The sequence below is a fragment of the Danio aesculapii genome, chromosome 17 (genome assembly GCF_903798145.1).
Source record: "Danio aesculapii chromosome 17, fDanAes4.1, whole genome shotgun sequence".
NCBI classification, from domain to species: domain Eukaryota; kingdom Metazoa; phylum Chordata; class Actinopteri; order Cypriniformes; family Danionidae; genus Danio; species Danio aesculapii.
Genome location: NC_079451.1, coordinates 10,850,833 through 10,995,011, shown reverse-complemented (window position 1 = coordinate 10,995,011; position 144,179 = coordinate 10,850,833). Strand labels below are relative to the sequence as shown.

Genomic DNA, 144,179 nt, shown 5'->3' with positions numbered 1-144,179 from the left:
AATGCAATGTTGTTTTGCTGGTGTTTAGAATGGCAGTATTACTAAACAAACTTATTTAACTCGTAGTTCACCCAAATAATGATAATTAACCCAAAAAGTAAAATTATTCACTCACTATTTACTTAATTGGTTCCAAATAGGCATGGGCCGGTATAAGATTCTGACGGTATGATAACCTTGGGTAAAAAAAAATCACGGTTTTGCGATATCACGGTATTGTAATTGCTGCTCTAAAACAAGTTCTTTTTAAATGTCTGTAGACAATTTAACCTACCTAATTCACCTGTACCGCATGTTTTTGGACTGTGGGGGAAACCGGAGCACCTGGAGGAAACCACGTGAACGCAGGGAGAACATGCAAACTCCACACAGAAACACCAACTGACTCAGCCGAGGCTCGAACCAGCAACCTTCTTTCTGTGAGGCGACAGCACTACCTACTGCGTCACTGCTTCGCCTCCCATTTACTTTAACGTTCAATTCAAGCAGTTCAATTTTACTAATGTACATAATTTTTATGCAAATCTTAATATGCATATGAGGGAAATCTATTAAATGAGACCATTTGAATCGAATATTAGCAAAACTATCATATTTGTTACACCACCAGCATAACGTGTAAACCCATGAAGAATTCTTTGTACAACAAAATACAGGTGGTATAAAACTGATAATAATCAAACGACCCTTGAATATTTACAAAAATAGAGCACTTACGTACATATATTTCAGTGTTTAAATTATGGAACAAAATCAATGACAAAAGTATTGAATTAAAAAGCTTGTTGACTAGCACAAACTGAAAAAATAATACACCGAATTAACAATTGCTTTGAATTTTAATGACTTGAATTCCAGGGTTTGTTTTTTTAGGTCCTGAAATTTAACAAGCTGTTTATTTAAGCTGTAAATATTTCAACTAAAAATATTTTGCACACGTTCTTATACTTATAAATTCAATAATTCATATTCAATTTACAGATTTCACTTAAAAACATCAATGATCTTTAAAAAATACAATGTATAATATGCAAAAGGAAATTTTCAGTTCGTTTATTTCAGTTCAAATATTCGCTTCCATAAATTCAGTGGTTCAAATTAGCCTGTTAAAATTCTACATTACACCGGGGAACTGCAGGAAAAGCAATGGATTGCAGATTAAAGATCGCTTGCTGCTTTTTCACCAGCAGATGGAGATGGAATAATTTAAGATTTTTAACCCAGTAAATAGGTGAGAAAAAAGCTAATAAAGGCACAAAAATAAAATGAGTCTGAGAAATGAGTTGAATGATGTTTTGGATGTTTATATTTGCCTTATGTAACGGAAGCCAGTGATTGCGTAAATCGTAAACCTTACTCCTCGGATCTCAAGAGGTTGATCCAGTGACAGACGTTGTTCTGAAATCTTTAGCCTTTCCTTAGAGCATTGTGTCCCATGCCGGTATTATTTTTTTATTTTCTTCCTTCAGTGCGATTCCCCACAGTTGAGTTTCGTGCTAAATCCTTGGCTGGATCTCAGTATGTGGCCGTTCCGAGGACCGAGTCATTCCTCAGCTACTGTTGACAGAGTTGGGCTGGTGGATGCTGACAAACCTTACGTAGATACACGGGATGACTGTGCCCGTCAGCACGTTCTACGGCTGTGGAACTCCTTATCAATGGACAGGGTGGTGAGAACCCTCTGGCCTGTGCTCACAGTCACTCAGGGAACGCTAATCCTAGCCTGTCTTCCTCTTGTGGAGGCTCCCCTGAAGCCGCGGCCACCTCTCCCCAGCCTGGCCTCAGTTTCTCAGGGCTAGCTTTTTTGTCCGGCCTACAGGATTTCCTCTGTGGGTCTGGAGGTAACCAGAGGCTGATGTGTTGGCCTCCCGCTTGGCGGCCCTTCCATCGGTACTCCTGCAGATTTGCCCTTGGGGAGGCCACTGGACACCCCTCCTACATCTGGATTGGGTGCCTTCTGCTGTAGCTCCAAGCCCTGGAGGGGCTCAGAACAACCAGCCTGGAAGGCAGGGGTCCATCGAGGAAGGGCGGTCGTAAGGTGTGTGCCCTTACTGGAGAAGGTGAGGTCCATGCAGTACGGCAAGAGTAGTCGACAGGATATCTGGGATGTCTACGGCATGGTCATGTGTAAGGTTAGTTCCCATCCTGTTTGCTGAGCTTACAGTCAAACCAAAATTTTGCAGACACCAGATTTCATTTTTATAGTTGCAGGTACAGGAGACAATGTAATGTAACTGACACATTATACCCAAAATTAATTCATATAACGAACTATAAATTAAGGAATTGATACACTCTGCTGCAGCGTGTCTGGAAAAATACTGCTCAGTACAGTTCAGGTTTACATGAAAGGTGTTCTGTGATTAGCACCTTAGCCTAACAGCTAGAAGGTTTGAGTCCAGGGTGGCCAGGAAGCATTTAATGTGTGGAGTTTGCATGTTTTACTGTCAGGTTTTTTATGCTTCGGTTTCCCACACAGTACAAAGACATGCTGTATTGCTAAAAGCAAAAAGGGCAATAGTGAGTGAGTGTGTGTATGAGAGAGTGTTTCCCGGCACCGGGGTTGCGCACCATGACAAAACACAAAAGAAGGGAGCAAGCAGAAGGAAAGTGATTGAGTGAGGTTTGTATGTACCTGGTTGACAGCAAAGACTACAGGCTTGTCATAGAGGCTGTGGCCAGTTATCAAGTATTGATAGTGTTGCATCTATAGTGTACATTTTGTCAAACTTTTCTCATATCATCGAGATAAATTTGTTCTGATACAGTTTAAATGACACAAACTGAACAACTTAAATTATGCTGATTTTAAAAAAACAACTTAAAAAAACTTTTATGGACAGTAAAATTTTATTAACCATGAACAAGTAAATGCATAAATAAGTAAATGTATTCATGAGCAGATTAATCCACAGAGCAACAAACCGCCCTTGCATGGCACAAGCTATTGAAATGAATGGGTTCATGGCGCAGTGTTTTCCATGTCTGGCCTGAAAGCTCTTCGCTCTGAGCAGTGACTACAGCTAGAGGAACAATGAACCCACTGTTGGTTCAGCATAGCCTTTTTTGGCTGTTTTCTTTTGGCATCCCTTTCAATTCAGTGCATCCCTTGTTGCATATTTAGATTTGCGCTTGCTTTTAATTATGAATTGGTATTAAATTAATGCCTTCATGTTTTTCAGTGTGAGGTTGAAGGCGTTCTACCCAATGTGACCGTCACCCTCACACTCCCTCCCAATGGGTCACCACTGCAGGACATTCTTGTCCATCCCTGTGTGACATCTCTGGATGCAAGCATTCTCACCGCCTGCAGTGTGGACGAAAATGACGGTTCTGCCTTTTCAGGACCATACAAGTTCCCTTTCTCACCACCTCTGGAGCTTTTCAGACTCTGCAGTTACACCTCACAGGTAAATCTTGTTCTGACAGTAGTTTGTCCTATGCTGGATTTGCATCTCAAAAATGTAATTTGGGCTCCAGTTTTCACAATTTTATCAGGGAAACTGATTTTTATTACATGGTATGAGTTCACAGAAGAGCTTCATGCAGTGTGGAAACTTCAGGACCTTCTAGGCCAGGGGTGTCCAGTTCTGTTTCTGGAGGGGCAATATGCTGCAAATTCCACCTCCAACCAGCTTCAACACACTGGCCTAGAATTTTCTAATGATACAACCTTCCATTTAGAAGGATTCGTCCCTATTCCCTAATGCTTTTGAAGAGTTTACCCCCCTGGAGTGACTGCTTCGAGGATATTAGGGTATAGGGATGACCCTTCCGAATGGAAAGCAATGAGCAACACCAAACAACTTCCCTGAACAATGGATAATTGGTGTCCGAAGTGTTCATCGATTGTACCTGCTGGGCATACATTGTGAGATTTTTGTGTCTGATTTGGAGCCAAATTTGAACTTGTGCGACTCTTCTATGAATCGGGCCAAATTTCAGCTTTATTATGCTATGTTCATCAAGTGTACAAGGGAAAGGGGAGGTGATTAAACTTTCCCGATCTGTAATCAGATCATTTTCTGATATTTTGGTCCATTGTGAGGGAATCACACAGTTGAATCAGAGCTACGAATCAATTGAGTTAAACTCGGTGTTTGCACCCTTACTGTACCAGCACAAAAAAAGACTCAGACACGTACACACTTCTGAGTTTACAGGGGGTACTATGGTGCAGTATTAATGGATATATTCCAGAGTGTACAGAAATAGTTAAAAGTGTATGATATTCTATTTATATATTTGCGAGATACAGCTTTATACTACTTCCCATTGCATGGCATAAATACATCATATGATGTTTGTCAACCACCATTAAACAGGCTGATGTGGTGATTTCATATGCATTGTGAAACAGTCGAATCTCTGCTGACCAGTCGGACTATTTATTGTGAGCACATGAATTGTGCGCTTTGAGCTTTACATCGCATATGATCTTCCCGGTACAGTGTGAGTTGGTACATGCTAAATCGCATCAAAATCGCAAAAAGTTGCACCGTGTACTTTGTTCCCATCTTAGAAATTCCTCAGTTCGAAAGGCCCTTTAAAGTGGCCAGTTTTGAGCACTTTGTTTTGGAACGACACTTTTATTAGTGGCTATGATTGAAGGGTGATGTGTCCCATTGACAACACACCATTGAGTCTGAAGTTCCTTAGGAAGCAAGTTGGACATTCTGTTCTAGGACCATCTGAGCCTATTTACAAACAATATTTTAAAATGTTTCATTGTTTTTTAAATGATTTTTTTAGGCAGTTTAGGGCATCTTTGAGGCCCTAGATCAGGATTTACCAAACTTAGGTGGGTTCCACTCCACTTTTAGACACGCACTTGCACACTTTCCCATCCCTTGTTCCCTCGGGGGAATACCCACCACTATTTTAAAGTGTGTTCCACTTCTCAATGAATGAGGGAAGTTTACACAGACACACCCTCGATCCTTCGATTTTGACCAAGGGAGCAAGTTGGCTTCATATGTCCACTCCAGCACATGTCCCAGAATGACTTTACAACAGTCTAGTTCCTGCCTGCTCAAGGGTTTAGGGCATTCCTCTGAAACTCATTCAGATGTTCCGTCAATATTGTGAGACTTGTGTGACGTAATCAGTGATGTACATCGGAGTGAACTAGATGGAGGGAAGTTAGTGATTGAAGGACATAAAAATTGGTCTGGAATTCAGCCTTAGTCCTGGTGGGCCATTTTGCCTCAAGACTCCTGGCATGGAAAGTTTTAAGTAGTAAAGCCTGATTAGCTTGTTCAGGTTATTGTTCGGTTCGGCCCTCAAGGACTGAATTTGGTGACCCCTGCCGTTGACAGTTCCCTCTGGTTTCATGACTGAAACTATGTATTTATTTGAAATGGATTTGTTTTGTAAAGCCACTTTTAATTATTTTAATCTATCCTGCTTAATAAAGTATTAATTTCTTATTGACCCTAAACATTTATGTTCATTTTATATTATTTGCCAATAAATGTAGGATCTATAACTTTTTTAGGTGCCTGTGCCTCCAATTCTTGGCTCCTAGCAAGCTGAAGGCAGAGGAGAATCAAGTGAAGGTAATGTTGTCCTGAAGCTTCATGAAAGTGTCAAAAACAGCTTTGAGTACTGTGAGGCACACATTCCATTCTTCAACCAGTAAGTATACAACTCGCTTCTGAGCTACCAAACTATGATGCATCATCAATTTTGTCAGAGATTCATAGTTCTGTATGATCCATAGTTATTATGTTAGTACTTTTGATAATAAAACATGACAACTTTAATCTTTTTAAAAATATTCAAAGTGGATAGTTAAGTGTTTGAAAGGAATAGGGCATAGGGTGGATAACTCAGAATAGAACAAAGCCAGGAACTCTGCTTTAACCCACAAGATTGTGATGCTGTTTACGACATGTTCGTTGAAATGATGGATTCGGGAAACACAGATTCACGAAACTACAATGTATTAAAACTATAACAATTGAAACAACTAAATTTGCAATCTTAGTTGACTACAATGGTTTTGGGAAATGCATATGGTTGCTATTCACCTTATTTTTGACATACAAGTGGGGCTCAGTCATTGGAATCTTTTTTCACTTCCATTCATTATTATACGTTAAAAACAGCTTATTATACTGCTTGATGTTGCAAACTGATATTTTCTTATTATATTTTTTTTTTTGCTTTTTTATGTATAGTCATGAACACGTTTCTTTGTAGACGCAGTAGTTTGACCGTTTCTGCCATTTGTTTAGTCCTAGTCATTTCTCCAATAGGAAACGGAATCAGAAGTTCTAAAAAAATCAGGGGTCAATAGTGTCCTCCTGCATGTTTCTTCACAGGAATCTAATGGGCAGTGTGGAGGTCAAAGTGAGCTCAGGACAGCTTGAGGTGTCCAAAGAAAAGAACCTACTGGTTTGGGTTTTAGGTACAGTACATACATTCCTAATATGCCAGTTTTTCTTTTGGATTTACAGATATACATTATTCTAATTATATAAAACAGTTTGAATTATTAGCCTTCCTGAATTATTAGCCCCCTATATTTTTCCCCCAATATCTGTTTAACTTAAAGAACATTTTTATCCCACACATTTCTAAACATATTAGTTTTAATAACTAATTTCTAATAACTGATTTCTTTTATCTTTGCCACAATGACAGTACATAATATTTGACGAGATATTTTCAAGATACTAGTATTCAGCTTAAAAGGACATTTAAAGGCTTAACTAGGCAGTTAGGGTAATTAGGCAAATCATTGTTTTGTAGATAATCAAAAATAAATAAAAATATCTTCTCCAGAAGAAGACATATTATAGGAAATACTGTGAAAATTTTGTTGCTCTATTAACCTAATTTTGGAAATATTTGAAAAAGAAAAGAAATTCACAGGAGGGCTATTTGTATGTGTTTTTTTACCTCCCCAGGTCAGAAGTTTCCAAAGTCTCGTGAAGCAACTCTGGAGGGGTCTGTTCATTTTTCAGGGACTGTTGCAGGACCAACAGACCCTCTTTGCACAGGACTCACTGCCTATGTAAAAGTGAGGGTGAAATGATTGATTCATTTTGTGATTATTAAATTGTAACCTCAACTAATGTGATGTTGTGTATGTGTTACTGTTGTCTTTTCAGCTTTATTTCCGAGTGCCAGATTTGACTTTGTCTGGCTGTTGTGTGGACCAACACTCAGTGCAGGTTTACCTCATCCGCTAAACCACGGATTGTTACAAGTGAGTGTTTCTGTAACCTATGATTAAAGCTGAAATAAATATTAGACACAAATATTAGATGATTATTAGATGTTGCCTTGGCATATAACTGAATAGATAATGAAGAAAACTAATTCTAAGCTAAAATAAAGCTAAATAGGAAATGCTAAATAGCAAACCTAATTAAAAATGACAAAAGCACATTACATTCCCCCCAACATAGGGAAAAAGTACATTGGAATGTGTCATTTAGTTTTATAAAGAAATTTAAGCAATCAAAAAAAATAAAAGATTGGCTATCACGAATTTTTACTAATTTTACAAATTTTTACTAAATTCAAACTCTAGTTTCATTGAAAAAATTTGATATATCAGCCTTTTTTTACAATATCATTTGATAACATGGTAGAAAACTTAGTTAACTTTATTTTACTTACAGTATATAAATCTAATAAAAATTTGTATGATCACTTTGATTATACTAATTATAGTATAAATATGTTGTTTTGTTTTTACATCTATATCAACAAATACAATAAATATTGAATATTGAATGTGACAAATATTATTTTAACTCATATTTTGACATTTTACTTTCTCAGAAGTTCTATAAAGCATTAAAACAGAAACTTGAATTTCATATTATCTTTATAAAAAGACCATTTTGATATTTTACTTTCAGAAAAGTTCTATAAAACATTAAGACAGAAACTTGAATTTAATATTTTCTTCATTATTTCCATCTAGCCCGAGAGCTGGTCTCCTCAGAATATTACATTTGGAACTCCACAGGCGATGCTCCTGTCTCTTCTGGACTCACTGTTCTGTGACATGAGAATATTCTAATAAATTACTGCAGGTATTAAACAAGAATCAGCCACTAAATCATATTTTCTACAAAAGTGTTGTCTGTGATAAATTAATGTGATAAATCTGTTATACAGCGTTAGCGTTCATTTACGGTCCGACTTTCATAAACTGGATAGTTTTTCAAACCTGTCAAATAAAATATTAAATGTTTCTTCTTATTATAAAATATTTACTTATTTAAATATACAAATAAAGCTAAATAGAAATACAAAAAATGTCAAAAGCGCATCACAAAATTACAGAAAAGTTCATTTTAAAAAATGTTTATCACTGATTTTGAGCAGAAAAAATTGTTTATAATAATTTTTTTTACTAAACTAAAATGCCTTTCATTGGAAAAACATTGATAATCAGACTTGTCAGGCATATTTACAATACTTGTATAGTTTTTTAAATCTGTGAAAAATTTAATATTAAATGTTCACTGTCTGACTATTTGTTTTTTGTAGATATGACTTGTTTTATAGGCTGAAAATTAGCCCGATTTATAATGATATTGTGATAACAAGTATTATAATATACTCAGGACCATATAATATGATCGTCCACTGAAGCTAAGCAGGGCTACACCTGGTCAGTACTTAGATGGGAGATCACATGGAAAAAGCTAGGTTGCTGCCAGAAATGGTGTAGTGAGACCAGCAGGGGGCGCTCAACCTGCATCTGTGTGGGTCCTAATGCCCCGGTATATTGAAGGGGAAATCTAAACTGCTCATGGAGTGCCGTCTTGTCGGAATGAGACGGTAAACCGAGGTCCTGGAGGAGAGTTCCCCAAATGTGTAAATGCATTGAGTATCCAGAAAAGTGCTTTATAAATGAAGTAATACAATATCTATACTAGAAAAATGATAATAAGGTTATACTGCATTTTAAAAGATTTTTTATGGCCAGTTTATTTTGACCCCCATGTAATATAATATATTCATCCATCCATTTGTCTATAATATAATATAATATAATATAATATAATAATAATATAATATAATATAATATAATATAATATAACATGCAGCGGCAGCAGTAATGTGGTTGATGTACCAGTCCGTTGTGGTAAAGAAGGAGCTGAGCTGAAAGACAAAGCTTTCGATTTACCAGCTTTCGATTCTACATTCCTACTCTCACCTATGGTCATGAGCTTTGGGTCGTGACGAAAGGACAAGATTCTCGGATACAAGCGGCCGAAGTGAGTTTCCTTCAAAGGGTGGCAGGGCGCACTCTTATGAATAGGGTGAGGAGCTCTGACACCTGGGAGGAGCTTGGAGTAGAGCCGCTGCTCCTCCACATCGAGACAAGTCATCTGAGGCGGCTCTGTCTGTTTCGGATGCCTCCTGGACGCCTACCTAGGGAGGTGTTTCCAGGCATGTCGCACTGGGAGGAGGCCTCGGGAAAGACCCAGGACACGCTGGAGGACTATGTCTCTCGGCTGGTCTGGGAACGCCTCAGGATCTTCCAGAGGAGCTGGAGGAAGTATCTGGGGAGAGGAAAGTCTAGGGTTCTCTCCTAAGACTGCTACCCCCACGACCCGGCCCCGGATAAGTGGTATAAAACGGTGGTGCAGTGGGTAGCACGTTCGCCTCACAGCAAGAAGGTCTGGGTCAGTTGTCGTTTCTGTGTGAAGTTTGCATGTTCCCCCTCGTGTTCGAATGGGTTTCCTCCGGGTGCTCCGGTTTCCCCTACAAGTCCAAAGACATGTGTGGGTGAATTGGGTTGGCTAATTGTCCGTAATTTATATGTGTGAATGAGTGTGTATGGATGTTTCTCAGTGATGGGTTGCAGCTGAAAGGGTATCCGCTGTGTAAAACATATGCTGGATAAGTTGGCAGTTCATTCCGGCTGTGGCAAACCCTGATAAATAAGGGACTAAGCCGAAAGAAAATGAATTAATGAATAATATAATTATCAGTATTATTAAAATCTGCTGCATTGCTTCTCAAATGCTCTTTCAACAGTTCAATAAGAATTAATGAAGACTTAAGATTCACTTACCAGTTCTTTCATTCTGTCTCAGCCCAAGTCCTGAGTGTTTACTGCTGTTCAGGTCTTTGCTTTTCTCCATTAACCATTCAGCTGCTTCTACTGAAGCTCCTTGAGTTCACTCACAAGAGGACTTTGGCCCTGTGTTGTTTGATGAGGCTGAAAAGAGTGTATTTTGATGGCAGAGGAGGAGAGAAGGCAATTGTGAAACAGAAATACCAAACTGGTATCCAAAGAGGTTCTTAATTAGTTTCCAAAGTGACCCACAGACGTCCCACTTAAGCCGTCTCGGTCTCCCTCCTGCCCAACAAAACAGTTCACGGAGACTTCAAAATACTATTCTTCCAGCCTGCAAAAAGCTAGCAAGTCTTTTTTATTCTTATATGAAATCATTTATGAATTCTACAGTTGAAGTCAAAATTATTAGTCGTGATTTCTTTTTTCTTTTTTTAAATATTTCCTAAATGATGAGTGTTTTGTATAATATTTTTTTATAGCGAAAGTCTTATTTATTTTATTTAGTCTAGAATAAAATGTTATTTAAAAAAAAAAACATTTTAAGGTCAATATTAATTACCTCCCTAAGCCATATATTTTTTGGGTTGTCTACAGAACAAACCATCGTTATACAATTATTTGCCTAATTAACCTAAATAAGCCTTTAAATGTCACTTTAAGCTACATACTAGTATCTTGAAAAACATCTAGTAAAATATTATTTACTGTCATCATGGCAAAGATAAAAGAAATCAGTTAGGAGAAATGAGTTATTAAAACTATTATGTTTAGAAATGTGTTGAAAAATCTTCCGTTAAACAGAAATTGGGGAGAAAAAAACACAGGGGCCTTCAAATTCAGGAGCGCTAATCATTCTGAATTTAAACTGTATACACCTGACAAAAGTCTTGTTGTGGATCCCAGTTGTAAGAGCAACAAATCATTTGACTTCTAGTTGATCATTTGGAAAAGTGGCAGAATGTAAATTTTTTAGATGAATAATCTGTTAAACTGCATCCCAATCATTACAAATACTGCAGAAGACCTATTGGAACCCTCATGGACCCAAGATTCTCAGAGAAATCAGTCAAGTTTGATGAAGAAAAAATCATAGTTTGGGGTTACAGTCAGTATGGGAGCGTGTGAGAGATTGGCAGAGTGGATGGCAAGAGGAGAGGGCAAATTCTTCAGTAGGATAGTGCTCCTTCTCATACTTCAGCCAAAGTTCCTAAAAGCTAAGATGGTCATGGTGTTTCAGGATTGGCCAGCCCAGTGACCAGACATGAACACTATTGAGCATGTCTGGGGTAAGATGAAGGAGGAGGCATTAAAGAGGAATCCAAAGAATCTTGATGAACTCTGGGAGTCCTGCAATAACACTTTTTGACTTTCCAGATGACTTTATTAATAAGTTATTTGAGTCATTGCAGAGATGTATGGATGCAGTCCTCCAAGCTGATGGGAGTCAAACACAATATTAATTTTTTTTCCACTGCACCATGACTTTATATTCTATACTGTACATTATTTCTGTTATTAAGTGACAAGACTTTTGTCTAAGCAAAGTCTGACCTTACTGTCCTAAATAAATAATTAAAAATCAAGGCATGATCGTATTTTATTTTGGTAAAATAAACGTAATCTAGAGGAATAATTCATTAAAACACAGGGTCTGTGCTTTATTTGTATCCATTTTGAAAAAATGTAGGTATTTTTAATGTGAGACTATCACATGCATATCAGAGGCTGAAGATCTTTTGAGTTCAAAGTGTTTTGTCCTCGAGATTATTTTTTTATTATCTTGCCTATATGTCTGTAATGTTGGCACCAATAGCCTAGTGTGTCCGAGGTGAACCTGAGTTCAATTTCAGGCTCGAGGTCCTTTGCCGATCCTCCCCTATCTCTGCTCCCCACACTTTCCTGTCTGTACATCTCCACTGTCCTATCAATAAAGGTGAAAACCCCTAAAAATAATTCTATAAAAATGAAATGTCTTTAATATTGTTGTAAAAGAAAGTGTTTCAAAAGTTTTTTAAGTTATTCGTAATCTGCTGAAATTCATTTGTTAACTCTAATAAGTTGTCTTTACTAATAGATGGATAAACAGTGAGGAGAATAAAGATGTCATTGAATTTAAGAAAAAACATTTCACTGGTTGTTCACTTAAGTTACTTGTATAAATCACACTGTAAAAAATCTGTTGAAACTGATAATGTCTTTGCAGAAAAAAATTGATTGATTGATTAACTGACTGATAGATTGATTAATTGACAGTACATTATGATAGACAAACTTGTAAATAAAACAACTTTAGCATGTACAGGATTAAACAAGAATTTATAAGGTGTTTATGTAAATATAACTTATAAAACTACATTAATCATGTTTCTTATGTTTCTAACTTATTTTATGAGGTTGTACAAGCTATTTTAAGTGCATTTAATGTAATTATGGTGGCCTTGAGAAAGGCAATATACTGTTATACTACATAAACTTAATATTCTTCTGTCTTCTTCTTAGACTAATTTACTGTGTGCATCTCCTCCTAGACCGTTCATACTACAACCACCAAACTAACACCAAACCCCCAAACTGGTCTGACTCGGGTTGCTATATCTTTTCCAACTGATCCGACTTGTGGTTTTCCGAAAACTGACCTGGAAAATTCAGAAAAGTCCCATTGACTTAACATTGGACTAAACTTTATGTCATACAGACTTAAGTTTGAGCTCATTTAACTCGGACTACCAATCTGCCAATCACTGGTGACCTTTCAACTTATCAGCCACACCCTAGCAATCACTTATGGCACCTTGGCAACTGTCCCATAGACTTCCATTGTAAAAAAAACTGCCATTGACTTTACACAATGAATACCCTAGCAACCATCTAGCAACACCTTAAGAACCACCTGGAACACCCTTGTAACCGCTTAGCAATCACCGAGCAACCACTCAGGACACCTTAGCGACCACCTAGCAAAACCTTTACAGTCAAAACACCCTAGCAATGCCTTAGCAACAGCCTTGCAACTACTCTCCTTAGCAATGACTCAGAACACCATAGCAACATCTTAGCAACTACTCACAACACCCTAGCAACCACCTAGCAAGAAACATGCCAATCCATACTAGAAACATGCTAATATGTACTTTTCTATATGTCAACAGTTTCAAACTTTACACTTTTAAACTTCAAATTTTAGGCTAGTCTTTCTTAAGCCACCATGAAGTTTGTCTACGAAATTTACTTTTCTAGTTTAAGTTCAAATTAACTTTAAATAGGGTTAACTTTGAGGCAACCAGGAATTTTTAACAGTATAGTGACATCTTGACACTATACATTATGCACACACACTTTTGATGTGGAGGTTCCTTTTCTGCTGAAGTTGCCCTAAAAAATGAAATAAAATAGTTGTGAAAAACATGTAACAAACAAAACAAAACAAAAAAATTATATCTTTGGAACGGTAAAACAGAAAACGTTGGCGGTTTTAAACCTTGACTTTTCCAAACCTTGGTAAACCTTGAAACCAGTTATCACCCCATGCCTTTACACACACAGAAAATACTGGTCATTTTCTGACTGGACAATATCCGTTTTTTTCCGACTGATTTTTAACTATTTTTACAGTATGTAAAGTATCATAGCAAATAGGAAAAAGGGTGGATAAAAAAAGCTAAACATGCAGTTATGAGCAGCAAGTAGCCGTTTTCTATCTATGTACAGCTGCTGGGCCGCATTTGGCTGTCAATTAACGGCTGTGAATTCCTACGGAGAAGATGATGATAGTTCTGCTGGAGCCACATAAGAGCCCTTTATACTGAAGTAAAGCATTGTCTGAGAGATTAATCGTCTGCCATGTTTGCTGATTGCCTTGCGGTGTCTCTGTAAGAACAAGGCAAGTCTGCATTCTCACAGGGATTTCCTCTTTAGGGCACTGAGCGTGGTCAATCTTATAAGTGAAGCAAGTCTCCAATAGGTCCTCTCATTCTCTTTATGCTTGTCTTAGGATTCTCCACCTGTTTTAGTCAGTCTGGCTCCTCCAGTCATTCGGCAGATTCCATGTCAGACGTTTTCTAATTGGTCTTTTTTTCTAAAGGAACAAATCTAAGAATGTATTATTAGAAGTTATAATTAGGAACCAAGCCTTGGAGAAAAAATGTTTTAGGTTGTTTTATTTGAGCGGTATGGCGGCTCAGTGAGTAGCGCTTACAGCAAGAAGGTCGCTGGTTCAATTCCCGGCTGGATCAGTTGGTATTTCTGTGTTGAGTTAGCATGTTCTCTCCATGTTGGCGTGGGCTTCTCCCGGGTGCTCCGGTTTCCCCCACAGACGTTTTGTCAGTTTAGTGGCTAATTCGTACGAGTTCAGTCTTACGGAATTGTACGATTTTAAAAAGGAGGCGTGGCACCTATCCCCAATCGTCATTGGGGGATGAGCAAATAGTGCTAAATTGAATGAGTTTGATCGTACGAATTCATACTAATTAGCCACTAAATTAAAAAGTTATGAATTGCCGTGAGATTGTGTTGCTGTTTCCCAGTACTTGGTTGCAGCTGAAAGGGCATCCACTGCATAAATCATGCTGGATAAGTAGGCGGTTCATTCTGCTGTGGCAACCACTGATAAATAAAGGGACTAAGCTGAAGGAAATTGAATGAATCAATGTTTTATTTGATTATCTTGTCCTTTTGTATATTATGTGCACTGCAAAAATATCTGTTAAATAACTGTTGCATTTAGTTTGTAATTCATGGGTGTTTTAATTGCATTATGGGTCCTTAATCTCTGCTCTTACCAATTTTGAAGTTAGAAATTTTAATAAAGTGACTCTTTACATTTTTTATTGGTTAGAAATAATATGGGCTTGAGAATCTAGATTTATTTCTATGTATTTTATTTCTCTCTATTTATCTCAAAATCGTGTTTATAATGAAAAAATATATAAATAAATAACAAATATAAATAAAAAACTATAGTAGTATCACAACTGATGTCACAACTGCTAAAACACTGTTTTGATTTACACAAGCATTAGAATTCATATGCTTATTTCAAGCTATGGCAATGAACTAGCAAGAATACTGTTTAATACAGCTGTTTAAGGACTGAATATGCTAACTCATAATTGAAAATACTTTCAATTTCATAAAATATTTTCAAATTTTCACATTAAAGTCAAATATTGCTCCATGAGCATACTGAATTGGCATACTTAACAGGCAATACTAAAAGGCTATTTTAGCATGCTAGCCATAATTATTAGGGAGTTTTATTTCATTAAGTCAATATTGCTGGCAGGGCAATGGAAGTAACAAGTCACATTTCAGGCCTGTAGCCAGCCTGGTGAAAAGGGTCTTTCGTTTTTCTCAAAAAGTGAAAATTTTTGGGGTTGTTTGCCTCATTTTCTATTCAATAATGAGATTTAAATGCTGCATTTTTGTGACATTTTAAGCACTACTTTTAGCTGGATTAGCTTGTCGGTTAGTAATAATAACCATGTTTTGATGTACCAAGAAATATGAATAAATACATTTTTAAAAATAAAAATTTATCGTATTACATCATTAGAAAAAATAGCAATCTGTTAAAGTTTTAAATTAAAACTGTAGCCTATTGTCTAAATAACAAACTGGCCAGCATATTCAACTGTCCTCAATCAGAATTTGGCCATCTGATTAATAAAAAAAAATAAATAAATAAAAAAATATGGCGACGCAGTGGCGCAGTAGGTAGTGCTGTCGCTGTCGGCTGGTTCAGTTGGCATTCTGTGTGGAGTTTGCATGTTCTCCCTGTGTTCGCGTGGGTTTTCTCCGGGTGCTCCGGTTTCCCGCAAGTCCAACGACATGCGGTACAGGTGAATTGGGTAGGCTAAATTGTCCGTAGTGTATGAGTGCGTGAATAAAATGTATGTCTTTCCCAGTGATGGGTTGCAGCTGGAAGGGCATCTGCTGCATAAAACAAATACTGGATATGTTGGTGGTTCATTCCGCTGTGGCGAACCCAGATTAATAAGGCACTAAGCCGAAAAAGAAAATGAATGAATGAATAATAATGTAGAGCTTAACGATTTTTATAGCCTCTCTTGAAAAATGTACACTTGAATATTCATGGATAACAACATTAGCAAAATTAATATTGAAATCTATTTTAAAATTGGCCGCTTTTGGCGCTTCACACCTTTTATTGGTCAGTTTCAGGAACAAGGTCCAAGATTTAGAATAAAAGTTACCTGTAAAATGTATTCTCTATTTAAAAACAACACAGTTGTGAAAGACGACTAGGTCAGATTGTATGTTTTATTGTACTGCTGCTGTTAGACTCCTGAAAGATAATAGTTTAGCTGAAGTCACTCCGAAGCAACAGCCAATTCAAAGCGTTATTTTCCCTATTTATGATGGCATAGCAGTCAAAATATAGTACAAATGAGCACATGTATGAGGCAAATGTTGGACCTTTGTCAGCAATGGGTGGGTCTTTCGAACCACCAGAACCTCCCTGGCTATACGGGCCTGCATTTGGGATTGATACTCTGCATCCATGAACACCCACGGTGGGACCCCGGGAAAACATCTCACATAATTGGATGTCTGGGTCCATCTAGTGGCTCTTCTTGGAAAAAGTATTTAGCATTTTTAGCTGAAACAATAAGCTAATGAACCACAGAACTGTCTGTAACCAGGAGCTAGTTTGCGAAGGTCATGGTTTAAAAGTATATGGGTTGAAATAATGGTTTTAAATTGTTTTAAAGTTAATTAAAGTCCGTTTCTTTAAAAAGCATTACTCGTTCTATTGTAAATAAAATGCTAGTAGCGTACACATATTACATAAGAACATGGGAATCTGTTGTTTTAAAACCAGTTACAAGGACAGGTCTTGTGACGTCAAAATAGCATTGGGCACGAGTTAGTTATTTTTAACCTAAAAAAATAAAACTTGATTTGTAAACGATTAATGTAATTGTAAATGAAAAAAAAATGATTAGTAACAGAAAGGCCGTCACATTACAATATTCACAAAGACAGCTTAATTAAAAATAATTACACATGACCTGATAAATTAAACCACTAATCAATCGATCAATCAAACAAAAACAACAACAAAAAAGGTTTAACCAACAGACAGTTGCAAATGTTTGCTTTATGACTTTATATCCATCTCCTTGGCTAAAATATATATTCCTCTTTTAAAAATATTTATCCAGAGGGATAAAAATACAATTTACAATTTAATAAAACTAACAGGTTATATACACCATGCATGCATTTTTTTCTTTGCTTCAACAAACTTATTAACATCCCATTTAAACTGTCAGTTAAGCAGGAATTGTTAACTGTTAATTGTTAATGTACTCATCTGAAACGAATGTACGTGTTGTTTATACATGACCTTGAATTACATTTAGTGACATATTTGACATTTCACGAGACATTTAATGATAATTGTTGTTAAGAATTTATTCGACGTATTAACATTTTTTAAAATTATTTTATTTTATTTTTTATTTAACATTATCAACTTACAAACTCAAACGGGGTACAATACGGCAAATAACAATATATACACCCTTCCAATCACATTTACATTATACAGTGCATACACACATTTTAATGCATAACATTAAAAAGAAAAAAAACTTCTAGGGGGGTTACACAAAAAAATTATTAAATAAAAATTAAATTAAGTTAAAAATAAATATTCATTTCCAAAAGGAAAGAGACTTAGCCATAGTTTTGTATAGTTTATCTGTAGCCACATTTTCTTAGGATATTACTTTTAAAGACTCTAAATATGTTTTACATACATTTTTAAAGCAATTAATCGAGGGTTTACTGTTATTCCATTTACTTTTGTGTATTTATATTTACCTATAATAATAATAATAAAAATAATATTATTAATAATAAGTGGGGTTAAACCATCTGCATAAACCAAAACCTTAATCAAATTTAGGGATGGAATGTCAGTATCTAAATTGTTGCAACTGCAAAGGTCCTGCCAAAACGTTTTTCAATGGTTTCAGGTTTTTCTGAACAAAAAACACAAGAATCTACCTCAAATCTGATTTTTTCGTAAAATATCTGCTGCTGGATATGTATTATTGATTATCCTGAACGTCATCATTCATTTTCGGTAAAATTGTCCATTTAAGATACGACGACGTATTAACATACTAAAAAATACATTGTGCGCCTTGAATGTGTGAAAGCCATAGACTGTAAAATATATTTTGACAGCCTAACCCCTAAACCCCAAAGTCATCCAGGAAGTACAGTTTGACACATTAACAACTCAATTTCCCGGCAACCTTTACGCCAAAGCACCGACATAGTGTCGTAAATCATCCACCCTGCTTTACGGCAGATAATAGGCCAGTGTGGAGTGAATTGAGTAATGGCAGGAACAGACACGAGATAGTCCACGAACTTTACGTGATTCCTAGATTTATCAGGTACCAGCAGCCGGACGGACGCCTGTCTTCGTCGCCGTTGGTAGTGAGAGGCTGATTCCCACCCCGTTTTTCTGTCAACATAGCAACTGTATGCAGTGGAATGGCTGAAGTGCCGCCTGGGCCTAACGCACTGCCTTCATCCCCGAGCGAGATCACACCGCTGCCCGTGGACGGGTGCACCTTACTGGGCAAAGATGACGGACGGGACATCATCGGCCCCGGCCCGGGACACCAGCACGCCAGCGAGCATAAAACGATAGTCAAATCCAACCAGAACAACGTGCATCCCAACGCAACAGCCGCCCAGTTTCACACAGCCCAGCTGAACGGGGTCCAGTGCAACCACACTCACCTCCAGAACCACGTCCAGCAACACCGGCCGTCCGACAATCAAAACGCTGCTTCCGATCACCACGGCGAACCGGAGGTTGATCACACGGAAAACAACAACTGCACGCGAAATAAACGATGTAGTGATCTAATATCCCAGAGCCAACCGCCGCCGAACAACGGACTAAACTGCACGGGCGGCATGGCGATCACGGAGAGCAGTTCTTGCCGACCGGAGAACGATGTAAGTAGTAGGACTGGTGCGGCGGATGCGGCGGCGCTGGTGCTGGACGGGGCTGGATCAGGATCAGGCCCGGACACGCAGGCCGCTGGAGTTGAGCAGGCGGCGGCTGACAGCGCTCCGGTGGCGGAGATGTCGAGATTGGCGCTGGAGGAGCACGACGAGTCCATCCGATACGTGAGATACGAGTCCGAGCTCCAGATGCCCGATATCATCCGACTCATAACGAAAGACTTATCTGAGCCCTACTCCATATACACCTATAGGTACTTTATTCACAACTGGCCTCAGCTCTGCTTTCTGGTATGTATCATGACATTCGCTTATTCTTGATGAGACTGAAGAGCTCAGGACAGCTGTAGCTTTCAAAACCATCTCTGATATAACAATGTGTGGGTTGTGTATGATGGTGTAATGGTTAACGTTAACAAGCGATTATTTCCTGGTATTACTACTCTGGTAATTATTTGGTAATGTCTAAATTAGTGTAAGTCACGAAATTAACGTGATACGGAATGTGTTAAAAACACGACATGATCATGTTAGCATTTTAGCCTGACTGGAATGAGCATGACATTACGCTACATTTTCACCATGGTTTTTGTCAAACACAAAACATGATGACCATTTAGAAATGTAGTCGCAGTACTTGCCATTTCATTGGAGGTAATACGTTTGTTTTTATATGCCCTGTTTGTTAAAGGGATAGTTACCCCAAAATGACAATACTGTCATCATTGAATTCACTATTTACTTGTTTCAAACAATTTTCTCTTTTCTATTAAACATAAAATATATTCTGAAGAATGGTTGAGGTAAAGTTAGATTTATATTAGCACATTCATTCAACGGCCCCTATGTTGTTTACCTATGCTACTTTAAATATTCGGTCTGAATTAGCATGCGAGTACTACTTCAAAATAGCATCAGTACCATTTAATTTACTGTGAACAATGTTGTATTTTGATACTTTGTACTTTTGAATATCTGAATGCTAGAATAATATAAAACCAACGTTACCTTTATTGAAGACTGTTAAAAACCTGTAACCATTGACTTCCATAGTAGTCAATTGATACATGTTTCCACCATTCTTCTTCAATATATCTTCTTTTATGTTCAAATAAACAACAAAAAACCTTTAATTGTTTTGTAACAAGTAAAAGGTTAGTAAACGATAACATAATTGTCATTTCTGGGTAAACTCTCCCTCTAAAGTGATAGCCAAATTTAGTTTATGTACATGTTTTACCACATTAGACCCCATCTCTAATATTTACCTTGTTTTCCTCCTTACTAGATACATGGTCTTTATAAGATATTGTTTTTTTATGCAAAATGGTTTATTATTAGGAAGGAAAAATATAATATCAAGTGTTACTAATTGATTAGCATGGTATTTACTGTGAATAATATTCCAGTTTATTATTATTATTATTATTATTAGTTTATTATTAGGAAGGAAAAATATAATATCAAGTGTTACTGATTGATTAGCAGGGTATTTACTATGAATAATATTCCAGTGTAAATCAAAGAATAACATATTACCATAATGCATTGCACCTGTTAAACATTATGCCAAGATAAAAAAAGAAATTACCATATATTTCAGTGTGTGATTTATTAAAAAAGATATATGGAACCAAAGGTTTGTCATATAGTGAAGTTTTGATTAATTTCATCTTGTGAAGTCATTTGAATTATTATTTTAACAGGGATTGTTCATGTAAAAAAATGCTATCAAAAGGTATTCTGCTGCTGATTGTTGAGTACCAAAATTGAGCCTCCATTGACCATATTGACTCCATATAGAGTTTGCTTTTACTTGTTTGATGTATAAAATGCTTGATTGATTAGCAGTTTCATAACACTTGGAATTTATAAGTGGATGTTAAAGTGTAGAACATGGTATTTCTCAAAAACACGACATGACTATGTGTCATCTCCAAAGACATTCTTTTCCATTAGCATTTTTAAAAACCTAGTTGATTCTTCTGAAAATGTAGTATGGTCTCTAATCTACGTTGACATGCATCATAATTCTGCACTGACTGGAGTCACTCCAATGATTGTACATGCTCAATGAGTTGTGGAGGGAGTGCGGGGTGTTGTTGAACTCTTAAGCATTACAGTAAGCGCTGAATACAAGTTAAACTTAAAGGGTTGTACTGTAAATTGTTGACTTCATTTTCATTCTCAGTTTTTTAACTTCTTGCAAATTCACTGGCTTCTGTGTAAAATATAGTTAATTTTAATTTTAGTGGTCTTAAGAGAGCTTCACTTTTTTAAATAACCTCATTTAACAAGTCGCCTAGAGTTAAGCAGTTGAGTTTTATCATTTTGTTTAAATCCATGCAGCAGATCTCTGGGTCAAGAGGGAGAACTTTTAGCTTAGCTTAGCATAGATTATTAAATCGGGTTAGAACATTAGCGTCCTGCTCAAAAATGGCTAGAGTTTCAATAATTGTCCTATTTAAAGCTTGACTCTTCTATAATAACATTGTGTACTAAGATGACTGAAAATGAAAAGTTGCTATTTTCTAGGCCAAATTTGCCAGGAACTGTAATGTTATTATGCAGCGCTTGTTTATTTTGAATTATTTTGAATTGTCTCTCACAAGTGTTATATTGATAAAAGTTAGCTGATTTTCAGCTGTTGTATGAAATATTGTGCCTGTCTGCACCAGCCATGGTATAGCAACAAAGTTCCTTAATTATTACCATACACTAGATATCACATACAGACCCTGAGCATGCGTTAATAGTAGAGGTGTGAACCTATACTGGTATCATGGTTCGGTTACGATTATCATGCCATCGACTCGGTTCAATTCGATATTTCGGTGCATTGACGATGCTTTCCATACACAGTGTTGTATTTTGGGGGTGGCTATAACAAGCAGTCTGTATAAACAAACACATGGACACACAGCACCACACTGTCTCTCATTCACACACATACACAAGCATAGACCGCACCAAACAAATGCACACACGCCACACTCGCTTGCTTGCTCGCTCGGGAGCATTATTGTGAGACGGCCCACTCCTGTTAAAATTACACCAGAGTTATCGACCGCTCCTGTGCTTTATTCAGAAATGTATTCCCGCGCCGCATGTAATCTGGTCGGGTCCCGCGACAATGCACAGGTACAGCCGCGGGAATGCATACAGCCGAGAGGGAGGAAAAGTCACGCCAGGAGGTGAAATGGGCCACAGTAAGAGAGAGAGAGAAATGGAGTACTTTCATTCCCTCAATTGCAGAGAAATAGGGGCTTCTGCTGTAAGTGCCAGTGAAAGACTTTCCAGAAAACACACACACAGTGAAATTTTTAAGCAGTTGGCGCCTGTAGTGTTGTAAATGCCCGCCCTCGCCTCCCTCGCGACAGAGCGCATATGAGAAAAATCACGTCAGTACATAATAACCGGTTATGATTATTACTGAACCGATACCGAATTGTTTGCGTCTGCATCACGGTGTACCGAGGAAACAATTAGTTTTGACACCCCTAGTTAATAGTGCTGCCACATTTGTACAGTGCTCCCAGGACAAATGTCATTCAACTGCACTAACATAAAGCAAATGTAAAGATGCTTGACTTTAGCACTGCATACGAGTGTAGTAACGAGCAAAGAAAGAAAACAAAGCACAAAGGCAGAACATTTCATAGGTAAGATTTTGTTTTTGTATGTTATGAGCTTTTGTGCTAAACAAGTAAAGTTACTGATGATAATACAGTCACTTACTGCACTGATCATTAGGCAAAGGAGCATCAACTTGCACTAAATTCTCAGCTTATGCAGGTTTTGTGGAATAAAATCAGCAAACAATGCAAATGAAACATGACAAGATGCTGGTGCCAGAAACTTGTATTATTGTTGGCTAAGTGAACGAGTCGTTTATAAAGGAGATTCAATCACAAACGAATCGCTCCTTCTGTTAGCATTAGAAGTGAAAGCAGGCGAGGGTGTGTGTTTCAGGACATGGATTAGATCAAATTTAAAAGGGAGGAAGATAATACATTTTCATGCACACAAACACATGCTCTTTGTCAACAATGCCCGTGCGGTCTCTTATCCATCGATGTAGAAAAGTGATGTAAATTATAATTTTCGTAATTCAAAAAAAATATTTGCATACTGACCACTGGGAAAACTCCTGATCATAGATAGATATATGCATATGTGTTTATATATCTCTGGCTCTGGATGGCCAGTCCTCCACGGCATCTTGGTCCCTCATTCATTTCAAATGAGCGCTACCCTGTACTAAAATGGCGGCTCTATTGACGCATTCCTTCCAATAGACAACGACAGGGTAGGCGACATCTAATGTAAATATCTATGCATTATTACACCTGAATCAAAGTATAGCCAAATTATTAGCAAAATTGGCCTATAAAATAGCAATATTTCATTCTAGTAATTAAATTTTAGTTAACATTTTCATGTTAGTCCTACACAATGTAGTTACTAAAGAGTCAAGCTTTAGGAAAATAGGAAAAAAAATTATCAAAACTCATCTTTATTTTCGAGCTAGCTCTAGTCTTTTCTGATTCAATGATCTATGCTAAGCTAAGCTAAAAGTGTTCTCGCCTAACCCCAGATCTGCTGAATAGTTTTAAAAATGGTGTTTAAGTGTTGAGTACTTGTTAAAAGAAAAGGATTTTCTTTATTATTTACCTTTGTATGGTAGTGTGTTGCTTGTGTACTTGTAATTGTCCTTTTGCACACGAGGGTCAGTTCATTACCATAAATGCTTCACACTGGAATCAGATTTTTTTCTGACCACATAAAAAAATTAGCCAAAGAATGTAAAACAGCCATACCAAAATACTGTTTTTGAGATGTAAATAGAGCACTAAAGCTTGTAATATGAATATAGTAAAGTTCTGTATCGGTACCATGGTAATAACATGCATTATAGACATAGCACTGTCATAGTATTGGAGTACACTGTCTTTTTACAGTGAACCGTGGCCATAATTTAATAACAAAAACATTAATTTGTTCTACAGAAACCATAGAATCTAACTATGTTAATGTGGTGTAGTCCACATCACTACTGTGATGTAATAATATTAATAATCGGTGGTACATTTTAAGTCAATAAAGCATATTAATAGCTTTATGAACGCAACATGGGGGTGTTACTCTCACAAATTGAACCTACTAATAAAGATATTTGTCATTGTTTTGCTCCTGTTTCTCAGCACAAAAGAGTAATTGCAGTCTGGATGACTCTTTCTGATGTGTCACAGGCAATGGTTGAGAAGGACTGTGTTGGTGCCATCGTGTGTAAGCTAGACATGCATAAGAAGATGTTTCGTCGCGGGTACATCGCCATGCTTGCCGTGGACTCCAAATTCCGCAGGAAAGGCATCGGTAAGTGCTGTGCTAGTGCGGTAACCCTCACCTCAGAATGGCAACAGAAACGGATCTTTTTATAGGACACGCATCTGCTTCAGTGTCAGCTCGCATTAAGTGTCTTTGAATCCTGTGAACTGCTATGAATCCAGGGTGTCAAAGAAGCCACCTATTTCCTCATGTGCTCTCCATTCATATTTTATTTCACTTGTTGAATGGGTTTACAATTACTACAGAAGTGTTTTGAATGATTAAAAGCTGTATTTTTTCTTTGTTAGGCACCAACCTTGTGAAAAAGGCCATTTATGCTATGGTGGAGGGGGACTGTGATGAGGTAAGAGATTAATATTCTTAATATTTCATGCTCTGGGTGTGTTTGGAATGAAATACTACTGCATACTTAATATTGAACATTAGAGATGTCAGACACGTTGAACATTAGAGACGTCAGACACGTGGATTCTCCTCGGTCATATTGAAAATAGGTTTGTAAAATGTAATTAAATGTATTTAAAATGATTTTAATTAAATGTAATTTTACGATTAAAAGTATTATTGCTGAAATTAAATGCTTAAATCATTTTGTGAACTAGATGTTTTTCGTCTTTTTACGCAAAAATTGTTTATAAATATATATTGTGATATATACAATATCACAATAAAATTTAAAATTTTGTAGTGGAGTTCAAAATTAGGAAACAATTATTTATTATTGTTAATATAATATTCTTTTTCTTTTGAAAAATAAAGTATTCTTTAAAGATTTGGAGGATTTTTTTGTGGCTGTAGTACAGTGCTAATATAGTGTTTCTAAAAATATCCCAAAAACTCTTTGGAGAAATCACAGTGAAGAAAATTAGAAAATGGCAGTAATTGTAGCAGGAATAAAGGCTGTAATCAAAATATCCAGTAGTTAAAAATGTACAGTAGGAAGTGTAAAGGGCCTTGCTTTAAATGACTTCACATGTCTTTTTGTCCACTCTTCTTCCAGTCTCTTCCAAAGCTTTGAGACTGTAGTGTTTTTTTAGCCATAGCTTTGTCACCAGTGATTTTCAATCAGGTTTAGTTCAGATCTTTGGGTTGGCCATTACATTATTTAAATATTTTAGCTTTAGATAGTTACTTTACCTGTTTTGCTGTGTTGTGGGGCTTATTGTCCTGCATGAAAATTGCTAATTGGGTGAAGAGAGCAGGGACTACATGTTGCTGAAGGAGCTTCTGATTTACATTTTCTAAATTAAACTCTCTGTCATCACTAAAGTGAACTTTGGAGAAGTTCTCGGTCCACACAACATGCTCCTCAGTGAATATAAATCTAGTGTTTTGATTTATTTCTGCTGATGAGTTTTTGGTCACAACAGGGTAAACTTTCAGTTCGAATTTTCTTAAATGTTGAGAACAGATCCTTTACCCTGTTTAGAGTTGAACAATTGAGCAATTCCTGCTGCAGTGTTGTTGGTGTAGTTATTTCCCTCTTTTATACATTGCTTTTAAATATATGTAAATCATAAAATATTCTTAAGAATTGCCATTTTACCCCTGTTTGAATAGCTTTAAAAAAGAACTGAGCGGTGAACTCAAAATGATAGATTGTCGAATTTTAAACTTCTATGTTTCACAAATTATGATTTAATTTTAATTAATATAAACATTTTTAAAAAAAAACAATCATTAAAAAAAGTCCAGCTATACCCTTGAGCAATGATCTCAAACTCAATTCCTGGAGGGCCACAGCTCTGCATAGTTTAGCTTCAATCACCTCCAACTCACACCTGCTTAATAGTCTTTAGTAGTCTTAAACAGGAATCGAGTTTGAGACCTATGCCCTAGTGCAGGGATCACCAAACTTGTTCCTGGAGGGCCAGTGTCCTGCAGATTTTAGCTCCAACCCTAATCAAACACACCTGAACAAGCCAATCAAGGTCTTACTAGGTATATTTGAAACACCCAGGCAGGTGTGTTGAGGCAAGTTGGAGCTAAACCCTGCAGGGACACCGGCCCTCCAGGACCGAGATTGGTGACCCCTGCCCTAGAGTACTTGAAACAATTCTCCTGTCATTTTAAAAGTTTCTTTAAATGTACCACCCATCCTTTGGAGCATATAAACATAATAAATGTAGTTTCTGCCACATGCAAACATAATTTTTTTGTTCTTTGTATTTTGAAAAGCTTTTTTTTTATTACCCCAATATCTTATTCCAGAAGCCTTATTCATATTATATGATTTTTTTTTTCTGATTTCGGCACCATTTGCTTGTAATAGAATGTCATGGGCATTTGTTATTCTCATAGTCCAGCATGGGTACTGTCACATGAGTCAGGTAGACCAATAGGTGTACAGAATCTTTTCTGCTTTACTGCTTGGTTGAGTTATTGCAACAGTTTGCTTGTATGACGTGTCAACACGGAACGACCATGGCAGAATAAAAAGATAAATGTTGGAGATCGATAGCCTAGGTATTTCTGCAGCCTAGGTATGTGAATAACAAATCCGACAATTACAGAGACATTTAAAATGTATGTGATTTCTCGATGAAAGAATGCTGATCTTAATCATCATGTGATGATTGATGTCTGGCAAATTTGGTACCCATGACACATCAAGAGTTTATCTAAACAAAATCTCACACAGTGACCATATTAACTGACAATAAAATTTTGTAATCTGAACGAGGTGTCCCATGAAATTAAAATAAAGTTTTTTTAAACGTTATCATCAGTATTGTTGGTTTTAAGATATCTTTAAGCTAGTGTGCATCAACAGTGACAAAATGTATATTTATGAAATATAGAACAAATGTAAACATGTAAAGCTTGAAGTTTGTCACTACTGCCCAAATGGATCAACTAGGCATGTGCCGGTATAAGATTCTGACGGTATAACCATGGATAAAATTATCATGGTGTCACGGTATCATGATTACTGCTCTAAAACATATTCTTTTTAAATGTCTGTGTTAAAAACAAAAACTTTTTACCGTTTTTAGCGCAATATATTTTATTTTGAGAAACATTTAAAATATTTTTGAGCAGTAAACATGTAAATAAACATGTAAATAAAAAATTGTGCACATACCTTTGAAATGCTATTGCAGAAAATGTTGATGGTTTTAAAACCTTGACACTTCCAAACTGCGATGTACCTTGAAAACAATTATCGTCCCATGCCTAGGATCAACAGTTTTAATCACGTCACCTCATGCTTCAGTCTCTCATCAAATTGTGACCAATCAAATGCTCTCTTTAGTATCTGACATGCCCCGCCCACTTCAAGACGCTTTTCATTTGTTGTGCTAGATCTCAACCACTCTCACTGTCAGAGCAGGGATAAAACAATATACTATTGGCTGTTTTTTTAAAGGGGGAGGGGCTACACTATGGCCCACTCTCTCTTCATATATTGGTTTAGATTACATCAAACATTGAATAAAAATGCACATTTCAAGGACCTTTAAGTGATGACCTGAATTTTGTCAAAGTCCAAGGTTAGCTTCGTTCAAAAATAAACAAGAAAGCAGTATGTGGTAATATGCCATTCCAAATGTGCTGCATCTTCTTTCCCCCTCTTATATATTTAACCTGCAAGATTGTATTACAAAAACTAGACTATGCATACACAATGACCATATCTCTTTGTTTTCATCCTCAGGTTGTGCTAGAGACGGAAATCACCAACAAATCAGCCCTGAAACTCTATGAGAACCTGGGCTTTGTCAGGGACAAGAGGCTGTTTAGATATTATTTAAACGGAGTGGACGCACTTCGACTCAAACTCTGGCTTCGCTAAATCAAACTTCGGGGCCCTCAACTCTTTCTTCATCCCTCTGGCCTCCTCTTCTTCCACTTTCCCCCAGCCCTCCGGCCTCAGATCACCCGACTTCCCTTCAATAGAAAGATACTCAACCTATGCTGAGCCACGAAGGGGAAGCTCTAAGGGAAAAATTCAACCAATCATAATAAAGTGTTTTAAGAACTTTTTTGTGTGAACGAAAGAAAGGTCATTGCAAAAAAGAAAATGATATACAAAGTCGGCTACTAATAGGACATTGACACCCAAAAGGAAAATGTGCTGGCGTCTCTGCTCAGGTGTCAATAGCCGGACTTAAGAACTCTGTGTATTTTTGGTTCGGGGAGTGAAGACGGGTGGGACGAATGTGTCAACGGCATCGGCGAAACGAATCACGCCGAAAGCTAACAATGCGCCACAACTCTGTTTAGTTTATTTTTACTTCAGAAACAATCACAACCCGAAGGATGGAAATTTCTTTAAACCAACTCAAAACTACTCAAATCAATTTTTGTTTTTCTAAAAGAGGGTGCACGGGAGCATCGCAGGTTGCGATTGTGTTGGAGCCTGCTGCTTTGCGTTGTTTTTTTGTGCGTACGGGGGTCTGTGGTTTATTTTGTGTTTTTTTTTAATGTTGTTTTGGAAAACACTGAGCAGAGCTTTTGCCCGCTATGAAGTTTGAGCTATGACAAACTAACACGCATACAGAAACACTTTAACATGAATGCTGCAAAAATGATGCAGATGGGCATCTCTGCTCTTTTAAGCTGGTTATATTAGTTCACATTTTACCATATTGGTTTATGTGGCTTGTGATTCTGACACGAATATCATCTCACCGAACAAGATGACTTCTCTGTGAGTGTTTTGTACAATTAGATTGAGAATTATTTACTAAATGGGTCTAAAAGGAGAGTATTCTAATTTCTTTTTATGACTGTCTTCTTCATAGAGTCCCCCCTTCCCATATTTGGACATTTAAAAAGACGCACTTCTCATTTTTGCACTGATTAGATAGGGAGTATGTGCTCAGTATACTTCCCTTATCCGCCACTGCCTTTGTGGACCAGTAGGGGGCAGAATACAGATTTCACCAGCCCAGTCGTTCCTTTGGACTCATGCAAATAGTTGCTTTAAAGTCAGGAAACGGATTGATTATATGCAAGACGACATTGTTTAGAGGTGTTTTAAAATTTATGGATGAAATTTCCGAAGGTTAGTGCTTTTATCGGTTTGTGTTTAACAGTAGTGTGCTGTGACAGCTTGATCATCACCCACGTTGTATGTGTTTCTGTCATTGCCAATAGACCCCCATTTTGCTTTGCTGCTGGCTCATGAGCTGTTGTCGGAAAAAAAGTGTTTTGTTTTTAAAGTTTGGAGTGGGAAACAAGTTTTTTTTTTTGATTTGCTAATTGTACATATGGAGGTTTGATTTGTTGTTTTGGATTGTCAGTGGAAAAGTTCCCCATAGAGCTGCTCCTGCTCAATTGTTGAGAAGACAAATAATTTGCTTTATAAATTTGCGCTGAAATACACCGATATTGCTGATTGATTTATGGGACGAGGAATTTATGCCTTTTTTAATTGTTTTATTTGAAGCCTAAATTGTAGTCCATTTCCAGGAAATGTAATGGTCCCATCAGTCCCTGTTGATGTACAAGACCGTGTGCTGTCTCTCAGTAAGGCTCAGGTGTTTGGTTCTCTTCAATTCTTATTTCACTTGTCAGAGGCTCTTTTCAAGGATTCAGTGGTTATTAATAGGCAACTTGTCTTTGTAAGAATTGGATTCTTTTTGATTTGCAGATTAGGCAATTTTCAAAAGAAAGTTCGATTCAGCCTTTGAGTAGTTTTCTTCCCAATGGACCATCAAAGTCAACTTTTCGATTGCAAATATACATTTATTTTGAAGTCATCGGATAGCTTACATTCATGTCCATTTATTCACCCTTATGCTGTTCCAAACCTGTGCATTTCTGTGGAACACAATTGAAGATATTTATGTTTTGTTCTATCTGAGTTTAAAAAGGCATTGACTTAACATTGACCATTGTATGGACAAAACATTTTATGCTAAACAAACAAAGAACAAATGTTTGAAATGGCATGAGGGTAGAAAAATTCTATCAAAGTTCTCTAGCATTAAAATAAAATTCAGATCTTGTAAGAACTCGGATGTAATGGATTTCCAGCTATCAATCGTTGCCATTCAATACTGCGCATATTTTCGTATCGGATATTGTTTAAAGTTGTGGTTGGCACGATGATGTTTTTTGCACTGCCAATATCTGACTTTTGTGGTTTATTACTGCAAGCTGTCCATTCAACATTATGGCCTTGAACAGCTTTAGACGGAACAGCTGGCAGGTTCTAGCTGGTAAGATCACATGTTCAGATGATGTGGACACTAATCTGACCGGCTTCTGTTTTGGGGAATCATTCAGTGATGGGACTAATTTTGACTCTGCACTTGTGGCTAATTCTCACCCCTGTGAACGGTGGTGTTTATGTTGTAGTTAGTGTTGCTCTTGTACTTTCAGCTGATGATTCGGACGAGCGAGAATTGCACCTCAAAACATGGACACATTTTGTCGGGGAAAGAGCGACCGTTTGCATGTTGATAAAATCTTCTCCAACCTTCTTTCTCCCACTTTCAACCCTGACAAAATGTCTTGCAAAAAGTTTCTTTGTTTTCAAGTGAACAACAGACCTGGTTTAAAAATTATAAATAAATTATTTGATTTTTAATCAAATGTTGTAGCTTGTTTTTTCCTTCTTCCTGAAAGGAGTGCTGTAAATTTTAGATTAATGGTGTCGTGGCTTTGTATTTCTTGGATATCATTATTCAGTCCATTTCTAGCTCCTGGTTTAAGGGTTAGTTTGCAAAAAACATTTAAATAATGAGCAATTGAGACCCCTTCATTCATCTTTGAAGCAGAAATAAGGATACATTTAGTTAAAATTTGACAGCTCATCCTTCATACCATCCTCCAAGATTCCTGATTCATTCAAAGTGCAGAACGATAAAAAAAACAGACCATATGCTTTTAGTCAAAGTCCCTTTAAGGCAAGTAATTTCACTTGGTGGCCATCTTTGAAATGCCTCTTGGGCAGCATGCTCCTCAGGCATACTGTTTGAATGGGGAAACATCAAATTCTCCAAAACTGCTTGCCAAGCTTATGATTGAATTTTACATTAGGAATCGCCAAAAAACTTAAACAACAACTCTCACTTGAGTTTCATTTCTAAACGTCCAAATCACAAAATCTGCAGAAACTCACTTCTGGTCCAGGCCCCTCCCCCGGATTATCATCAGTTCATATTGTTGGGTGTTTGGCTCCTGTAGAAGGCGGGCTTTGTTCACCATAAATCAATCGATGATTGGCTCCTGTACTAGTAGGCAGGGCTTCATGCTCCTTATTGACCGTTACACTTTTTCCTATTCAAAAAGATGAGAGTGACATGTCTTGTGTATTCTAAAAGGCGGCCATTTAAATGGATACACCTTAATAAAATAGAAATGGTTGGTGATATTAACATCCTGTTTGTGGCACATTAGTATATGTGAGGGGGCTTGTAAATAACTCATGAAAGAATAAAGTTACGTTTAAAACCAAGCACACTATTGTTTTTTCTTGTGAAATTCCCAATAAGTTTATTAGGGTGTATCCATTTAAATGCTCAATCCTATTTCTGGAGATCTACCTTCCTGCAGAGTTTAGCTTTTAAGGCTGATTTATACTTCTGTGTCGAGTGATCGATGTGAGCTACGGCACCTGCCTTGAGCATAGTTGTGCATTTATACTTCTGCATGCTGTTTGTGTTACTCTGCAATAACACTTCCGAAATGCTAGCTGCCAGTGAGGTTTTTATGTTCCTCTGTGTCGAGTTTCTTCAGGGGTATTTAGTTTTTTTTCTGAATGCTAGCTTAAACTCGCTCATTCAGAGGTGGAACTGGTGGACGTGCAACTTTAATCATAAGGTAAACACAAAACAAATGTTTCCATCTGGAGCTCCTTTACGCGACTCGACTCTTGTAAACACTCGCTCTATTGGGCTTGGGACTCTCAGCACTGCCTACGCTCATTCCCACTACCAAGTCGACCAATCACAGAAATTGTGCTACGCATTGCTGCGACCATAGACTGTAAAATATATAGATGTAGTATCCATGATGTCACCCATTAATTTCTGAATAACACAAAAGCAGCTACCAGTAGGTGCGGCCAACAGTCAACAGTCAACAGCTACTGATGCCTGCTAGCATTTTGCTTAAATGGGCTTTTCTTTGGGAAAAATGCTTAATCCTTCATCACCTGCTACTCATTTGTGTTCTGACCACATGTGCTTGGCTGTGTACTATATCAATAAAGTGTTAGACTAAAAACACTGCTGTAATACATTGAGCCACTAAGCATTGTACTTATGGCGTTTTTCTACAAGAGGAAAACGTGAATTACCTCCAAACACCTCAAATATAGTCTGTTAGTAAATACAAGGCTATTTATAAAATCCAGGCATAACACTGTATGACAAAGTTTCAGATGACTGTTCTAGAGCCTACAGCTAATCAGTCTGTCAGATTCTGCAGTGCATTACAGGTCTAAAGAAAAATATAAATGATAAACGATCTTAAAACAAATACATTTATAGATATGGTATAAGTATATAATTTCACTCACCTGGGAAATGGAGGCCATGTGAATGGTTTGTGAGCACAATTAAGTGTACACAGCACGCCATATCATCTGACAGTCTTAAGAAGTAATTCCAAAAAGCAACTGACTGTGTAAAGCCACGTAAAACAAAACAAAAATACGATGTATATGCCGAGTTCAGCGGCTAAGCCGGAATCAGCTGAGGTAAAGTGATGGCAACCAGGGAGACCTAGCTCCTAGCTGTACCACTCAAGTGGCCACACTCTTAATGCAGACTTAATATAACCTAGTATAAAGGAAACAGATGAGTTATGAAAAAATTCACCCCCTCAGTTGTCATGAAGGCTAATATTAGCTATATGAACCAGAATCGTTCTTTGTACAAGGCTTTGTAAACCTTTTTTTTTTCTGCTGTAAAGTTGAACATTTTAACAGTGGGCTCAATAGAAATTTGCTCTATCATGGAGCCAGGACTAGCGGAATTTCGATGAATTGCAGTTTCTGTTACTTCCGTATTAGCCCCACGAGAGAGAGCGGGAGGTTGCCGCTTGGTTGTGACGCGTAGTTAAATTTTTTGAGAGGTGTGCGTCAGTCACGGCGAGATCTATGTGACCGCATAAATGCTGAGCCGGACCATACACGTGCACTTGTCGCAGAACTATGAATCAGCCTTTAACCCTTTACTGCGCCCTATACTGACACTGAGGTGAAGAAACTGTTGAATAAAGATAGTTTTTTTTTTATGTGCACATGTGACACGAAAGTATTCTTGTAGCTCGAGAATATTTTCTGATTTAATCACTGAAAGCATATGGTCTGGTATAGTTTTTATTTTTAAATTATTATTATTTGGGGGTTTTCACCTTTATTTGAGAGGACAGTAAAGAGTATTGACAGGAAAGCATGGGGAGCAGAGAGAGAGGGTAAGGATCGGCATAGGACCGCGAGGTGGAATCGAACTCGGGTCGCCTTGAGCACCGGAGTGCATTTGTCGAAGCATTAACCACTACACCACTTGTTTTTTTTTTTTAAACAAGTTGGAACCTTGGAGGATGACAGAGCTCTCAAATTTAATGTAAAATGTCTTAATTTGCATTCTGAAGGCCTCAGGGACTTGGAACGACAAGAGGATGAATAATCAATAACATCGTTATGATTTTTTTGGTTAGGGTGAACTAACACTTTACCTGTGCATTTTTTTCATCTTCCTAAGCAAATATACCTCATGTCAGATAAAAGAGAGGCATCCAAAATATGGTAGGTTGGGGGTACATGTACTTGATATCCAGGCTTTCATAATTCAAATAATTAAAAATTTAAGTGTGGACTATTAGTGTCACCAAGCAGACTTGTAATCTGTGTGCATGTGCAAACATTAGTGGTATTTTTGAGGGGGCAACAGACCAAATTTGAATAATGGAAGCCTGTGAATTACTTGGAACTTGTTTGCAGCATCATTCTTTTTCTGTTTGGGTCTTCCAGTAGTGCAGCAATTACAAGCTTGACTTTTAAACTTTGCTTACTTCAGTTAAATAAAAGGTCATTGCGGCAAAAAGGGGCCGTGACTTCAACATCAGCTGTATTTCAATGCAGCGCCTTTTCTGTTATTTACAGAAATAGAGGCACTTGATTATTCATTGTTCATGTTAATTGAAGTGTGCTAATTTAAATCTGTTCAAATTCGTTTTTGTTGTCAAGAGGAGGCAGCTGTACACAAAACCACAACAGTGTTTATTTTATCATGACAACTGAAGAAGACTCGCATGACAAGATTTTTTTTTTTTAATTCAGACTACAGACAATATATTGTAGAGGCAAAATTCCAAACATAACACAATGACTTACATTTTTTTATTTATTTGTTTTGCATAATACAAAGGGATGTGTAGAATTTGTTATTGTAGGTCATGTTTATTTTTATTGATTTAATACTTGGAACAAATGCCTGCTAGTTTGTCGGAAAAAAATTTTGGAAAATCTTTTAATATAGTAAAGTAATGTGTGTATTTATATAGCGCATTTATCATGTATGGCCATACACCCAAAACGCTTCACAATCACGAAGTAGGGGGGTCTCTTCACACCCCCACTAGTGTGCAGCATCCATTTGGATGATGCAACAGCAGCCACAGGACAATGACGCCAGTGCGCTCACCACACACCAGCTATTGGTTGAGTGGAGAGACGGTGATGGAGCCAATTTGGTGGATGGGGATGATCAGGAGATCATGATGGGTATGGGCCGATGGAGGGAATTTGGCCAGGACACCGGGGTTACACCCCTACTCTTTTACGAGAAGTACCATGAGGTTTTTAATGACCACAGAAAGTTAGGATCTTGGTTTAATGTTTTATCTGAAAGACAGCGCTCAATGACAGTATAGTGTCCGCTTCAATTTACTGGGGCATTGGAACTCACACAGACCGCAGGTTGACACCACTTCCAACAGCAACCTAGTTTTCGCATGTGGTCTTTCATCCAGGTACTGGCCAGGCTCAGCCCTGCTTAGCTTCAATGAATAACTGGTCTTGGGCTGCAGGGTGATATGGCTGTGGCCATGTAGGGGAAATGAATGGGTGGAATTTGGTTGTGATCTGGTGACAAATTCCTTGGTTCCTCTGATTGGTATAGTCTCTCAGCAAGTCAGCCCTTAGTCTGGGTAGCAGATAAGGTCTGGGACACACTGGATACTCCCCACTGAAAATCATCTATACTTGAACAGACTGTGAAACCACACACATACTGATTGTAGGACACACTCTCAAAGCTGAGACTGGTTGTGGCCATTGCATTTGAGGCAGCCTGAATGAGATTTGAGAAAAGGAAGGGGGACTTCGGAACACAAAAATAACGTTAACGGCACCAGGCGTTTTTTTTTTTGTTTGTTTTTTTTTGGTTATTTTGCACAAAAAGTTAGTTGTGACCAGCTTTGAAGCGTTTAACATTTCCCTGATCTTTGGGAGTCTAAACGGAGTCTAAAATTGGAATCACTACAACTGTACATAAGGCAAAATATTTGGAAAGTAATTAAATAGAAGGTGATTGTAACTGACTTTGCAAAGTTTATTTTAGCAGTCCAAGTCCAAGCCAGATGGATTGCATAACAGGTATGCTTTAGACCAGTGTTTCTCAACTGGTTTGGGTCGCGGGAACATTTTCAGCGGGTTGCGGAGTGTGTGGTCAAAAAAACACGAAAGTTTAATTTTTAACTTATTTTGCTTATACCGGACTTTTATTTTGAAATGCGCACACAACAACCGTACAGTTTGACATGTGAAATTTCACTTCTTCAAATATGTCAAAGCGCAAGTACTACCCCAAATATGTAAAGTGTGGATTTACATATATTGACAACAAAAAAAGGCTTAAAACCTCAGTGTGTCATATGTAGTGAGGTGCTCTCACAAGAAAGCATGAAATTTAAAACGACATTTAGAAACCAAACAGCCCAGTTACAAGGACAAACCTGTGGACTATGTTCAAAGATGACTCCAATAGCTGAGGGCATCACAAAAGTGCCTAACATCTTCATGTTCAAAACAAGTACAGGCACCGCGCAGCAAAGGCCAAAAAAGCCCACACAATCGCAGAAGAGCAAATAACTGGTGATTATTAAAAAATGGTTATGATTATTTTAATCATTTTACTGTAATTTGCTGGTTTGTTCTGTTCAACAGGATCAGTGTTAATGTTTTATTAACAGTTCAATTTAGTTCATGGTACCTGAACCTTCCTAACCCTAACCACTGTTTACAGTAATTGACGTTTTTACGTAATATTTCTATAATTTGATACATTTTGTTAAATGACAGCAATAAAATATTGTTTATTTGTAAGTCTCGGTGATTTTCTTTTGATTTATCTGTCACTACCTGTGTATGTTAACAAATATATACAAATTATTTATAATTTCTAAAATTATATTATAGTTCTTAAAAGTTTGGGTCGCGGCTTGATGACCATGTAAAAATGTGGGTCCCATGGCCAAACCAGTTGAGAACCACTGCTTTAGACCACAAACATGAGGACAAAAAATTCTATATTTATCTGTTTTGTTTCTATAGTGTGTGGTGTGTTGCAAAGTGGCACAAATTAACAAGTTTTCAATCAGATTTTGACTATGAGCATGTGAAATCCACAAATTTTTTTAAGACTAGAGAATAAACATGGCAGAAAATAGGCAGGAAGAAATTTATATATTAGTGTTTGGAGATGCTGCATAAATACTTGTCTTGTTGCCACTGACAAGCTGATCCTCTATCTCTACTGTCTAAATCCTTTTGTGCAGCCCCTTGACTGCATTTCTTATGGCTCCATGTTCTATTACCCTACTTTCTGGCTGGATATTGTTTTGTTTCAATTGATAATAAGTTTTTAACACTAATTTAATTTAGATAACCAGCGCTTTAGAAGACAGCTTCAGGAAGGAACTGTGTTCAGATCAACATTTTCAAAGACACCTGAATTTTTCAGGGTCTCTTAAAAATACACAGGTGTGCTGAAACTAACTGGAAATAAACTTGTACTAGGAACAGGGTAGAAGACCTCTGACCCAGAGTAATGTCCATGCTTATATATTTAACTACTATTGTACATTTTCAGATTCATGTTTCCTCTCAAGAGTCTTCTCAAGGCCCTTCAAGTCTTACGGCAAAGATATCTTCATGCTTGTGTCACAGCCTTTGCACTGTTCCTGTCAAACCTGAGACCAGATTTGTTCTAATCTTTTGACAGATCAGTGAGTCCTTATAGCACATTTTCATCTTCAGCCTCTGGCAAAGCTAATTTCTCTTTTAGTGGTTTGTCATGCATTGTGCCTCCCATGTTTGTGCCTGCAAGCTGAGGACTTGGCTGCATCAGCTCCCTTGGATCCAGAATCTGTCCCTCAAATTCATCCCAAAAGATGTTTTGTGCCCTTGGCCTGGTTACAAGCTTGACCTTCTGTCCTTCTCTCTCATCTTTTTCCACTGGTACATAAGACAAATCTTAAATGAGTTCAAGTACACAAGGATCATGTGGGCAGTATATTTACTGGTAAAGCAAATTGACTGAGGAACTCACCATAAGTGGTGCACATCTTCTTCGGTGTCCTATGTCTTTCCTGAAACCACCTCTGCTGAGCTTGCTGCTTCTTGGTTGCTTGGCGACTGAGCACCGTCTGTACCAGCTGGAGACCTTTCACGTGTTCCTGTGAAGGTAAAGAATGCTTCCGTGATTCTGGTTAGTAGTAGCAAAAATCTTGTCATGACACAAATTTATGAATACAGTACCTCAACCCTTTACAGATTAATTGACTGAGGTATGGCTTGTATCAAAAGACCCAACTGCAAACCCAACTGGTGGAGCTTGATGTCTAGTTCCTTTTCTCTGGAGTTAATCGGTAGAACTGGACAGTCCAGCCACACCCTAAAGGCCCTGGTATACTTCATTAATTTGAACAAAATCTAGCCAAAACAAGCTACCACTAGTCTGTTGCATTTTAAAATAGGTTGGGTGTATTCTGGAATGTTCTGGACATGAAATTTCTGATTCCATGAAGAAAAGACGGAAGAATAACATCCAAAACAACAACACCAGCCACTCGAATGCACTGGAGATTCAAGTAGCAGAGCTGATACAGATGTATCTGCACCTGTACGATTACTCGCAGAGAGTTTATAGTGACTCCGTGGGGGTCACACACCAGACGAGAAGTGCCACTTTGTCATGCCATGTCTTTTCTGAGTGTGCGCACAACGGTGTCACCATTTGGTCTGTCTGTGGCAAATAGAAAACTATGTAAAGATGTGGCGCACCGCCAGATGTTCATGAAATGTTAATTTTTTTTCTCAGCCCTTATCTTTGTGTTTTGGGGTGATTGTGGGCAACGTGACACATTTATGACCTCACGTCCTGCAGTGCGGGGGTGTTAAAGTGTTCGAACCGTCTGTGGCAAATAGAAAACTATGTAAAGATGTGGCGCACCGCCAGATGTTCATGAAATGTTAATTTTTTTTCTCAGCCCTTATCTTTGTGTTTTGGGGTGATTGTGGGCAACGTGACACATTTATGACCTCACGTCCTGCAGTGCGGGGGTGTTAAAGTGTTCGAACCGTATATTGTCACTTTTCAAACTTACTTTGGACCTCGAATGAAGAACTTCATTTGAAGAATATTAAGGCCTTAAGCATAACTCTGTCATAAACATTCAGTAACTAGGTCAAGCTCCACCCATCCAGAAAGCAAGATTTGGTCACCCTTTTAGATCTGCAGTGAGCAAAACATGTTTGAATGATGTCAGTGTAGTCACACTTGTTTGGAGGATTGGTTAAGGTTGTATGAGTGAAGATCTCTCAGTGTTGATGAATTTCAGGATTTCCAGAGTAAGAAAAATGGATCTACATTTTTTTTACTTGTACCCTGATGGTGTATCCCAGAAATTAAGGCACCACGACTACAGCCCATTATACTTTCCACTCCAACAACACTGTAATCAGATCTTGTGGGACCACAGGGCAAGGCTCAGTGCTCACCAGCTGCCAGTCTTCTCCGTCTTTATCTGCATCTTTTTTTTTGAAGCACTCACAAATGTTCAGTTCTTACAGACCCACCCTTTTAGAATATACCTGACTGAACCTCTATTTCCATGTTTTTTCTATATGACATGCAACATAAGGTTCAGAGTTTGAATTGTACCAATGTTTCAAGGGAAACTTTTTTTGTGCATAGGGACCCTAAGGTGTACTTTACAATATCGACTGTCTGACTGTTCCTTATCATTTACAAATCTGTAAACTACTCAGTACTACTTTGTCTATGAGTTGTAATGGTGCAAATTTATCAGTTACTTAAAGAACGTTCAGGGTGTAATATACCAAATTTGTTTGTTTTCATTATTACATATTTTTATGGTCTAACCCAGGGGTGCCCAATATCGGTCCTGGAGGGCCAGTGTCTAGCAAAGTTTAGCTCCAGCTTCCTTCAACACACCTGACTGGACATTTCTAGTATACCTAGAAAGAGTTTGATTAGCTGGTTCAGGTGTGTCTAATTGGGGTTGAAACTAAACTCTGCAGGACATTGGCTCTCCAGAGCCGAGTCTGGGCACCTTTGGTTTAACCTGAATGAGTACTATACCTGTGGTGCCTTTCTTGTGCCACAATGCCCTCCCAGGCTGGGAGTGGAATAACAGTGGACAGGCCCATCTCTCCATTCCATTTCCTGACAAGAACAAAATGCATGATGTTCATGAAATGGCAAGACCTAAGCCCCCTTATGAATCACCCTTCTTTAGAAACAACTTGTTGCATTCATTTGAAACTATTCAGAATGAATCAAAGAACATAGTGAGTAACCTCAGACTTTGCAGTTTTGTTTGCCATGCGTGCATGTTTGTCAGGATTCAGATCAGATCTTGTGGCAAGGGTCTTTGTTTGCCATCCCTGTGAGTTGAATGTTAATAATTAGAATCAAAATTGTATTGATTACAATGAATGACAGAATGAAAGTATGAATGACTGTTACTATTTATGTTCAGACCCTTTACTGGTTGTGGTGGATGGGACTTAATAATACTGTCGCCAGATTTATCACAGGTGCTCTGAGATCCTTTGGCTGACATCAGAACTCACAACACAAGCAAGAGTGAAATAATGATAAAATAGGCCATAAACATGCATTACAAGCAGTACGGGTTTAATGGTACATCCCTCAGTTTTGGGGTCACAGTTCGAGAACAGGAAAAAGCACCAAATCCCCAGTGCTTACTTTTTCTGTTTTATTCTGAAAAGGCAGATTTTGTCACATTCAGCTACATAACTGAAAAGCTTCTCGTGAGACAAAAGATAATAAAAACTTAATAAAACGTAATAAAACTTAATTAGGAGACTGTATTAAGCTTTCAAATGTTCAGTCCAAACATCTCCTTAAACAACAGGAAAGCAGTAATTGTGCATTGATTTGTTTAGTTTAAAATCTCTTTTAATGAAATGTCTAGCAATGAAGGTCCATTAATAACAGCGGGTGCAGTCGATAACAATGGTTCATCTAATCTAATATTTAAATAGTTTTTCCCATGTAAATGCGGTTGACATGTGCATTACAATTAAACACTTGACTCTTGTGCAGCACCTTGAACATGAGCACTGTGTTCAGACGCCATGTGAAGAAATAACATTTTTAGGGTTTTTTTTTCCTGCAGCAGCACTCATTAATGTCAGTTCCAAAGCAGTGGACCAGTCAGAAGAACTTGGCAGGTGGGACAAGTACATGTCGGCATGACAACTACAACACGGTGGAACCATTTCTGAGTGATAACTCATGTTATCAGATGCAAAGACATGTTCTTCGTGAATGGCTTCTAAGTTGTTGTTTTGCTTCTAATGTGTTGTTTCCAAGTTGAGTGCTTTCATAGTTCAACTGAACTGTGACCCCCATACTGTTACAGTACAAATAAATGTACCGTTACACCCTTAACAAACAATTATAATAATAATAATAAAAGGTCACTCTTTATTTTGATGTCTCCGTTTGTTGAATTTATGTTACATTGCATCTACATGCCAACTAATTCTCAATAGATTATAAGTAGACTGTTAGGTTGGGGTTAGGGTTAGTATAAGTTGACATGTACTTGTAAAGTTTCTTAAAGTCAGTAAAATGACTGTTGAAGTAGCAGTATCAACAGATATGAAGCAGACAGTCTACTAATACTCAAATGGACCATCAAAATAAAGTGGTACCTAATAAAATCATAATTATGTGTTTGACCATTAAACCTGAAGGGTGACATCTGCAAAACAAAAGAAACTGCTATTGTGTAACTATTTAAACAGGTTTCCAGAATATATCCCACATCTATCATTAGTCAAACAAAAGGACAGTCTTGCCTTAAACTAATGTCCAGCCTGTCAAAACGACTCCCAAATTGGAACAGCTTACAATTATGATACTCTTACCTTTTTGTAAAAGCAATGCAAATATAATATAGTAGTATAATATAGTCTTACAATGCAAAGCTGGGATATGAAGAATATTTAAATATTGAAAAAAAAAGAAGGTTAAAACTGGTGTCTTTCTAGCTTCAAAATAAAAATGAAAAAAATACGAATCACAGTACTGACCTGGTTCTAATTTAACAAGTCGAGGCACTTCAGCTCCTGTCAAAGGAGGCAGGTGGTTGGGTTTCCTCTGTCCCACAATCCCTTTCTCTTGCATCTCTGTGCCTTTAACAACAGTGATCATCCATGGTGAGGTTGGAAGCAGGGACGGCTTATCCTCCATTGGTTGACTCTGAGATGGTGCAACTTGGCAAATCTTTGGTCTGGAGCTATTGCTCCCCATGGTCCATTTATACTCCCAGCCAAGGTAAGTTATATATCAAAATCAATACCTTAAGTAACCACATTAGCCTCAACTAATAGCCTAACTCCTTACTCTATTCGAATGTTGTATCCAGTTGTCCTAATATTGGCAAGGGTTTGCACTCTTCAAATATGTCCGTTTGCAAATATTCCACTGAAGTTTAGACTTGACCTGAACAGAAGGGTATTTCCTCTCAGTTCTGTGAACTACAAAATAAAACTCTTGGCAAAGTTGTGTTGTGAAATGGCAGGTGTGTGCCCCCTCTCTCTAGCTTTATAATTCTCGGTTTTGGCGTAATGAGGAAAGTTTCCATGGTGACTGTCCCCACAGGTAACTTTATAACTGTTTGTTAATGCTTGGACGGCAGTGAGAGGGCCTGTCTCTACACTGATTGCTCAGGCATGCGACTGCTCAGGGAACAAGGCTTGATGATTGACAGAATTAGTGCCATTTTTGGCTTTGTCTTTGATTGTCTTCGGATTTAGAGAAAATAAACCTAACTAGGCTGGTATTAATATATGGCATTATAATTATGCTGTTTTAAAGTATTACGTTTATTTTTCCTTTATAAGCCAAGCAAGAACAAGTCGGGACAATGATAAGAATTTCTGATATCACTTTATTTGGTTTCTTTTGCACATTTTGTTGACTATAAGTGCAACTTCATACCAACTAATTCTCATTAAGAGTATAAAAGACAGTTTAATAACTCCACTAAGGGACATTTTCTTCACTATAAGAAATTGTAGGACAAGTACATGCCAGCTTACACTAACCTAAAACAAACCCCTCAGTCTACTAATACTCATAATCAACTATATGCATTAAATGACCATCAAAATAAAGCTATACTGAATATATAAGATACAGTTTTCACCAAGATATTTGAATTAATGCTCCACTAGTCAGCATAAGAGATTTCTTTTTGAAATATTAAAAATCTGATGACTCTAAACATTGGAATTCACCTTTGAAAAGGTCATTAAAAATACTGTACATCTTTGGATTGAACCATGTCAGCTTGTGGAGTGTTATCGCCACCTTCCAGGTTGAATGATCTGGGCCTATTATGTGGATTTAAAGACTTCCTCTGTGCTCAGTATACCCCCCTCTTGTTACCCCATAACTTCTTTTTCTCTGCCTGACTTGATTTAATGGGCTTCTCCAGCAGAGTGAAGATGTTCAAGTCTGTCCAGTCAGCTAATATCTCATTACATTTCCAAGAAAGCAAGGTCATTATATGCATTTACACAGAGCAACTGTCAAATGACCGTGATGGCATCCCAGTGTGTTTATTATTGCGAGAAATGAGGGAATGATGGGGTTGCCTCAGTTTTTCAGAATGTTTGTGTTTAAGTATTATGACGTACACTAGCTGAAAAAAAGTCTTGTCGTAGATCCCAGTTGTAAGAGCAACTAATAATAACTTGATTTCTAGTTTATCATTTAGAAAAAAAAGGCAGACAGTGGATTTTTCTGATGAAGCATCTGTTGAACTGCATCCCAATCATCACAAATACTGCAGAGGACCTACTGGAACCCTCATGGACCCAAGATTCTCATAGAAATCAGTCAAGTTTGGTGAAGGAAAAATTCTGGTTTGGGGTTACAGTATAGGGCCGTGCGAGAGATCTGCAGAGTGGATGGCAACATCAACAGCCTGAGGTATCAATACATTTGTGCTGCCCATTACATTACAAACCACAGGAGAAGACGTTCCTGAAAGCAAAAAAGGTCAAGGAGATCCGGGATTGGCCAGCCCAGTCATCAGACATGAACATTATTGAGCATGTCTAGGGTAAGATGAAGGAAGAGGCATTGAAGATGAGAAAGAATCTTGATGAACTCTGGGAGTCCTGCATGAATGCTTACTTTGCCATTGCAGATGACTTTATTAATAAGTTATCTGAGTCATTGCAGAGATGCATGGATGCAGTCCTCCAAGCTTATGGGAGTCATACACAATATTAATTCTTTTTCCACTGCACCATGACTATATTCTATACTGTACAGTATTTCTGTTAAGTGACAAGACTTTTGTCTAAGCAAAGTCAGACCTTACTATCCTAATTAAACAATTAAAAGTCAAGGCATGATCAAATTTCATTTTGGTAAAATAAGTCTAATCTAGAGGCCTTTTGCCTTTCATATAAGCCACTTCTGATACCAAATGATCAACTAGAGGTCAAGTTATTATTTGTTGTTCATAAAACAAGGCAACAAGACTTTTGTCAGGTGTAGTGTACCTCATGGTCAGATCATACGATATAGAGCAGTCCACCAAAGACTAATGGGGTGGGATAATTTCTCCTGTCATTTTCTTGTACCATAAAAGGCAAAAATCCTTAAAAGTATTAATCTACAGTAATGAACATTTGAAGTGGATCGAAAAAGTTTTTCAAAATGATCCTAAGACAAGAATAGGTCTTGCTCTATAGTTTTAGGATAACTTGAAAAGTGGTGTCACTTGGCCCCCAGGAAGTCCTCACTATGCCCACACTAGCCCTACGTGGACTGGCCTCACCTTGCCCACAGGAAGCGCTTACTATGCCCACACATTGATTCTACTTATCAACAGCAGGTGTAATCAATTCTCAGTTAATCACTTAATTATCTCATTAACTTCATCAATGCCTCTGCGTTTTTGCATATGTTTCTGATAAAAAAATTGAAATTTCAATCTTTTGACTGTTGATTTCAGTGTTAATTCAATGAAGGTCTGCTATCTGGGGTTCAGCTTCAACAGCAGGTAACAACAATTAAAATAGGTCAGATTTTGGTTGTGTAAGTTTTGTAGGTGTTAAAAGAATGACACAACTAACAGGAAATGTGTATTCACAAACAACACAATAAAACAAGAACCTCAGTCTGTTGAAAGCATACAGTTCAATGCGTCATAGGTGTGCTGAAAAAAATGCCAAAGTGGTAGTCCACCAGTGTATTGTATATACAATCCAAGTCATGTGATAATACACAAGCTTGCAACAATATTGTGCAAATGAAACTCCACAATCCAGAAAAGTTTGGAAGCTGTTAGTATAGTAGCCTTCTTGTGTTGCCCATGCTTATCTCTGTATGTATATTGTTTCCTGGTGATAGGGCTTTCTTTCACACTGGTCTTAAAGAGACGTAAATCCACTAAACTGTAAAAGGAAATAAGCGTATCACTAATATACAAGTCTTTCATGTAACCATTTCAAATAATTTTTCAGTGTTCAAACTTCAAAGTGGGGCCTGCCTATCCAGGGCCAGTGCTGGCCGCCAATGTACAGGGCCAACACCAATGGGCCAACCTTTGGACTCTGCACTGGCAGCCTGAATGGGATAGCCCACACTAGGCTTTCATGGGATTACAGTGGGCTGTCCGCTACTTTGGGATACTCACAGAGAGGCTGCTGTGAGCCTGTAGTGCTTATCCTGCAGTCTATGTGGATCATAATGCCCCAGTATAGTCATGGGGACATAATAGTCTGACAATCATCATCCCTTGGATGAGACATCAAGATCTTGACTTTCTTAGGTAATTAAATATGTCTCGTAAAAGAGTAGGGGTGTTACTCTGGCGTTGCGGAGAATTCATCTATCATGGCCTCCTTTAATCCCCATCTTATGAACTGGGTCAGTTACTGTCTCACTTATGGCTACTGTATGGTGAGTCCACTGGAGCAGTTGTTCCAGCTAGTACCTGGTCCTTTTTTTAGTATCCCCACAGTTGAGGTTCCAAGCAAGCTGTTCTATTACCAATAAGTTGAGTATACACACTGAGAATCGTCACTGCCAGTATCACTTGATTTGTGACACAAGACACCAAACCTGCTATGTCTAAAAAGCCAGCAGCAGCCACTTTGCTATTGTTAGTTTGCACGACTAAACCAATGGTATTGAATGGACTCAAAAAGTTTTAATATAACACTAATTGTGTTTATCTGAAGAAAGAAAGTCATAAAGCTATAGTTTTTAGTGAGTAAATCATGGGGAAATTATCTTTTTGATGTTAATTTTATTGTACCTGTATGTTTTTGACTCTCTCAATCGAGGTTGCCATTGACTTGCAATTTATGAATAGCCAGGTTTCAAGGTTCAGGTCAAAAGACTTCTTTAATGTGACAAAATTAAGTCACACACATCTTGAATGGCCAGAGGATGAGTAAAATTTTTGAGCAAATTTTTTAACTATTCAAAGGGGTGAAATTCTTTTAAAATGTATTTCAATTTTGAATGTCTTTTGAATTTATTACGAAATATTCATCCAGGTAACAACATAATATATTGAGACCATCATATTTCATTTTGAAGGCTTTCTAATTTTTGCCTCAGTTATAATGGTGACTTTAATTATTAAATCGCTTCAGGTATATGAGTAGTGTTTTTCTTTCCCAGCAAATTGGCTCCTAAAATGGCTTCTCCGTAAATATCTAAAAAAAGATTTCTTGTGCAGAATGTGACGTTTGCACTATTTACCTGTGTGCTAATAAAAAAAATGAAAGGCACTTTTCAAAGTACTGTAGATCTTTATTTTTGTCTTTTATTATAAAAGGAAAAGAAAAGCTTATTCATTAAAGCATATTATATTTCTTCTATATATTACACTACTACATACAATGCAAATATTCCTCATATTTCATAGACATATATATCCGATCTCTGAATGCATTCATGTGAGCCGAACTGGCCCTGACAGAGTCTATATTCACAGAATACATTCCATGGGGAGGGTCAGTCGAGAGGTTCAGGGGTGCAGGGCTGGCGTGCAACGGGAGACCAAAGTCTGAAAGTCCATTTCTATGGAATGGATGCGTAACTTCCCATAGAAACAGCAGGGAAGAAAATGCTAGATTTAGTTTGTAAATTAAAAAAATACTGTCAGTAAATATCCCCGCACCAGTGAAACGCTATTCTCAGAGAACTCAAATCTCTAATAAAGAGCAGGGGTCTCATTTATAAAAATTGGTGTAGAAACCTTCCTAAAAGTTAACGTACGCTAGAATAAATTTGAATATATTTATTATTGATAATGGCTCATGGGGTATACTTAAGTTAAATATGTTTACTTACAGCATAGGTCTCAAACTGGATTCCTGGAGGGCCGCAGCTCTGGACAGTTTTGCTCCAACCCTAATCAAACACAGCTGAAGACTACTAGGCTGTGTCTGGAACCGCATACTTCCATACTATATAATATGCTAAAATCTGTATGCAAGCCAAGTAGTACATTCAAATTAACAGAATTAGAAAATTAGTATGTGAGAAGTACCCAGATGACCTACTACTTCCAGCGAGATTCCATGCACGCTACGCTATCCAATGTTGCCCTGCGAGTGAATTCATGAATGGGAGTGAAGCGACGCAACTGACACGGGTATGTCACGGGTATGTATGACTATGACAAAATGGCAGATGTAGTACGTCCAAATTCCATTCATACAGCTCATATTCATACTGTATAGAACATACTTTTCTAACAGGTGAGTAGTACGTTTAAATTCAAATGCAGTACCTACTGGGTAGTAGGCAGTTTCGGACGCAGCCCTAGAGACTATCAAGCAGGTGTGAGTTGGAGGGTTGGAGCTAAACTATGCAGAGCTGCTGCCCTCCAGGAAGTGAGTTTGGGACCATTGACTTACAGCTTTCTATCAAGTTTGCTTTTGATAATCACAACCTTAGTGTTTGAAGTACCTACTTTTCCACCCTCATTTTGTGTGTACGCCATGTTTATAAATAAGACCCCAGGACGGCGTGCTCTCGTTTTTTACTTTGTGACATCTGCACTGATGTGGTTATTATTAAAGAAACACCATCCTTCCTTTGCTTCACTGTTCACTTTTACTTCCTTCCAAAACACAATCAAACTGCTGGATCTATGTTGACCGCTGGCTACTCATTCACAGGTCAAAGGTCATGCCATGGGAATGGATACTGCACCGTTGGCTCTACTCCGGCTGCGCGTGTGGACGCTGGATTCTGTGAGCTCTTCTCCGTGCTCCTCCGTCTTCTTGTCAGCCAGTGTAGTAAGGAAGCGCAAGGTGACCGTGTCCCACTCCTCAGGGAGCAGCAGCAGCAGGAAGCCCAGGCAGATGATGCAGGTGGCAGCCAGACGCACCACGCTGAAGATGACCTCATGCTTCAGCACATCAATAGCTGATCACCGAACAGAGAAATAAAAAAAGAAAAAAGTCATGTTTAAAGTTAAGGTTACTAAATATAACGGTCGTTTTTGTTAGGAATGAACTTGAGGGTGTGCGGAACCAGTATGTTGTGCAGCTGATGAAATGTCTTTTTGATAACATTATGAGCTCAAATTTTAAGGCCTGTTTTCAAGACGTCTTCGCTGCAGTCTGTTGCACAAGAATGTACTGCATCTGGTCCATTATGTAGTGGATATTGTAATGCACATGCCCCTGTGAGGGTTGGGTTTATGGTTAGAATAGGTGTGGACATTAATAACTGTGAGTTCGGTTTATGTTTGGAGTAGCTGTAAATATTAATAATGAGGGTTGGGTTTAGAGTTGGGGTAGGTGTAGACAATAACTGTGAAGGTTGGGTTTATGTTTGGAGTAGCTGTAGACATTAATAATGAGGGTTGGGTTTAGGGTTGGGGTAGGTGTAGACATTAATAACTGAGAAGGTTGGCTTAAGAGTTGGAGTAGGTGTAGACATTATTAACTGAGGGTTGGGTTTAGTGTTGGGGTAGGTGTAGACATTAATAACTGATGGTTGGGGTAAGTGTAGACATTAATAACTGTGAGGGTTGGGTTAAGAGTTGGGGTAGGTGTAGACATTAATAACTGTGAGGGTTGGGTTTATGGTTGGGGTAGGTGTAGACATTAATAACTGTGAGGGTTGGGTTAAGGGTCGGGGTAGGTGTAGACATTAATAACTGTGAGGGTTGGGTTTATGGTTGGGGTAGGTGTAGACATTAATAACAGAGGGTTGGGTTAAGAGTTGGGGTAGGTGTAGACATTAAAAACTGTGAGGGTTGGGTTTATGGTTGGGGTAGTTGTAGACATTAATAACTGTGAGGGTTGGGTTTATGGTTGGGGTAGGTGTAGACATTGCTTTTAGGGTCTGGAAGGTGTAGAAATTAATAACTGTGATGGTTGGGTTTAGGGTCGGGTAAATGTAGACGTTGATAACTGTGATTGGGTTTCGGGTCGGGTAGGTGCAGACATTAATAAATGTGAGGTTTGGGTTAAGGGTAGGTGTAGACATTAATAACTGAGGTTTAGGGACAGGATAGGTGTAGATGTTGATAACACACAATGTAATGATTAATTTATTAATTAATACAAACAATTCTTGTTTTTAGCAAAACAAACCCTTGCACATCCACATCCACTAACTATCGGACCAGATTCAGTATGTCATCGTGCTACAGGGGAGGATACCTGTTTTAGGGGTATACAGTAGTCAACATTTCAAGTGCATCAAAAAAGATATTTATTCATTATTATGAATTTTTACAACAAACAATCACACGTTTTAATAAATGTATAACCGCATTGATGTTTTAACGTTATGCTTTAAAAAAAAACGCAAAAATAAAAACAAAATTTCTAAAATTCGCTCTCTATAATCGCTAATAATAACCCAGGTATATCAGTCCCACAACATACTTTTTACATCTGACACTCGAATACTCTGTCAGAAAAGTCTAGTGGCTGGGAATGAGCTTTTTACAGTGTCTGCTATAATGTTAAAGAGCCCATATTATACATGAAATAGGGTCATATTTAGGTTGTAAGGGTCTCCAACAACAGTCTAATATGCATGCAAGGTCAAAAAACACTTTGATGGTCTTATAATCTGCATTTATTTTTACCTAATTATCCTAGCGACTCCCATATGAATCGTTCAGCGATTCATTTGTTCTCAAACCCCTCCTCAGCGCGAAGCTAATCTGCGCTGATTGGACCGTTGACAGCCTACTGCGATTGGTCGACACGGACAAGGCTTCAGCACGAGGCAGAATGAAATGCCCAGCTGCTAATCTTCAATATAAAAGTAGTCACAGTGCATACACGCTTCATAGTGGATTTTGGCTGCCAGTGGGTGAATGTAAACACAGACGATGGACTAGAAAATACTGACGACTAACTATTTTATTGAGCAAAAAGTCCAAGAACTGGCGAGGAGGTCACAGTCTTCTTGCTCTTTTCACACACACACACACACACACACACACACACACACACACACACACACACACACACACACACACACACACACACACAGGGCCTGCGCATCCATAGAGGACCGGTTGAATAGAGAGGGCGGGGCGCTCAGTTATATCCGCGAATACCCGTGCGTTACACACACGAGGAGACACAGACACACACACACACAGGGCCAGCGCGTCCATAGAGGAGCGGCGCTCAGTTATATCCGCGAATACCCGTGCGTTACACACACGAGGAGACAATAATATTGAGCTGAAATATTTTGAAACTTGTCCGTTGCATGTGTGTAAACAGCTGACGATCCGTAATCAAAGCGGCACGCGTCGCGTTTTCAACGTGGCTTTACACGAGATATGAGAATATAAAGAGTTAACCTGATACAGTACACGCAGTTACAAGTAACAAAACACAACTAAATACATAATTTGCAAGCTAGAGTAAACGAGGCAATAATTTTAATCGCACTTACTTACACTTGTGAAATGGGGGTAGAAACAGATCCATGATGCACTGATCCATGTTCTGACAGTCTATACTGATCCTTCCTTTAACAAACTGATGAAGTCTTCTTTGAAAGCATATAGTTTTCAGAAGCACTCAGAACTGCTCAAGGCTGGGCTATATTGCTGATGTTTCATCTTTGATTAGACTGTCCATAATATCCATCTGCACAGCGTGACTTCATTCGACCAGTGTCTGTCTGTGTGTGTGTGTGTGTGTGTGTGAGACTTTTTTTTCTGTTAGTGGGCGGGGCCGCAGGTTTCAAATCTCCCGGGTTTGCGCGCCCAACTACTTGTGTTTCGTAGTCATCGCGAAACACCTAATGACTCGTTATCAAGACGACTCGTTTGAAGCACTATGAGTCGACTCTTTTATAGATGAATCAATAATTTTAAACACTGTACACTTACAGATTTAAGCCTTAGCTGGATATTTCACTTCACTTAGAGCTGTGTTACACACTACATGGAAGGGCATTTTCAAAAACCCATAATATGGGCTCTTTAATGTTGTTTTTGTGTAGATATATGATGAATAGATGAATATGGCCACTGTGTAAATGCACAGTATTACAATCTTATTGCCACACTAGATCATTATGATAACATGCATTAGTGATTTCCTGAAGATAAATACCAAAAAATAGCACAACTGGAATCACTAAAGCAGTCACGATCGTTGATCTCATATGAAGTAAGAGCTCACGATGACATATGATGACGTGTGCAGATGCTGTAGTGCTGTCCCATTTCTTAGGGGTAAATTTTGAAGCCCTTCCCCTTCACACTCTGTTTCAAGGGCCAAGTGGAAGGGGTACAAAAATAGAATTGGGATTGGCCTTAGAACTATATCTTTAAACAGTGTTTGCCATTGCACAAAATGTCCTGAAACTCTGTTTACATTACATACCAGCAGCAACATATGCTTGTCTGTCTATCAGATGTGAGCATTTACATCTGGAAGACGTGTGCTATCTCTTAAAGTGCATTTTCATATCTTTTTATTTATTCATTTGTTAAAATAACTGTTGGCACATTGCTTACATTTTCCACTATGTGACTTTGTTAAATTCTGACATAACAACTTTTAAATGCCAAAAGAGGGTTTGTGCTGGTGCAAACTGGTAATAAATATGTTATTAAATTGAATGTTTTTAATATGTTTCTATGTGGTTGCTAGTGAACTACTTGATGGTCCAATTTAAAACTGCACTCTTCTTCTATCTTATCTTGTTATCACCTTAGAAAGTGTCAAACTAAGAAAAAAAGAGTCTGATTTTACACCCATTTTATCATCTTTCAGGCTGAACACTTTGAAAAGTAACAGAAGGAAAGTGCAAACTATAAAATTAATTAGGCATAAATGAGAGATTAACCAGGCTTGGCACAAAAACCCTGTGCAATTATTTAATGTTATTAACAGTTCAGTGATTGCTGGCAATTTCTATAAAATTATTTAACTACACGGGAGTGAGTTCTTATAATTCAGATGTGACCTTGTGCCCACACTGTCTAAATCACCAAAGTCCTCTTTGCCACACAACCAATTAACTCCAGTAAAAGAAGATTCATTACTGTAAAAATCTTCAGCGGGAGTTTTTGAGATTTTAGGAAGAGTGCCGTTTGGATGACTTCAAAATAAACAACCTTTTTGTTATTAAAATGAGTGCTCGTGAAGTCAAAGATCTAATCAAGTTAATAGCGTTTGCAACTCATTAAATGGCTCTAAATTAAAATGAAATGATTTAATATCAAACACTGCAACTGTGAATTTACATTTACAGGGCTTATAAACCAAGATCTATTTATATATTTACAGTTGTGGGACTATTATATAAAAGAAATACAGGATGAGGATTGGAACAATAAGCTTGTTCAGATTTTCATTCAGACATACAAGAAAAGTATGACTAAAACAATTTCTAAATTATATAGAGCAATAATGTTATGAAGCGGACAGGAGACAGAGGTAAGGAAACGTTAGGGTGTTTATTAAATGACAACAAGGAGCACATGAAGGATAGCCAGGAGGATCAGGAATGATGTTGGGGTCTTTTCCTCCGTGGCTGGGTAACAGGAATACACGAGGATGGACAGCACACACCAGATACAGCTGACAGAGGATGACACAGACTTGGAAGGACTGGAAGACAGGACGATTCGGGTGGACCAGGAAGACTAGGAGGAATACAAAGAGAACAGGTAAGTAAAGCGTTTGTTTTAGCTGAGGATGACTACGCTGAGTGGTCGCTCAGTTGTCCGCTTTCGTCGAGACGAGCCCGGACAATGAGCGACTGGAGTGCTGTGCTTTTATCTGGTGCTCGTGAATGTGATGCAGCTGTGTGCTCATTAGAAGTCAGGTGATGGTGATCTTCGTGAGTGGGGATCGTGAGAGCCTGACCAATCCGTGACAGTACCCCCCTCCCCAGGGCCCGCTCCTGAGGGCCGACACCTCCGACGCCGTGGTGGTCTCCCTCTGCCTCTAGGCGCTGGGAACTCAGGGTGGCTCTCATGAAACTCCACCATGAGACTAGGATCGAGAATATCAGCTCTGGGAACCCATGTCCTTTCTTCGGGGCCGTACCCTTCCCAGTCCACCAGGTACTCCAACTGGCCACCACGACGTCGGGAACGCAAGATCTCCTTCACTGCGTAGACGGCTCCTTCTTCTAGGAGCAGTGGAGGAGGGGGTTCCTCTTCGTGGTCAGGCTCTGTGGAGGGAAGAACAGGATCGTGATAGGGTTTCAGGAGTGATACGTGGAATGTAGGGTGAATACGGTAGTGAGAGGGTAATTGTAGTTTGTAGGTGACGGGGTTAACCTGTTCCACGATGGTGAAGGGACCAACAAATCGGGGACTTAACTTGCGAGAGGGCAGTCGCATGCGTATGTCCCGGGTGGATAGCCACACCTTTTGTCCGGGTGTGTATCTGGGTTCTTCAGACCTTCTTCTATCGGCGGTTACCTTGCTTCGACGGACTGCCCTCTGCAGATGTTGATGAGCCTCGTCCCAGACTCTCTCGCTCTCCCGGAACCAGTGATCCACTGCGGGGACATCAGATGGTTCGCCATCCCAGGGAAAGAGCGGTGGTTGGAAGCCCAGGACGCACTGGAATGGCGTGAGTCCGGTGGAGGGTTGCCGCAGTGAATTTTGGGCATATTCTGCCCAGCCCAAATACTGGCTCCAGGAGCTCTGGTGACCACTGCAGAAGGTCCTCAGGAACCGTCCCACCTCCTGAATCTTCCTCTCTGTCTGCCCGTTGGTTTGGGGATGATATCCAGAAGAGAGGCTGACGGCCACACCTAGGAGCTTGAAGAAGGCTTTCCATAGACGTGAGATGAACTGTGGACCTCTGTCCGACACAATATCTTCTGGAATACCAAATGACCTGAAGACTTGATTAAAGATATTGTCGGCTGTTTCAAAGGCTGTGGGAAGACCTTTCAGAGGGATTAGTTGACAAACTTTGCGAATCTATCTACGATGACTAGAATACAGGTATTACCTTCTGACGAGGGAGGTCAGTGATAAAGTCCACTCCTAGGTGTGACCAGGGACGGTTCGGAATCGGCAAGGGATGGAGCTTTCAGCGGGTAGATGACGTGGGCTCTTGGATTGGGCACAGTCCTTACAGCCCTGAACATATTGCCTCACATCCCTTGCCATGTTTGGCCACCAGAATCGTTGGGATACTAGCGAGAGAGTATTGTTGATCCCTGGATGTCCAGTGCCTAGCGAGGTATGTAAGGAGTGGATCAGATCTACCCGGTGTTCAGGTGGTATGAACTGCCGATGAGGAGGGCATCCGGCGGAGCAGGGGCTTCCGGAGTGGCAACGACTGGAGGAGCGTTCCAGGTGATCGGACAAATGGAGATGTGTTCGGGAAGAATCTTCGTTGGGAGTTCTTCATGATCGTGATGCTCGTGTAAACGAGAGAGAGCGTCTGCTCTTAGATTCTTGGGTCCTGGACGATAGGAAATGGAGAAATCAAACGTGAGAAGAAAAGTGACCATCTGGCTTGACGTGGACATAGTCTCTTGGCCTCTTTGATATATTGGAGGTTTTTGTGATCTGTGATCACCTGGAACGGATGTTTGGCTCCCTCCAACCAGTGACGCCACTCCTCCAAGGCTAGCTTGATTGCTAGAAGCTCCCTGTCTCCTATGCTGTAATTCTGCTCCGCCGGGCTCAACTTCCGAGAGAAATAGGCACAGGGATGCAGTCGGGGCGGTGTATCATGATGTTGGGATAATACTGCCCGACGCCGGTGGTGGATGCGTCCACTTCCACCACGAAAGGAAGATTTGGGTCAGGATGAGTCAGGAGTGGGGCCCTTGTGAACTCCTTCTTAAGAAGGCGGAAGGCTGCGGCTGCTTCTTTGGTCCACTCCAGTCCTTTGGGTTTACCCTTGAGGAGATTAGTGAGAGGTGATGTAATCCTGCTGTAGTCCTTGATAAACCGTCTATAAAAGTTAGCAAACCCAAGAAACCTCTGGAGCTCCTTAATGGAAGTGGGTTCTGACCAGGATAGAACAGCCTCAATTTTCTTCCCATCCATACGTATACCGGTTTGGTCAATGATGTATCCCAAGAAATGAATCGACTTCTGGTGGAATGAGCATTTCTCCGCTTTGAGGTAGAGGTGATGTTCTCTCAATGTGTGTAGGACCTCCGCAACGTGTTGGCGATGTTCGGCCTCACTCCGGGAGTAAATGAGGATGTCATCTATGTACACTATTACAAAGTGGTGAAGAAACTCCCGGAGGACTTCATGAATGAAGTTTTGGAATACGGAGGGGGCGTTGACCAGACCGTAAGGCATGACCTCATATTCATAGTGGCCAGTAGGGGTCACGAATGCTGTCTTCCATTGGTCCCCCTCACGTATTCTTATCAGATTATACGCGCTGCGGAGGTCCAATTTAGTGAAGACTTTAGCTTCTCGGAGCTGTTCCAAAGCGGCTGGTACCAGAGGAAGGGGATATCGGTATTTTACTGTACCGTTATTTAGGACCCTGTAGTCGATGCATGGACGCAGCCCTCCGTCCTTCTTGGCCACAAAGAAGAAGCTTGAGGCGGCTGGTGATTTTGAGTGACGTATGTACCCCTGACTCAGAGCCTCCCTTATGTAATCTTCCATTGCCTGATTCTCTGGAAGCGAGAGCGGGTAGATCCTACCTCTTGGCAAACTGGGCATCTGGAACTAGGTCGATCGCGCAGTCCCATGGCCGATGCGGCGGTAGCTGGGAAGCTCTCTTGGGGCAGAAGACATCATGAAAGGAGCTGTACTCCTTAGGAATGTGGATAGACTGCTTCTCAGGAGGACTCTCGACCGATGTTGTAAACAAAGAAATGGGGTTCCGACCTTGAAGAGGGAGATTTGGAAAACAGGTAGGTGTACATCCAGATCCCCATTTCTTTATCTCTCCTGTGCCCCAAGAGATGATGGGATCGTGCTTCACCAGCCACGGGCGCCTAGAATGATGTCCATATTTGCACCCTCCAGAACCAGAAATTGAATCCTCTCTTGATGTAACAACCCCACTTGAAGAAGGATGTCTTCGCATTGTCGATGGATACGGGTCGAAGATCGAGTGCACTGGGTTATCGGTTGTATCTGGTATATATGCGAGGACGCCTCAGTACGTAGGTGGAGTTGACGACAGAGGGATTGGGAGATGAAGTTCCCTGCTGACCCGGAGTCGATGAGGGCTGTGACAAGGAGAGAAATAGAGGCAGTAGTTATTTGTACGGTGGTAGTAAGTGGTTTACATGTTCAATATTCGTACTGAATACACTCACTGAAGTCCGAATGGGACGAAGGGGACACTCCATACGGGTGTGTCCACTGACACCGCAGTATAGACACAGACCCCGGGTCAGCCTCCTCTGTCGTTCCGCTGATGTCAGTCTTCCAGACTCTATTATCATGGGTTCTGGTTCTGGAGAGGCTGTTGACTCAGGCGATTGGAGGAGTGCAGACGAGGGGGTGATGGTGTCCTGTTGATAGGAACGGAGACGATCGGAACATCGGAGAGAATGTTGGATGAATCTCTCCAGACCCATAGTATCATCTAATGTGGCCAGCTGATTCGGAGAGTGGGTTCCAAGCCGAGCCGGTACGTGGTCAACAACGATCTCTCATTCCATCCACTTGCAGCTGCTAGAGTGCGAAACCGGAGAGCATATTCCTGTGTAGATAGAGTACCTTGCTTTAGATGATACAGCTGCTCTCCAGCGGCTACTTCCCCATCAGAACGTCCAAACACCTCTTTGAAATACTCCGTGAAGGTAGTGATGGAATTCATGACCGGCCCGGCTTGGTTCCAGATCGTCTCAGCCCATTTAAGTGCAGGCCCAGAGAGTAGTGATACGATGTAGGCGATCTTTGACTTATCTGTGGGATATAGAGAAGGTTGCATTTCGAATATGAGGGAACATTGTAACAGAAAACCATTGCACTCCCCCCGCTCCGCCTGAGTAGGGCGCTGGTCGGGCCATGGGACTGGAAGGAAGGGCCGAAGAAGAAACTGTGGAGGCGGAAGTGCTCGGTGCTGGTGGTGCGTTGGAAAGTGGAGCTGGTGGCTGTAGAATCCGCTTCAACTGGTCCACCAGCTCTTGAAAGTGATCGGGGGTGCTCATGTTGTCGTCGTTATTGGTCCGGGCTTCTGTTATGAAGCGGACAGGAGACAGAGGTAAGGAAACGTTAGGGTGTTTATTAAATGACAACAAGGAGCACATGAAGGATAGCCAGGAGGATCAGGAATGATGTTGGGGTCTTTTCCTCCGTGGCTGGGTAACAGGAATACACGAGGATGGACAGCACACACCAGATACAGCTGACAGAGGATGACACAGACTTGGAAGGACTGGAAGACAGGACGATTCGGGTGGACCAGGAAGACTAGGAGGAATACAAAGAGAACAGGTAAGTAAAGCGTTTGTTTTAGCTGAGGATGACTACGCTGAGTGGTCGCTCAGTTGTCCGCTTTCGTCGAGACGAGCCCGGACAATGAGCGACTGGAGTGCTGTGCTTTTATCTGGTGCTCGTGAATGTGATGCAGCTGTGTGCTCATTAGAAGTCAGGTGATGGTGATCTTCGTGAGTGGGGATCGTGAGAGCCTGACCAATCCGTGACAAATAAGTAATTCTAGAGGACTCTCAACAGACTATATAAGATTAAAATGAGAAAAGGAAGTAGGCATTATTTTGAATCAGGACCAATGGGTTAAAATATGTGCTGTCCCACATACCTCAACAAGCTCAAGAATGTGGCATGAGTTTTGTTGGAAAAAACTTGATTAAATTTTTTATTACACCAAGAATTAATCATTACAGTCAGGGTCTCCTTATCCTGTTGGAGGAACTGTGGGTAGAAGAGGCACATCATGCGCATGCATTCTGGCAGTGCTCAAGAATTAACAGTGTTTGGGAAACTGTGCACTCCGCCATCAATGATATCTTCATATTCCAAGATCATTCAAAGTACTTTATCTAGGAGATATCCCTATTAAACTTGAAAAGGAGGGTAGATATCTATTTAAGATATTTTTGGCAACAAGTACAAAAACCTATAACCAGGAAATGGTATAAAGAAGACCCACCAAATAAAGATAAATGGTGTAAAATATTAGCAGAAGTTGAGGAAATTGAAAAAAAATAACACATGCATCAATTACAATTAGAGATCTTTGAAAAGTAATGGAGTAAATGCCTGGCTTTCCCCACAACGACAATATAATTATCCACGATCAAATATTTACATAATTCTAGAGGTTATGAATATGTTTGGCAACCTTTTATTAATTTTATTTTATTCATTCATTCATTTTCTTTTCAGCTTAGTCCCTTTATTAATCTGGGGTCGCCACAGCGGAATGAACAGCCAACTTATCCAGCACATGTTTTACGCAGCGGATGCCCTTCCAGCCGGCAACCCATCTCTGAGAAACATCCATACACACTCATACACTATGGACAATTTAGCCAACCCAATTCACCTGTATCGCATGTCTTTGGACTGTGGGGGAGACCGGAGCACCCAGAGGAAACCCACGCGAACACAAGGAGAACATGCAAACTCCACACAGAAACGCCAACTGACGCAGCCTGAACCAGCGACCTTCTTGCTGTGAGGCGACAGCACTACCTACTGTGCCACTGTGTCGCCTAATTTTATTTTATAGTTATTTTATTTATTTGTTTATTTTCTGGATGATATTAATTTAATATTTTCATATATGTATGTATATAGATATACACGTGTAGAATGGATGTATTTGTGTACATACGGTCATATGTATGTATATGTACTGTATGTATATATGTACTATTATTTTTTGTTTGTTTGTTTTGTTCCCACTGGTTTTATATATATATATAAAACCATATATATATATATATATATATATATATATATATATATATATATATATATATATATATATATATATATATATATATATATATATATATATATATATAAAGAGTTCTCATTTACAATTCTTTGAAATGCAGTACATGGTCTATCATAAGCAATGCAGCATAACTTACAAATGAATCATAGAAGACGTTGTGAAGAAAAGCCAAGTGGAATATAACAAACTGACCTTGAAAGACTGCTTTTCAGGACAAGCACCCTCTTAAGGCATTTACTGTTGTCTTGGCAACCTCACCACCCCATTATTATAGTCTGGTTGTTTGCCTTGAGTTAAGAGGACATCACTTATAATACAGTATGCCTGTCATTAATATGTCCAAGTTTTATTTTGCACAAATCTTAATTTTGTAATAAATTGTATTTTGTTAGTTTCTTTGCATGGAGCCAGATTAGTCTCAAAAATAATACCCTTGCATTCCTAAAACTCATAAATGCACAGAACAATTCATAAATCCACAACTCAAATTCATCAATTCATCAAAATGTTTACACAATTATGTATATATGAAGTTCTTGCATTGCCTTCCTCATGCATTTATGAGTTATGTTAGATGTATTTATGAACCACTGAATGTGCATATGAAAAACTCACAGGAGCATGGAGTTCTTTGAATTTGTGTGTGGTATTCTTGAGACCTTCCCGGCAGGAGTAGATTACTAGATACTAATCGAGTCTTTTTAATTAACTGATTCATTTGAATCAATGATTCGTTAAGTAAGATTCGCTACTGAATGCATTAGGTGTATTCGACTTGAACCATGGCTGAAGCCGGTGATCAACGGGATTAGCTGAGGGCAGGCGAAGGCGGAGTTGAAAACGGAGCGGTCAAGCCGGACAGCTGGACACGTCGGGGCTCAAAGTTGCGGCAGTCATGATGAAATGCTAAAAAGGGAATTACATTTATTTACATTTATAGATATAAAACTTTCCAGTATATATTAGTGTAAAACACAAAACAAGGTGTTTTGATTAAGTCTTAAACAATGATTAAGATTATTTTGGATAATGAAAGCATTTTCAAAAAAGCACTTTAATCCAAAATGACAATTGTTTGTTTTGAAATTTGTGTATCGGAATTTGTCCAATAATAAACCCGAAATGCACGTGGTTTTTGTCATGCGGTGAAGTCAGCCAGTCGTCTAATATCAGTGTCGTCATCGCAGCTCCTGCAGTCGCTCTTCAGATGCTGCACTGACTGAATAAGTCTGATCTCGGAGCACTGTCGCGGTTCTCCAATAATATTTAGCTGCAGGCCCGCAGAACCACACACGTTTTAGGCACACAAAATCTGGCACACACAATCTAGGCAAACCATACATGGTTACGGCGGATGTTAATGTTATTAACGTCTTCTTATTAAAGGCGGATGTTAATGTTATTAACGTCATCGATATATATTGATATATGTGGTTAATAAAAATTGTACACAATAAACAATAGTGTTTACTTTACTTTATTTCACAAATATTACGATTGAGACGGGTGAATGGGGGAAACGTTGTTACCGATTGCCATTCAATTATAATAGACTGAACAGTTTTCTATCAGTCATCATAGATGATCAGTCATTATTGTCTGTCAGAGTCAATATAGTGTTATGAAGCGGACAGGAGACAGAGGTAAGGAAACGTTAGGGTGTTTATTAAATGACAACAAGGAGCACATGAAGGATAGCCAGGAGGATCAGGAATGATGTTGGGGTCTTTTCCTCCGTGGCTGGGTAACAGGAATACACGAGGATGGACAGCACACACCAGATACAGCTGACAGAGGATGACACAGACTTGGAAGGACTGGAAGACAGGACGATTCGGGTGGACCAGGAAGACTAGGAGGAATACAAAGAGAACAGGTAAGTAAGCGTTTGTTTTAGCTGAGGATGACTACGCTGAGTGGTCGCTCAGTTGTCCGCTTTCGTCGAGACGAGCCCGGACAATGAGCGACTGGAGTGCTGTGCTTTTATCTGGTGCTCGTGAATGTGATGCAGCTGTGTGCTCATTAGAAAGTCAGGTGATGGTGATCTTCGTGAGTGGGGATCGTGAGAGCCTGACCAATCCGTGACAGTACCCCCCTCCCCAGGGCCCGCTCCTGAGGGCCGACACCTCCGACGCCGTGGTGGTCTCCCTCTGCCTCTAGGCGCTGGGAACTCAGGGTGGCTCTCATGAAACTCCACCATGAGACTAGGATCGAGAATATCAGCTCTGGGAACCCATGTCCTTTCTTCGGGGCCGTACCCTTCCCAGTCCACCAGGTACTCCAACTGGCCACCACGACGTCGGGAACGCAAGATCTCCTTCACTGCGTAGACGGCTCCTTCTTCTAGGAGCAGTGGAGGAGGGGGTTCCTCTTCGTGGTCAGGCTCTGTGGAGGGAAGAACAGGATCGTGATAGGGTTTCAGGAGTGATACGTGGAATGTAGGGTGAATACGGTAGTGAGAGGGTAATTGTAGTTTGTAGGTGACGGGGTTAACCTGTTCCACGATGGTGAAGGGACCAACAAATCGGGGACTTAACTTGCGAGAGGGCAGTCGCATGCGTATGTCCCGGGTGGATAGCCACACCTTTTGTCCGGGTGTGTATCTGGGTTCTTCAGACCTTCTTCTATCGGCGGTTACCTTGCTTCGACGGACTGCCCTCTGCAGATGTTGATGAGCCTCGTCCCAGACTCTCTCGCTCTCCCGGAACCAGTGATCCACTGCGGGGACATCAGATGGTTCGCCATCCCAGGGAAAGAGCGGTGGTTGGAAGCCCAGGACGCACTGGAATGGCGTGAGTCCGGTGGAGGGTTGCCGCAGTGAATTTTGGGCATATTCTGCCCAGCCCAAATACTGGCTCCAGGAGCTCTGGTGACCACTGCAGAAGGTCCTCAGGAACCGTCCCACCTCCTGAATCTTCCTCTCTGTCTGCCCGTTGGTTTGGGGATGATATCCAGAAGAGAGGCTGACGGCCACACCTAGGAGCTTGAAGAAGGCTTTCCATAGACGTGAGATGAACTGTGGACCTCTGTCCGACACAATATCTTCTGGAATACCAAATGACCTGAAGACTTGATTAAAGATATTGTCGGCTGTTTCAAAGGCTGTGGGAAGACCTTTCAGAGGGATTAGTTTGACAAACTTTGAGAATCTATCCACGATGACTAGAATACAGGTATTACCTTCTGACGAGGGGAGGTCAGTGATAAAGTCCACTCCTAGGTGTGACCAGGGACGGTTCGGAATCGGCAAGGGATGGAGCTTTCCAGCGGGTAGATGACGTGGGCTCTTGGATTGGGCACAGTCCTTACAGCCCTGAACATATTGCCTCACATCCCTTGCCATGTTTGGCCACCAGAATCGTTGGGATACTAGCGAGAGAGTATTGTTGATCCCTGGATGTCCAGTGCCTAGCGAGGTATGTAAGGAGTGGATCAGATCTACCCGGTGTTCAGGTGGTATGAACTGCCGATGAGGAGGGCATCCCGGCGGAGCAGGGGCTTCCGGAGTGGCAACGACTGGAGGAGCGTTCCAGGTGATCGGACAAATGGAGATGTGTTCGGGAAGAATCTTCGTTGGGAGTTCTTCATGATCGTGATGCTCGTGTAAACGAGAGAGAGCGTCTGCTCTTAGATTCTTGGGTCCTGGACGATAGGAAATGGAGAAATCAAAACGTGAGAAGAAAAGTGACCATCTGGCTTGACGTGGACATAGTCTCTTGGCCTCTTTGATATATTGGAGGTTTTTGTGATCTGTGATCACCTGGAACGGATGTTTGGCTCCCTCCAACCAGTGACGCCACTCCTCCAAGGCTAGCTTGATTGCTAGAAGCTCCCTGTCTCCTATGCTGTAATTCTGCTCCGCCGGGCTCAACTTCCGAGAGAAATAGGCACAGGGATGCAGTCGGGGCGGTGTATCATGATGTTGGGATAATACTGCCCCGACGCCGGTGGTGGATGCGTCCACTTCCACCACGAAAGGAAGATTTGGGTCAGGATGAGTCAGGAGTGGGGCCCTTGTGAACTCCTTCTTAAGAAGGCGGAAGGCTGCGGCTGCTTCTTTGGTCCACTCCAGTCCTTTGGGTTTACCCTTGAGGAGATTAGTGAGAGGTGATGTAATCCTGCTGTAGTCCTTGATAAACCGTCTATAAAAGTTAGCAAACCCAAGAAACCTCTGGAGCTCCTTAATGGAAGTGGGTTCTGACCAGGATAGAACAGCCTCAATTTTCTTCCCATCCATACGTATACCGGTTTGGTCAATGATGTATCCCAAGAAATGAATCGACTTCTGGTGGAATGAGCATTTCTCCGCTTTGAGGTAGAGGTGATGTTCTCTCAATGTGTGTAGGACCTCCGCAACGTGTTGGCGATGTTCGGCCTCACTCCGGGAGTAAATGAGGATGTCATCTATGTACACTATTACAAAGTGGTGAAGAAACTCCCGGAGGACTTCATGAATGAAGTTTTGGAATACGAAGGGGGCGTTGACCAGACCGTAAGGCATGACCTCATATTCATAGTGGCCAGTAGGGGTCACGAATGCTGTCTTCCATTGGTCCCCCTCACGTATTCTTATCAGATTATACGCGCTGCGGAGGTCCAATTTAGTGAAGACTTTAGCTTCTCGGAGCTGTTCCAAAGCGGCTGGTACCAGAGGAAGGGGATATCGGTATTTTACTGTACCGTTATTTAGGACCCTGTAGTCGATGCATGGACGCAGCCCTCCGTCCTTCTTGGCCACAAAGAAGAAGCTTGAGGCGGCTGGTGATTTTGAGTGACGTATGTACCCCTGACTCAGAGCCTCCCTTATGTAATCTTCCATTGCCTGATTCTCTGGAAGCGAGAGCGGGTAGATCCTACCTCTTGGCAACTGGGCATCTGGAACTAGGTCGATCGCGCAGTCCCATGGCCGATGCGGCGGTAGCTGGGAAGCTCTCTTGGGGCAGAAGACATCATGAAAGGAGCTGTACTCCTTAGGAATGTGGATAGACTGCTTCTCAGGAGGACTCTCGACCGATGTTGTAAACAAAGAAATGGGGTTCCGACCTTGAAGAGGGAGATTTGGAAAACAGGTAGGTGTACATCCAGATCCCCATTTCTTTATCTCTCCTGTGCCCCAAGAGATGATGGGATCGTGCTTCACCAGCCACGGGCGCCCTAGAATGATGTCCATATTTGCACCCTCCAGAACCAGAAATTGAATCCTCTCTTGATGTAACAACCCCACTTGAAGAAGGATGTCTTCGCATCGTCGATGGATACGGGTCGAAGATCGAGTGCACCGGGTTATCGGTTGTATCTGGTATATATGCGAGGACGCCTCAGTACGTAGGTGGAGTTGACGACAGAGGGATTGGGAGATGAAGTTCCCTGCTGACCCGGAGTCGATGAGGGCTGTGACAAGGAGAGAAATAGAGGCAGTAGTTATTTGTACGGTGGTAGTAAGTGGTTTACATTGTTCAATATTCGTACTGAATACACTCACTGAAGTCCGAATGGGACGAAGGGGACACTCCATACGGGTGTGTCCACTGACACCGCAGTATAGACACAGACCCCGGGTCAGCCTCCTCTGTCGTTCCGCTGATGTCAGTCTTCCAGACTCTATTATCATGGGTTCTGGTTCTGGAGAGGCTGTTGACTCAGGCGATTGGAGGAGTGCAGACGAGGGGGTGATGGTGTCCTGTTGATAGGAACGGAGACGATCGGAACATCGGAGAGAATGTTGGATGAATCTCTCCAGACCCATAGTATCATCTAATGTGGCCAGCTGGATTCGGAGAGTGGGTTCCAAGCCGAGCCGGTACGTGGTCAACAACGATCTCTCATTCCATCCACTTGCAGCTGCTAGAGTGCGAAACCGGAGAGCATATTCCTGTGTAGATAGAGTACCTTGCTTTAGATGATACAGCTGCTCTCCAGCGGCTACTTCCCCATCAGAACGTCCAAACACCTCTTTGAAATACTCCGTGAAGGTAGTGATGGAATTCATGACCGGCCCGGCTTGGTTCCAGATCGTCTCAGCCCATTTAAGTGCAGGCCCAGAGAGTAGTGATACGATGTAGGCGATCTTTGACTTATCTGTGGGATATAGAGAAGGTTGCATTTCGAATATGAGGGAACATTGTAACAGAAAACCATTGCACTCCCCCGCTCCGCCTGAGTAGGGCGCTGGTCGGGCCATGGGACTGGAAGGAAGGGCCGAAGAAGAAACTGTGGAGGCGGAAGTGCTCGGTGCTGGTGGTGCGTTGGAAAGTGGAGCTGGTGGCTGTAGAATCCGCTTCAACTGGTCCACCAGCTCTTGAAAGTGATCGGGGGTGCTCATGTTGTCGTCGTTATTGGTCCGGGCTTCTGTTATGAAGCGGACAGGAGACAGAGGTAAGGAAACGTTAGGGTGTTTATTAAATGACAACAAGGAGCACATGAAGGATAGCCAGGAGGATCAGGAATGATGTTGGGGTCTTTTCCTCCGTGGCTGGGTAACAGGAATACACGAGGATGGACAGCACACACCAGATACAGCTGACAGAGGATGACACAGACTTGGAAGGACTGGAAGACAGGACGATTCGGGTGGACCAGGAAGACTAGGAGGAATACAAAGAGAACAGGTAAGTAAAGCGTTTGTTTTAGCTGAGGATGACTACGCTGAGTGGTCGCTCAGTTGTCCGCTTTCGTCGAGACGAGCCCGGACAATGAGCGACTGGAGTGCTGTGCTTTTATCTGGTGCTCGTGAATGTGATGCAGCTGTGTGCTCATTAGAAGTCAGGTGATGGTGATCTTCGTGAGTGGGGATCGTGAGAGCCTGACCAATCCGTGACATATAGCAGATACTCATTTGCTGGCCTTGCTGAAAGATTTAAATTAGACAGGTTTCGTTTATATAATGGGTTCATTTATAATAAAGGAAATGATAGCAAGTTAATATAGGCAATAATACATTTTATATGTAATAAAAATCTTTTTACATGTAATAAATGTATAACACTATATTAATATTTTACTCAAGCGATTTAATGGTGTGTATTTGCTTATTTTTCTAATAACTTTCATTAATGATTTCCCACATTAAATACTCTAGTAATAGTAAGCAATATATTGTTTTTAAACCAAAATTTTGCAATAGAAACAAATTAACTATTAATAATTAATAATAAAAAAGTAAACATATATATACAACAGCTGTGACAGTTTAGTAAAATATAGTAGTTTATAATCAGTTAAGATAATCAGTTTATAACTATATTATATATTGTTTAAATGATTAACTATAGTAATTTATTTTAATGTGACACATTATTGTTTGCTTTTTATATTTTACAACAAAGTTATTTTAACCAAGTATGATAATATTAAAATCCTAAAATTAGTTTATTACACTTAATCCTACAATTAGACGGTCTATTATGTTTTCTTTGTGGATGTGGACACATGAATAAAGTCATAAGTGTCTTTAACCAATTATTTTTATTTACATAATTTGAGTTCAGAAACTGCAGAGATGTTAAAATGATCATTACGATATAATAATTATGACAGAAATGGGAAACCATATTTGTGAAATTCAATAGGTGGCGATAATGCTAAGGAGTTAGTTACCATATATGGTTTGCCTAAATCCTGTGTGCTAGATTGTGTGTGCCTGAAACATTTGTGGTTCTGCGGTTCTGCAGCTGGATGGTACTTTGATGCCACATGTGACAGTCACGTGGCGTCCGCGCAGCGTCAATCCGGACAAAATTTCAAATCAGCATGCACCGCTTTAAGACAGATTTCAATCGATCTGCACAGTGGTGCATAAAGTCGATCGCACCTATTGAATCCAGCCAATCTCGAATGACATAAGATCATCATACTCAATATTACTGATATATAACGTTACTCAGCTTATTTAATTTTTGCCTACACTGAAGTCGAGTCTGCTGATCACTACAAATTCATTTGCTCCATGCTGTGCATTTGACAGTTTTACCATGAATTATGAGAGCTGGTCAGCAAAATAAAACAGATGACATGTTAAGATCATACATGTTAAGTATGATGAGAGTAAATATTTGTGCCGGTCTGTCAAGACAAAATTGCTTAAAACACCTTACTATGACATTACTTTTAAGGGCCACGAAATCCCTCTCTTTTAGTTCAAGTCTACCTTAGAATTTTTTCAAAAAAGCTTCATAATGGGTGTGGAGCTCTGCGAGCAGAGGGAGGAGTGGGCGTGGCCAGCAGAGCAGGGGATAAAAGAGGGGAGTCAACAACTGTTGTCAGTTGGCTCACAAAATGAGACACAAACTGTGAGGAGACCCATGATTTTATAGTTTACAAAGTTAAAATGCAAAGAAATTAACAGTAATTTAATGCCCTGCTACATATGTTATTCGTAATTTCATATAAATATAACCACAATTTGTTATATCATTATAAAGATAACCATGTATACACTATAAATGAGGATGACTTCTCTCCTCCTCAATCCCTGGGTCTGATCCCTGGCTCTGCATTTTTACAGAGTATTTTATATCGTAGATCTGACTTTGACATGCTAAAATTACTTGATTTGTATTTTGTTTTTAAGGATTTTAAATATTGTGTGAAAACAACCAAAATATAGCTGTATACATACACTTTTTAGTAAACAAAACTTTTATTTAAAAAACTGTGATTTAAAAAAGAATTATTGTCATGTATCTAAAATATGCACAGTAATCTGCCCTGGCTAAAGGTCCCAGATCACCAGTTAACTACACATAAATGGGGAGTTAATCTCATATTAAAGCAATGCTATTGTAAAGGATGATAATTAATCCATATTAACAAAAATAACTAAGCAAAAGAAAGCAGGTAAAAAACATGCTGTGTGTGATAATGAAAGCATGATCACACGCACACGGTTAAAGTTAGACCCAGGGGCGTTGCTAGACATAAAGCTCTACTGGGGCACATCTCCCCCTCAAAAAATAAACACACACACATTTATACAATACACATACATACACACGCACACACACACACGCACACGCACACACACACACATTATAAATAAATATATAATTATAAATAAATAACAGTATTATTGTTATTATACAATTATTATTCTAAATAATTAACAGAAATTAATCGTAAATGTAACTGAAAAACAATCTAGACACAACTGGAGTGATGCTAAGATAATTTAAGAAACTTTTTGCATGAATATTAATTTCATTTGAATGAAATTCTCTAGATAATTCTATAGAATACAAAAAAAAATGTTTTATAGAATAATCTGTTGTGTGTTATCTTAGACCCGACTCATGGCTTTATTTGGGTTTATTAAGTCGTACCTCCCTGACTCATCGTCCCTACTTTTTGCTTAATACAAGGAGCCATGCTTAGTCTAAATAAGATCACCATCTTATTATTTAAACGTTGTTTTGTCGACTTGCAAAACTCATTGTGTGCCGACTCCTCCACATAGAAGACTGTTGTGCCGGTTTCACAATGCATGTGCGGTGCGTGAGTAGTGCGGCTATGTTTCCGGTGTGCATGTTTGCAACTGGGACTTGAGCAGAGAAGCGCGTCAGTGCAGGAGCGGTGCATGAGGCACATGGATATGATTTTTTCTGCGCACATGCTCAGTTTGCTTTTTGATTAAACTACATTGCTTTCACCAGCGTGGGTTCGGTTGCACATAGAGCATAACATCTTTAATTTGGAATTACGACTCTTAATAAATACACTTTGCATATGAAGTAAATCACATCCCAAAGCATTTACTGGTGCACTGGCGAATTTTACTCGGGCACGTGTCACAGTAAATGGGGTCTAGCGACGCCCCTGGTTAGGCCTGTTAATAATCTGTTCAAAGAATGATTAAAGTGAAAGCAACCGCTGCTGCTTACAAAGGGATGAATATTTTTTTTAAATCTTGAGCAGCAGAACTGTGGGTGCATGACAGCACTAGTGTCCAGTCTATTTCAAAGAGAACCGATCATTGCAGTTGCATTTCCTCTAGGCACAGTTGCTTCACGCAAGCAAATGGGAGTGAGCACGCTTTTTAATAGTCGCTCGCATCACATCACCTGTGCGCACCTTTTTTTTTTCCCTTGCGTAAGCACAATTATTTTTGTCAGTCGTGCTGCTTCTCGATTCTAAGATCACATTTGCACGATCATTGGGTCATCCTTATTGTCGAACCCTGCTTTTAACTACAATTTAAAAAAAAATTCAACTGGTCAAAGTGGCTAGTGGCGGTGGCTGTCTAAGCTGCCACAACTGAAATCTACCTGCATTTGGCGGGCTGGTAGGTTTTAATGTGAAGCCCTGATTCCAACCATTAACCCTGCATGTAATCTGGAGAATTTTAAACAACGGCGAACAGCAGCACAGATTTAGCCGATGTGTCTTAATAGTAATGAACTCAACTGATAAAAGACCAAGTCCGCCATTCTCCAATTCTCGTACAGCTCTTCCGACAAAAACGCTTGCTGTAAACTAACAGCTTTGCTGTATCGGACAGCATTAGGGGGAAACACATGCAACAAACCCTGAATCATGGATACAAACACATAACATTATAAGTTGCTTTTTGAATGTTCCTTTTATGATCCTGTTTTACATGTTATAGCACATAATTCGATTAATGTCATTGCGTCACTGCGCTATCCACATTTCCCCTGGCACTTTCACTTTCGTTCGGGAACATTTCTTGCATGCCCCTGTGACAAACAAGATATTGGATGCAACTATGAAATGATGGAAGAGTGTTGTTTTAATGGAAGTTCATACCGCATGCTGAATGGGAGAAAAAACCTATGCATTTTGCGGTGTATGTGTCTCTGGTCTTCACTGTCTCGATAGGTGCAAAGAATAGTGTCAAACAGCCGTGTGTGTGTATAGACTATCCTGTCGCAAAACGCAGCGAAAAATCCTACATGATGGTAATAGTTTGATTGTAGTGTTTACATGTCTGTACTGCACTTCCATAATGCGACTAAAATCTGCATACTCCACATCTTAATTAGATTTCTCTTTAGTTCGATTATGACCCTAATCAGGTTAAATTAATCAAAATCGCTGTTTACATGGTAGACTCTTAATCAGAGTATTGTCTTAATCGCATTAAAATCAGATTATTGGTGTCCATGTAAACGTACTCATTGGGTCTCACAGCTTGGCAGGTCTGCCTTGTTTTCATGCTTGCACACGCTCTCATGAGTAATTAAGAAGAAGGGTCTTCTCATAGCATAAGAAAACTCCGCTATGAATAATAATGAGAAACCGACGCGTCATCACTTTATTAGCAGATTCGTGCATAGTCATCGATTTTGATCCACCCCAAAACTAATTTTAAACCCAGGGCCAGGTTTTTCAAAAGGTTTAATCCTGATAAAACTGATCCAGATTTAGTAATCCTTTTTTTGCGATCCGTGATCCCGTAATCCAGCTTACTTTTTGAGCCCGTTTTTAAAGTAACGTCGGATTGGATCAATCTGATTCGGATAGGAACATTTCAGGATCACTAAATCTGGATAACCAGTGCTCAAACAGGATAGGAAATCACAATGTAGAACTATAAATATGTAAAGAGCAACAAGTAGAATAGCCAGTGTGAGATCAATATAACTTTATTTTTATTTGAAATGAAAACGCACACATTTAAAAAAAAAACTAAAAACAAGAAAAACCCCACCCCATCCTCTTCCAGCAGTCCGCTCATCTGAGACCCACAACACAAACACTGTACACTGAGGATATTTATAACAAGTTTCAAATATAGATGTATAGAATTAAAAAAAAAAAAAGACTTAACGTCAAAAACTATAATTTCAGACTTCCTCATCTGATCTGGAGAGACCAGCTTGTCTGAGCGTAACCTTTAGGAGGCGGATCTCAAGTCTGGCCTTGGTTTGCTGCAGTTTGGTCAGAGTCAGTTGTTCCCCTGCCAGACGAAGCTGTGCTTCTGCCCTTTCAGTCTCTTTTTGCAATTGTTGATGGTGATTTCAAAAATCAGTGATTTCCATTGTTTGCATTTTTTTGGGTTATTCTGTAATCATTGCATGCATCACTAATATATATTCTAAAAACAAAAATATTTTCCATTGTGATTCATCAATTAGTGACAGAATAAAATTGATTGTTTTTGGTCAATTTTGACAGCTGTTTGGGGAATCATTTTATAAGGCCATACTTTGCTGTAGGCCTATACTGAAAGGCTGATTACGTTAAAGCCTACCTAATCACTGTATGATAAACAAATACAATTAAACCTTATAAATAAATAGGATATCTTGTAAGATGCTGCATGATCCAAATATAGTATTATTTGATACATTTTTTAAGTTTTCATTACATTTTGGGCATGAAATCCACGCTGAATCCACCTTTCTGATGGGATCAGTTTAATCCAGTTTTTTGGATTAAAGTGATCCAAATCCTACAAAAAAGGTCTGAAAAACCCAAACTAAAGGTTTGATCCAGATCAAAACCAAGATTGGATTACGTGATCTAATCCCATTATGTAATCCATTTTTTTTTGAAAAACCCATTTTCAATATTTGATCCAATCCATTATCCAAAATCCTAGTGGATTACTTTTGAAAAACCGGGCCCTGAAGATGATATTAGCTGACAAAAAGTCAAAATTATTCATTTTTCCCCACAATTAAAGCGGACAGGTGATAACGTCGTCTTAACTGATGCTCAACACAATCTGTTAATATCTCAAAAAAAGTACTCGAGGGTGTCTTGAACCTTTAATGACAAATACTGCTTAAACAATGTATTTTATTTTATTAAAAAAATAATAATAATTAAATGTTGGAGCTTCTTGAGTTTGTTCAGTAAGGAGCATTTTGATTGGTAGATTAAAAACTCACCGTGATTGGCTAAACAGAATATCCTCTAAAAAAGATGTGTTTGAATCATGTCCTGTCAGCAAGGTCTCAAATATACTGCACACAAATTCAAAGAACTCCATGCTCCTGTGTGAGCATTTTCACATGCACATTCAGTGGTTCATAAATACATCTAACAAAACTCATAAATGCATGAGGAAGGCAATCCAAGAACTTCATATATAGATAATTGTGTAAACATTTTAAATGTATTTACGTAAGATGCGTATGTGTGCACATTTGGGAAATATTTTTGCTTTTTACTTTTGAATTGATGAATTGTGTTTTGAATTTTTGAATTGAAGTTGTGGATTTATGAATTGTGCTGTGCATTTATGAATGCACATGTATTATTTTAAGACTGATCTGGCTCTATACTTTGTGGTGTTATTATATTAATATGAATAATCCTAATTATCATCCTAAAAATTTATGCTAACACACCCACCAGACACTTTATCTGGTACATCTGTTCAACTGCTAGATAAGGCAATCATCTAATAATCCAAAGCTGAACATGGAAGCAACTCAATGCTTTTAAGAATGTAGATGTCAAGACAATCCGCAAAGGGTCGAAATAGGAATGATATGTGGTTTAAGTAAACCTATTAAACATTTTTTGGTTAGCTTTTGAGTAATTTTGAAGTTAGCAGGAAATCAAAAAGTACACTTCTAATTTTTATATATAGTAGTGCTTATTATAGACAATGTATATGTGAACTTCATTATTTTGTAAAAACAAATTTTGCTCTTATAATCTTTCATCCATACCACCATTTCCACTGCCCTCGAAATTATTTTTCTACACTTCTGGTCACATTGGTTGCATTTTACAAGTTAGGATGTTTGTATAACACAGTGATAAAGTAATACAGTGGCAGTTCTATAAATGAAAATTAATGGCCAGACAGGTTGGCTAATTAAGGCAGGTTAGCTTTACACTCACAACTCATGTTATTTTTTTAAGTGCTGCCTTTTTTAGACACCACGTAAAGTTAAAAGAACTTCAACTTTCACACGCAGATCTGCTTATCACTGTCAGTTCTAAAGCAGTGAACCAATAAGAAAAGCTTGGATGTAAAGCAACCAATGCAAGTTTCTGTTAACAGCAGCTCCGTGTCTGTGTCTGGATGCCCTCATGCTCTACACTGCACTTTTATTCAAACCATTCCTGAATGTTGTGTCTTCTGTTTTTAAGAGCAAAGTTCAGTGTGAAATGATCAGCAATCAGTTTATTTGGACCAACTTCTTCCTCCGAATCACAACCTGTAAGTGTGATGCCAAATGTATGTCATTAGCCCCTTTCACACATACAGACCTTTATGGAAAATTGCCGGTAATTTCTGTATGTGTGAACAGGATCTTTTTGATAATAACGGTAAATTCGTTCCGGCAATTTTCTGGAAAGAGAACTTGTAACATTAGCGGTAATTTTGCCGGAATGCTGCTCTGTGTAAGCGCAAAAGGAAAATTGCATGAAAGAGCATGTTCACGATTAGAACACGCTGACGTGAGACATCTACTCCAGCCAATCAGAACATTCACATCCACACTATTCATGAAAATAAAAGCCTTTAAATATTTTTTCCAGACACATTTAGCTGCTAGATATTAGTCAGATAACGTTTTATATTCCTTCTTAATGCCAACAGTGTGAAAAATTATCGATAAATATTAATAATGATGATAAACCATGGTTTGTTTACCTTCATGCTCCGCTTCAGTTGCTTGACACGTGTGCACGTGAAGTGCAGGAGTGCTTTGTAAGTGCCAGCACACACATATTATGTACATCTTGACAGTGAAAGTGTTCCTCCATGTTTTCAGCGAAGTTGTTCACCATCCACAAAATTTGTAATGTAGTCAAATGTGTAAACATTTATGTAGCTGCGGTTCACGCTTCTGCCTTTGAATGTCTTTGGGACAAAGCAGCTGCATGAATGCTAAAGCTTTAAATAAAAGTGAAATCATCAACAAAAGCCCGACCCCTTCTACAGTATGTTGACAAATACAAGCGCAGCTGTTTAGAGGACATTTCTGGTTAATGTGGTTAATGAGGTCGGAATTTACCAGTATTTTGGAATGGATGTTTGAGGTGTCTTTTCCGGAAAAATTCCGTAACATCCTCGCCTGTGTGAACAGCGGTTTTTAACTTATTTACCGGTAAAGTTGTTCTGGTAATTTTCCGGATATTTACTGGTATCACTGTGTGAAAGGGGTTAATGTTATTATTTGGAGTTGTGATGAAAATATAGGAATACGTTGGTGTACAAACTGCAGTGCTTCATCAATAGGTCCCTGCACTGGGTTCACAAATATACCATGGCTGCTTGTTTCAACAATTGTAAGCCATGATGGGCCATTTCTTACCCATGCTCCATACTGTAGACCAATCACAACTGACTGGATGACCAGACCCATCACCACAGAATCATTGAACAAATCATATGGGAGTCGTTGGGACAATAAGGTAAAAATAAATACATATTATAAGCCAATAAAAGCAGTTTTGACCTTGCATGCATATCCGCCTGTTGTTGGGGACTCCCCAAACCAAAATATGAATCTTTAATAACCTATAATAGGTGCACTTTAAGTAAAGTAACGAATCACTTTTGGGCAGCATGGTGGCTTAGTGGTTAGCACTGTCATCTCACAGCAAGAAGGTCGCTGGTTCGAGTCCCGGCTCGGCCAGTTGGCATTTCTGTGTGGAGTTTGCATGTTCTCCATGTGTTCATGTGGGTTTCCTCTGGGTCCTCCACTTTCCCCCACAGTCTAAAAACATGCAGTATAGGTGAATTGGATGAACTAAATTGGCTGTAGTGTGTGAATGTGAAAGTGTATGGGTGTTTCCCAGTAATGGGTTGCAGCTGGAAGGGCATCCGCTGCGTAAACACATGCTGGAATTGTTGGTGGTTCATTACACTGTGGTGACCCATGATAAATAAGGGACTAAGCCGAAGGAAAATTAATGAATGAATGAACTATTCACTTTTTACAGTGTATGAGTAGAATTTGGCATAATCAACATGACAGCATGAATACATGCCGCTCTGTATCAACGAGTCAAGTTTAGTATAAGCATTATTTAAACACAGCCTACCAGAATATTGTTACTGACCATGTCCATGCTTTTATGATCACAGTGCCATTTTGTGAAGGCTATTTCTGGCAGAATGATTGTGTGTGTGTGTGTACGTTCAAGTCCATAAATACAGTTCATACATATATACTTTTAAATAATAAATCATCATGCATTGTCTACTGCTTAATGGCATACAGACTCACGCACCTGCATTGCCTGGAACACTGAGTAACGTCCCAATGGATATGAGGATAGGATATGTGAGTACCACTCCTACATTGACCAGGATGTTAAATACTATGAGAGAGGGAGAAAGAGAGAGTAAATAAGAAACATGAACTCAGTGTTATGGTTTATTCATATAACATCTTTTGTCATTCAATCCTCTCAGAGTGGTCAAATATGCAGCAAAATTCATGATATTTGGACAAGTGACAAAAGTTAATGGATATCATATTATCCTTAACCCCCCCTAGAGACACGGAGGTCCACTTCAGCTCAAATATACTGTATAAGTGGATCTGTTACTATTATGCTCTACACAGTCTGATGCAGCACATATTGGGTGTCTAAGAAATGCTACTTCAAGGTGTAAACTGATGATTCTAACCTGATTTTGCTCACTTACTAAGCACTTAAAGCAATCTTGGAAGTGTACTTAAGAGATGTACTGTATTTGATCCACTGCAAGGCTGGCTTACATCTGAAGCAGCAGTGATGAAGTGGTAAACTGTCAGCAGGATTTAACACCAGAATCTTTGTACAAACAGGTTCTTTTTTGCTAAGCTAAGCTTTGGTTAGCCTACTGTTGCTTACTCAGACTAAATACTCAAGGTTTTGCTGGTTAGCATTTGTTTTGGGACCTGGCACATTTATTCTTTAGCTCAGTTCATTTAGGCATTCATGAATGAATTGGATCTGCTGCAGATATATCAGTGAGAAAAAATGATCTCTAAAATTGTTTGGTTGTGGTGAAAAAGCAGCTCAAGCCAACAGATTAATGAGGCAGGCTTTATTACAATGGATTATGAGTTGTTACAAGCAAGGTGTGAAAAGCAGCGAGGTTTGTTTTTGATAACACCACTGAATATGAATATGAATTAGAATAAACTGGAATATCTAATTAAAATAGTCAGATTAAATTACTTTTGCCAAAAAATACTCATGAAGGTTTGATTCCTACTGAAAGTCATAAAGTGTACTGTATAATAACAGCGGCAAAGTTGTTTATTCACCCTGATATGAGCAGAATCCTTTAACATACTCTGAGTTGAACTGAGGGTAATAACTACCCAAGTATTAATAGGAATTAGGGTATAACTAGCCTTAGCTTGCCCAATTCACCTGTACCACATGTTTTTAAACTTGTGGGGGAAAACGGAGAACCCAGAGGGAACCCACGCAAACATGGGGAGAACATGCAAACTCCACACAGAAATGCTAACTGACCCAGCCGAATTAAGTTATAGGATATAGATCTATAGGAAGGCCAGTTCCTTGAAAACTAAATATCCTTCTGGGAAATTTCCAAATTTGCTTTGCACTAGGGTTGTCACGATACTGGAATTCGACACTAATCGATACTGAAATTTTAAAAATGTGCATTTCCTGATAACATTTGAGCACGGTTGAGCACATTCTTAAAAAGGGCTGATTTGCCATTGTGTTGACGTCATTGGCCATAAGGTCATCAGTTCACTGAACTCACCGCTGTTTACAGAGTGTAACTACAGATACAGAGACACTGGAGCATTTTAAAGTTGCAGCTTTAAAACATTCCAGTGTTCCTGTATCTACAACGGTGAGTTCGGTGAACTGATGACCTTCACGGCCAATCACAGTCATTTCTGTTGAGTACGTGAACACAATGGCAAATCAGTGCTGTTTAAGAATGTGCTCAACAGCGCTCAAATGATAGCGGGAAATGGCTTTTTCTAAAATTTCAATTTTAGAATTCCAGTATCGTGTCAACCCCTGTCACTAGGAACTAGGAAGTGGTGTACGCTAGCCGACAGTGACATCAGGTACGCTTTTCAATCAACAATTGAAGGACAGCTGTGCTTTTGATTTAAGTCATGGGTTGGGACAATAAAAACATAATGTAGTTGTATAAGTTGTGTTCTAAGTGTCAAAAAGGAAGACTAAATCACCTATGACAACTTTAGCCATTACAAATGATCAAAGTAGACAAGAGAACACAACCCCACAGTGCTAACATAGCTTTCTGTATATTTAAGTATACACATATTGTATGGGATGCTTAGTCAATGCACATTGTTAGTCCATATCGTGCTGGGTTGGACCCTACTCTGAAGTAAGAGCTAAATAACCACAGAAGGTATTCCTTTGATCTAAATCATGGGTCTTAAACTCAATTCCTGGAGGGTCGCAGCTCTGCTGTTTTGCTCAAACACAGCTGATCAAGAGCTGCGGCCAAAAGTGCATACTTCCACACTATATAGTATGCAAAAAACAGTACCCAAGCCAAGTAGTGTGTCCGAATTCATACAATTTAAAAAACAGTATGTGAGAAGTACTCAAATGACTTACTACTTCTGGCGAGATTCTGAAGTGTGCATCCGATGCATGCTGTGCTATCCCATGATGCCCCGCGAGAGAATTCATGAATAGGAGTGAAGCGACACAACTTACGTGGGTAGGTCACGTGACCATGACAAAATGGCGGATGTAGTACGTCCGAGTTCCACTCATACTGCTCACATTAAGACTGTATAGAAAATACTTTTCTAACGCCCGAGTAGTACGTTTAATTCAAATTCAGAGGCAGCCAAGGTGTTCAAGACTACTAGAGACTATTAAGCAGGTGTGATTTGGAGGTGGTAAAATCTACAGAGCTGTGGCCCTCCAGTAATTGAGTTTGAGACCACTGACCTAAATGATCAAAAATAATTTCTAGTTGTTACAAAAAGCGAGTGATTCTGACAATAATTCAAGGAAGTCGGGTAAGTTCCTAAGGTAGAAAAGCCCATTTGTATGAAAAACTTTTGATTTATTGAAGCCAACCAAACCAAGGAGAAACTGCAAAACTATAAGAATTTGAATATTTTCATAACAAATCAATATATTGCCAGGTGTGAAAACACCCTAGAAATGTGGCTTAGAAAAGAAGGGTAGGTAACTCTTTAGTATAGGGACCAATTCTCACTATTAAAAAGTGGCTTGTTACCTGCCTATTATTAAGACGTTTGCTGTTTATAAGAACTCTAGATTTCTAATCCTACCTAATACCTAAATCCATCTACAACTTTACTAACTACTAGCTGCAAATTAGAAGTTTACTGAGCTAAAAGTCATGGTTAACGGGTTATTAATAGCGAGAATTTTACCTGAAAATAAAGTATGGGAAAATATATATTTCCATAAATTCATGTTACCTAGCCAAAGGCCGGCCACCCCGCAGAGGTAACCCCAGGGCAAAGAGGAGAGCGAACCCCAGTGCTCCACTCTGGTGAAGTACAGGATGAGGGGAACACAGGAAATGAAGATAAGGTTGAAAAAGCCCATTGTTGAGAAGAAATGAGCAGCTTCGCCCAAATTGGCACTGCCGAGGAACATCTTAAACAGCACCTGAGTGGTACAAAGAGGTTTTGCAGGAAAGCATATCAATACTAAAGGAGTCTTAATGGTCATCAAGGGTCTTCTGGGAATCAGTATTTTCAGCTGAGCAGGAACTGCACTGACCTTGTAGAGTGCAGAAGTGGAGGCGGAGCCAACGGCTAAGGCCACACCCATAAAGGAATCCCCATGGAAACCATCAGCATACGCCATCATCACAATTCCTGTGATAGCCATGATGGCGGCAACAATCTTAGAGGAACAATTACAAAGACATTATTATTCAATAAAGCCTTTAACACTACTGAAGTTAAAATACAATAAACTTCAGTGCCCTTCAGGGTATGATTTTGATATGCACTTGTCTGCTTTAATAATTAACATGTATAGCTGAAAACAGAAGCTTGTTTTCTGTGAGTAGTAAGCAGATACTAAAGAAGTTATGAGTCCAGGGGTCTGTTCTTCGTACCTCGCTTAAATGATCAAGATGATTTGGCAGATCCTGGATCTTTTAATCTTGATAACTGATCTCTGGCTAATTTGGTTCTTCAAACAAGTTGGCGAATCAGATTAAAATGTCTGGATGTGAAGTACGGATGTGTGTTGTGAAGGACAGATCTATCGATCCTCAAAATCATGATCAGCAATGCAACGACTGGCTGACGGCACAGCAGCATAATGACATCATCTGATTAATATTCAATTATCCATGTGGCCAAAATTACATAAAATTAGCAGTAAATGGTTTGTTAAATGTGATACGCAATAACTTTCCACATTTGTTGTTGCTGCAGGCTTTACACTTTCTTGTGTCAAGAGTACTGTATTCATCATGTATTTCAATGCATATCAATGTATTTTGTTCTAAATTTATAGAATATTTTCTTTATTAAAGTAGCCCAGCTACCCAGGCCTACTCAAGTTTTTTTAATCGGCATAAGGAATAACTGTATAAATTAATTTTGCATCAAAAAGCATTTTGATATCAGTAAAGGTGTCAATCACCTGCATAAACCACAAACCACATGCATGAATGCATAAATTATTATGCTTTTTTAAAAAAAAGTTGAATATTTGTGCATGTACTCGTTTGCATCTAAAAAGATCATATCATTAAATTTTCACTTTGAGCCACCCGGTGGCAGTCTTTGTACTTTTATTTCGCAGTGCAGATTGCATAAGTTTTATTAATATATATTTAAGTTTTATTAATATATATTTTTTTACTTTATATATATAATTAAAAATATATATATTTACTATTTTCCAAAGTGTTTACAATTACTGTAAGAAATGATCAGCATTCGGTACATACTTTCAAAATTATCTTTGCTTGAAAAGACCCGATCTAATCCTATTTATATAAAACGAACCTGCTCCCACGCAGGTTTGAGCTACCAGAACTGTTGCTATGACAACAAGTCTCAGATGAGTTTTGAGAAACTAAACGATCCTGGATCGTGTCAAATCGTCAATAACCAAATCCAGATAACTGAGTAATCCACGTACGAAGAACAGACCCCAGATCTCTGAGACATCAAGTGCAGTAAAAGTCAAGAATTCAGCTATTTAATAGCAGTGCCTTTCAGTGCAGAGCTTTTGAAAAACTTGAACAAATCATTTACTCACCAATTATATGTGCTATCTGTTAAAAATATACCATGACACTTGTTGCTTCTTTATAAACATCTTCACACTAGATACTGTGGAATTATTTTTAAAAGCCAATTAAAAATCATAGCTGCACATCTTCATGTTCTTATCATTGAAAATGAATGATTCTGGACCCAAATGTAAATATAGTGCCTTTATGTAGTATTTTCAGATTTTGAGTTTTCTTCTACACCCTATTTTGGTATGGAAAATGTCATGATGATTGGACATATTCAATTGAAAGATAATCAGTTCCATTCTGATATGCTATTGGTGGTCATTTTTATAACTGAACTAAAGAAAATGCTCTGCAAATGTCAATTTCCTTGATCAAACACTTACTAAGTGCTTTGGCTCCAGACCAGAGATTCTGCAACTGACCTGCATCTATCCAAATTTAGAGTAAAAAATACACATTCTACCTACCCGCACACCCATGAAACGATCTTTGAGGACGATCCACGACAGGAGGAAGACGAAGGCCTTGTGGCAACAGTAGAGAGCTGAGACATCTGTGGCGGTTAGTTTTCTCAGAGCTAACAGGTACAGGTAGTTAGTCAGTGTCCACAAGATGGAGAATGGTGCTGTCCTCTTCAGAAACACCTTCAGAGACATCCCATCCTCTCCAAACAACCTGCTACATTCCCTAAACAATTAAATGAGAAAAAATTTAATTTTGCTGCTTCCTTACCCTATTAATGCTGCATTATAGCCTATTGGTTGTATCATAAACAATGGTTTTCAATCATGGTCCAAGGGACCCACAGCTTTTTTAAATGTTGTATGTATCATTTTAACACATTTGATTCACATCACCAGTAAGGGCTTCATGGACTCATTTAAGACATACATAGGGGTTGTTTATATGTGGTAACTTAAAGGGTCACGAAACACCAAAACACATTTTTTTGAGAGGTTGATAGTCATACATGTGTCCCACGCAGCTAAAAACACTATTAGGACACATGTATTTCACAAAAAAAGTGAAAATTAGTTGTTTTTGTGTTATTTTAAGCAAATTCGTTCTTCCGAATTTGAAATTTTGAAGCTACATCCTGTAGATCCATGTGAGATGCCATGAGATCCTTGAGTGAATTTTAGCGCGTAGACTAGATGTCTGTACCGGCGATACAAGGTGACATCTTTGAGCTTTCAGCATTAATTTATTTAACATGTGAAAGACTTGAATTGAACCAATCAGCGCACTCTATTGTGGATGAGGTGCAACTTCATTAATATGCATGATAGCTCCAAACCTGTTTTTACCTGTTACAGTGTTCAGACAGCAGAGAGACGCCACTATGTGTGGCCAACTGTAATTAAAACAAGTGGAAGAAGAAGAATTGTTTGGAGACATGGGTCTTCAGTGTTGCATTTATAAATGTGCTGCAACGAAGGATTTGATTTCAAATCCCTGCTATGAGAGCGCAGCTGGAATCACCTGTGGATTACAGTAGTCACTAACACACGACAAAAATACGTTTGTAAGGAACTTTCTTTACCCGAGAGCGTTTCGCATCAGGAAATGGTGAAATCCCGATTTGCCACTTGTCTCCTTTTAAAAAACGATGCGCTTGGTTAGTGTTGATTTTCCTGTCTTTACAGATATGGTAAGTGTGTGATTAGTGTTCTTTCTTTATGTTTATTCAGAGGCAAAGTTAGTTAGCATCGTCAGCAGTACTATTTCAAGTTTACAATACAATAATATCACTATTATGGGCTGAAAAATGTTCTGTAAATGCTGCTCTCCGAATGTAAACATGTAAACACATTAATCAAACTATTACCGTCGTGTAGAATTTCGCCGCATTTTGTCACAAGATCTATACACACATGGCTTTCTGATGCTACCTACCGAGTGCATCTAAATTACTGAGAAACGCAGATGTTTTTTTTTTCTCCCATTGAATTAAAACTACACTCTTCCAGAAGTTCCTTGCATCCAATATCTCGTTTGTCACAGGGGGGATGCATGAAATGTTCTTCCTGAATGAAAGTTAAAGTGCCAAACTGCAGTTAGTCGACAAATTAATAATTTGTCAAATAATTCTATTACTAATGTCCATGTAAACGCAGTCACTGTCTTTCTCCCCTGTATCTGTGTATTGTTTTGCCTCTGTAAAAATCAGCATGTGCTCTAACCGAAAACTCCCATTTTTATGCAAACCCTTCTCTCTTTCGCCACAAGACACTCCCACCTAAACAGAGCTGGACTTTCCTAACTTTTTTCAAACTAGAGGTGTGAAAACACTCTGCTGAGAGACGTGGAGGTTTCGTGGCCCTTTAATGCAATTTTTTTTGCTAGACATAAAGCTCTACTGGGGCATGCACCCCATCAGAAATTAAAAATATAAAACAAAATAAATAAATAAACGTAAAGACACAACTGGAGTGATATGCTAAGATCATTAAAGAAATGTTTTGCAAGAATAATAATTTCATTTGAGTGAAATTTTATAGACAATTCTATAGAATACAAAAAAATCTGTTTTATAGAATTATCTGTTGTCTTAGACTTGACACATGGCAGAGAATTAGGTTTATTAAGTCCTCCCTGACTCCTCATTCCTCCTTTTTACTTCATACAAAAAAAATCTATTAGGAGACATGCTTAGTAAGATCACCATCATATTATTAAAACTTTAGTTTTGTTGACTTGCAAAACTCATTGCGTGTTGATCCGCAGAAAAGGCTGTTACGTCAATTTCACAACGCCTGAGTGGCAAGTCTTTTTTTCAGCGTGCATGTTAACAACCGGGACTCGCACCGAGAGAAGAGCAGCGCATCAGGGTCTAGCAGGAGCAGTGTGTGAGGTGTGCGGGTATGGTTTTCTGCGAACATGTGGAGATGCGTCAGTTTGCTTTTTTGATTAAACTACATTGATTTCTTCGGTTGCACATAGAGAATAACGTCTTTATTTCGGGATTGCCACTCTTAATAAACACACTTTACATATGAAGTAAATCATATCTCAAATCATTTACTGGGGCACTGGCGATGTTTACTGGGGCACATGCCCCAGTAAATTGGGTCTAGCAACGCCCCTGATGTCCATTTAGGAGAGACGATTTATGTGGTCAAATGTACATAGAATCATTTACACAAATCAGATAGCCATCCAATCAGACAATAAATGCATTAAGTGACCAGGTGTAAACAACCCAATACTATAGAGAATATGCAGATCACTAGGTTCCCAGGATCAGCACTGAAAACCACTGGTTTAAAGTTGGGCTGTCCATATCTTTTCTTTAAAAAGTGTTTGCCGATTGTAGCTGTAGTCCTAATTCAACCAGCTAATCAAGCTTCACAGATTCACTACAAATTTCCAGACAAGGGTTGACTAAAACTATATTCTGTGGGATTTTCAGGAACACCCCTGGTACAGACAAGTTAAAGCACAGGCCTCAACTCTGGTCCTCAAATACACCTAAAGAGGTTAGAAAAGGCCTTCAGGAGCACTAAAATCTGGAGGCGAATTAGCTTGATTATGATTGAAGCTACACTCTGCTAGCACCAACTAATTTGGATACCCCTAGTCTAGATGTTGCTGAGCCTGACGGCCTTTTTTAGCTAGTTGAGGTTTAATGAGATAGAAACTAATGTATGCAGGATAGTGGTCCTGTTCAGAGCAGGTTTGGAAACACCTTGCACTAGGCAAACTGTGTGTACTCCATCCGGAAGGGCTCATCATGTCATATTACCTGTGAAGGGTCTACCCTTTAGAGTGACAGCATTGAACGGATTAGGGCATAGGGACTACTTCCCTGACAAAGGATCATAGAGGCGTAAAGTGTCAGTCAGTACCCTTTGAAATCTTTAATTTCGAAAAGGTGATTCGAAGTAGGCAGTTTTGCGCACTTGGGTTCGGAACTACACCTAAATGTGGCGCCGATGATAGTTTTCACACCAAAGATTTTCTTTCAAAGGACAGTATATCCAGTTTGGAACTCATCGTGTTTCCGTAAGAGATGTACAGCAGGAAAGTCCAATACTGTTTCTGAGGGCCAACATCTTGGAGTTTAGCTTGACACAACACGCTTGCCTGAAGTTTCTAATGAGTTTGAAGACCATGATTAGGTGTGTTTAATTTCAGCTGGAGCTGAACTGCGTCGGACAGTGTCCCCCAGGAGCAGGTTTGACACCCCTGTACTGTAAGTTGCTTTAAATTAGTGTTTGTTAAAGACAAAATAGAAAATGTTTATATCCTTGTAGCATTGTAGGGTATAGTTTAATAATAATAATACATTTTATTTGTATAGCACTTTTCCTAAATACATGCAACTCAAAGCGCTTCACAAACAACAAACAAGAATTAAAATAAACCACATAAAAATGTATAGACAAATAAAGCAAAATAAACAACAAATATATACTCAGATAAAAGCATACATGTACACGCATATATGCATATATCCACACAATCACACACACAATACTCCTCACATATGCATGCACACACCGTACATGCATACATACATACACAATATAAAATGCATACACTTCACAAACTGTTGTATTCATACGCAATTTTAAAAAGGTGCATCTTAACACGCTTTTTAAAAACATGAATGCTGGGGGATTCTTTCACTTCAGTTGGGAGATAATTCCAATTTTTTGGAGCATAGTGACTAAAAGAAGTGCCGCCAGATCGCATCAGGTTAACAGAGTGAAATTCTAAAAGTCCAGCACTAGAAGAGCGTAGCAAACGGTTTGGATTATATTTTGATAAGCAGTCAGAAATGTAAGAAGGTATCACATTCTAATATCACATTCTAATTCACCTGATTCATTCATTCGAACTTCACCTGAATTTCTGAATGGGTGTCTGTTTTTCTCTGGTGGTGGCCACATGCCCGGAGTAGTAGAGGGGGAAGAATAGAATGTTCCAGTTGGTGCTGAACCATGTGATGAAAAAGGGACAGGAAAATGATTTGAAAGTAAGCTGGACCATCTGTGTGGTGCCCACCCAGGACGAGGAGATGCACAGCACCACCAGCAAGCCCCCCAGCACCTTGAGCACTGTGTTGGCGCAGGTCTGAAATGCAGTGGCCTCTCCGCTTGTTTCACTGACTGGAGTCTCTGCATGCGAATCTGAGCCCTCCTCTCCTGCAACACAGAGATCAGTATTGCACCATTAGAGCACACATTAGAGCACACTTCCCTGCCTCATTACATGCCAGGTAACCAAACTGGATTATGAAACTGTGTTTGTTTTTATTGTCTGCTGCACACTGTTCTGCTGCTCCAACTCTGTTGGCCTTTCCTTCAAATGCTATTGTGTAGATCATTTCAGCTTTATGGGTTGCTAAGTATTTTGTTTAATGTTTTAAAAATATTTTATGGCTGTTTCTCAAAATACATTCTTATGCAATGCAGGTGAAATACAGACATCATGATAGTAATCCAGCTGTTTGGTGGTTTTAAATGAACGTGAATGCTGGGCAAATTCATTTACAATCTTCATTTACATTTGTTTAAAGGACACCTATGATGCAAAATCAACTTTTGAAAGCTGTATGAACAAAAGGAGTTTCCAAACTCGGTCCTGGAGGGCCAGTGTCCTGCAGATTTTAGGTCCAACTTGCCTCAACACACCTGTAAGGATGTTTCTAGAAAGCTTAGAGCTTGATTAGCTTGCCCAGGTGTGTCTGATTGGGGTTGGAACTAAACTTTGCAGGACACTGGCCCTCCAGGACCAAGTTTGGGCACCCTTGGTATAGTGTGTCCACATTCACATTGGAGTGCTATAAACCCAAGCAAAATTTCATAACGTTAAAATAGGACCCAAATCACAGTGATTTTGAGGCCCACCACAACGTGATGTAGTAGTGCGGTTTCCCCCTCCCACCGAATTGATTGACTGCAGCGTAACATGTTTCCGTAGTAATCCAAATAAACATATCCACAGAACAGGATTTGCAAAGAAACTGGCATTAAAAGATCTGTTCCAACTCTCTGTGATCAGCTGCACCTCAAGAATGAGTTTAAAGTTTAAAATGTTTCTAAATCAGTGCGTGTTTGTAATGAAGACAAAAACTCTCTATTTAATTAACAACAGCAGGAATCACCACAGCCAGAGTGTGAGAGATTTAAAGGCACAAGCAACAAAACAGCTACAATGTAATCTTATTTAAAATTCACATATTCAGCAGGGTATAATACATAACCTGATCATTTTTTTGAGCTAAAAATCTCATAAAAAGCGATAAAATAGGAGCACTTTAAAGTGTGCTCTATTTATCGCAACACTTTTGACAATAAATCAATGGAGCTTTTTGCTAATGGTACCTTTACAGCAAACATAAGCAATCTGTACTGTTGATTTAACTTATAACATTTATTGGTAATAAAACTTTAAAAATCACTTTAAATATCAGATTTCTTTGCAGGGGTTTAAAGCTGTCGAAATAATCGTGTCATCAATTTCAGCACTTTTATTGGTTCTTGGTTGTCGTAAGAGAGTAACACTTTCCATGTTTCACTGACTTGGTGAGCCATTCAATAATGACTGAAATCATCTGACAGCAGGTTGGGAAAATTAGTCAAAAGTTATTAGGATTTTTATAAATATTGTTATAACGTTTGAACAAAAGGTGGCACTATGACAAAACTTTTTGAGCACCTTCAGGGCACAGTTTTGAAGACACATACCGACTTTCAATACAAATTAACTAATGCGTCCGTAAAATATAGCAAATTTTGAAATAACTCAAAATGGCTGATGGCCAAAATGGCTGACCTGGGCAAATTAGACATCATTCAACTCGGTATGCTCTGCTGGATGTAAAGAGATTCACATGAATTTTATTATGAATTTTGGACAAAAGGTTGAGAAGTTATAAGCAAAAAAGCTTTTTTTTTTTTGTTTCTCCAAACCTCTAGGGGGCAGTGCATCGAAACGCTGCAGCTAACTTCAGACCATGGTTGTGACAACACATGTCAAGTTTGGTGTGAATACATCAATTCATTATGGAGATAACACCTTAAGTCAATTTTCACAAGCTTTACGTTAAATTTGTTAACAAGGTAATCAAAAATGGTTCATCTAATCAACTTGATTTCATTAAATTTTGGTCGGCATGGTCTGTAGATCTTGTGATTCAATTTTGGCAAAAATTGGAAAAACGACCTAGGACGAGTTTGATTAAAGGTTTTACAAAAAATTCGAAAAAAATTGTCACAACGGAAAATGATGTCATAGGGTGCATTTGAATTTTAACTATAGCCCATTCAGTTCAAAAGATAAACATAAGTGAAATTTTGGGCAAATGGTGGTGCTAGAGAGTTTGAGTTAGAGAGTCCAAATTTGTTGTTGTTGAAGATCAGACTGTCCTCTATCAGTGTGTCAAAGTTTGTGCAAATGCCACAAATGGTTCATAGGGCTGCCCTAGACTCCTAGAGCGGAAGAAGAGGAAGATGAAGCTGGAAGAATAATAATAAGAATTGGAAAGGATACAATAGGTGCCTAGCTACAATAGGTTACATAGCTACTCATGTGCAACACAAACACCTCTGTTAAAAACATAGACTGTATCTGAAATCTCTCCTTATACCCTTAAATAGTGCGCTATTTTAGCGTGCAGTCATCTGTAGTGGTGTCCAAAACAATAGTAGATGATCTAAAGTTCACTCAATCAATCTCACAATGCACTGCAATAATGTGTACAACCCCTGTACAGCTAGAAAATTATCATAATGCGAGTTTACGAGTCTGGGGTCACCAAACTTGTTCCTGGAGGGCCGATGTCCTGCAGAGTTTAGCTCCAACGTTAATCAAACACACCTGAACAAGCTAATCAAGGTCTTACTAGTCATACTAGAAGCTTCTAGGCAGGTGTGTTGAAGTAAGTTGAAGCGAAACTCTGCAGGTACGTTGGCCCAGGATGGAGATCAGTGACCCTTCCTTTAATTGAACTAAGGGAATAGTGAATGAGTGTATTATTTCGGATACATAAATAATGTTTACATGACCCTTAAATTCTGATTAGGTCCTATTTGGCTAATAGAAATTCAGTATTCAAAACTATCTCTAATATTTAATTAACATTGAGTTTTCTTTTATTCCCATACAATTGAGTGCACTTTGTTTCTAACTATATTCTACTTCAAACTTTAAAACTTTTCTTTTGTTGCTTTACAAGCACTGGTATTTCCTGCTGATGATGCAAATACACTTTAAGTTTGCTGTACGTGAGCAAAAAGGTTCTGTTCCTGCCTTTTATTTGGTCAAACATTGGGACACATTATTACAGGCTATTTTTAGCCAGGGTTTGGAAATGCAAATCACTTGCTTTTGTTGGCGTGTTTTATTCACCAACACTTCCTCATGCCGCTGGCCCCAATCTTTCTCTCTAATACGTACGGATGTATTGATCAGTGGGTGCAAGTGTCAGTTACCTGCAGGTGAAGCACTAATGCTGGACACTGTTTAAAAATCTGCCTACGTCGCACAGTCAAGCCTGTCAAAAATAGCTCCACAGGGTCATGGCACAGAGACCATTCAGATATAGTGGGATATACATAGAAACTCGACACCACATGGCGCCCACAAAAACATCGGCCAATCAGCATGCATTCTGCTTGACATCAGTCATTACTTTCTCTATAGAAGATTTATTGAAGACATTATATATGTCTATATAGATAGACTGATAGATGCATGGATAAACAGACAGAGCAGTGGCAGATGGAGGTGATTGAAAAAAGGGAAAGAGCGCTAGTATCACAAAGCCAAGATCCGTTATGCTGTAGGCTCAGAGTGATCAATTTACACCAGGCCAGGAATAAAAGATGACATGCGCTGGCCATGGTCACTAACTTGCAGTGTGCTGGGTCAGCAAGCACGTCTACACACACACACACACACACACATAAACGCACATTCACATTCACAAAGCCCCTTTGTTATTGTGATGTTCGCACAAGGCCTTGGAACCAGACTTAAATTTAGGGAAAAAAAAATATCTAAAGAGATTTTTTTGAGGATGTAAATGAAATAAAAGATTCTCTAGAGTATGTTTTACAAAGAAAATACTAATTCATTGTGCACTAATTAGAAAAAATCCATAAAATTGACTGATTTTCTGTGGTTGCCAAAATTTTACTTGAAAAATGTGGAATTTCTTTTACATTTCTACCATATTTTTAAAAGTAAGCTACCATATTTCATTTACTTATAGTGTTATTCACCAATGTTTTGAAGTACACACAAATCTACACTGGGAAAGTTGAGGTTTACTATTTTATTAATCCATTCAGCCGATTAGTTCCGGCTAGTTAGCCTTTTAGCAAATTTTATTTTTCTGTTGGTCTTAGGACATGATGAAACTTCACAAGAGTCCAGCTTTAAATAGAAGAACTATCAGAACTCTTTTGTCATTTACGAGGGAGATGCTAATGATCTAATCCAACTCACTAATCTATGCTAAACTAAGCTAAGCTATAAGTGCTCCCGCCCGACCTGGAGATCTGCTGAGTCTATGCTAAAATGAAATGTAAAAGAAATTCAAAATTTTTACAGTAAGCTATCATATCTTATAATTTATAGTGTTATACACCAATGCTTTGAAGTACTAAAATCTACACATTGTAGCTTTGTTACACATACAAAAACAAATTAGATGTCACAGAAAACTCTAATGTATACAACAGAACACAAAAAAGTGAAGTGTCAAGCACGAAATTCTGGGAAAATCAATTTACAGTTACTCACCGTTTAAAGTTGAAGTCATAATTATTAGCCCCCATTGCATTTTTTTCTTTTTTAAATATTTCCTAAATGATGTTTAACAGAGCAAGGAAATTTTCACAGTATGTCTGATAATATTTTTTCTTCTGGAGAAAGTCTTATTTGTTTTATTTTGGCTAGAATAAAAGCAGCTTTTCATTTTTTTAAAACCATTTTAATGTCAAAATTATTAACCCCTTTAAGCTAATTTTTTTTTTCCGACATTCTACAGAAACAAACCATCCTTATGCAATAACTTGCCTTATTACCCTAACCTGCCTAGTTAACCTAATTAACCTAGTTAAGCCTTTAAATGTCACTTTAAGCTTTAAGTGTCTAAGTGTCTTTAAGCTTTAAGTGTCTTGAAAAATATTTAGTAAAATATAATTTACTGTCATCATGGCAAAGATAAAATAAATCTGTTATTAGTTTAGAACAGTTTACTACAGTATTTTGTTTAGAAATGTGTTGAAAAAAATCTTCTCTCCGTTAAACAGCAATTGGGGAAAAAAATCAGTAAAAAAATTTAAATAATTAAATTATTATTATAATAATTATGACTTCAACTGTGTATTAAGGAAACTTCCTATTTACCGGGTTACAGATTTTTTCACTAGCATTTTTACAGTTTTTTTTCCATTCACAGCCATGTTTACAGTATTGAATTTGACATGCTATTAATTTTTCAGATTTAAAAATATAATGAACTGAGATTAAATTCCAGATTAATATTATAAATATCAGCATTATATCATTGTATTGTTTAAAAAATAATATTGACCAAAGCATGTCCACTAAAACACAGTAAAGTGTAACACACAGAGGCGTTTAAAAACAAATATAAAATGCAATATTTTACAATATTACAGAATACCTGCAGACGATTAAAATTCAATTGAAATATTTGACATTTTTAGAGTTATTTAATATCCATTTACACTATTTTAATGGTCACATTAGAAATTAAAAAATAACTTTGCAACTACATTCTCATTTGAGTTTTTAGTAGACCGAAGGTAGGTTAAGGTTAGTAGAATAAAGCAGTAGGATAATGTCTGTTGACGGCGCCAGTAGGGAAACACTAACTGATGTCGAATATGGCAGTTTGTAAACATTCATTCATTTTCCTTCAGTTTAGTCCCTTATTTATTAGGGGTCGCCACAGCGGATTGAACCGCCAACTATTACGGCATAAGTTTTACACATCGGATGCCCTTCCAGCTGCAACCCAGAACTGGGAAACACCCATACACTCTCACATTCACACTCACACACACTCATACACTACTGCCAATTTAGTTTATTCAATTCACCTATAGCACATGTCTTTAGTCAGTGGGCAAAACCAGAGCACCTGTAAGAAACCCACACGAACACAGGAAGAACAAACTCCACACAGAAACGCCAAATGGCCCAGTGGGGACTCGAACCAGCTACCTTCTTGCTGTGAGACAACAGTGCTAACCACTGAGTCACTGTGCTGCAGTTTGTAAACAGCAACAGTAAACAAGAAACTGACCCCGATTTACACTAATGAACATTACTTCATATGCGTCAGCCTTTCACACAAAAGGTATGTACATTTAATGGTGTTTAAAGAGTAATTAACGTCAATATTCTGCTCAGAGTGAAGCCAGAAAGCTGCATTAATGAGTCTCATTTTACCATAACTAACTCTACACCACAAAGCTACCTGACTTTTTAATGCTAAATATAAAGTAAACAAACATCAACATTCACCATTAAAAGTTTATCAGCGCTTTAGTGACTACTTAGATTTTTTTGCAGTCCAATTAAAATGCCCCTATGTAAAAGTTCCTCATTTAGTTTACTTAAAGAATCGCTCATTTTACAACTCCTCAATAGTTTGGGTTTAGGGGAGAGCGGGGCACAAAGTAACACTTTTTGGTTTTGGCTATAATAAACAAAGTAATGGGGTTAGACAAACCATTTGGTTTTTACCAATAACACACAAGCCTCTCCTACAAATGAGCACTGGTTGTATGATCGCCAGACCTATGATTTCTGTGCAGTATTGCCAAAAGTGCCAGGAGTATAAATGTTACTATTTACCCCACCTGTGGGGCAAGTTGAAACAGACAGAGGGTTAGTTGTAACACATGCTTTAAAATGCAGATTTCGCACAATTAATTTAAATCCAGTTTACTTTAAATAGTAGCTATATTTCCTCAGTACTTAGCTCATTTTATTTTTTAATCTACATAGCACTGCATGTTTATTTATTTATTTATTGGATTTATTTGGATTATTATCCATTATTATACAATGCATTTATTTGTAGTATTACCAAGATTTTTTTTGTATATTAAAATATTTTCTATTAAAAAACATTTTATTTAAAAAGTTTTTAACATTACACTTAAAATTAAAAAAATATGTTGTTAGTTTAGTTGGTGTCCAATAGTGTGTGGCTTAATTGTAACACCGTTACAACTAACCCCGCTGTGTCATGTTTTCCTCAAAACTGGCTAGCAGTCACTTTGTCTTTTTTACATCTTTAAAAAGTTTCATCTTTTAGCCTAGAAGACGGTGATCACAACAATATAAGATTGTACATACATACTTTCACAGAAAAAAAAAAAAAAAAAAAATTGGTATATATATATATATATTTTTTTTTTTTTGACTATAATAAAAAATACTTATACTTATGCTGCAAAAATGGTTTCTCCTGTGTTTCTCATCCAAATTTCGCCGAACTTTTTCAATAATTGGCAGAAGGACGTCTGCCGACACTGTGGTGAAAACCTCAGAACCATGCCATGGTCAACCCTGAGCAAATACCATAAAACTCCATGTTACATTTAACCTTGTTTTACTTTGTGCGCCACGCTCCCCTACTATTTTTAATGCATTCAGCTGATTAGCTCTGCCTAATTAGCAACTTGTCTTAAGACATGATGAAACTACAGAAATGTCCAGCTTTAAATAGTAAAATAATCAAACTCTTGGGTCATTTATGAGCGAGATGCTAATAATTTAATCTGACTCACTGATCTATGCTAAGCTAAGCTAAAAGTGCTACCACCAGACCTGGAGATCTACTGAGTGTATACAAAAATGGTCAAATAAACAACTGTTTAACTCTATAGGGAATTGTAAAATTAGCCTGATATCAAAAAAGTATTTCAAAGAATCCCAAACAATTGGATATTTCTAAACTCCTTTCAGCAAACCTACTCTACACTGATTGGTCAGGTGGTCCAGTCTCTTGTGATTGGTCTATCACTTACAGCACATTTAAATTTCCATTAACAAATCTGAATTTCAGTCTCATTCCTTGGATTCCATGCTTTCATGTTGTTGATGCCAAATCCTGACCCTTCCATCCGAATGTCGCAGCAGAAATCGAGACTTATCAGACCAGTCTTCTATTGTTCAGTTTCCTGGTTTTAGCTGACAGGAGTGGTGTGGTCACGATGTGGTCTTCTGCTGTAGCCCAGCCGCATCAAGGTTGGACATGTTGTGCATTCAGAGATGCTCTTCTGCATACCTTGGTTGCAGCCAGTGGTTATTTGAGTTACTGTTGCCTTTCTATAAGCTTGAACCAGTCTGGCCATTCTCCTCTGACCTCTGGCATCAACAAGGCATTTGCGCTCAATATTTTCTCTTTAAATATTAACCGTGGAAATGGTTGTGCGTGAAAATCCCAGTAGATCAGCAGTTTCTGAAATACTCAGACCAGCCCGTTTGGCACCAACAACAATGCCATGTTCAAAGTCACTTAAATCACCTTTCTTGCTCATTCTGATGCTCGGTTTGAACTGCAGCAGATCGTCTTGACCATATCTACATGCCTAAATGCATTGACTTGCTGCCATGCGATTGGCTGATTAGAAATTTGCGTTACATTTACATTTAGTCATTTAGCAGACGCTTTTATCCAAAGCGACTTACAAATGAGGACAAGGAAGCAATTTACACAACTATAAGAGCAGCAGTGAACAAGCGCTATAGACAAGTTTCAGGTGTGTAAAAGTCTAAGAGGCAAAACATTAGTAGAAATTTTTTTTTTTTTTTTTTTTTTTTTGAGAAAGAGAGAGAAAGAGAAAGAGGGCACAGTTAGTGGTATAGCCAGAGAGGCAATTGCAGATTAGGAAGGAAAGTGGAGACTAAACAGTTGCGTTTTTAGTCGTTTCTTGAAGACAGCAAGTGACTCGGCTGTTCTGATGTAGTTAGGGAGTTCATTCCACCAACTGGGCAGATTGAATGTGAGAGTTCGGGAAAGTGATTTCTTCCCTCTTTGGGATGGAACAACGAGGCGACGTTCATTCACAGAACGCAAGTGAGAGCAGATACGAAGGAGCAAAGCCAGAGGTCACTTTGTAAGCAAACGTCAGAGCTTTGAATTTGATGCGGGCAGCAACTGGCAGCCAGTGCAAACGGGTGAGTAGCGGAGTGACATGTGCTCTTTTGGGTTCATCAAAGACCACTCGTGCTGCTGCGTTCTGAAGCAGCTGAAGAGGTTTGATAGAACTAGCTGGTAGCCCGGCTAGCAGAGAGTTGCAATAGTCCAGTTTGGAGAGGACAAGAGCTTGAACAATGAGTTGAGCTGTATGTTCAGATAGGAAGGGTCGGACCTTTCTGATGTTGTAGAGTGCGAATCTGCAAGATCGAGCAGTTCTAGAAATGTGGTCGGAGAAGTTCAGTTGGTCATCAATCGTAACTCCAAGGCTTTTTACCATTTTGGATGCAGTGATGGTTGCTCCATCCATCTGGATTGAAAAGTTATGGTGAAGAGTCGGGTTGGCAGAAACTTCAAGCATTTCCGTTTTCATGAGGTTAAGCTGGAGATGATGATCTTTCATCCAGAGTGAAATGTCTGACAGGCAGGCTGAAATGCGAGCTGGAACCGAGGGATCATCAGGGTGGAAAGAGAGGTATAGCTGGGTGTCATCAGCATAGCAGTGGTAGGAAAAACCATGTTTCTGGATGACTGTTCCTAAAGATGCCGTGTAGATAGAGAAGAGAAGTGGCCCAAGCACAGAGCCCTGAGGTACCCCAGTGTTTAGATGCTGTAGGTTGGACACCTCTCCCCTCCACGACACCCTGAATGACCTGTCCGAGAGGTAGGAACTGAACCATTGAATAACAGTGCCTGCGACGCCCAGTGACTCAAGCGTAGATAGCAGGATCTGGTGGTTTACAGTGTCAAAAGAAGCTGATAAATCCAGCAAGATGAGGACAGATGATTTAGAGTCTGCTTTAGCCAGTCTGAGATCCTCCACGACCGAGAGCAGGGCAGTCTCAGTTGAGTGGCCTTTCTTAAAGCCAGATTGCTTGTTGTCCATGAGGTTGTTTTGAGTAAGAAAGTCTAGGACTTCATTGAACACTACTTTCTCCAAAATCTTGGCCATGAATGGAAGCAGGGATACCGGTCGGTAGTTTTCAAGTAGCGTTTGATCCAGGTTGGGTTTCTTTAGCAGAGGGGTTACCCTAGCCTGCTTAAATGAAGTAGGGAATAGACCAGAGTCAAGAGATGTGTTAATTATGTGAGTCAGTGTTGGTATGGCGTTAACGAGCAGTTACTTAATGTAACTAATAAAGCAGCTAGTAAGTGTATATGCCAAGGGGAAAATTAAATGTTGCAGTTAACGTCAAAATCACATTGTTGTTTTAATGTTAAAAAGCCTGGGATATGTATTTCCGAGATGTGCTTCAGATATGAGGTCCTTTGTCCTGTCTTATGCAGAGCAATTCCTGACATTATCAGACAGAGGTGCAGGTAAACCACAACTCAATTCCCACATCTTTTTTAAGGAGAGAGAAAGAGAAAAAACGTACCTGACAACTTTTAGACATATTTTATGCTGAAAACAGGGCACCCGCATGCAGTGTGCACCCACACTAGGAGACTTTTTATATCCAGCAGTAAGCTTGGCTGGAGAGCTTAACAACCTGCAGAAACCAACAACAGCAGGGAGGTGCAGGTCCAAGATGTGGAGGCACAGAAATGTCACATCAATGGTAAATCCCTGCTTTATCGCACCTACACATTTTCACAGCACCGCACAAAATGCTATTGTTATTTTACAGCAGTGAAATTCATAAGCATCACTTTACAAGGCAGTAGAAGGGAGGAGAAACTTGCTTTTATTTTACACTCGGTTATGATGAGTATATAGTTTGGATGTTAAAAATAATATTTTGTTTCTTTTTTATCCTTTTTATTACAGTAGTTATTAAGACCTCGTTATATTTGTAGTAATAGTGTTATAGTATATTTGTAGTGTTATGTTTGCATATGTGTATAGGAACAGTTCACACAGATTATGTTTTTTACATTTTTAAATCCTCATGGCAATCAAAAAGGTCTATATGGAGCATATATTTATACATTTTTTTTGCAATGTTTATACGTTTATGCCTACTTTTAGAACATTTTATGACACATGAGTAAACTATTCTTTTTCAAAATGTTGCAATGCCTAAAATGTACACTCAGCAACTTCATGCTCATCTAAATGTAATTCTTAAAGGCATTTTAAATTAAATCAGAAATAAAATTATACAGACCAATTCTTATATAAGTATTTACAGAATAATCAATAATTATTATAAAATAATAAATAGCAATTAGCTAATAGTTTGAGGCCACACTGTTAAAAATATCTGTAAATTAGCAGTTTTCCTTATTTTCATTCATTTTCTTTTCAGCTTAGTCCCTTTATTAATCAGGGGTCGCCACAGCAGAATAAACCAACTTATCCACCATATGTTTTACGCAGCATTTTACTCAGCCGCAACCCAACACTGGGAAACACCTATACACTCCCTTTCACACACGTACACTATGGCCTGTTTAGCTTACCCAATTCACCTATAACGTTTGTCTTTGGACTTGTGGGGGAAACCGGAGCACCCGGAGGAAACCCACGCGAACACGGGGAGAACATGCAAACTCCACACAGAAATGCCAACTGACCCAGCCAGGGCTTAAACCAACGACCTTCATGCTGTGAGGCGTTCTTGCTACCTACTGAGCCACCTTCACACCCTTTCCATATTTTGTGATTCATATTATTATTCTTCTCTTTTTATTTATGCTTTTGAATTTCATTATGGGACATTGATCATCTTCCAACAACTATTAACCTAGAAAAGTGGAAAAAGTGACTTTTATTGACATTTTTAATAGTTTAAAGTGGTATATTGCCTGGGTTGATGTTGTATATTACGAAAAACTTGTAATAAACTGCCAATACATTTTCTGTTATTTTACTTACTTCTCTCTATATATTATTTCTTTTACCTTATATTATTTCAGATTACGATAATGTCAATAAATGTCACTGTTATACTCGAATAAAGTAGAATTTTCAACATCAAAAGTCGACAGAGCAGAGATAAAGATACAATTCACAACAACCGTAAATAAACCGGAAAATCACAAAATAGAGAAACTGTTAATTAACAGTTATATTTACATTGTCATACAGTACACTCGCTTATAATGGGAACAAAATAAAATTCAGTTACCACTGTAAATTGAGTGATACCACTTCAAATTTACATTATAGAGACGTTTTAAGAGACTCAATCTGATATGTCACCATCCCACAATGCAACAGTGCTGCATGCTAAGTGCTGCTGCAACCACAGCCAACAGCAAAAACATATCTGGAAATCAATCAGACACCCTACTGAACACTTGTGTGGTATAACCACATCTTTTTAACAGCATCCCTGAGGACTTAATCGTTCATTAAACGCTTAACAAAACAAAGCAGTCTTAAATGCAAACCCATTGTCATTTACCCACAGTCATTTTCAGAAATACTGCAAAAACACTGAATAATACTGAACACAAACAGTGGAAGTAAATTAGCAGTCTTTGTAGATTTAATATAATTAGGTTCAGTTTGTTCACATTAGTTAACATGAACTAACAAAGAACAATACTACTAAATAATAATTCTTTTCTAATAATTCTTTTATAATGTTTTGTTGAAAAAAATTTCATTTTATAAATTATAAGTTGTAGCGGATTTTTTACTATGTGTATTTAACACTTTAACAGATTATTAAATGTTACTACACTGTAAAAAACTAAGGCTCATTCTGAAAACGTACCCCTATATGTATTTCTGGAAAGCACCAATTATGGCCCAGGAGCTACGCATTTCTGCAGTTTTTGTTTTCGCGAATCCACCAGATGCCGATGAGTTAGCTTTTTAAGATATCAAATTTCTCTTGCGAGTGCCATTTGCGACTGCCTGTCTCACGTAAATCCACCGCTGTTGACTGACTGACTGACCAATCAGCTTACCCACTCTCCTCCTTTCCAAAACCCAACTGACAGTGTTTTGAAAAAAGTACCAATTGAGCCACTCACCCACTTCCCCAGTTTTCAGACTTTACCACATTTTCACCCTGTTATTTACTTGTTTATTTCATTTTTTGGCTTTTGGAACTGTTCTTCACTGGACCCATCATCGTGGTCTACTCCGCTACATGCCACAAGTTCGCCAATATATACTGCAAGACACTGGGCAAACTGTTCACAACAGAAAAGCCATTTGGAGGTAAGCGGTCAGCTGTTATGCAAGAAAAGGAACGGCATTATACCACCCTGTAGAGTTCCTTTTAAAGGCAAAATGCAGGCATACAAACCTCTGCCTACATAATTCATGATCTCCAGAAATGTATATAGGGCTACATTTTCAGAATGAGCCTATGTTGAAAAAATGCTGTTTCTTCATGTTGTCCTAACACAAATCGATTTATGTTTAATGTTTTTACAAATTTAAGTGGATTGAACAAAAAACAATTAAGTCCCACCCCCCAAAATATAATAATTCTGTTGCTTCAACTCATTTTAAATAAGTAGTTTAAACAAGCAGCAAAAGTAATTTTTTGTTTATCATGTTAAAAAAAACAAGACCTTATTGTAAAGGTTTTTTACTTCAGAAGCACTCAAACACAGCATAAACCCTGTGCCGAACGTAAATAAATAAACTGTATATCATCAAATAAAATGTAATTTAATACTGAAAATGTGATATAAACTCCTGTTGTGACCGCTTTTCTGTCTGGTTACTAACAATGAACAATGAATGAAGAGTTCAGATACAAAAATCTCTAAGTGCCGTCTGAAATTTCCATCAAAAATAAAAAAATTTCACAGCCTCCTTTGTTTATGTTGAGATATTTTACTTTAAAGACATGGAAAACCACTTATTCTTTGCCATAAAAGGGATATTACTGAACCAACACACAGGAGTCTGTTAAAAATACTCATTTTAGAGGAAAATTTCAGATGGCATTTAGAGGTTTTTACATCTAAACTCTGCAAATGTAAACCATTCATTAATAACGTTTTGTTAAATGACATTTACTACTTCATATTTTAAATTAAAGTTATAATTGTTAACTCTGACACAAACAGTGAACAACTGTATTTTTACTACAGGGTGGGCCATTTATATGGATAAACCTTGATAAAATGGAAATGGTTGGTGATATTAACGTCCTGTTTGTGGCACATTAGTATATGTGAGGGGGCTTGTAAATAACTCATGAAAGAATAAAGTTACGTTAAAACCAAGCACACCATTGTTTTTCCTTGTGAAATTCCCAATAAGTTTATTAAGGTGTAGCCATATAAATGGCCCACCCTGTATTTGTATTTACCAAACATTAACAGATTATTTAAATGTAAAAAAATATGTTAAGGCATTAATCAATGTTAATAAACAAGACCTTAATTTAAAGTGTTTTACTTCAGAAGGACTCGACACACCATAAACCATGTCGAACTTAAATAAACAAACTGTACGTCGTTAAATAAAACGTAATTCGATACTGAAGATGCGATATAAACTGCTGAGGCCAGATTGCGGCTCCTTTTCTGCTTGGTTGCTAACACACGAACTTCTAGAAACGAACACACACACACACACACACACACACACAGACACACACACACACAGAAGCACACACATTTGTACAGCTATCTTTATGGGGACTTCCCATAGCTGTGATGGTGTTTTTACTGTTCAGACTGTCTCTTCTATCCCCCACCCCAAAGCACATGGGAAACAGTTTGCATTTTACATTTTCAAATTACTTAGTTCTGTCTGGTTTATGCATTGTTTTCCTCATCGGATCAAAAAGAATGTCCAAAATTTACTGGTATTGCTATACTTATGGGGACATTTGGTCCTCATTATGTATGCAATACAAGGTACACACACATACTCTCAATATATTTCACATCACAATCATTTACGAGTTTATGAACCATCTGTTTTTTTATCTTTTCTTTAACAATGCACAAGATTTATATCTTCATAAAAAGTTACTACACCCGACAAAACCCATAGTTTAACTCTAAGGATGTCCTTTTTCTCAAATGCAGTTAATATCTGGTGTAAATTCTGCAATATAAGCATAATCAGAAACACACAAGCATTGCGTTTTACCTTCAGAGATGGGGCAGGTGAGCACCTGAGCGCTATAGGAGCTGAGCGGAGCCACACGGGCCGAGTGTTTCTTCATTCTCTCCTTTTCTATCAGAGTCCTGAGCTTTTAGAAGTGTGTGTGTGTGTGTTTGAGCAGCACGGCTCAACTCCTCCGGCAAACCCACTTCATCCCCACGCGCATCTTCTCCTGTCACTCCCACAGACTCTTTTTTGTTCCTCTTGATATATCGCTGCTGTTACTGCGCTCTTTCTGCTCCCTGACAAACTTACTTCTGTTCTCTCACACACACACTCTCAACATGGTGCACACAATGGTACATAGTAGATGTTGCGCTGTCATGCTGCTTTCCTTCGTCTCTTAGAGAGACTGAGCTTCAAGTGTGTGTGGAAAGCAATCATCCCCTTCATATCATTCTCTCTCTCTCATTCTCTCGCTCTCTCTTTAGCTCTGTCTCCGCCTCTTCTCTGAGTATCCTTTGCTGTGTTTGGAAGGTAACCAAGCAGCTCAGGCTAATTATGCTGCATTGGCCCTGCTCCCTTTTTCCTCTGTTTTACTGCTCCAATCCGATGTTTTCTTGGAGGTTGACACATTTTTTGGATTGATAAAGGCAGGATGATAAGGATGTGTGATTTAGTAGAGTGGAAAAGTGTTCCTTGCGTTCTCTGTTCTTGTCCAATCATGGTATTTCTTTCCTTCATCATGAGCTCTCCACTTGAAGGCCCTTCACTGCTCACTTTAGCTGAGGTCTTGTCTTGCCATCTGAGTCTCTGTTTAGCATTATGCTAATAAAGCCGAGTACAGAGCCTTGGGGGACGCCATGAAAAAGTACTGCTTCTAAACATGCTGTGGATTCCTGGATAGAACAATTCATCCACTGTACTACACATTCTCCTCTCAATGTGTCAGAAATATCCGATCAGTACTTTTGTTTAGTTTTGATTTAGATTTTAAGAGGTTGGTGATATGGTGGCTCAGCGGTTAGCACTGTTGCCTCACAGCAAGAAGATCGTTGGTTCAAGTCCTGGCTGGGTCAGTTGGCATTTCTGTGTGGAGTTTGCATGTTCTCCCAGTGTTCAGGTGGATTCCTCCAGGTGTTTCCAGCATCTCCCACAGTCCAAAGATAAAGGTGAATTCATAGGCTATAGGCGAATTCAATAAACTAAATTGGCCATAGTGTGTGAGTGTGTATGTAAGAGTGTATAGGTGTTTCCCAGTACTGGGTTGTGTCTGGAAGGGCATCCGCTGCATAAAACAACAAAAAAAGTTGGCGGTTCATTCCGCTGGGGAGACCTCTGATAAATAAAAGGACTAAGCTGAAGAAAATGAATGAATGAATGCATTTTGAGAGATATTCAGAGAAATGAAAACTCTTACATCTTTTTCTTGGCCACTAAAGGGGGCAAACACCACTGTATATACGTACAATAGCTGGCCACTTTATTTGGTATACCTGTTCGGAAACTGTTCGTTAATGCAAATTTCTAGTTTGCCAATCACATGGCAGCAATTCAATGCATTTAGACATGTAGAGATGGCCAAGACAGTCTGCTGCAGTTCAAACCAAGCATCGGAATGGGGTAGAAAGATGATTTAAGTGACTTTGAACGTGGCATGGTTGTTGGTGCTAGACAGGCTGGTCTGAGTATTTCAGAAACTGCTGATCTACTGGGATTTTCATGCACAGCCATCTCTAGAGTTTACAGAGAATGGTCCGAAAAAGAGAAAATATCCAGTTCGGTAAGAGCAAATGCCTTGCTGATGGCAGAGGTCAGAGGAGAATGGCCAGACTGGTTCTAGCTGATAGAAAGGCAACAGTAACTCAAATAAGCACTCGTTACAACCGTGGAATGCAGAAGAGCATCTCTGAACGCACAACACGTCCAACCTTAAGGCGGATGGGCTACAGCAGCAGAAGACCACACCGGGTGCCACTCCTGTCAGCTAAGAACAGGAAACTGAGGCTACAATTCACAGAGGCTCACTAAAATTCAACAATGAGTCTCGATTTCTGCTGCGACATTCGGATGGTATGGACAGAATTTGGCGTCAACAACATGAAAGCATGGGATCCATCCTGCTTGTATCAATGGTTCAGGCTGGTGGTGATGGTGTAATGGTGGGGTTTGTACCAATTGTACCCATTAGTACCAATTGAACATTGTGCCAAAGCCACAGCCTACATGAGTATTATTGCTGACCATGTCCATCCCTTTATGATCACAGTGTACCCATCTTCTGATGGCTACTTCCAGCAGGATAACGCACCATGTCATAAAGCATGAATCATCTCAGACTGGTTTCCTGAACATGATAACGAGTTCACTGTACTCAAATGGCCTCCACAGTCAACAGATCTCAATCCAATAGAGAACCTTTTGGATGTGGTGAAACGGGAGATTCACATCATGGATGTGCAGCTGGCAAATCTGCAGCAACTGTGTGATGCTATCATGTCAATATGGACCAAAATCTGAGAGGAATATTTTCAGTACCTTGTTGAATCTATGCCACAAAGGATTAAGGCAGTTCCGAAGGCAAAAGAGGGTCCAACCCGGTGCAAGTAAGGTGTACCTAATAAAGTGGCCAGTGAGTGTACATCCTATTAGGAAGGCAGTAAATATTCTATACAAAATTATGCATAAAGATTCTGAATTTTTTTTATAAAGAAAGATAAAATGACAAGGCCTTTCTGGGATATATTTCTGCATTGCTCTTGGGGGTTTCTGAGCATTACAGTTCTAAATAGTTTAAAAACATGTAGAAAGTGGAAAAGTTCATCAGGGAAAAACTGTGAGGGAAAACATCCTGTTTAAAATGAATAAATCTTAAAGTCCAAAAGTTACTTATTGAAAAAAAAAAAAAAAACAATAATTGACTGCTAAAACAGTTAGTACTCAAATCATTTATCATTCTGTCAAGGAATTACAGATGAAAAATATTATGTAATTATTAATGATAAACAGATTTGTTAATTCTCTGAGAAATGTGGTCAGAATACTGTATGCTTTAGCCTTATGGAAAATAGCAGCTTAAAAATTTCACAAAATCTCTCATTTTGCGTCCTTTAAAAAGACAAAAAAAAAACAGGTTTAGGACATCATGAACAATATCAGCAGTCTTCTTTTTTTGTGAACTGTCCCATAAAATGTATTTTATTGAGTGAGCTGACTGTACTGAGATATTATCGGACTTAGGGGAGTCTTCAGATGTAATTCCGGTATCGAGTAGACCTTTAGCAGGTCTGCCTGGTCAAAGCAGAGTCCATTACAAGCTGCCCTTGTCTGCGGTTTTCATGGCCTTGCATTTAATACGACTCAATGATGCTCGTTCCAGTGGCCTCAGTTGTGCACTTGATTAGCAATTCACCCACACACGCCTACATCTGTTTCTTCCCCATCACACACACCACATCACATACACATAAAGCCTTTCGCCTCTCATTCATTTATGCCGGCTTTATTTAACACCACAAACACAAACAGGCACTGCTGATAGTAACACATTGCGGTGCTCTGCATACTCCCGAGCTCAAATGAAGCTTGTTTGCTTAGCCAGCACTCATTATACTGGCAAATCTGTGGAAGCGTCAGATTTCTCGGATGGGCTCAAAAAGTGTCACCCAAACAGAGGCTCTGCTTGTACTGTGCCAGGAAATGTGTTTTGCCTGCATTGTATGAGTCAAAGCAATTTTGTCTTATTCCCTACTCAAAAACATATATTTGTCTTCAAATACTAATCCTGATATTACAGAATTAAACATTAACATGTTGGATGTTAATAATGTGTATTGGCGCAGTGGGTAGCACGATCGCATCACAGCAAGAAGGTTGCTGGTTCAAGCCTCAGCTGGGTCAGTTGGCATTTCTGTGTGGAGTTTGCATGCTCTCCTCGTGTTCGCCTGGGTTTTCTTTGGGTGCTCCGGTTTACCCCACAAGTCCAAAGATATGCGTTATAGGTGAATTGAGTAAGCTAAATTGTCTGTAGTGAATGTGTGTATGTTGTAGTAGCGTAGGAGTCATCTGATTGGTGCATTGAGAACTGGATAATATGGATCCAGCCGCTAGCAGTCATAAGCACGTGATCCTCTCGAAATTAGTTTATAAATAAACTTTACTTGTAGAGAGTATTTTGGCTCCTCTGTAAAATATAATGATGACGGAAAAAAGTTTTGGTGTAGTTTTTTAGGATATTAAAAGTGTTTTCTGTCACTGCTAGTTTAGCCTGAATTAATTCATTTAGTGTAAAGCTGCACAAATAAACGTTAAAAGATTGTGATCTCAATTTAAATCTGCATTTGATCGAGTTTTTACACTTTTTCAGTTTGTTACAAACAATTAAATGACACAGGATAACTGGGAGAGATTTTTAGAATTCAGATATAAACACTGATGTATATGGTAAAGATTAAAGGCCCAATCATAATTCTATTTTAGTACCCCTTACCCTTCCCCTTGGCCCTTAAAACCAAGGCCCAATCCCAATTCTACCCCTTAGCCCTTCCCCTTCGTTTTGTGCATTCCTGTGAAGGGGTAGGGGTGTCCCAATTCTCTTTAGATTGAAGGCGTAGGGCTAAGGGGAAGGGGTAAATACCCCTTTAACCGAAGATTTTTCAGGCCCACACTTGAAACCAAGGGGTAAGAAAATTTCCCAGAATACACCAGCCACAACACCAGGATAGTTACACCCGGAAGTAAGGACAAATTAGTATTTTTTGTCATTATTACAAATTTTTACAACAAACAAATATATGTTTTAATATATTCATAACCGCGTTTGTGTTTTACCGTCATGCTTTAAAAAAAAATACACTAAAATAAAAACCTCTATATTTTGTCATCCATAATCATAACATCTGTATAGCAGTCCCACAACAGTCATACATTTCACATACATTTCACTTTTGTTCCTTTTACAGGGACAAATAATAGATGAATAAATGTTTATCATTGTGCAGGTCTTTGCACAACACTAAATAAATACCACAAAACAGCTTAACTCTGTCTATGATTTGTAATTGAATGCGTTTGCCTCAACTATTTGTCTCCATATGGACAACTTTTCTGGTGTGGTCAGTTTGCTCAGTAGCTAACCTTGTACAGTAATGTACTTGTGATGTAGAGCGCTCAGGTTTGAGCCTGGTGAAGCATGGTTCCACAAAGGAGATTAAAGCAATGTAAAATCAAGGTAAAACTATGTGGTCGTAGTGCACTTTTCTCTTACGCATGCTTTTGTAAAGACTATTGCTTGAGTTTAGACAAGGGTTTAGTTCAGTGGTACGAAAATAACTCTTTTCATGCATATGTAAATGCAGGATGTGTATCTGAAACATACAACAAAATGAACCCTAGGTAACATATTTCAGATTCTCAAAAATGTAGACAGCGCCCTCTAGTGGATTTGTCATCTGAAACATGCAATGAAATGTACCCAGAGGAACGTATTTTTTACGTTTTACAAAAATTGGATCCTCTATTACAGAAGGGAAGACTGACAGTGGCTTGACTTTTAACTCAATTAGCTTGATGACAAAAGGTTTGTTGGGACAAAAATGCACTGATAGTTGACTGTAAAAACTTTGAACCTTTGAATCAGTGTTTTCACAGTAGGCCAAAATGAATGTGTAGATTTGGCTTCATATTGTGTCTGCATCATTGCATCTGCAATCTTTTTATGAATCTAACAATATTTTTCTAATTTTAGTTATTTAAATTTAATAATTTTAGTTTAGTTTTACAACTGTTTATAATTTTTTGTGTCTTTCCACATCCACAAAATCCATATGCTGTAGAACTCTTTCTGATCAGTCAACCGCGTTTGCATTCAATCACATATACATCAATATCTTTCCTGTGTTTGCATCTCTTCACACTCATAAAACATAAACCCCAGCAGTGCATGGAGAGAGAGACAGAGAGAGAGAGAAATCTCAATAGACAGATTCATATTTCCGCAGCCCAAGTGTAAGCTTATATTACACATTCACACATTCTTGATGATGGATTTTATGCCAACAGTGCATATATCTTGTGATGCCAAAAAGAAAATGAAACCATGGCCTTTTTAATGACTTAACGTTTCTCTTGCTTATATATTATTAATACGCTGCAGCCACTAAACAATAATTTACTTTACCGAGTGACAGACCTCATGCATGGAAAATGGTAAAGCACATAAACCGATTAATGCTCTCGTTTTTTTCAGCCTCTTTTTCAAACGGACACCTGCCAATTGAGATGCCTGTTGTTTTTCGTCCCAGTGCCCTCCTCCTTTTTGCATCCTGCCATAGCAACGCCTGGACCCTTGTGTTCCACCTTGGACACTGGCATCACGGCCTCATTCAGCACCTTTGTCATTCAGATCAGTGCCATGTTCCTCCACCATTGTCCACAGACCTGCTGCGTCCTTTATGCACGTCTATTAGCACTGCACCCACACGCTATGAGTGTCATACACTTCAGGAGAGATTCGTCAAAACCCTGCAGAAGACTTATGAGAGCTGATGAGCTGCATGATTTGCATAAACATGAACTTTTGCATCTTTATTGCTTTAGATGACTAGTTAGTGTTGGAAAACAAATTCTAAAAGGTCAGAGTTATCTGGAATGTTACAAATATGTCAAGAACTCTGTAAGAAGCAAAGTTATAATAATGATAAAAATATTAATTAAAAATATTATCTAATAATTATAAGGGCATATTTAGTCATCATTAAGAGAAATGTCAACATGTTGACTTACTAAATGATACAGTGCAAAAGGTATGGGCAAAAAAACATGAAATTGTAAGATGAATTATAAATTTTGAAGATAAAAATGATAAGCAATAACTATGAGATAAAGTTAAAATCATGAGATTAAAAAAAGAATGGGTAAAAAACACAATTATAAAACATAAACTCTCAATAATGATATGATAAATAATAATTTAAAGGAATTATGAGACAATTATAGACAAAATATTCTGAGATAAATTACAATATTGTCATATTAAGTAATAGGGAAATATAAAGACAAGTAGGACAGTCTAATTTATGCAATAATAAATTCAGTTTATAAGATAAAATGACAATTATAAAAATACTGTAAGTCAAACATACAGTTGAAGTCAGAATTTTTAGCCCCCCTGAATTATTAGCCCCCCTGTTTATTTTTTCCCCCAATTTCTGTTTAACGAAGAGAAGATTTTTTCAGCACACTTCTAAATATAATAGTTTTAATAACTGATTTCTAATAACTGATTTATTTTACATTTGCCATGATGACAGTAAATAATATTTGACTAGATATTTTTCAAGACACTTCTATACAGCTTAAAGTGACATTTAAAGGCTTAACTAGGTTAACTAGGCAGATTAGGGTAATTAGGCAAGTTATTGTATAAGGATGGTTTGTTCTGTAGACTATCGAAAAAATATAGCTTAGAGGGGCTAATATTTTTTACCTTAAAATAGTTTAAAAAAATTAAAAACTGTTTTATTCTAGCCGAAATAAAACAAATAAGACTTTCTCCAGCAGAAAAAAATATTATAAGACATACTGTGAAAATTTCCTTGCTCTGTTACACAGAATTTGGGAACTATTTTAAAAAGAAATTAAACAAAGGCTTTTAAAGAGAGAGTAAAGCATTCAGGCACAATAACGTGCAGCATTTGTAACATTAATGAAGAATAATTTTACTAAATAATACACTGAAGCCCATACAGTGTTATTTTTATACCTGAATACTGTTTGACTCAACAGAAATCCATAAAGCACTGTTTAACTTTTCCCCTTTGCTCTATTGTAATAACTCTTGCTTGCAATTTGTTTATTATTTTTTATACATGATTTACATCCTTACAAAAACACTCCAGTCAATCTAAATTAAGAATGTATTCCCCAAATGGAGCTATTGAAGCTATCTTGTGAAATTGTGTTCATATTGCAATATATATTGCAGAAAAAACTGACTCAATGTCAGATTTTTCTAATATCGTGCAGCCCTACACTGCATCATAAAATAATATGATCAGTAAGTTATGAAAACAAGACATGACATGTTACTTTAACTTAAATTTTAAAAGTTAAAGTTAATCATATTTAAACTTTTTTCAGTTTAACTTATTGTTTTAAGACAGTTATGGCCAGAAATTACTTGTAAATTTAAAAAAGTCTAATGTGTGTTAAACTAAATCAGTTATGTTATGTTTTTATTTAATTATCTTTCTGCCCTATATTTATTTAAAAATTTATTGTTCATAATTATTACTTTTTTGTCATTGATGATTTGCCACAGAATCTATTTATTTATTTTAATATGGTTTTCATAAACAACTGAATTTGCCGACATCAAACTTTCAGTTAATTTGTTTCCAAAGTATCTTTTTAATTTGAACCTGTTAACTACATGAGGTTAGTTTCAGCTTTTAAAGGGATAGTTTACCACAAAATAACATTCTGTCATCTGTTATTCACCCTTCATTTTTTCACAGACCTGTTTGGCCGGATGACAAAGCTAGCAGCTTCCAACATTCTTCAAAATATCTTCTTTTGTGTTTAAGAGAAGATAGAAACTTTTAAAGTTTTGTTACCATTCGAGGGTGAGTAAATAGTGAGTTTAAATTTTTATTTTTGGGTGAACTATCCCTTTAAACTCTGATTATAGATGGTGGTGCATTAGATGAATTACTTAACTGGCTCATCCCAACAATGAAAATAAAAAATGAAAGATGGCCACAATCATGTTTGTAGATTTAGGGTTGCACAAACAGAAATGCCAACTGTTACAGTAGCTTTCTACAGGAAAATTAGGCCTCTTCAGAACCATTGTAAAATGAGAAGAGTGACATCTTGCGGCCAGGAGAAAGAGCAACTCATCTTTAGTTCAAACATAACGCTGCTGAGGTAACCAATAGTGAGTAAATCGTCATTTTGGGGTAAACTTTCCCTTTAAAGAACGAGTGAAGTTATATGCCAAATGACCAGACGGGGGCAGTGCAGGAGTGGACAAAGAATTATATATTCCTGCGGTTTTGTGCTGATCTTGCAACATTTGAACACTGTTTCTTGTAATTACTAACAGCAGTGTATCAGAGATTCACTGAGACTAAAACTGATTTTGAGGTTTTGAATTTTTAAAAAGACATTCAGTGACCCAGAAAAACAAACACCACTCTATCTTATATAGTAATGTCTAAAAATGTCAATGACTGTAAGTGAAGCATACAGAGGCAGCCAAAAGTTTGAAAGCGTACAGAGTACAGATTATGCACACAATATATCATATACAAAATACTCACAAACTTGAAAATACCAAGGCTACTTATTGAATGAAATCTAAACTGTATTCATGTGTGCTAACCTTGACTAACTCACTAGAAAGGAAACCTGTTTATTCAGTAATCAGGCATAAAATAGGCATGACTGTGATGTATACTAAATTGACTTTAACATGCCATTAAAAGAAAATCATTGTTGCCACTCTTTAACATAATTTTTTTTTTATTTTAAGCATTTATGCCAAGACTGATAAAGATTTATGCTGATATTGTCCAAAAGCATACTTTGCCTGGGGTATTTCCAAACTTGGAGGAAACAGAATGTCAAAACAAATCAGTTTTAAAGGTTGATTTACACATGTCATACAGCTTATATGTAAACACTTAGAATTCATTCACTACAAACTATGTAATAATTTATCTGGCTGTTTATTAGGATGAAAGTTTTAATTCAGAAAAAAAACTACATCTGTTTTCTAAAAGTAAATTACTGTGAAACTGATTATTTTGTGCAATTTGTACAGTGTATAATATTAACAGACAGATATTCATTCAATTATATTCTTTTTGGCTTAGTCCCTTTATTAATCTGGGGTCACCACAGCAGAATGAACCACCAACTTATCCAGCACATGTTTTACACAGAGGATGCCCTTCCAGCTGCAACCCATCTCTGGGAAACATCCATAAACATTCACACTCATACACTACGGACAATTTAGCCTACCCAATTCATCTGTACTGCATGTCTTTGGACTGTCGGGGAAACCGGAGCAAACCCACGCAAACGCAGGGAGAACTTGCAAACTCCACACAGAAATGCCAACTGACCCAGCCGAGGCTCGAACCAGCGACCTTCTTGCTGTGAGGCAACAGCACTACCTACTACGCCACCGAGTTGCCCATGTTTCAGATATATATTTATATATATATTTATATTTATTTATATATATAATATTAATATTATTTATTTATATTTTAATATTATTAATATTAATATAAAAATACTGTGAGTGTCACGATCACCAGCGATCATAACTACCAGATCGCTGGATCTCACACACAAACACACATGGACTACAATTCCGCCATTAATGGACTGCCACACACATACTCACACCTGCTCCAAGTCTCTACTGATTACACTCGCACCACCTGAGCATTGTCAAAGACTGATTACAGACACTATTTAAACAGCACACACTCTCACTTCCATTGCTGAGCCTTGTTGTCTGTAAAGTGACATTTCAACGCGTTTTCTTGTTCTTGTTTCGCCGTATCTTTGGCCTTAGCCTTGTTTACCTAGTTCTCCCTGTCTGCCGCCTGCCTTCTGACCTCTTGCCTGTTATAGTGACTACGATTCTGGATTGCCTTTATACATCTGTTTGCACCTGTGTTGACCTTTGCTTGCCTGACTTTGAATAAACCTGCACGTGGATCCAAACCTCAGTTGTCTGTGTCACTCCCAGTGTTACAGAGAGGGCTGTATTTAATTCACAAGCACATTTCAAGTGATAAGACACAAACACAAAAATATAAGGAAAGGGCTCCACATGAGATTTTCTGACCTTAAAAAACACAAATGTGATTCAAATCAACATAACATCTCTAAAAGTTCAAATGCTCTAAAGCTCTAATGTACTGTATAACACTGCACCTTTATAGGTAAATAGCTGTGTTTAACCATTTGTATACAATTAGCCAATTTGCATCTCTGACAGGAGCACTTTTAGCATAGCATAGAACATTGAGGGTCCTTTCATACAATCGGCACAGTAAGGCGCAGGACCAGTTTGGCGCGATTTTTTGCTATTTTCAGACCAGTGCAACAGTAATTTTCATGTTTTGCACCACGTTGTTTAAATAGCAAATCAATTTGCATCACTATGTGGACTCATGGGTGTGCCTTTAAAAAGAAGGTGTGTTAAGGCGCATTGTTGGGTCGTTGCTTTTTTGAGAAACTGAAATAGACTGCACCAACTAAAAGCTGGTCTAAAGTCCAGCGCAGAGCATGTTAGTTATGCGCCTACACTTACACTTGCTTCCACAGGATGTACAATACACAAATATCTTTACATATAAAAAAATTAAAGGATTAAAATGTTAAAAACAATAATTTTTCACATAAATATAAAAAGCACTACCTTCATGCCTTCTTCATGTCGAGGGGCTTTTTTCAGTTCATTCATGACAATTTGCATTTGTATAATGTTTTTGTTATTGACAGTGTTATTTATTATATGCATATTTATATTTGTTTTAATAAAACAAATTTAGATTTGTCCACCTGTCTGGCATAAGAATAGGATGTGTGTTTGAATAGAACTCCAAAAACGTGTGTTTTTTGGACCACACTTCATTATTATTGTTCATTTATTTGTTTGCTGAAATTTTGAAATTTTGAAAAAGTTTTAAAGCAAATCTTCGTGCTTAACAAATTGAATTAATTATGTAGGCTAATGGATGTCTTCAATTTCCACGGTTTCCTTACTCCACGACAGTAGAGGAGTAAAGAGTAAAAGTAAAGTAAAGAGAAAATAAAGAGGCCAATTGGAGGAGGCTCGTTCTTCATCCTCGCACTGCAGATTGTCTGTTTATCTGTTTTCTCATTCTTGAAGCGTTCAGATTTTAAACTTACAAAGTCTTACAAAGTTATGCTCAAAACACACCCATAACCCATTACGTGAATAAGCACAACCCTGTTAGACCATGCTCCTGTCACACCCTCGACTTGTTCCTGCAGCTCCAATCACCTCTCTCCCTCACCAACAACATCTCACCAATCCCGCTAACAATCACCAGCATACTATGCAACTGCTTCTGCACCCACAATCACCGGACGCAATAAAAACCCACCTCATTCTCTCACTCATCGGCCGGTATCGAAGTCGGATGGTTCACTTCGCCTTCTCTCCTTCTTCAACTCCTCTTCTCCAATGGATGTCTCCATTTCGCCCTCAGATGCATAAACAACTGAATAAGGGAGGTGACTAAACTATTCTGGTGTTTACCTAAAGATCTGATTTTTACCTGATGAACTGTGTGAGATTACTTACCTTCTGATGTTCCCCAGAACGAACTATGTGTGAGATCACTCACCATCAGATGTTTACCTTGTGAACTGTTGATGAGATCGCTAACATCTTCAACACCACTCTCCGACTTCATTAATCTAATTCAGTAACGTTGTTTTGAATAAAACCCTTTAAAGATTACCTTCATTGTGTGCCACCGTGACAGAGCAGAGCGCAAACCGTATTTTTCCGTCCTTAAAATAGCAAAAGTGGATTCGGACACCCTTAATGCTTTTGCGCAATGTGCTTTAGACTTTGCGCCTATATCGTCAAAACAGAACCCTGATTAGATTGGCCATTAGCATCTCGCTTAAATTACCAAAGAGTTTTGATATTTTTTCTCTTTAAATCTTGACTCTTCTGTATTTACATTATGTACTTTTTGCTTATTAGACATTGTGACTGTTTTTGGGACTGACATTTAAATGAGTTTGATTTATTTATCTTTGCTAATGTTAGTTTAGCAATAAAAAACACAACATTTCACTGTTATATGTAAGTTAGATCATTAACAAAATACTGACACATAAAACTTATGGATTACACTATATTTTAAGGTTTAACTACTGAGTAATATAATATTAATTACATGTACTAACTATATAGTTGGGTTAGAATGTGGGTAAGGATTTGAGTTACGGTTAATAATTAATAATAAAAAAAAAATATATATATATATTAATATATATAAAATAGTATATTATTGGTTCTCTCTCTCTCTCTCTCTCTCTCTCTCTCTCTCTTTATATATATATCCTCACCTAAGATTCTATCTGCGTTCTGAATAATTTGAGATATAGAGCTTCAAAGTTTTTGCATTCCATATAGCAAACAATATGTGTGTAACATTTGTTTTATATATATATATATATATATATATGTTATGAAGCGGACAGGAGACAGAGGTAAGGAAACGTTAGGGTGTTTATTGAATGACAACAAGGAGCACATGAAGGATAGCCAGGAGGATCAGGAATGATGTTGGGGTCTTTTCCTCCGTGGCTGGGCAACAGGAATACACGAGGATGGACAGCACACACCAGATACAGCTGACAGAGGATGACACAGACTTGGAAGGACTGGAAGACAGGACGATTCGGGAGGACCAGGAAGACTAGGAGGAATACAAAGAGAACAGGTAAGTAAATCGTTTGTTTAGCTGAGGATGACTACGCTGAGTGGTCGCTCAGTTGTCCGCTTTCGTCGAGACGAGCCCGGACAATGAGCGACTGGAGTGCTGTGCTTTTATCTGGTGCTCGTGAATGTGATGCAGCTGTGTGCTCATTAGAAGTCAGGTGATGGTGATCTTCGTGAGTGGGGGTCGTGAGAGCCTGACCAATCCATGACAGTACCCCCCTCCCCAGGGCCCGCTCCTGAGGGCCGACACCTCCGACGCCGTGGTGGTCTCCCTCTGCCTCTAGGCGCTGGGAACTCAGGGTGGCTCTCATGAAACTCCACCATGAGACTAGGATCGAGAATATCAGCTCTGGGAACCCATGTCCTTTCTTCGGGGCCGTACCCTTCCCAGTCCACCAGGTACTCCAACTGGCCACCACGACGTCGGGAACGCAAGATCTCCTTCACTGCGTAGACGGCTCCTTCTTCTAGGAGCAGTGGAGGAGGGGGTTCCTCTTCGTGGTCAGGCTCTGTGGAGGGAAGAACAGGATCGTGATAGGGTTTCAGGAGTGATACGTGGAATGTAGGGTGAATACGGTAGTGAGAGGGTAATTGTAGTTTGTAGGTGACGGGGTTAACCTGTTCCACGATGGTGAAGGGACCAACAAATCGGGGACTTAACTTGCGAGAGGGCAGTCGCATGCGTATGTCCCGGGTGGATAGCCACACCTTTTGTCCGGGTGTGTATCTGGGTTCTTCAGACCTTCTTCTATCGGCGGTTACCTTGCTTCGACGGACTGCCCTCTGCAGATGTTGATGAGCCTCGTCCCAGACTCTCTCGCTCTCCCGGAACCAGTGATCCACTGCGGGGACATCAGATGGTTCGCCATCCCAGGGAAAGAGCGGTGGTTGGAAGCCCAGGACGCACTGGAATGGCGTGAGTCCGGTGGAGGGTTGCCGCAGTGAATTTTGGGCATATTCTGCCCAGCCCAAATACTGGCTCCAGGAGCTCTGGTGACCACTGCAGAAGGTCCTCAGGAACCGTCCCACCTCCTGAATCTTCCTCTCTGTCTGCCCGTTGGTTTGGGGATGATATCCAGAAGAGAGGCTGACGGCCACACCTAGGAGCTTGAAGAAGGCTTTCCATAGACGTGAGATGAACTGTGGACCTCTGTCCGACACAATATCTTCTGGAATACCAAATGACCTGAAGACTTGATTAAAGATATTGTCGGCTGTTTCAAAGGCTGTGGGAAGACCTTTCAGAGGGATTAGTTTGACAAACTTTGAGAATCTATCTACTATGACTAGAATACAGGTATTACCTTCTGACGAAGGGAGATCAGTGATAAAGTCCACTCCTAGGTGTGACCAGGGACGGTTCGGAATCGGCAAGGGATGGAGCTTTCCAGCGGGTAGATGACGTGGGCTCTTGGATTGGGCACAGTCCTTACAGCCCTGAACATATTGCCTCACATCCCTTGCCATGTTTGGCCACCAGAATCGTTGGGATACTAGCGAGAGAGTATTGTTGATCCCTGGATGTCCAGTGCCTAGCGAGGTATGTAAGGAGTGGATCAGATCTACCCGGTGTTCAGGTGGTATGAACTGCCGATGAGGAGGGCATCCCGGCGGAGCAGGGGCTTCCGGAGTGGCAACGACTGGAGGAGCGTTCCAGGTGATCGGACAAATGGAGATGTGTTCGGGAAGAATCTTCGTTGGGAGTTCTTCATGATCGTGAAGCTCGTGTAAACGAGAGAGAGCGTCTGCTCTTAGATTCTTGGGTCCTGGACGATAGGAAATGGAGAAATCAAAACGTGAGAAGAAAAGTGACCATCTGGCTTGACGTGGACATAGTCTCTTGGCCTCTTTGATATATTGGAGGTTTTTGTGATCTGTGATCACCTGGAACGGATGTTTGGCTCCCTCCAACCAGTGACGCCACTCCTCCAAGGCTAGCTTGATTGCTAGCAGCTCCCTGTCTCCTATGCTGTAATTCTGCTCCGCCGGGCTCAACTTCCGAGAGAAATAGGCACAGGGATGCAGTCGGGGCGGTGTATCATGATGTTGAGATAATACTGCCCCGACGCCGGTGGTGGATGCGTCCACTTCCACCACGAAAGGAAGATTTGGGTCAGGATGAGTCAGGAGTGGGGCCCTTGTGAACTCCTTCTTAAGAAGGCGGAAGGCTGCGGCTGCTTCTTTGGTCCACTCCAGTCCTTTGGGTTTACCCTTGAGGAGATTAGTGAGAGGTGATGTAATCCTGCTGTAGTCCTTGATAAACCGTCTATAAAAGTTAGCAAACCCAAGAAACCTCTGGAGCTCCTTAATGGAAGTGGGTTCTGACCAGGATAGAACAGCCTCAATTTTCTTCCCATCCATACGTATACCGGTTTGATCAATGATGTATCCCAAGAAATGAATCGACTTCTGGTGGAATGAGCATTTCTCCGCTTTGAGGTAGAGGTGATGTTCTCTCAATGTGTGTAGGACCTCCGCAACGTGTTGGCGATGTTCGGCCTCACTCCGGGAGTAAATGAGGATGTCATCTATGTACACTATTACAAAGTGGTGAAGAAACTCCCGGAGGACTTCATGAATGAAGTTTTGGAATACGGAGGGGGCGTTGACCAGACCGTAAGGCATGACCTCATATTCATAGTGGCCAGTAGGGGTCACGAATGCTGTCTTCCATTGGTCCCCCTCACGTATTCTTATCAGATTATACGCGCTGCGGAGGTCCAATTTAGTGAAGACTTTAGCTTCTCGGAGCTGTTCCAAAGCGGCTGGTACCAGAGGAAGGGGATATCGGTATTTTACTGTACCGTTATTTAGGACCCTGTAGTCGATGCATGGACGCAGCCCTCCGTCCTTCTTGGCCACAAAGAAGAAGCTTGAGGCGGCTGGTGATTTTGAGTGACGTATGTACCCCTGACTCAGAGCCTCCCTTATGTAATCTTCCATTGCCTGATTCTCTGGAAGCGAGAGCGGGTAGATCCTACCTCTTGGCAACTGGGCATCTGGAACTAGGTCGATCGCGCAGTCCCATGGCCGATGCGGCGGTAGCTGGGAAGCTCTCTTGGGGCAGAAGACATCATGAAAGGAGCTGTACTCCTTAGGAATGTGGATAGACTGCTTCTCAGGAGGGCTCTCGACCGATGTTGCAAACAAAGAAATGGGGTTCCGACCTTGAAGAGGGAGATTTGGAAAACAGGTAGGTGTACATCCAGATCCCCATTTCTTTATCTCTCCTGTGCCCCAAGAGATGATGGGATCGTGCTTCACCAGCCACGGGCGCCCTAGAATGATGTCCATATTTGCACCCTCCAGAACCAGAAATTGAATCCTCTCTTGATGTAACAGCCCCACTTGAAGAAGGATGTCTTCGCATTGTCGATGGATACGGGTCGAAGATCGAGTGCACTGGGTTATCGGTTGTATCTGGTATATATGCGAGGACGCCTCAGTACGGAGGTGGAGTTGACGACAGAGGGATTGGGAGATGAAGTTCCCTGCTGACCCGGAGTCGATGAGGGCTGTGACAAGGAGAGAAATAGAGGCAGTAGTTATTTGTACGGTGGTAGTAAGTGGTTTACATTGTTCAATATTCGTACTGAATACACTCACTGAAGTCCGAATGGGACGAAGGGGACACTCCATACGGGTGTGTCCACTGACACCGCAGTATAGACACAGACCCCGGGTCAGCCTCCTCTGTCGTTCCGCTGATGTCAGTCTTCCAGACTCTATTATCATGGGTTCTGGTTCTGGAGAGGCTGTTGACTCAGGCGATTGGAGGAGTGCAGACGAGGGGGGTGATGGTGTCCTGTTGATAGGAACGGAGACGATCGGAACATCGGAGAGAATGTTGGATGAATCTCTCCAGACCCATTGTATCATCTAATGTGGCCAGCTGGATTCGGAGAGTGGGTTCCAAGCCGAGCCGGTACGTGGTCAACAACGATCTCTCATTCCATCCACTTGCAGCTGCTAGAGTGCGAAACCGGAGAGCATATTCCTGTGTAGATAGAGTACCTTGCTTTAGATGATACAGCTGCTCTCCAGCGGCTACTTCCCCATCAGAACGTCCAAACACCTCTTTGAAATACTCCGTGAAGGTAGTGATGGAATTCATGACCGGCCCGGCTTGGTTCCAGATCGTCTCAGCCCATTTAAGTGCAGGTCCAGAGAGTAGTGATACGATGTAGGCGATCTTTGACTTATCTGTGGGATATAGAGAAGGTTGCATTTCGAATATGAGGGAACATTGTAACAGAAAACCATTGCACTCCCCCGCTCCGCCTGAGTAGGGCGCTGGTCGGGCCATGGGACTGGAAGGAAGGGCCGAAGAAGAAACTGTGGAGGCGGAAGTGCTCGGTGCTGGTGGTGCGTTGGAAAGTGGAGCTGGTGGCTGTAGAATCCGCTTCAACTGGTCCACCAGCTCTTGAAAGTGATCGAGGGTGCTCATGTTGTCGTCGTTATAGGTCCGGGCTTCTGTTATGAAGCGGACAGGAGACAGAGGTAAGGAAACGTTAGGGTGTTTATTGAATGACAACAAGGAGCACATGAAGGATAGCCAGGAGGATCAGGAATGATGTTGGGGTCTTTTCCTCCGTGGCTGGGCAACAGGAATACACGAGGATGGACAGCACACACCAGATACAGCTGACAGAGGATGACACAGACTTGGAAGGACTGGAAGACAGGACGATTCGGGAGGACCAGGAAGACTAGGAGGAATACAAAGAGAACAGGTAAGTAAATCGTTTGTTTAGCTGAGGATGACTACGCTGAGTGGTCGCTCAGTTGTCCGCTTTCGTCGAGACGAGCCCGGACAATGAGCGACTGGAGTGCTGTGCTTTTATCTGGTGCTCGTGAATGTGATGCAGCTGTGTGCTCATTAGAAGTCAGGTGATGGTGATCTTCGTGAGTGGGGGTCGTGAGAGCCTGACCAATCCATGACAATATATATATATATATATATATATATATATATATATGTCAGAATTATTAGCCCCCCTTTTAATTTTTTTTTCTTTTTAAATATTTCCCAAATGATGTTTATATGAGTAAGGAAATTTTCACAGTATGTCTGATAATATTTTGTCTTCTGGAAAAAGTCTTATTTGTTTTATTTCAGCTACAATAAAAGCAGTTTTTAATTTTTTTAAAAACCATTTTAAGGTCAAAATTATTTGTCCCTTTAAGCTATATTTTTTTTCGATAGTCTACAGAAACAAACCATCGATATACAATAACTTGCCTAGTTACCCTAACCTGCCAAGTTAACCTAATTATCCTAGTTATCCTAATGTCGCTTTAAGCTGTATAGAAGTGTCTTAAAAATTATCTAGTAAAATATTATGTACTGTCATCATGGCAAAGATAAAATAAATCAGTTATGATTTATAAATCAGAAATGAGATATTAAAACAACTATGTTTAGAAGTGTGTAGAAAAAATCTTCTCTTCATTAAACAGAAATTGGAGAAAAAATAAACGGGAGCTAATAATTCTGGGGGACTAATAATTCTGACCTCAACTGTATATATATATATATATATATATATATATATATATATATATATATATATATATATATATATATATATATAGTACCTCTCTGATACTAAAGTAACACTGACTTGAATAATTGTTTTGGGTTAATGATTTCTTATGTCAGCTGTCTTTTCTGAAGTCTGTAAAGCTCCCTAGAGCCCACAGTTAACCACGCCTCTCTGGCTAAGTAGATGAGAAGAGTCCCATTAGGCCTGTGGCTAAAAATAGCTCTCCAGACGAGGTGGTCTGCAGCTGAGCAGCCGCTGCAGATACATTTAGATGATTGGGTCACATTGACTCTGTCATTTGGGTGGATAAGAGGTCAGAAGACAAAAGATGACACCAGCAGATTGTTTCTGGCATCAGCTCTGCTGGATGATTCTTTCTTATGCGAGTTGGATTTAATAATTATTTTTGGGGCCAATTAACAAATGGTTGCAAAATTTCTTTTGCAAAGGCTTAGTGCAAGGTTGTTTCTGCTATGTGATCTCAAGCAATTACATCAAGCCTGTAGAGAAGCATCATCATGGGTTGATTGGAGATTCTGGGACTTAGTTGCTTGCATTAGTCTGATCAAGTAGTTTGTTACACAACTAAATCTGAGTCAAAACCTCACGTTGCCTAACGTTACTCATGCTCATATACTTGGCCAGTGTCGTGTCATAGATGGGGGTGTGGTCTGGGGATGGAGTTGACGTGGGAGTAAACAATTCTTCCTACTCTATTGGAAATGAAGTAAACCGAGTTTAGGGCTGCACGATATTGGACAAAAATAACATTGCAATATTTTTTTAAATTGTAATATATTTTTTATTCTAATATATAATGTGCTATGAATATAATTTTACTAGATGACTTGAGTAACTATTTGGAAATAATTTATAATTTTAGATTGATTGGGATGATCCTGTAATAAAAATATAATAAACAATTTACAGGTATATACAAATTCAATAAAGAAAAAAAATACAAATAAATTACACTGCATTTTATTGCTTTGCAAGGAGTCTAACTGTATTCAGGTACACAGTAATTGAATAATCAAAACAAAAAAAAAATATGGCATAGTCTTCGTTGTACAAACAATTTAAAAAAATTATCATTATTAAATTTAATTATTAAATAATGAAATAAACAGTACAATTTCTTATGCCTGAATGCTTTTGAAATCCTCATACAGGCATACTACGCCATAAAAGAATAAAGGGCTCATGTAAAAGGCAAGAACGCATGCACATTTTCTTAATATGACTATCATCCCAATATGAGATGTTCAGGTCAAAGCCACTGAGTGGGTGGGCAAACTCGGTCCTGGAGGGCCGGTGTCCTGCACAGTTTAGCTCCAACTCTGATCAAACATACCTGCTTATAGATAATTAGTGATCTTGGAGACACTAATTAGCATCTTCAGGTGTTTGATTAGAGTTGAAGCTAAACTATGCAGGACACCGGCCCTCCAGGACCGAGTTTGCCCACCCCTGGCCCACCGGCTTCTGTATGTTTATTTGGCAGTATATAAAACTTAAGATCTGGATTTTTAACCTTTCTGAGGTGAAAAATAATACTAGCAACTTATGATACTAAATCAAGCTAAAATAAATCAATTTCTTCAAAAAGTAAAGATAACGTGCTTAACAAGGTCTACGTACATTCATTCTAATTGGTTGTTTTCCCCCACAGCACAGACAATTTTGATGTTGATGAAAAATGACTTTTGCTGCTTGTTCAAACTACTTATTTATAATGAGATGAAACAACACGATTCTAGAGATTTATTTGGACAACTTATTTGTTTTACGTTCAACCCACTTAAATTTGTTTATATATAAACAATTAGGTTAATATAATCGTTTTGTGTTGGTGTAACCGTTAATGCAGCATTTTTTACAGTGTACACAACACATCAATCAGAACACAGTTTATAGATGATCTATTACCAGCTCTGCTATTTTCTGTGTTGTAAAATCCTTTTATTATATTCAAGATGCAGTTTGGAGAGTTTGTGTTTACCCTTAGTCACCACAAGTCATCACAAAATGATAACACTTTATGCTGATGTTGTCCAAAACCCTACTTTGCCCAGGGTGTTTACAAACTTTAAGAGGGGAGCTTAAATATGCACATATATTACACTGACTACCACTGCCAAAAACCGGCAAAACCAATACTTGTGTATAATATTTAGCTTTCATTCCTTAAAGAGGAACAAAAAGGTATTAAAGTATTAAGTACAAAACACTAATGTTAACTAATGTTCCATTTTAATAAAAAAAAAAACTATGAATTACATAACTGTACAAACTAGTTTGTGTTTTGTATTAATCTAAAATATGAAGTTATAGTAGGGAAAAAAAGACTACAACGTGCTATTAGTCAAGGGTGAACTTGACCTCGAGTCGTAACGTCCTAGTCAAAAATCCACCTAAAAATGCCTGCCAGAGGTGCTTCAGATTCACATTTACAGTAGGACTGGCTTTGGAATGGATATTTTTCACAATCCATCAAAAAAAAACACGTTCCCCTGGAAACCCTTTGCCAGTAAGTATATTTTTTCTCAGAAAAATAAGAATTTAGTGTAAAAGCGCTCACCCCTCAAGATATGGGTGACTTTTTTCCTTCATAAGAACTTTAAAGAAGATTTTTATCTAAACTGTGGCTCTTGGTTATTCATTAAATGCAATTGAAAGACTACTGGCACTTTGAGAGTAAAAAAAAAAAACCTTTACAGGGCAAACAAAATCAATGCCTGTTACTTCTGATGATATATTGAGGTCTAATGATGAAGCAAAAAGATCTGGACCATGAGCCACATGCACTGTATTAATTTTGAGATCACACTTTACAGCACGGTTCCATTCATTTTTTAATGTTTATTAATGTATTTACTTACATGAACTAATGTAAGAATGAACAATACTTGTACTGCATTTATTATTCATAGTTCAACATTTTCTAATGCATTATTAAAATCCAAAGTAATGCACTGTGAGAACTACCAATGAACAACTTTATTTGAATTAACTAACCTTAACAAAGATGAATACAGTCAGTAATAAATGTATTGTTTATCGCTTGTTCATGTTAGTAAATACATTAATTGACATTAACTTATGGAACCTTAGTTGTTTAGTGTTACCATTTTTGTGATTTATCATTTTTGGACTCTCCAGAAAGTGCCAGTTAACTTTCCATTTCATGAATCACCAAGGACCAAGTGTATTCTACTGAAGCTACATCTTTGAAAAAGTAATCTAGGTTGGGAATATGATTTTTTTTTTCTCGATTTTAGTCATGATTAGTGATGGGAAGTTTGGATCATTTTACTGACTCTGACCTTTGAGTCTCACTCATTAAGATGAACGAATCTTTTTTCGAGTCATTTCGTTCATTTAGTTCAATTTGCCAAAATATTATTAAAATGTTACAAGTTGCTTCCAAACTCATCTACAACTAGCCCACAATGACCACACTACAAACAAGTCATAACTAGAATGCCATAAGAAAGAGAAAATAATCACTTATTGTTTACCTGGTCTTTTGTCTATGATTATGTCAGCTCACCTCTTCTGACAGGTCTTCAAATTTGAGTGGTTCGTTCACGTCAAACAGACCCATATAAGCTCAAACAATGCACACAGTCTGAGCGGAAAGGAGCTATGATTAGTTAACCTCTCAGGTTTTCTGGTTTTTGAGCCGTTCGTTCATCATGTGACAGCATGTAAAGAGAAAGACTCGAGAAATGAATGAATCAAATCTTTTTCCGGCTCCAAATGAATATAACTGGCTTCTGTCTTTCAGACTCGAAAAAGGAACTAATCTTCTGCTTCACCTGCACAATTGTGTGTGTGCGCAAATGGACGAATCACTCCGAGAGGACTCGTTCTCGAGTCATACAAAAAAATTGTTCAAAATGAACGAATCGTTCAAGAACGACCCATCACTAGTCATGATACAAATAACATTTGCCTTTTCCTTTTTCCTCCAAATTAAATATAACGTGTTCAGTTTGTGCAAAACCAAAACTTAATTGGTTTATACTGTAAGTTATAAAGAATCACTACTAATTAGTGTCACGATTCTGGAATTCGATACCAATCTGTACTGAAATTTTCAACCCAGGCTCATTCCGAGAACGTAGTCCCGGGGACGTTTCTGGAGACCGCGAAATACGTCCCGGGAGGTACGTATTTGTGCAGTTTTTGTTTTCGCGAGTCCGCGAGAGGCCGCTGTGCACGCTTTTTCCCGCGCCGTTCTCGCGTAAACCCGCTGGAGGCCGCTGTCGAACGACCTTCCGCCCGTCTGCCTGTCTTCATGACGGAATGATTGACCGTGCGACCGGCCAATCGGCTGACCCGCCCTCCTCCGTCCCCAAACCCAACCAACGACGGTTCACAAAAGCCGTCCAGAAAAAGAAAAGCCCTCGTCCGGTTTTTACCACGTTTTCGGATTTTGACCGCATTCTCACCCTGTGACGAACGTGTTCGCTTCATTTTTTGGATTTTGTTTTTGTTTTCTTACCTGATTCCTGGAACCGCTCTTCCCCGGACTCGAACCCGGTCGTCGTCGTGGTTAGCACCTCTCTGCGCCTCGAGTACACGAAGAGCTAACCGGACAAATTGGTTGCAGCGGGAAAGCCCTCCACACGGAGGCGAGCGGCCGGCTGGCCGGCCGGCGGGCGCCGAAGGGAACGGCGTCACACCGCCCCGCAGCGTTCGCTTAAAAAAATGAAATGCAGCCGCACGTACCCCCGGCTACGTATTTCGCGGTCTCCAGAAACGTCCCCGGGACTACGTTCTCAGAATGAGCCTGGGTTGGAAATTTTAAAAACATCCATTTCCCGCTAACATTTGCGTTCTTAAACAGCGCTGATTTGCCATTGTGTTGACGTAACAGAAACAACCGTGATTGGGCGTGAAGGTCATCAGTTCACCAAACTCACTGCTGTTTACTACAGATCCAGAGAGAGAGCTTTTTAAAGCCGTGAAGATCAGTCGATTCATCAGCGGATCGCTCGAATGTCAGCTTATAAACAGACTTGCAGATCTTTGCAGCTTTAAAATGCTCCAGTGATTTCGGTGAACTGATGACCTTCATGGTCAATCACAGTCATTTCTATTGAGCACATGAACACAATGACAAATCAGCTGTGCTTAAGAACGTGTTCAACAGTGCTTAAAATGTTAGTGGGAAATGGGACGTTTTTTAAATTTCAGTACCGATTGTTATCAAATTTCAGTATCATTACTAGGGATAGGTATTGTTAAGGTTTTAAAAATATAACAAATTGAGTGTTATAGACATAGCACGTTCGCCTCACAGCAAGAAGGTCGCTGGTTCAAGCCTCGGCTGGCTCAGTTGGCATTTCTGGCATTTCTGAGTTTGCATGTTCTCCTCGTGATTGCTTGGGCTTCCTCTGGGTGCTCTGGATTCCCCCGCAGTCCAAAGACATGGTACAGGTGAATTGGGTATGCTAAAATTTACTGTAGTGTATGAGTGTGTATGAATATTTCGCAGTGATGGATTGCAGCTGGAAGGGCATCTGCTGTGTTAAACATGCTGGATAAGTTGGCGGTTTATTCCGCTGTGGCAACCCCAGATTAATAAAGGGACTAAGCCGAAAAGAAAATGAATGAATGTTATGCTAATTTAGAGAGACCTTATGTGATTGACTGCTAGCATAACGATGTGGATGATTGCATTTGTCTTTCTGCATTTAATGCACTTTTGAAAGATGCTCAGCCAGATTGCTTGTGTTTCCGCTTATACAAGAAAACAACGTGTTGTGTTTGTTGCAACAGGCATTGTCGGTGTCCATTCGGGAAATACAACCCGTTTAGTTCTCTGTGCCACTCCGCAAGCTTATGAGCTGTGTCGCAAGCTATGTGTGTAAGATTAGCGTGAGCCTCCGCTAAGTCCGTGCGCACAGCCGAGAACTGTGAACTGTGCTTTTATAATTGACACGCTTGCTGTTGTACTATTGGGCGAAAACACGAGCATTTCTCAAGTGAAATTGCCAACTGTGCAGACGAATATCAAATATCGTAAATTAGAAAAGGTTGGTCACTTAAATTATGCTACTGTTAGTAATGTTTATTCAGCAATAACCGTAAACGTCAGAGTTTATCGATACTTCTGTCTTTTATAATTTAGCACCTATATCAATAAAGTATCGAGTTTTGGTACCCATCCCTAATCATGACAACACTAATCAGTAAAAATCTGAACCTGAACCCCTGTGAACAAAACCAGGACCCCCTCTTCTCTCCCCCACTGACACCACACGATCACAACCTCAAAACAGTATGCAATTCTAAGTGTGTCTCACACAGGTGAGTGGGCTTGACAAACCACCTGTAGAAAAAAAAATCCTTCATATCTTTGACACTTTAACCAACACTTGCACCAGTTTTCCACATTTGCACAAGACAATTCGTACAATTCCGCCATATCTCTACAAAATACATTGTGCATTTATGATGGTTGCTTCAAACAGGTGAGTGGGCTTGACGAACCACCTGTAGAAAACAAATTTATCTCGCTGACACTTTAACCGACACTTGCACCAATTTTCATACCTGTCAGCCCTCCCGTTTTTCCCAGTATTCTCCTGTATTTTACAATTCTATCATGCGAAAATCCCGTAAAGGTATTTTCCTGTATTTATCTCGTATTTTTAATCTTTCTATGAAGGGTACCAATAAACATCAAAGAGCCGATTCTCCCTATGCGCAACCCATACTGCCAAACCACCAGGGGACGCTCCTTGCTCCTAAATGTGATTCTGTGCTTTAATTTTATTTTAGCATGAAAACACTGAAATAAATACAAAAATGCTGGGATTCCCTTTCTTTTCATTACAGGTGCGGTAGCCCCTCCTATTTAAACCTCAAAACAGTCAGTTCATAGAGCGGTGAGTGACTGATATCACTTATTGTCACATCGCAATGTTGACAGGTAGGGCTGCATGATTCTGGCTAAAATGAGAATCACGATTTTTTTTTTTGCTTAAAATAAAGATCCTGATTTTCATTCCATTTTAAGACATTTGTCATTATCAGATTCCCTCCTGCAATATATTTAACATTACATAGGCTAAAGTAGTTATACTGACACTGTTACATGTTTATTCTCATGCACAACACTCTGGGTTCAATATGAAAAAAAACATATCAAATGCTTGTCGTAATCATAACTCTAAAATGTGATATGATCATTTAAATGATGTGCTCGCAATCAGTTCATGTTATGGCTGCCGTCACTTTGAGGAAAAAACACATGCAAATCACACTTTCCACACTGCTCCCAAACGATCGCTCTGTGCAATAAAATGAACATTATTTACACTTTATTACCTGTTATTCACAGCCTAAGGAGGCTATTCACTAAAGTAGACCTGAACACGCATGTCTTCTCTTGTAAATGCACAACTCAAGGTCAGCTCATGTGAACATTATTACATGAAGACAGAAATGACATTTTTGGGAGAATTATATCTTATCAATACAGTATGTGACTCTTTTAACAACATTTGGAGATGTCCATGTTGCGTAAAAATGCTGGGTTTAAATCATGTGGAGGGTCGAATCGAGATCACAATTTTTTTTCGTGATATTGATAGATATTCTAATTGTGCGCATTTGCACCAGACACTTTCTTACAGTCACTTCATATTTCTGTGCACTTATGAAGTTTGCTTCATACAGGTGAGTGGGTTTGACAAACCAGCTGTAGAAACTGTCTTCTCTGTATAAAAAAAACAACACTCCCCCTTCCTAGCACTTAATTTTCTTAGCACTAGCAGTTCCTTTGTATAATTAGCACTTCTTATGTGTATTGCCTCTTCTTGTTGAATTGCTGAATGCCTCCTGAATTGTAAATCACTCAATCGTCTGCTTTTGGGGGACGATTAATGGTGATCACAGATAGTTCTGTTAAATAAAAGAGCTTTTGCATTGTTCTCCTGTCGACTAACTGACATTTTAACTCACTATATATAATGCTGAGTCAGGGTTTAAAACTCTGAAGTCTTAGAGGAAACAAATCAACGTGACACTTCCACATTAAAAAAAGACAAAAAAAATTTTTTTTGGTGTTTCAAAGCACCAAAAAAGTAAAAAAAGTGGCCTCTTCATTTGAAAAAAAAAAAGTCATTTGAATATGATTGCCCCCAAATGTTTTCTGCTTTAATTGGCATATCTGGCACAACCCATCATGTGTCATGCGCTTATGCAATACAACGAGAGGCAAAGGTGAATGAATGCTATGCAGAGTTAACATTACCATGCACCGTCCTCAGGGACTAAGAGACACAAAACATGCAAATACATTCACTCAAACATGCTGATGTTCATTAGGCATGATTCATTTAGTTACATACTGCACCAGTGTAATAACAGCACACCAGAGACCAGAGTGTGGTGTGTACTTGCACTTACACTTGGCCACAATAAAAAAAATACATAGGCCTACAGTATATATTTATATCCTGCATACTATTAAAAAGCGGATCCTCAAATTTGTCCTGAGTCAAGACTCCTTCGATCACATTTAAATAGACCGAGGGCATTGAAATTCAGGAAAGACAGAGACCTATAATTAGGATTCAATCATCACGCTACTCCATTCACATTGTCATTTTAATAAGCATCCAGCAAATGACTGTCTGCTGTAATGATTGCATTCTGTCCAACCACACATGTCGCTTTATATATTGCTTGTGATTTCTTGTTTGCTTTTTGTTTAATGATTGCTTATTATTAGCATTGTCTTATTGAGGGTGTAATGTGCAACATTTTATAAAACATATTAACCAATAAAAGGTGTTAAAAGTCATATGTATTTACCACACAATCTTTGTAAGATATTTATATTTGTTGACACTAAATCACTGGTAAATCATCAGTGATTAATTTAAACTGTCCATAAAGAGAATGTGCATGTGGTTTTTGTGATTTTTAAAAAAGTATTATTAATATCATTTAATATAATCTTAATATCATTTTGCTATATCAATTTTTGTTCTGCTCTGTGCTTCAGTCTATTCATTTTCAATAAATACATATTTTTTTATTTTAGCCTTTTTATTTTGTTCTGTTTTATATTTCACCTTATCCATCCTTTATTCCACACTCTATTCTATTCTATTCTATTCTATTCTATTCAAAACTTCGAAAGAAAGTTCCGCCAACTGAACTCATTTGTTGATCAGAATTACACAGAAAGCACTTAACTTGTGAACAAAGCTCTATCCAAACACAATAAGGTATTCCTCACAGCAAGTGTTTCCCTTCACATTCAGATCGCATACATTCTTCATTCAAGGCCACCCGTAAGAAGACAGCAGTGACTTGATCCCGACACCACCACTATTGCATCTATTATTGCGCGTGTTTAAAAACACTTACTTCTGTGGCTGGAATATCCGGGGTTATAGCCGTAGTAGCCGGTGATTCGTAAAATCCGATCCTCAATGTCATGGAGCCCGTTGGCCGTCACTTGAGGCGCATCCCAGCGGCTGGTCACCTGCGGAGACGCCTTGCCCGTTAGGTGCGGGCTCTTGCCCGGTAGGTGCTCCAGGCGAAAGCAAGGCTCCTCTCCCGAATCCTGGATCTCCGGGCTGCTCATTTTACCTCCGCGCGGGCAAAACGGCAGCTTTTAGGTCACGAGCGATGAACATGCGAAACCCGCTGTTGAGAGCATCACCCGAGTCAAATTCCAGCACACGTTGTTTTGAGGAGTCGCTCAGGGTTGTGGAGAAGCGTGAAACTTGCTGCCCAGCGCCGTTCCTTCTTCGGACAGCAGGGGGAGTCACGCTGCTCCGAACAGATGGCTGCCAGAACTGGGAGATCCGATTCATTTTGGCGAATCGGTTTGTTTGGACGATTCACTCGCATGAAAAGAGCGTAATTATGGATAACCACAATTATCTACAAGCATGCTCATAATTATCATGAACTAACCACGATAAACTAACCTATGCGTAGTGTAGAAAATTAGTTATTTATTTCAGGTTATCATCACGGTTTTAACAACAGCCCATGTTTTTTATTATTATGTTATGTTTTCTAAATATATTTCATTGAGCAGTTTCATTAAGCTCTATGCTCTATCATTTATTTATTTTATTTTTTTTGTATAAAATACATATTTGGTAATACAGTTTACCCTAACACTTTACAATAAAATTTCATTAGTTGTAATTGTAATTTAATGCATTTACTACTATGAGCAAAAATAATAATAGTTTTACAGAATCTTTTTAAAGGTAATGTAAATAAAGGAATTTATTGTTCCTGCTAGTGCATTAACTAATGTCAACATGCACAACTTTAGATTTTAATGCATTAGCCAGCCTACATGTTGAAATATTAATAAAGACTGTACAAATATTTTTTATTCTTAGTGCATGTTAGTAAATACATTAACTAACATAAACTAATAAAACCTTATTGTAAAGTGTCACATATTTTAGTGTTTGACTGTATGGCTCCTTTGTTTATAATCCATAACACTCACCTCACAGTTTGACTCTTGTGATTCGGTTCGAATGAATTGATGAAAAGAACCTCTTCAAAAGAATGATTCGCTCGAGATTCAGAGTGGACACAGTGAAGTTGTTTTTGCAAAAGAGACACAAGAGCATCGTCGTGTCATAATCATGTTATTAGGCTCCTCCCTAAAATTATTTTATCATGCAGTGTTGCACTGACTTTCAAGGCACTGCAGTGAGAAGGCATATGGTCTTGTGCATTGCACAGTATTACCTGCCAAATAGGGTTTGGCTATAAGCAGTTTTAAAGTCTAAAGGAGTTCGGAGCTGAAATATTCAGAGCATAAAGAGGATAGATAGATAGATAGATAGATAGATAGATAGATAGATAGATAGATAGATAGATAGATAGATAGATAGATAGATAGATAGATAGATAGATAGATAGATAGATAGATAGATAGAGCTACCCTGTAGATAGGGGTCTGATCTGAAATTGCAGGATTTCCATGCTATCTGGCTAATGTTAGCATTTTCCAAGGTCTCCTATTGCACCTTTAAAATGTAAAGTGGTTGATCTAGTTGTCATAAATTGTCAAGTACATTTTCTCAAAACATTTTCTCAATTCCTGTGATATAAATATTTGCAAATAAGTATGTGCATTTCTAAATGCTCTACAAACCTTTAACTCAAAACCCTTAGTTCTGCTCTCAAAATATTTGTCAATAATCCTGTCAGTGCCATCAAAATGAAAATGAAGAGTACTGTATTTGTGCCATTGTTCACAAAGAAAATGGTCAAAATGTTCAGTCGTTTAATGAATAAAACAGTGAACTCTGTTGTAATCTATGGCAACAGTTTGGGTGTCAGTTTACTGTAGTGAAATGAAGAAGGCTATAGTCTAGTATGCATGCCATGTATCCATTTCAAATTTACACATCACCGTACGTGGGATATTGATTGATATTGATATACTAGTGGACTGAGTCTGGCAGGGAAAAAACATGTTACAACTGTATTGTGATATTCAAATTAAAATGCAAAGTTACTGTATAGACACATGTGCAGTCTCATCACCCCTGGGCACTGATTCTCATCAACATCACAACTGGTTTATCATTGGTTGATCTACATTCTCTTCATTACTGTAGTAAAAATCAAGATTCACTTGCACAATTCATGGTTAAATTGAATTAAGAATTGTTTTGAAAGTATGCTTGTTATGCCATGATATAGAGAGCTAATTGGAGATAGACTGGCTGCCAGATAGACAAACAGATGTGTGAACTGACCAACCAATACGAGACAGAGAGAGATAAATAGAGAGGTGGATAATGCAAGACGGATTGATTGACAAATGAAGGAATAAATGCTGGACAGATGGACCCATAGATGGATGGATAGACAGATGGTGGAGGCACACAAGTTGACTGATCAGTATTCCAGTCTTTTTGTCCTTGCGTACTGTTTTTAGCGAAAGAGACAGTGTTTGTCCATTCCATGCTTGAATTGCCCTTTCTATGTTTTAGTGCACATATGTTACACTTTAATACTTTAGTGGCCTGCGGCTGTGTCTCTATTTATTGTTTTTCTTCAAATATTTATGAGGCTTTGAGAGTGAGAGCGTAGAGGCTCTGAAATGGTGCCGCAGGGCTTTTTTTTTGCCCAACAAAATTAGCTTCTGCCAGCTTCATGGTTTCTGCATTCAAGGATAATTTCTCCACTCATTGTTAATGTGAGTGATACAATAATGGCTAATTCATATTTTTTCTACAACCACAGATGCACAGTTGTTGTCATGAGGTCTTATTGCTTCCATTTAGCCACACAGTTCAGAGCTTCAGTGAGTAAAAACAACTTTACATCTAGCAAAGCACTACAAAATGCCTCTGAATGCAAGTTGGTGAGTTGCTGGTCTCAGCTTAGAGCACCTCTGCTCAAAACCAATGCTTCTTGCACAGAACATCCTGAAAAAGTGCTGAGGTTCACCCCAAACCCAGTCCAATATCACTGGCCAAGTCTATTTTGGTGACTCTTCTGTGGTTCTGCAGCAAATCCTTAACACTTTGTGTGAAATTGATCTCCGGAAAAGGGAGGACAATTTTCTCACGGTGCTCTCGGATTTTCTGCGAGAGAAGGACACATGCTGAGTTTCATATGTGGCCCAATTACAGTGCCAGACTCTATAAGCTTCCCTTCTCCTCACTCTTGGCTAAACCAATCTGCTCTGCGCATTGTTTTGTTTCCTTTTGTTCTCCTTCCAGCTAGCTATAGTATCTCTGTCTCCTACCATTATTCACACTTGTTATGGTTGCTTCATGCCCAGAACAGCAACTTATGACACTCAATCCCAGAACTTTCCTTCACTGATAAGTAGGAATTTCAACTCCTCACAGTTTATAGTCTTGATATGAATGTGCCTAATGTTGGAGGACATCTGATCATTTCTGGAAGCTGAATCAGCTTCAGAATTCAATTCAATTCACCTTTATTTGTATAGCGCTTATACAATGTAGATTGTGTCAAAGCAGCTTCACATAAAAGGTCACAGTAAATAGGAACGGTGTAGTTCAAATAGGAACAGTGTAGTTCAAGGAACAGTGTAGTTCAGTTTGTAGTGTTTAAGTTCAGTTCAGTTGAGCTCAGTTCAGTGTGGTTTAATAATCACTACTGAGAGTCCAAATATTGAAGGGCAAATCCAACGATGCGCAGCTCTACAGATCCCGAACCATGCAAGCCAGTGGCGACAGCGGAGAGGGAAAAAAAACTTCACTAATGGCGGAAGTGAAGAAAAAAAAACCTTGAGAGATACCAGGCTCAGTTGGGCACGATCATTTTAATTTCTCCGCTGGCCAAACGTCTTGTGCAGAGCTGCAGTCTTAGTGGCGGAGGCTGGAAGCTGGCCTCAGCGAAGACTCGTCTGTCTCTGGAGCGTCACAGGAATCAGTCTCATGTTCTCCACTCTTCCATGACCATCACAGTAGCTGCTCAGGATTCGGCCTGGTCCAGGATATGGAAACCTTGGGATCATCTCGTCGTTGGTCTTGGATCGAATCAGTGACTCTGCATAGTCTGAGGGCCTCGGGAAGAGTATCCCCAGGTGGAAATGGAGAATAAAGAAAATAATTAGCGTAGCTGATGTTCACAGTGTATATCAACAAGATGCATAACTTGTGTGGAAGCCCCCTAAGTGGTGCACTAAGTGTACGCTTTACTGAACAGATAGGTCTTTAATCTAGTTTTGAATTGGGAGAGTGTGTCTGAGCCTCGGATGTTGTCAGGAAGGCTAGAGTTTAGGAGCCATAAATGAGAAGGCTCGACCTCCTTTACTTGACTTTGCTATTCTAGGTACTACCAGAAGCCCTAAGTTTTGAGACCTTTAAGAGCGAGTTGGATTGTAGCGAGACTATTGAAGATTGATTAGATAAACAGGAGCTAGATTATTTAAAGCTTTATATGTAAGAAGCAATATTTTAAATTCAATACGAAACTTAACAGGCAGCCAGTGTAAGGAGGATAAAATTGGGGTGATGTGATCAAATTTTCTATACCTGGTAAGAACTCTGGCAGCTGCATTTTGTACTAATTGAAGTTTGTTAAGAAATGATCAGGTGTGCTGTAACATGTGCTACAACAGCAGCGGTGGGGCATAGTAACTGAAGGCCAATTCACCCTGCTTTGCCGATTCACCCTGCTTTGACTGAACTCTTGGAATTTCTAGTTTATATGATCTTAAAGATCTGAGGAATTTTTTAGGTTTGTATTAAGTGAGCATATCTGTAATCTATTGAGGTCCTAGGCCATTTAGTAATTGATAGACAATACTTTAAAATCTATTCTGAATGTAATTGGGAGCCAGTGTGATACCTGAGGACATATGTGATGTGCTATGATTTTTCTGGCCACATCATTCTGGATGAGCTGCAACTGTCTGACTGTCTGTCTTTTTGGGAAGGCCAGAGAGGAGTCCATTACAGTAATCCACTCTGCTGCCGATAAAAGCATGAACAGGTTTCTCTGGAGTCCTCACCGGAAATAAAGCATCTAATTCTTGCTATGTTTTTGAGATGAGAGTATGCTGATTTAGTTACTGCTTTGACATGACTATTGAAACTCAGATCTGACTCCAGAGTCACACCAAGATTCTTGACCAAGTCAAGAATCATTCATGTGGGTTTTCGCCGGGTCCGATTCATGTGGGTTTCCTCCGGGTCCAAAGTCCAAAGACATGCGGTATAGGTGAATTGGGTCAGCTAAAAGGTTTGTGTGTAAGCTAAAGCATTGCAATGGTGATGGGACATTCATTTAAACAATTAAAACAAGGATCTTAAATATGCAGGGTGGTTTTTAAGGACTGTTGAGAGAGCAGTTGAATTTGATTAATCACTTAAATTAATTGAAGCTTATTACCATTGTTGATTAATGATGCTCTTGGGAAAGACACCCAGGTCACCACAGCTCTAGCATTTAACAATCACAACAACTGGATGATCAGCACTTGTCCACCAAGACATATGTTTTTCCTCTATATGATACTAAAAATGATATAAAAACAACAACAAAACAATTTATGTCTCATTTGATTAGGTGGAAGTGCCATCAATCTGAAAGTTTAATAGGCCTCCTGGTCCATAGCCTTGACATTGGTATTTACACACTGTTACCACACATTTTTCATTTATGCTCAATTTGAAATAGTGGCTGTCCAGTCACTCTGTCTGTATTGTAATAGTGATGTCAGACAGATTGCTTTGGTGAGGAGATCTTTAGCATGATAATAAGGACTGGACATAAATGACTGTCCTCTTCACTCTTCATGGATTCTCTGCTCAAAAAGGAGACATAGTTCAGTCAATAAATCAGGCAGTCAATGCCCCATGAACCAATCACTATGGCACACTGTATCTTTTTGAAGGCAATCGTTTTTGCCTGCTATTTCTCCTCTTTTTCTTTTTCCGCTTCTAACCTTTTTTGTCATTTGCCCTCTGAGGGAGAGGACAAACAAAAATTTATCATCAGAAACAGAGCAGACAGACATTCAGTGCGTGACTGGAGCCTGAGATGTCTTTCCAACTGATGCAGGAAGGATATTCTGTCAAGAGTGTGAGAGAGAGACTATTGTAATGTGATGCGGAAGTGACATTTTATTGATTCCAACCAAATTAGTGAGGAAGATACTAATTACAAAAGTCTGAGATTACGCTCATGTCTTCAATTTGATTTTGTCTCACAGTGTCGTTTTTTTTGTCCATCAGATTTTAAGTAATTAACCTTGCTACGACAAGCATCACTATTACTGTTGCTCATACTCTAGTGATTTGTTCTAAACTCCTGACAAATTATTGTTTATATATACACAAGCGCAAACACACTAGAAATGCACAGCCTTGCAAAGTATACCTGATTCGACTCACTGAGTACACAAATGTTGCAACAACTTGCAATAGCCCTCCTGGCTTCGTCTTTGGAGAGTGTTTGTGCAATGCAACCACAAGTTGTAATCCATATAACGTTTTTGTTATAATTACTGCAGAAAATCTAAACGTGCATGTGCATGTACATTATCACTATAAAGTGCCTTTGATGCCCCACAAGATTGAATCAGTCCTACTGTATATGAACATAATGCGAAATAATGAAATTCTGATGTTTTAAAGGGCACATAGGTTACCCCCTTTTTCATATTTAATATGTCTTTTGTGTCCCCAGAATGTGTCTGTAAAGTTTCAGCTCAAAACACTCATCAGATTATTTATTATAGCTGTTTAAAGTGTCTATATTATAGCTGAAAAAAAGTTGTTGCTGTTTTTTTTGTACTGGGCCTTTAAGGCTAGTCCTCCCCACCCACTGTTCCCACATGCCTGTCAGCAATCGCCACCCTCGGCTGCCTCAGGAAGCAGATCTCACGTAACGTGTGTGAGAAATACTACAGTAAGAACTTTAGCAATCAGTATTTGATGCATTTTTTTGTGGAGTTGCAACAATGAGTCACACACAATGTCATTACAAAGTTACAAAGGACACACACACATAGCGCAGACACATACACACACACACACACACACACATAGCGCAGACACACACACACACACACAGAGAGAGACAGCGCGTTAAGCTTTGCACTCGTTTTGCACACATATGTGACATGATACTGGTAATATCCATTGCTGTATGGATATCTGTTATGTTAATGTACAAAATAAACCTGATTTAACGTCCACAAACCGCAATTGAAGCGTCTTCTTTTATAATTGTTCTGACACGCGGCTGTGCTGATTAAGTGAACCTGAAGTGAATCGCTGTAATTCATTACACACGTGCTCTGTTTTAAAACATTTTAAACTTGTAAAACTTACTCTTGATCACGTTTGATCGTCCTCTCTTGTTGATATGATTATACACGTGACTACAGGGACATGTTAATGCGCGCAGCTGTCAATCAATATTGGTGGGCGGGGGGACCGCACTCCTACGTAAAGTTTCGGTCGATCTGAAAACCGCTCCAATTGGTCCACCATTTTTATGTTGTTAAATTTGAAAAAAAAAGGACTGGGTATGTTTATATCACCTCAATATGACAGTTTATACACTATACTTACACACATTTCTGTCCAAACAGCTTGTAAAGTAGATTTTTCACCATAGGTGCCCTTTAATATAATTGGTTAAACCTTTACACACATGCAGGTAGAATTATAAGTGTTTTGAAAAATATTTTTGTCAATTTTTGCCATATTCTTTCATTGAATGGATGTGATTTTGCCATGTTTTTAAACATTCTTCTTGTTTATAACAAGTTATTTGACAAAAAAAGTCATTTTTTTAAACTTTTATTTTGTTTTTCTATTATTAATCATCATTTTGCATGTGTCCTTGAAATTGCTGTCCACCCTGTCATGATGTGATAAATGCCCCTTCAAGAAACCCTCTGGTGTACTCATTGGTATAATCCATGCCCATTTTGCCTTTTTTCAGAGGAGGTCTTTTAAATGTCTTTTAAATACAAAATTGTTTGGTGGGCATCCTTATATCATTCCAAAGCAGTGCAATCTGAATCAAAAGCTTCTTGAGGACTACTTTTTTTAATGATTCATTTGAGGTATAAATGCATAGCATAATTGGTGCAGAATAAGTTGCACATCAATGTTTAACAATAAGTTCAACGTTTATTTCTTCTTTTTACATGTACACGAAGCTCGGGGTACAGTGCGTGTAGGAGGAATTTACATAACCGGGTAATTATCAATATATGCCTTTGAGACATCAAAATTTTCAAAAATAAATTGAGATTTTTGATTTAACCTCACAGTTGTTGTATTAATTAGACCTTAGGCTGTAAGAAATTAATGTTGGTCAAACTCCTGCATTTGTTTTTTTATTAAAAATAATCTGCAAGCAAAAAAACAGTAAACAAACCTCAAATTGTGTCAACCCTGTCATGGACAAATTAAAAGTAGTATAAGTATACTTTCATTGCAGTGTGATTAAGAAATGTGTATTTTCACAAAGGTATTGTGTCCCTCAGAAAGGTATTGTGACATCTGCTGTGCACACATTAAGTATCTACACTTATTTTTCCTATTGTTGCTTATATCACACACATACTAAACCAGTAGATGCAATATATGAGTGGACAATACAAACCTTTTGGCAATATTTGTCTCAGTCTATATTAAGAATTTCTTTTTAATGTCCATATAATGGAGCTCCCTGACTGTTTAAAATAAAAATACAGCCCTAAATATTTGTACATTTATGTTAATATCTGTAATCTATTTATTTACCATATTCTAAAAAAAAAAAAAAAAAAAAAAAAAAAACAGTATTATTAGGATGTTTAACTTGAGTTGCTTCCAACATTCCCTTCACTCAATTCAATTCAATTCACCCTTATTTGTATAGCGCTTATACAATGTAGATTGTGTCAAAACAGCTTCACATAAAAGGTCACAGTAAATAGGAACAGTGTAGTTCAGTTTGTAGTGTTTAAGTTCAGTTCAGTTTAACTCAGATCAGTGTGGTTTAATAATCACTACTGAGAGTCCAAATATTGAAGAGCAAATCCAACGATGCGCAGCTCTATAGATCCTGAACCATGCAAGCCAGTGGCGACAGCGGAGTGGGAAAAAAAACTTCACTAATGGCGGAAGTGAAGAAAAAAAAACCTTGAGAGAAACCAGACTCAGTTGGGCACGATCATTTTAATTTTTCCGCTGGCCAAACGTCTTGTGCAGAGCTGCAGTCTCAGTGGCGGAGGCTGGAAGCTGGCCTCAGCGAAGACTCGTCTGTCTCTGGAGCGTCACAGGAATCAGTCTCATGTTCTCCACTCTTCCATGACCATAACAGTAGCTGCTCAGGATTCGGCCTGGTCCAGGATATGGAAACCTTGGGATCATCTCGTCGTTACTCCTCCAATACAATGTAAAATTTAAAGATTTTTACATTCATTAGCAACTAAACTTCAAACTTTCAAATTTAGTTTAATTTGAAGGACAATAATTATTTATTTTCCCATTAATTTGCATATTGATAAAACCTAACTGATAACAGAATAGGTGGCATGGTGACTCATTGGTTTGCAGTAGCTTGTGAAACTAGAAGTTGAATTCTTGAAAACTTTTACAACCCTTTTATATGACCCTTTTATATAACCCTTTAATATCTCTTGTTGTTTTTCAAATGCTCCTTCATATTCAGTTCACTAAATAAAGCCTTTGTTCACCCTGTCAAGCCAATGTCCACCCTGTCATCTTGTTTTCCACAAGTCATGTTCAACTTTTATGAAAATAAACAAATTATTTATAACCTCAGCAAAACATCTTGTGTGATTTCTTAGTTAACCAATAAGGGCCAGTTAATATTTTTTTCAAAGTTTGACGAAATATTTTAGATCTTTGGTTTTATTTTATTGGGAAATAAATATTTTGTCTATTATTTCATTAATAAAAAATAGACTTTTTTCATAATCTAAAAAGTTGGGTTGGTAAAGGGACACAACACCTTTCTGAAAATATACATTTCATAATCACACTGCAATGAAAGTATACTTATACTACTTTTAATTTGTCCATGACAGGGTTGACACAATTTGAGGTTTGTTTACTGTTTTTTTTTACTTGCAGATTATTTGTAATAAAAAAAATGCAGGAGCATTGACCAACATTAATTTATTACAGCCTAAAGTCTAATTAATACAACAACTGTGTGGTTAAATCAAAAATCTTTTTTTTTTTTAATTTTGATGTCTCAAAGGCACTTTATAGTGATAATGACCCGGTTATTAAAATCTCAAGGAAATTCCTCTTAAACGCACTGTACCCTGAGCTTCGTGTACATGTAAAAAGGTGAAATAAACGTTGAGCTTATTGTTAAACATTGATGTGCAACTTATTTTGCACCAATTATGCTATCCATTGATACCTGAAATGAATCATTAAAAAAGTAGTCCCCAAGAAGCTTTTGATTCAGACACTTTCTTGTTTCTTGGCTGAAACAAAGTTAAATTTGGATTGTCAGTGAAATGGACTTTTAACAATAATCCAAATATAGAGTAGTCATCAAATCGACAGATTAAACAGATTTAACATTTATTCATGTGTGTGTTTGATGACTAGTCTATTATTGTTGACTTTTCAGATTTATGTCTGTTTTGATGTCTATTAGACTTCTTTAAAACATAAAAAAGCTTGCAGAGAAAGAATGGCTGCAAAAGACGTGCTTACTGAGATAGTGCACATACATGATGTAAATCTCCCATTCCACCACATCCCAAAGGTGCTCTATTGGATTGACTTTGGTGACTGTGGAGGCCATTTGAGTAAAGTGAACTCATTGTCATGTTCAAGAAACCAGTCTGAGATGATTTGCGCTTTATGACATGGTGCGTTATCCTGCTGGAAGTAACCATCAGAGTTACTATGGTCATAAAGAGATGGACAATTAGTACTAACGAGCCCAAAGTGTGCCAAGAATGTATCTCCCACACCATTACACCACCACCACAAGCCTGAACGATACAAGACAGGATGTATACATGCTTTCATGTGGTTGACACCAAATTCTGACGCTACCATCCAAATGTTGTAGCAGAAATCAAGACTCATCAGACTGGGCAACGTTTATCCAATCTTCTATTGTCCAATTTTTGTGAGCCTGTGTAAATTGTAGCATCAGTTTCCTGTTCTTACCTGACAGGAGGGGTGCCCGGTGTGGTCTTCTGCTGCTATAGCCCATCTGCCTCAAGGTTGGACGTGCTGTGCATTCAGTAATGCTCTTCTGTATACCTTGTTTGTTATTTGAGTTACTGTTGCCTAGCTATCATTCGCTGCAAACCCTAGAGATGGTTGTGCATGAAAATCCCAGTAGATCAGCAGTACTCTGAGATTGCATTTTTGAAAATAAAATTTGTATCAATTTTGTCAACGATCATCAATTTTGCCCATTTTTAAGCAATTTCAGCAAAACTACCAGTGAAAATTCACAATCAACCGATTAACCAACTAGAAACAACCTTAGCATAGTATAGGTGACCTTTACATTGAACAAGCATGGTCATGAAGCACAATGAATTCATGTTAATCTTTTACAGATAAAACAGCATATGCTTCTAGTGGATATTTCACTTTGACAGTGTCACAAAACATGCAAGAAACAATGTAATAAAATTTGTCCATAATACTGTACCATCATAGAAATGTAGCCATTGACTTCCATAGTATATGTTTTTTTCCTGTGTGAACTGGAGCCATTCAGTATCCAACATTGTATTGGATCCAACTTTCAAAATATTGTGTTTTGTGTTCAACAGTAGAAAGAATCTCCATAATCCATAAAGGTTTGGAAACACTTAATGGCGCATGATAGAGTAAATGTTAATTTTTGGGAGAACTATCTCTTTAAAAGGCACTGGGATTGTTTTTGAGATATTGATGACCCATCTCTTCTGTGAGTCAGTGGATAGTATACTGGCATTAGATACTCAAATTATCAGCTCTAAATATGCCCTTCTTTTGCACTTGGCTAAATCGCTAATGCGAGGAGATTAAAATTCAGCTTTCATTGATTTCAGCAGCCAATAGCATGTTCCTCGGTCAGAGCTATCATGGTTAATGAGGCAGGTGGCTGTTAAGCCTCTATATTTAGCACTGTCAGGTCTGTTGTATTGGATACGCAATCTTTTTAGGCAAATGAATCAGGCAGACCTTTCTAATCCGTCAGACCTCACATGATTTATGTAGAAAATATACATATTCAAGCAATTACTGAATGCATTGTTGTGCTCTTCATTACATTTATATATTCAATGCTGAAATGTAGGCACTGCATGCATAACAGCATGCCTGCAGAGCTCTCTGATGTCCTGTGTATTGACTCTGGGGTTTTAATATCTGTCATACAGTACGGCTATCAAACATTTCATGTACAGGGACACTTGAAGGAGAGCAGTAACCTGAAGTCTCTTCTCGGTTTCTCAGACATGATGGGTCACCTTCACGATCAGTGTCTTCACAGCCACCTCCAGCTGGAATAAATATTCAATGTGCACTAAAGATAACGCTTAGCTGAATAAGAATGGTCTTTAGGCAGAATTATTACATTCATTAGAGGCACTTGCTTAAGCTTGCATTTATGATATTTATTGTTATATTTAGTTAAGAATTTAAACAAGCCTCTTACCTAAAATCTAGTTCTCTTTCTTCGTTTTCCTCTCAATGCATTCTTTTGAATGACCAGGCAACCAACAAAGGTCAGTTAGAAAATGAGCTTGTGAATATTTAATGTGTGGCTACTTGCAGACACAGATTGTAGCAATGAATAGCCTTAATTAAAAAAAAACAGTGTGTTTGTAAAAAGCCATTGGGATAAAACCTCCAGGTGTGCCAGAAGACAGACAGTGGTATTTTGGGGTTTATTGATTAACTCAGACAAGAGTTATGCTTGGTGGATAAAGGGCAGTGAAACAAGAGAAATAAATGCCAAAACCTGATCTGCAGTTGGTGATAATGCTCATTGCTTTTTTAGCAATGTCTGCACTGACCTTATCCACTTTCACTCTTATAAATAAAGATTATTTTATGGTGTTAATTGTTCCGTGCAGAACCTTTCACATCTATGGAACCTTTCAATATCACAATAGGTTCTTTATATTGTATTACACAAAAGATTAGCATATAAGACCTATTCAATAAACTGTTCCAGTTATAAACGCACACACACACACACACACACACACACACACACACACACAGAGATGCAAAACTTGTCAAAATAAACCAATAATAATTTTTTTTTTTGTTGTTGTTTTGAATTACAAGGACATCAGGCATGTCCTCGTAAACCACTGTAAAATAATACCACTTAGTCATGTCCATGTTTTTTTTTTATAAAAAAACTGAAGTTGTAAAATATGACAAGTACACTATAGATCAGGGGTGCCAAAACTCAGTCCTGGAGGGCTGGTGTCCTGCAAAGTTTAGTTCCTACCCCAATCAGACACATCTGGGTTAGCTAATCAAGCTCTTACAAGGATTTCTAGAGACACCCTTGCAGATGTGTTGAGGCAAGTTGGAGTTAAAATTTGCAGGACTCCGGCGCTCTGCTATGGTCCAACAAGGTACCTGTAAACCTGACACATGTATTCTCTTTCAAAGAAGTCAATTACAATGTGAACTGCTGTGAAATGTAGGTCATAATCACTGTAATTTTTGACACAAAAACTATTCTTTGTTTTGGCAGGAGTTGTAAATGTAGGGAGTATATAAACAGTGCTCCTTTTCACCTTTAATACTCACAACTGAGGTATCTTTGAGCAAGACATAAAACCATAAATCGATGAAAGTGACTGCCCACTGCTCTGGGTGGGTTTACAATGCATATGTGTTTTCTGCTTATTGTTGTATGCGCTTGTATGGGTCAGATACACAAATTTCAGGTTAGGGATAGATTGGTTGTCAAATCACTCACATCCCATTCTGGTTCAGAGCAGGGCTCTTGTTAGTTTGATTAATGGCTTAACGTTGACCCATTAGTGTTGGCCTTGCATGGGTAGCCCTTACCCAGCCCCCAGGAAAACCTCACTAGGCCCACAGTGGCCCTGGATGGGCAGGTCTCATTTTAAAGTTTGAAGATTTGAAATGGTCCCATCAAAGAATTGTATATGAGTGACACTGAGAAACTTGTTTTACCATCCTGTCAGTCTATTTTAATCCTCCTAACAGATTAGTTTGTTTATGTCTTTATGAACAGTGCGAAGAAAGACCACTCACATGACAGGAAGCAGGAAACATTATACAGAGAGCAGCATTATACAGAGACCAACACAAGAGGGCTACTAACAGTTTCCAAACTTTTCCGGATTTTTTCCTTACTATAATATTCTTGCAAGCTTGTGTATTATCACATGACTTGGATTTTATATAAACAGATTGAAAATTACTTTAGGACTTTTACAACACACCTTAACTTTTGGACTGTTTTAATGTAAGGGGCATTTTAAGGTGCAGAATGGATGATAAACATATGCTGTTAGCAAACAGAATCAATGTGTGTGACTAGTGAGGGATTTCTGAGGGCTAGTTTAGGGCTTCCCAAAGTGAAGCCAGCACTAAGGGGCTAATATTTTTTCAATCAGCAAACTCTCAATGGCCCTGCGCTGGCACCCTACTGAGGGCCTTTATGTTAGCCCTAAGTGGGCCCATTAAGGACCAGCATATGCTTGTTTGCAAGGAAATGGTGACTACAGAGCACCATTTGGACGTGTTGGAATTGGAATTTCACATCATGAATGTGCAGATCTGCAGCAACTGTGTAATGCTATCATGTCAGTAAAGACTAGAATATATTTGAGGATATTTTCTCAGCAACAAACAATTAAGAAAGGTCTGAAGGAAAAAGGGGGTCCATCCTGGAACTGGTTCCTTGAATACCCTTGTTGTTTTGGAGGGTTAGGCAGTTCAAGCTTGCCATACACCGGGGTGTCAAACTCAGTTCCACAGTTTAGTTTTAACCCTGCTTCAA

At 38.9% G+C, this 144,179-nt stretch overlaps 3 protein-coding genes and 1 pseudogene across 4 annotated transcripts; 2 read left to right on the top strand and 2 right to left on the bottom strand.

The window, feature by feature from the left end:
- LOC130244654 (AP-5 complex subunit mu-1-like) overlaps positions 1 to 8,068 on the top strand; it is an 8,404-nt pseudogene extending 336 nt beyond the window's left edge.
- Positions 8,069 to 18,392: 10,324 nt separating this feature from the next.
- Positions 18,393 to 30,967, top strand: naa30 (N-alpha-acetyltransferase 30, NatC catalytic subunit). Its single transcript, XM_056476718.1, has 4 exons — positions 18,393 to 19,363; positions 24,325 to 24,448; positions 24,709 to 24,764; positions 28,080 to 30,967. The coding sequence occupies exons 1-4, from the start codon at positions 18,590 to 18,592 to the stop codon at positions 28,215 to 28,217; spliced, it is 1,092 nt and encodes a 363-aa protein (XP_056332693.1). The 5' UTR covers positions 18,393 to 18,589; the 3' UTR covers positions 28,218 to 30,967.
- A 6,326-nt stretch (positions 30,968 to 37,293) lies between these two features.
- LOC130244694 (uncharacterized) lies at positions 37,294 to 42,195 on the bottom strand. The gene is made up of 4 exons (XM_056477215.1): positions 42,004 to 42,195; positions 39,991 to 40,074; positions 37,936 to 38,062; positions 37,294 to 37,841 (listed from the first exon to the last, which is right to left on the bottom strand). Exons 1-4 carry the CDS (start codon positions 42,193 to 42,195, stop codon positions 37,621 to 37,623), a joined length of 624 nt encoding a protein of 207 aa, XP_056333190.1. The 3' UTR covers positions 37,294 to 37,620.
- A 4,549-nt stretch (positions 42,196 to 46,744) lies between these two features.
- Positions 46,745 to 129,419, bottom strand: slc35f4 (solute carrier family 35 member F4). Of its 2 annotated transcripts, none has more exons than XM_056477128.1 (7): positions 129,078 to 129,419; positions 85,301 to 85,601; positions 80,919 to 81,138; positions 78,966 to 79,091; positions 78,659 to 78,851; positions 75,471 to 75,560; positions 46,745 to 48,354 (listed from the first exon to the last, which is right to left on the bottom strand). In XM_056477128.1, the coding sequence occupies exons 1-7, from the start codon at positions 129,295 to 129,297 to the stop codon at positions 48,113 to 48,115; spliced, it is 1,392 nt and encodes a 463-aa protein (XP_056333103.1). In that variant the 5' UTR covers positions 129,298 to 129,419; the 3' UTR covers positions 46,745 to 48,112. The 2 variants fall into 2 exon arrangements, with proteins under 2 accessions (XP_056333103.1, XP_056333104.1); XM_056477129.1 differs by lacking the exon at positions 129,078 to 129,419 and adding an exon at positions 100,668 to 100,947.
- Between the last annotated feature and the right edge of the window lie 14,760 nt (positions 129,420 to 144,179).

What these genes read in the sequence shown, in the direction of transcription:
- slc35f4 (XM_056477128.1), bottom strand. Translation starts at nt 129,297, where the DNA reads ATGAGCAGCCCGGAGATCCAGGATTCGGGAGAGGAGCCTTGCTTTCGC. An exon ending in ACACCCATTCAGAAATTCAG is followed by an intron (nt 81,139 to 85,300) that starts GTGAAGTTCGAA and finishes TTAATTGTTTAG; the next exon opens with GGAATGTAGCAGGTTGTTTG. An exon ending in ATCGTTTCATGGGTGTGCGG is followed by an intron (nt 79,092 to 80,918) that starts GTAGGTAGAATG and finishes TGTTCCTCTAAG; the next exon opens with ATTGTTGCCGCCATCATGGC.
- LOC130244694 (XM_056477215.1), bottom strand. Translation starts at nt 42,195, where the DNA reads ATGGGGAGCAATAGCTCCAGACCAAAGATTTGCCAAGTTGCACCATCT. An exon ending in GCACAAGAAAGGCACCACAG is followed by an intron (nt 38,063 to 39,990) that starts GTATAGTACTCA and finishes TTACCTTCACAG; the next exon opens with GAACACGTGAAAGGTCTCCA. An exon ending in GAAGATGTGCACCACTTATG is followed by an intron (nt 37,842 to 37,935) that starts GTGAGTTCCTCA and finishes CTTATGTACCAG; the next exon opens with TGGAAAAAGATGAGAGAGAA.
- naa30 (XM_056476718.1), top strand. Translation starts at nt 18,590, where the DNA reads ATGGCTGAAGTGCCGCCTGGGCCTAACGCACTGCCTTCATCCCCGAGC. An exon ending in GGCCTCAGCTCTGCTTTCTG is followed by an intron (nt 19,364 to 24,324) that starts GTATGTATCATG and finishes GATGTGTCACAG; the next exon opens with GCAATGGTTGAGAAGGACTG. An exon ending in ATTCCGCAGGAAAGGCATCG is followed by an intron (nt 24,449 to 24,708) that starts GTAAGTGCTGTG and finishes TTTCTTTGTTAG; the next exon opens with GCACCAACCTTGTGAAAAAG.